Here is a 117,625-nt window from a genome sequence, read left to right as displayed (position 1 = left end):
GGAGGTAAGCCTCAATCTGCGATCCTCGTTCCATAACCTTCGTTTCGGTATATTACTCACAAATTTTGGTTAACGTTTGTGTTAAACTCCCCTGGGTACCAGATATTATTTACCTGAATAAAATATTAATTTATTTGACATTGTGTAATATTGTTGTTTTAGGAGCACATGTGCATTGTGGAATTGATCCCATGGAGGATCTTGGGTTAATTGCGTGCTCGAGGTGAGTGACCCACCTTCAAAATTATTTTGGGATGTTAAAATATATATAATTTGTGTTAATTGGTTATTTGAAAAATATGTTTGATGTGTTGAATATTTAGTAAATTTATATTTGGAATTTTGATGCCAAAATTGAATGGAATTAAATATTTGTACATTATAAAATATTTTGGTTTTATGGAATTTGAGATTTTGGTAATTATTATCAAATTTCATTGTTGGAATATTTCATAATGGAATATTTCAAAAATATGTTTATGTGTTCAATATTATGAGAATTTCTATCTAGAATTGTATTGCCAATTTATAATGTCTTTAATATATGTTTTGGTGCCAAAAGAATATATTTGGGAATTTAAAAAAATTGTGGTTTTGATTTATTTTAATTATTGCTATGATTATTATTCAATTATTGTGCACAATTATATGAATTAATTATATATGGAATTTATATGGTTTTCATATTACTGATTTAAATTGATTTTTGAGAAATTGAGAAAAATATGGATTTAAATTATTATGTTTTCAAAATATTTATGCATTGAAATATTAATGGCTTGATCTTATGCTAATGAAAAATTTGTATATTCAAATTGATGGATTTGAACTTGATGGATTTTAAAGTGATAGATTTATGATGAGGATTAAAGAAAAATGTAGGAATGTGAGTTTGAAAAATGGTATAATTCCCACGGTGAATTTTGGAAAAAATTGCGTATTTTAATAATAAAACTGGTTATTTGTTTTAAACGCACTCATACAGTATTGGTGTTCTGTACTGTACATGTGGATGAGTGCGCAAGTTATAATGTCTCCCGTGAGTTGCTATCAGACCGAGGGTTGTAACACCCCGTCCCGAAGCATGTCGGAATTTTTGCACGTTGACCGAGGTTGACCGTTGACCGAAGGGGTCAAAAGTTGACTTTTTGACCCGTTTGGAAATCTAGGTTGACTGAGGTACCGCTACGAAGTACACGTTGGCACGAGTGCGTAGACTGGTAGCACGTTGAAAACGGAGCTACGGTTTGAAAGTTATGAGCAAAACAAGTTGAGGTCCAATCTGTCCAAGGGGTGCCGGAGTTGACTTTTTATTCATGCAAGGTTGAGCGTTGACTCATGCATGGTTGTGAAGTTCTCGTCGATACGAGTCTGTAGACTAGCGGCACGTCCGATTTGGACATGTGGTTTGAAAGTTATGGACCTGTAGAGTTTTTCAAATACTGTATTATTTTAATATTATTTTGAAACGCTTATCGATGTGCCACGTGTGACTTAATGAAGGTGACCATGTGTCACCATGTTGAGAAGCCACATGTCAACCATGTGTAATATCAAATTATTTTTATTATTATTTTAAATAATAATATTTTTATTTTTTATTTAATTATTTTTATTTTTCCTTTTTCCTTTTTCTTTTTCTTTTCCTTTTTCTTTTCTTTTTCTTTTTCTTTTCTTTTCCCCACGTGGGAAAACACCTTTTCTTTTTCTTTTTTCCTTTTTTTCCTTCTTCTTCCCCGAGCCATCAAAACACACACGCAGAAATTTTTATCTCTCTCTCTCTCCTTTGACTCTCTCCCTCTCTCTGTTTGACCGGCGTTTGGCCGGATTTCAGTCGTTGGAATGCCACACGCACTGGACACCGGGGAATCCCACCTCGCCGCGATCTCAACCCCCAAATTTCCCAGCCTGTCGCCACCGGATGCGCCCAGATCGGGCCGGTGAAGCCGGCAGCGGCCGGTTATGTTTTTCCGGCGATTCTCGCCGATTCCGACCAACCCAGTCCGACCCATACCTCTACTCCACCATTTTCAACCCCTCTGAGTCCAAATATGGCCTCCAATCTCAAAAATGCGAAGCGGTTTGCGAGATACGAGGAATTGAAAACCGGCCGAAGCTTTCCGGCCACCTCCAGCGGAATTGGGGTCGATGGAGACCGGATTTGTAATCCTCGTCGCTCAAGCTTCGATTCGGTATATTATTCGCCTATTTTGGTTAACGTTTGTGTTTGACCCCCCGGGTACCGGGTATTATTTACCCGATTAAATTATTAATTTATTTGACTGTGTGTGAATTTTGTTCTAGGAGCACCGATGAGTCGTGGAATTGATCCCATGGTGGATCTTAGGTTAATTGCGTGCTCCTCGTACTTCGAGAAAATTGTGGTTTATGTGTTATCGATGTTTCGTACCGGTTTGATTAAATAAAAATATGTGGGATGGTAAGTGTGAGAATTTAATGTACTTCCTACGGTAATTTTGAAAAACGGTACGGTTGGTTAATAATGCTTATTTTTAGACGCACTCATACAGTATTGGTGTTCTGGTGTATGGACACGTGGTAGCGCGCAGGTATTATGTGGTTTAGCGCGCGGTTATTACTTCACCCGTGAGTTGCCATTGGACCGTGAGCAGGCAAGTTTGTTATTGTGCACAGCCGCCCCCCTCCTTGGCCGGGAGATGGTTTCAGCAGCGATACTGTCGGGACGCCGAAGTGCTGTTTACAGGTTTCTCTCTTTAACCCCCCCCCCCCCCCCGCCAGTCGGTGCTCGGGACGCTGGGTATCGGAGGGCATCACCGGTATATGGTGTGGTGCGTCAGGTGTAATTTGCAAATAATGTTTTAAACCCCAAAGGTGTTCAAAAATTGTTTACTATAATTTATTACATTTTAATTATATATTGGGGTATGTATTTATTTATTTATTGTTTATCAAATGGTTTAATCTCTTGGTTTTCGGGGAATACGTACATCGGGTTTTGTGAAAATGTTTTAAAAGGGGAACATTTCCAACGGAGTGAATAGTGAGGGTTTTGAGAGAAAGTATTACTTCAATTGTTTATTTATTTATTTAATTAATTGTTCGGTATTGATTTATTAAATCCTTTTATTTGGTATATCATTATATTAAAGGTGTTTAGTAGATAGGGTCACTCACTGAGATGATTAGCATCTCACACTCTTAAATTCCGTTCCCCTAGGTCCAGGTTGGAGACGTTGATTGTTCGGGGCGAGCCCAACGTCTCAGTTCGTTGCTGAAGGTTCAAGAAGTATTTCTTCCCTTTTTCCTCTCTATCCTGTATTACTTCTTATCTGTCATTTTATAAATTTCACATTTATCTGTATAATGCTCTGTATACTGTAATGGACGTGTAGTTGTTCTTTATGCATTGGGTTGCTGCTGTTTTTGTTGAGAAGTGCTGAAATTTGTGGAACAATTTGTAGTTCTATGGGAGGAATAAGGGGATGTTTATAGAAGTGTGTTTTCAGTGCAGGTAATTTGTGGTAAGTCCATCCCTTAGGAGAGGCTCTGCTGGATTTTCCATTGGAGGGTCCGGTAGGGTTTTCCTGGGATCAGGGCTTGTCTAGGGTTCCGGGGAGGAATTCTGGACGGGTCCTGACAGAGGGCAGGAAGTTTTATATAGTGCACATAAGCCGCCCCCCTCCATGGTCGGGTTGACGGTTTAAGCAGCGGCGCTGTCGGGACGCCGAAGCGACCGTATACAAGTTTTTCTCTTTAACCTCCCGCCAGATGGTGCTCGGGACGCTGGGTATCATAGGGCATCACTGGTATATAGTGTGGTGCGTCAAGTATTATTTCACTGGTAAATTTCTAAAATATAATTATTCATATTTTATGTCACTTATTTTAAATCAATGTTTTTAAAATGTATCTTGCCGTATTTTTATTATATAGATTGGTTGAATACTTTAAAATGAATTTTTATAATATTTTTACCACTTATTTTTCAGGACCGTTTGTAATTATTTAAATTATATTTTTGATACTGTTTATTTTAGTTTATTAAATCAAATTTTATGAATTATATATTGAGTTTCACTTTTATGTTATATTTCTTTAATGCAAGTATCCTGAATTTATTTTATTATATTTTATTCGTATTTGGATTATTTAAATTTTATTAAATTAATTATTACTTTATTTTTGGGGCATAAAAGATTGGGTTTTGCGAAAATGTTTTAAAAGGGGAACCTTTCCAAAGGAGTGAATGGTGAGGGTTTTGAGAGAAAATATTATTTTTAATTAATTATTATTTATTTACTTATTTATTCTTAATTAATCAAATGTGCTATAATTATCGTTACTATTATAATTGTACAGTAGATATGGTCACTCACTGAGATGATTAGCATCTTATATTTTTAAATTCCGTTCCCCTAGGTACAAAGATTGGTAGACGTTCGTCCGGAGTGAGCTTAATCTTCGTTGCTGTCGTATTTCGAGGAGTTTTCTTTATTTTCATTTATTTCTATTGTAATATTTCTTTCATCCTTATTGTATAACTTCCATACTTAATTGTACTCTATGAGGCTCTGTATACTGTCTTGGACATTTATTTATTGATTATGCACTGATTTCCTATTGTTCATTTGAAGTGCTGCAAATTTGTGGAATTAAATTGTAGTAATGTGGGAAGAATAAGGTGGTGTTTATAGAAGTGTATTTTCAGTGTAGGAAAATTATGGTAAGTCCAACCCTTAGGGGAGGTTCTGCCGGATTATCCATTGGAAGGTCCGATAGGGTTTCCCTGGGATCAGGGCTTATCTAGGGTTCCGGTGAGGAATTTCAGACGGGTTCTGACACAAAGTCTCCAGCTTTATATGTTTTGAAAAACTCTACGTGCGGAGTAACGTGGTAGGATACTGCAGTATCAACTATCCACTCGACTTCTTGGCTTGAAGTGCGAAGGCATGATTTTTCATGTGTGGAACAATATGCCACTTCTCCTCTGACAGTGACTAAAGTTTCACCATCCTTTTTCGGTTGATTGCTTTTTTGCCCTTGCTCTCGCAACATCTTCCTGCAGTACTTTTTCAAGTGTCCTTCTCGACCACAATAATGACACTTGTATGTTGGCCTCCTTCCATCTGTGGATCTGCCTCTACTTTGACTCCTGCCTTTCCCCCTGTCATGAGTACCTTTTTGCTGTCTCCCACATTTCTCTGTGACAAGGGCATGTGTTTAATCATTGCCAATGTCTTTTCTCTTGGCCTCCTCATTAAATAAGGCATCCGTTACCATAGCTATGGTAAGTTTGTCATTCGGGGCCGAATTGCTAAGAGAGACGAATAGTGTCTCCCAGCTGTCTGGAAGAGAGCTAAGAAGTAAAAGTGCCTGTTCTTTATCCCCTAGTTGTAACTTGACTACAGACAATTAGTTTACCAAGTTCTGAAACATACTGGTGTGCTAGGCTACAGAAGTTTCATTCTTCAACTTCAAATTCACCAAACGTCTCATCAATAAGGCTTTATTCCGAGTAATCTTAGCTTGGTACATGTCCTCCAATTTCTTCTAGAGGGTGTATGCATTCGTCTCCTATGCAACATGATGAAAGACACTATGGTCAATCCATTGTCGGATTTGATCGATCGTTTTCCTGTTCATCTTCTTCCATTCCACTTCTTTGGTGGGATCAGGGTTCTTTCCTTTGGCATCTAAGAACCAAACAAATCCTTGTAATTTAGAAGATCTTCTATCCGAGATCTCCAAACTGCATAGTTAGTTGCAGTAAGCTTGATCATAGCTCCCGAATGTGACTCGTCCATTGACATCTTGTTCTGCGAAAAATTAGAGCTGAATTTGGAAAAATGGAGTCCACCAATGCGTCCGGAACGGTAAAAAACATTAGGTTTGACTCTTCTCAGGCCAAAATCTGAATCTTTAAAATTTTAGGGTCAAAGTGCAATTTCAAAAAATTCTAGGCCAATCTGCAAATATCAAAACTTCTAGGAAAACCTGCAAATATAAAAAATATAAGGGTATTTATGTAATTTTAGAAAAGTCTTGGATATGTACTGATGTGGCTGATGATGTGGTAGACTGGCTGATGACGTGGCAGGGTGATGTGGCACGGCTTGGCTCCGAACTTGGCTTGATGGCTCGTCTCTCGGCTCGGCTTGGTTCGCTTCTCGTAGCTCGGCTCGGCCAGGGCGCGTGGATGGCGCATGTTGGTTGACTGGCGCGTATAAACCTGCACAGAAACTTTAACTGGAGCGTGGAAGTGTGTGCAGCAGTGGATGGAGGTCTAGCTGGGTTCGTTCTCTTCGTCTCAACGAGATCTACCTCCTAGTATGGTCCAATATTTTGTTTGAGTGCTTTGACGGCGAACTCTATATCTGAATCTTGAATCTGATACCATTTGTTGTGATCCTTTTATCACAAAAAATATACAAAACTAATACAGAAAAGTAAAGAGAGACAAAAGCACGAAAATTGAGGAAAAAAAGATGTATTATAACTATAAAATTTATGCACAAAAAAACTTCTCTCAGTCTCTCTCAAAAAATCTGTATTATTTATACTGTGTGTTGTGTGTTATAAGACTGACAATGAGCATCTATTTATAATGCTCTCTCTAGGGTTTCTAGGGTTGAAACCCTAATGGGCTTGGACTTTAGAAGATAAAAGGTTGGACCCCACAGATTTATCTATTTACAAACATGATTAGATTCATGATTTGAAATTAACATAAAAGGTCATTATCTTTTGGATTTTCCAATGAAACTTAATTATGTTTTTGAAGACCCTTTGATTTGTGTACTTAAGTGAACTGCTCATCATGTACTTCCATTTTGCTGTTATCAAAAATTGTTAAATGCCAAGAGAAAATTGTGTGTTTTGTTGCCTTTTTTCTTTCATGGCCTGAGTACTTCCTTTGTGAGGTTTGTGTGAACACTGTGAAGCGACCAGTAGTTCCATTACTGATTCCATTATCTCCATTTTCTCCATAAGCCAGTTAGTTTTGGGATTTCAAAAGTTAAAATACTCTTTTTAAGTTCCTCAGCAAATGTTCTTAATCTCTTAAACAACAAGTCAAAACCTAAATCAAACTCATAATTAGATAGGAATAAATAAATAAATAAATAAAACTAACCATATATGTTACCGTTCCTGGCCCACATACATTTAAAAGTTATAAAACTTCTAGCATGCTCATAAAAATTGAGTGAACACCTCCTCTTACCAACACCAACTGGACTAATCCCTGTAAGACCATAAGATCAATGTAAACAAAGCTGTCCAATAAAGCACATGTCCAACCAAATGATGAAATGAAGTCATAAATCTTCTTCAAATGTAACCCCAAAAAAAAAAAAAAAGAGAGAGAGAAAACAACAATTGTCTAATTTTGTTAGTCTAGTCAACCTATAAAAATGGGAGAATTGATATGGACTTTAAATGCTCTTGAAGTGGGTTGGTGCTCTTTGGAGTGTGCGAATGGTTTTCTAATATAAAATAAAACAACGTGGAAATAATATTGGAACTTGGAATGTGGTTGTTAAATACCTCAGCTGAGATGAAATTAAAATGGTCAAAAACAGAAAAAAAAAAAAAAAGTAATTAAATTTGAATCCTTTAGATTTCCGAAGGCATTGTGAAGTCTCATATCGGTTGGAAAGGGGAACGAAACACTCCATATAAGTGGATGTGGATACCTTTCCCTTGCGAGGCCTTTTAAAACCTTGAAGGCTGAGTTGTAAGAGGATTCCTCAAGTCCAAAGAGGACAATATCGCATGCGGGTGGTCTGGGCTGTTACAGATGGTATCAGAGCCAGTACCCGGATTGGTGTGCCAGCGAGGACGCTCGGCTCCAAGGGGGGAGGATTGTGAAGTCCCACATCAGTTGGAAATGGGAATGAAATACTCCATATAAGTGGGCGTGGATATATTTCCCTTACGAGGCCTTTTAAAACCTTGAGGATTGGGTTGCAAGAGAATTCTCCAAGCCCAAAGAGGACAATATCGCATGCGGGTGGTCTGGGCTGTTACAGCATTGTAAAGAAAGTTCCCCTGTCTGGAGATGGCTGTAGAAGCCCAAGGCATACGTGGTTGAAATTATGAATCAAAGAGGCATAAAACCTAGTGAGTTTACATACAATTCACTCATCTTCGGTTACTGTTTTGCAGAAAGAAGTTGATGAGGCAAGAAAGGTTTTCGATATGATGCTTACCAAGACTTGCGAAACTAATGTTTATGCTTCCAACATTTTGATAAATGGGTATTGTGATAATAAAAAGAAAGATGAAGCAATGAGAACTTTTTGAAGAAACGTCTTCTAAAGGACTAATTCCAAGTGTTGTTACATACGACACTCAAGTAGGTGGCTTCTATGCTGCAAGGAGAATACATGTTGCTTGGGACCTGTTTTATAAAGGTGATGGTCAGCTTCCAAATCTCCAAACTTATGCTGTATTACTGGATGGCCTATGCAAAAACCAACAACTTGATGAGGCAATGGAATTATTTAGTGAAATGGAAGAGAAAAAATTGGATCTTGATATGGTGGTCTACAATATCCTAATTGGGAGTTTGTATAAGGCACACAAAGTTCAAGCTGCAAAGGATCTCTTTTGTAGCTTATCATCAAAAGGATTAATGTGAGGACTTATAATATAATGATCGATGGACTTTTCAGTGGAGGAAGAATAAGTGGAGCTATTGACTGTCGTTTAGAAATGGAAGAGAAAGGTTACTTTCAGATAGTTGCACCTACAATACAATGATTCGCGGGCTTATCACCAATAATCAAATATCAAAGGCATGTTTGTTGATTTGATGTATCAACCGCAGTCATGTTTGTTGATTTGATGTCTAAAGGTGAATTCGATCTTTCATTGGAGCCGTTGACATGATAGCTTTTTAAGGTCTATCTAGTGCTTTGAAAAGTGTGTTTCCACAGTTTCATTGAATTCTATAATTACTTTTCAAGTCACTGGATATCTGACCCAAGTAAAGTTGATAAATGATGTAAAAAAAGAGAAAGAAGAAACAACCACCGTCCGAATTTTGTTGTTGAAGCCAACCTTTGGAAAGAGTTTTAACTGCTATGAACCATGCTTGCTCTTGAAGTGCTTAAGGATATCTATGGTGAAAGTGATAACTTTCTATTATGTCAAGGATGTCTATGGGATTCAAAATCTAGAGTTTTAATTTTGTCACAATTACGGAAATACCTTGTCAACAAATGGTGTTCTTGGAGGAATATTGATGCTAAAGAGTTTTAACTTGCATGTTTTCAACCTTACACTAAATGCCTCTGACCAGCCAATGCGTACAACTAATTAATTTGCTAAATCTTGGCATGCAATTGTTCTATACAAATGCAGCCTATTCGATTAATGAAAAGGTTACATAAATATTCTATACATGGGTACGCTTTTGTGTTAGCGTTTAAATTGAGAGTATTGTGATTGATCTTACTTCTCTCTTCTTTTACTTCCTCGAGAAAATGAACCCTAAATTTGATTTCTTAGAGAGCAGAAAACCCTGACTAGAGATTTTATTCCAGTAGAACATACTTACCATATAAGAAAGCTATATCAAAAGAAAAGTCTATAATGAACAAAAGAAGACAGAAGAAACTGATATCAAACATTAGAAACGTGTTCACCAAACTGGATACAAAGTTAATCACAGTAATAAATTCTTCACTTGTTGCAATAGGAAAAATTATAGGTTAAAAGGTTTCAATTCAGATTAATTTTACTCTGATTGACAAAAATTTATGAGTTTCATATCGTTAGTTATGGTAAGCAGTATTTGAATGATACATTTGGAATAAAACAAAAACAGAGAAAAGGATACATAAAAAGGAAAGAAAAGAAGCCGAGTAAGGTGTTCGTAAAAAGGAAAGAAAAGAAGCTAAGTAAGGTGTTCGAGATCTGGTTGCTTCGAAACCAGAATTTTGTTTGTGTAGCCAAGCTTTGGAAAGAGTGATTGTTGCTGCCAACTTTGAATGCTTTTGAACTGGTTTCTGATGCCTATTATCTACTTGTTTGAAGATCTCATCATGCACTGTCATTTTGCTATAATGAAAAAATGAGAAATGTGAAGGGAAACTTGTGTGTTTTGCCTTTACTTTTCACAACCTGAGCACTTCCTTGTATGAACACTGTGCAACAAAACCTAGTAGTTCCACTACTCATTCCTGGACACTATTTTCTTCAAAAGCCAGTTAGTTCCTTGCATTTTGCTTGAACGGTCTTGAAGTAACATGATTTAGGATTTAAAATGTTAACTACTCTTCAGTTCTCAGCAACGAGTGAAAAGAAATGAAGCTAAATTAAAATCCTTCGAACATATTACCAAGGTGTCATATAGTAGTAATTCCCTTGCATACGCTAAAGGAAAAATTATTTAGTAGGGCCAGACGTATATCCCAAACCGACCTACCATATTATCATTCCTTTAGGCAGTGATAGTCGTAATCGCTAAAACCACAAACCAAAAACCAAAGCCAAATATTGGATTTTGCTTTTCAGTCTTATACAACATGCCTTTCAATTTTTATTTTTTATTTTTTAAAAAAAAAAATCATATAGCATAAACTTGAAAAGATTTCAAAGCAGCATGATTTAGTCGTCGCTTGTTAGCAATGGGAAAAAAAATGCAATTGTGTTATCATGTAATGGGTTCTCAATACTCCCAAAAAATGTTATCATGTTTCAGCTTAACATCTAAAACAAAGACTATCACGTTTCCAAATTTATTGAGCATTAATGTTAAAAGTTTAAGTACAAAGTTCTCAAATACCAATAGATGGGAACAATATGTATAGTTTTACTTTATTTACCAAAAAAAAGAAGAAGATGTATTGCTTTGCTTATTTTATTTATTTATTAATTATTATTATTATTATTATTATTATTTTTTTTTTTTGTGAGTAAATTCCTTACTTTATCTCCCCTAACAAATGGGAAATGGGGATTTCAGCCATGCCGGATAAAACCTGGCTCTAGGGCTTGTGGCCATGTCTATGAATGCTTATTCCTATAATGGTTTTGAGTTTGTATCTCTATCTTTTAATTCGAATTATTTTCAAGAAACAATGTTGGAGGAGATAGCTCAGTTTAGACAATTTTAAAAAAAACTTTAAGCAACTGATTTTAGTTCTCAGCAATATGAAAAAAAATGTTATAGTTTCCAAAGGATATTAATACAAATATAAAATTTGAGAGATGGAGATCAATTTAAATTAAAAATCCTATACACCTTTCAATACTATATAAGACTTCCTCATGAACTAAAAATAAAATTATATATTTTCTTAATACCTGTTATGTTTCAGCCAAAAAAAAATATATATATATTATATATTTTCTTAATATCTGTTCTTGTTATGCGATTTGCTTCCTTATAACACAGAGAGAACAAAGAAAAAGGATTTAGTAATATAATAATAAAAAAAGTAGCACGAAGGCGAGAAATAATACTGCGTCGTTTCTGGGTAGAAGCCAGTGGGGGCAAATTTGCCGCTTTCGTGAGAAAGCGCACAGTTTTCCTTATTTTTTGAAGACCCCATTTGAGCTTTCCTCAATATTCGGCCTGAACGTGCTAAAGATGCTAACGAATGCTTGTAGTTGTAACAGTAGAGGTATGTGTTCTTCTCCTTATTTATTGAAAACTCTGCTTGTTCATATCCATTCTCAATCGTCTCCTGATACCCATAGACAAGTAAATCCCAGTAAATTCATAAAAACACTTAGGAAGTTTGATCATCTGGATAACAATGAGGATAGTATTGAAGAAATCAATGATCTTGATAACGCTGTGAGTTTGTTCAATGGGATGCTCCGGATGCATCCTCTGCCTTCTAGTGTGCGTTTCAATTAATTGTTAGGGAAAATTGCGAAAACCAAACACTATTCCACCGTAATTACTTTGTATAAGCAAATGGTTATGCTGGGAATTGAGCCTGATTTTTTAACCCACAATATTTTGATTAATTGCTTCAGTCATTTGAAGTGTATGGATTCCAGCTTATCTATCTTGGGGAAGTAATTCAAACTTGGTTATGAACCGAATGTTGTGACCCTAACCACCCTAATAAATGGGTTTTGTCTTAATGGTAAATTGGTCGAAGCATCAAAGTGCTTTCTCAAAATGGTTGAGGAAGGTTGTAAGCCCGATTTAGTTAGTTATAACACACTGCTAAATGGGTTGTGTAAAATGGGCAAAACTAATGCAGCTATTGAGTGGTTTAGGAAGATGGAAGAAGAGATTTGCAAGCCTGACACAATTACCTATAGCACCCTGATTGACTGCCTGTGCAAGGATGGGCTGGTTTCAGATGCCATGAATCTTTTTTTGGAAATGACCAGCAAGGGTCTTGTTCCCGACGTTGTTACTTACAACTCCTTGATTCAGGGAGTGTGCCAATCTGGCCAATGGGAAGAGGCTATGAAATTGTTGAATGAAATGTTAAGCAAAAATATTACTCCTGATATACATACTTTCGGTGTCATAGTTGATGCACTATGTAAAAAGGGGATGATTGTAGAAGCACAAGACGTGGTTGAAATTATGAATCAAAAAGGTATCAAACCTAGTAAGTTTATATACAGTTCACTCATTTATGGTTACTGTTTGCGGAAAGAAGTTGATGAGGCAAGAAAGGCTTTTGATATGATGGTTACCAGGGGTTGTGAAACTAATGTTTATGCATACAGCATTTTGATCGATGGGTACTGTAAGACGAAAAAGACAAATGAAGGATTGACACTCTTTCAAGAAATGTCTTCTAAGGGATTGATTCCGGATTCTGTTACATACAACACTCTAGTAGGTGGTTTATGTGCAGTTGGGAGAACGGAAGTTGCTTGGGAGCTATTTTATAAGATGCAAAATGATGGTCACTGCCAAAACTCCAAACTTATGCTGTTTTACTAGATGGTCAATGCAAGAACCAACAACTTGATGAGGCAATGGAATTACTCACCGAAATGGAAAAGAAAAAGTTGGATCCCAGTATTGTGATCTACAGTATCCTGATTGGAGGTTTGTGTGATGCCGGAAAAACTTGAAGTGGCAAAGGATCTCTTCTATAGCTTAACATCCAAAGGATTACAACTTGACGTGAGAAGTTATAATATGATGATCGGTGGACTTTTAAGTGCAGGACAAATAAGTGAAGCTATTAATTGTCGTACAGAAATGGAAGAGAAAGGTTACTTTCCAGATAGTTTCACCTATAATATAATGATTTGTGGGCTTATCATCAATAATCAAACATAAAAGGCGCTGGAGCTTAACAAGGAGATGGTGGAGAGGGATTTCTCTGCAGATGCATCAACTACAGCCTTGTTTATTGACTTGATATTTAAAGGTGAATTAGATCCTTCTTTGAAGCTGTTGACATGATAACGTTCTTATAGTCTATCTAGTTCTTTGAAAGGGTGTGTTTCAGTAGTTACATCAAATTCTATTATTGCTTTAGAAGTCCTAGGATATCTAGCACCTGAGGAAAACAAGAAGAAAGAAGAAACAACCACTGTCTGAATTTTGTGGTTCAAGTCAAACCTTTGGAAAGAGTTTTAATGCTATGAGCTATGCGTGCTCTTGAAGTGGTTATGGATCTATATGGTGAGAGTGAAAGTTTTCTATTATGTGAGGGATCTTTGGATCTTGGAGATTTAAAATCTGGTGTTTTGCTTCTGCAAAATCATTTCATGTACAATTACCCTGTCAACAATGGTATTTCTGGAGGAATATTGATGCTAAAGCAAATCAGATCTCATTGGTTGGCCAAATCACAAATAAATTTCTTTGTTTAACTTGTATTTTTTCAGTCTTGCAGTAAATGGCCAGCCAATGCCTACAACTAAATCTTGACATGCTTTCTACACGAAATGCAACTTTTTCAATTAATGTAAAGGTTGCATAAATATTTTATGCATGCGTTGGCATTTAAAATCAGAGTATTGTGATTTTTCCCCCCCAATTAGAACTTGAATCCTAAATATGATTCCTTGAGAGCAGAAACACCTTTTTACCGGAGATTATATGCCAGTGATACATACCGTATAAGAAAGCTATAACAGAAGAAAAGTCTAGAATGAACAGTAAGAAGACAGAAGAAACTGCTATCCAACTTTAGAAACATTTTCACGAGACTGGCTACAAAGTTAATCACAGTAATAAATACTTGGCTTCTTGCAGTAGGCAAAATTATAGGGGATAAGGTTTCAATTCAGACTAAATCGACTATGATTGACAAAATTTTAGGAGTTTAATATCTTTAGCAATAATAACTAAGCTGTATTTGCATGATACACTGGGAATAAAACAAAAACAGAGACAAAGATGCATAACAAGGAAAGAAAAGAGGCTGGGTAGCGTGTTTGAGAACTGGTTGCTGGGAAACTAGAATTTTTTTTGGTGTAACCAACCTCTGGAAATGTCAACTTTGAGTGCTCTTGAAGTGGTTCTGGTGGAGATTGGAGAGTTCAAGCTTTCTGTTTTGTTGAGGTTTCTGGTTTTCAATCAGGAGTGGTGCTGCCTGACATGATTATAGAGAAACTAAGGCTGTCGTTATGTTTGGCATGGCACTAAATGGTGCATAGGAATGAGCTGTTTTTACTTGCTGAGTTCAAAAATATTTGATGCACAGGGCAATTGATTTGTGAATCCAAATGCAGGAGATAGACCTTTATGCCGTGTAATAATATTTACTCTCCAAGCCTGGATAGCTTAAAGAACTTATTGATTGCTTTATTACATTTTTTTCCCCCGGTTGAATGTTAAATTAGGGCGTGGGGATTTATCTATTTGGAGGCATTGTTAAACTCAAGACCTGAGGTTTAACACCAAAGATCATTGCCTTCTAGTTTGTCCAATGGGGACAATTATTTTATGGCTTTGAAGGCCCTCTAAAATGGTGATTTGTGCCCATTATCTACTTGTTTGAAGAGCTCGTCAGTCAATGTCATTTTGCTATAATGAAAAATTTGTGAAATGCGGAGGGAAACTTGTGTGTTTTGCCTTTTCTTTCATCACCTGAGTACTTGTATGAACACTGTGCAACAAAACCTAGTAGTTCCTACTCCTGATTCTTTGACACTATTTTCTTCATAAGGCAGTTAGTCACTTGCATTTTGCTTGAATGGTGTAGAAGCAACATGATTTAGGATTTAAAAATGTTAAACACTCTTCAGTTAGAGAAAAATTCCCATAGTTTTCCTAGGTTATGAAGAAAGAAATGCGACATGAAAGAACATAAAGAAGTTTAATTTAAAATACTTTTAGACTAGTTACAAAGGTGTCATATAGTAATTTACTTGCACACTACAAAGGAAATTTTTTTAAGTAAGTTGAGATAAATTTGAAAAGGTTTTAAAGTAACATGATTTAGTTATTAGTATTACTTATTAGCATTTAGTTATTAGTATTACTTATTAGCAATCAGAAAAAAAATATGATTGTGTTTCAGCCTACCATCTGTAAAGATTACCATGGTTCTAAGATTAAGAGCATTAATATTATAGTTTATGTACAAATTAGTTGCTAAATACTAAAAATGAGAACACTAGGGATTGCTTTACTTATCTTCCCTTACATATATATATATATGGTCAACAACAATAACAATGTCACTATGTTGTGACCACCAAAGTTGTCCAATTTAGCACATGTTTATGTTCTGTTCAGTATTTTTGGTTCTTGGCCCTGGGTTTAAAATCTAGAATTCTACTTCTTGATAAAATTTATAAATAAACTGACATAATTATATGTATATACATATAAATATATAAATCACACGGTTTTTTTTTTTTTTTTAATAAATATTTTCTAACATAAAATAAAACCACATGGAAATATTGAACTTGGAATGTTGTTAAATACTCCAGTAGTAGATAACACATCCTTTGAGTAACACATAGAAAGCAAAGACGCTTTCATTGCAAGTCCTCATCAATTTCTAAATCAAGCCAAAGCTCAAACTTTCCCCTTTTTCCTTTCTCGGTCAAATTCATTCAATAAAAACCAATTACTTGAATTTAATATATTATTTTTTTTAACAACTAAATAAAAAATGCTGCAGGAGAATGTTGGAGGAGATAGCGTAGTTGAGATAAAGTTGACAAGGTTTAGGAGCAATAAGAATTTTTAGTTAATGAGAAAATGCTATGGTTTTCCGAGATCATCAATGCAATATAAAATTCCAAAAAGTGGAGATAAATTTAGACTTAACATCATATAGACCTCCAAAGATGTCATAAAAGTAATATCCAAACCTATTATAAAATCCATAAACAATCAAAGAAATTTGTAAGTTTCTATACTAAGAGGTGGTTTATGTGCACTTGGGAGAACAGAAGTTGCATGGGAGCTATTTTATAAGATGCAAGATGATGGTCAACTTCCAGATCTCCAAACTTATGCTGTTTTTCTGGATGGTTTATGCAAAAGCAGACAACTTGATGAGGCAATGGAATTTATTCAGTGAAATGGAAAAGGAAAAATTGGACCTTGACATTGTGATCTACAATATCCTGATTGGGGATTTGTGTAAGGCTGGAAAAGTTGAAGCTGCAAAGGATCTCTTTTATAGCTTATCATGCAAAAGATAACTACCTGACGTGTGGACTTATAATATAATGATCAATGGACTTTTTAGTGGAGGAAGAATAAGTGAAGCTATTGATTTTCGTTCAAAAATGGAAGAGTAAGGTTACCTTCCAGATAGTTGCACCTACAGTATAATGATCCGTGGACTTATCACCAACAATCAAACATCAAAGGCCGTGAAAGGATGTTGGAGATGAGTTTCTCTGCCAATGCATCAACTGCAGCCTTGTTTGTTGATTTGATATCTAAAGGTGAATTAGATTCTTCTCTGGAGCCGTTGATATGATATATCTAGCTCAGTGAAAGACGTGTTTCCATAGTTTCATTATATTCTATAATGGCTTTTCAAGCCCTTGATATATCTGACCCGAGAGAAGTTGTTAAATGGAGAAAAAAGAAAAAAGAAGAAAGAAGAAACAACCACTGTCTTAATTTTGTGGTTCAAGCCAACCTTCGGAAAGAGTTTTAACTGCTTTTAACTATGCATGCTCATGAAGTGGTAAGTGGTCATTGCACATTCTGTCCAGATGTGGTGCTTGTAGAAATGCTTGCAAAACATTTTTCTTTTACATTTGCGTGTAGAATAAATGCTTGCAGTAGTTGTATGCTTTTATCTTTTCATTCTCGAGCAGCCTCCTCTTCTAATACTCATAAAGCCCAGAAGTTCCATGCCGGCAATGACTATGATAAGGATGATGGTAATGATCTCAACAATGCTTTGAGTTTGTTCAATTCCATGCTTCTATTGCATCCTCTGCCTTCCGTTGTGCATTTCAACCAACTTCTGGTGAAAATTGCAAGAATGAAAGCATTATTCGGCAGTGATTACTTTGCATAAGCAAATGGGTATGTTTGGAATCCTGCCTAATATGCATACTCTCAATATTTTGATTGATTGCTTTAGTCGTTTGAACCGTATGGACTATCGTTTATTTGTGGATGGTAAGCTATTCAAACTTGGTTATGAATGGGATGTTGTGATGCTAGACACTCTAATAAAGGGATTTTGCCTGAACAGTAAGTTTGTTGAGGCACTAAGATGCTTTTACAGAATGAAAAAGGGAGGTTTTGAGCCTAATATACTTACCTATTGTACAATACTCAATGCATTATGCAAAATGGGAAAAACTAGTGCTGCCATTCAGTGGTTTTGGGAGATCGACATGAGGATTTGCGGGCCTGACATAGTTGCTTATAGCATGGTCATTGACTACTAATGCAAGGATGGGTTGGTTTCAGATGCCATGAATTTCTTTCCGGATATGAATAACAGGGGGTCTTGTTCCCAATGTTGTTACTTACACCTCCTTTATTCGGGGAGCCTGCCAATCAGGCTAATGGAATAAGGCGAACAAATTGCTGAAGGAGATGGTAAGTAGAAAAATATCTTTAAATATACAAACTTTCGATGTCTTGATTGATGCACTATATGAAGAGAGAATGGTTGTACAAGCACAAGACGAGGTTATAATTATGAATCAAAGAGGCATCAAACCTGGTGAGTTTACATACACTCCACTCATCTATGGTTATTGTTTGCTGAAAAAAAAAATTGATGAGGCAAGAAAGGTTTTTGATATGATGGTTACCAAGGGTTGTGAAATTGATGTTTATGTTTAAAATGTTTTGATAAACGGGTATTGTAAGAAGAAAAAGACGGGTGAAGAATTGAAATTCTTTTTAGAAATGTCTTCTAAGGGATTAATTCCAGATATTGTTACGTACACCACTCTAATAGGTGGTTTATGTGCAGCCAGGAGAATACATGTTTTGCTCGGGATCTATTTTATAAGATGCAAGAGGATGGTCAACTTCCAGATCTCCAAACCTATGCTGCTTTACTGGATGGTCTATGCAAAAACCAACAACTCACAGAAGCCATGGAATTATTAAATGAAATGGAAGAGAAAAAATTGGATATTGATATTGTGATCTACAATATCCTCACTGGAGGTTTATACAAGGCTGGAAAACTCGAATCTGCGAAGGATCTGTTTTGTAGCTTATCATCCAAACGCTTACAACCTAAAGTGAGGACTTATAATTTAATGATCGATGGACTTTTCAGTGGAGGAAGAACGACTGAAGCTATTAACTGTTTTATAGAAATGGAAGAGAAAGTTTACCTTCCAAATAGTTTCACCTACAATATAATGATTCGTGGACTCACCACCAATAATCAAGAATAAAAGGTAGTGGAGCTTAATAAGGAGATGGTTGAGAGGGTTTTCTCTGCAGATGCATCAACTGGAGCCTTTTTTATTTATTTGATATCTAAAGGTGATTAGATCCTTCTTTGGAGCCTTTGGTATGATGGCTTTCTTAAAGTCTATCTAGTTCTTTGAAAGGTGTGTGTCCATAGTTACATTGAATTCTATTTATTACTTTTGAAGTCCCTGGATATCTTCCCAGAGTGAAGTTGTTGAATTGAGGAAGAAAGAAGAAACAATCATTGTCTGAGCTTGATCGTTGCAAGGGAAATAATTATAGTTGCTATGAACTATGGGTGGTCTTGGAATGGTTATGGATCACATGGTGAGAGTGGTAAGTTTTCTATTCTGTCAAGGGTCTCGGATCTTGGGGGAACTCAAATCTAAAGTTTTCCATTTGGACATAATTATTAAGAAATTGTTAAAATATGGATGTGAAACAACAGGAATCACATAGACTATTTAGGTCTTTCATAACCAAAAGTGCACAACAAGAAATAGATAACTTTTAACGCTCTTAAATTGTTTCAGCTGCAAAGAGCAAAACCTTTGAGCAACTCATAGCATGCGAAGGGGCTTCCCTTACAACTCCTACCAGTTTCGCAATCAACTCTCGGTACTACATTACTGCTGCACATCATATCTACCCCACTTACCAAAGCTCAAATTGTCCCCTTCCACACTACAATATTTCATTCAACAAAAGCCTATTACTTGCATTGCCTACTTGTTTTCTTTCTATAATTATAAGAATTAAGAGTTCAAATTTCCAACTTCCAAGTTACTATTTTTTAAAAAAGTAAATAAACAAATAAATAAATAAGAGAGAAAAATGTTGGGAAGAAAGCTCAGTTGAGATAAATTTAAAAAGGTTCCAAAGCACATGATTTAGTCTAACTAATCCGAGAGATTTAGTTTTCTGAGTTCCAATATACAGTATAGAATTTCAGAAAAGGAGATAAATCGAATATTAAAATCCATTAGATTTCCAAAGGTGACATTAAGTGATTCCCAAACGAATCATAAAAATAAATAACCAAAGGAAGTTCTAAGTTTCCGTACTATTTGGGATTTCCTCAACTTAAAAAATGATATAAAGAAAGATGAAATTTATAGTGACCAAAGGAAAACGAAAGATAACATTTCTATAAATATATAAAAACTTAATAATATTGCATTAAAATAAAACAAATCAAAAGTGAGTTACTGCCTGAAAACAAAAGAAACAAAAAACCAACAAAAAATAAATAAATAAATAAGGTACATGCTCCTGAAGTTGCATTCTCAAGAGGGCAAGGTACGCAGAGCTAACAGTTATTGCATATAACGAGAAGCAAAATCTAGGTGTGAAGCAGCAGACAAGCACGCAACTACATATAAACAACATGGAAATATTCAACTTGGATAATCAATTGATAATAAACAAAATCTAACCCAAAATTGCTTGGCAAAAGAAATATCTGAAACCACCCAACAAATCTTACAAATGAAAATATCTAGCTTAAAAACAATTTTCCGGGGAAAAAAAATGGATATAATTGATAACTTACAACTACAAGTTAACAAAAGTAGAGAAGGGGTGTGGGGAAGGGTGTTGAATGTTCTTAAATACTTTAAGCTGGTTCTGTTTAATCACTTGCCTGCAGATAGCAAATCCTTGAGCAACTCATAGGATGTAAGGGGTCTTCCATCGTCACTCATCATTTCTCAATTCACGCACACAGCCACCTCAATATTATTACTGCTTGCCACATGATATCTTCCATACTCCAAGCTCAAACATTCCCCCCTTCCACAGGGTTGTAGGTGTCCACACTACAACAGCTCTTCAATATTTGATCCTATGAGTTGACAGTTTTCTGACAGCCAGTTTAAAGAAGAATTTGAAACTTTCTTATCAGCGCCTGCAGCAGGAGACAGCAAGAAAACCAATGTGAAGTTCACCATATGAGATAAGATACAAATACAGAGCAATTAAAACAAATGTCCACACAGTATGACATATTCTGTGACATTTACACCATCCTATTTAGAGAAACACAAGGGATAGTTACTGTTCCTAGGATGCTCCAGTATTCTGGTAAGAGGCCAAACTATATTTGAAAGCTAAGTTGCACAGTTAAAGAAGAAAAATGTTGGCTACTAGAGTAGCTTACTCTGATGGAACCTAGAACGGAGCCTCGAGTGATTCATCCCAAACTTCTGCACTGCCATTGGAGGCATCTTCTACATCTTCTTCCATTGAGAGCCTGATATATTCTCTATGTGCAAAGCGGTCCCACTCAGTCAAGGTTGGATTTTCACGTTCCTGTTCACATCACATCACCCTCAAGGCTGTCACCAACAATGGGAATAGAAAAGTACTCATATGAGGAATTAAATGATGTATTTCACATACCTGACGGATGAGAAATGGATCACGAGTTTCAAAGGCCATAAACTTATTAAGGTTGAAAAGAATATTGAATACACTTCCTGAAAGTTTGCAGCCTTTCAGGTCACGAAGGGTGATATAACTCTCGTTCTGCAAAATAATTTCATGTCAATTACAGTAAAACCCTCTCAACAAATGGTATTCTCAAAGATATTGTAAGATTGAAAACATAGAAGTTGAACAGGCAAATTCTTATAAGTTGGTCAATCAAGGAGATTGGCTAATGATGAATTCAGTTTGTCACTGCTTGGCCAGCCAATGCCAATAACTAATTAATTTGCTAAATTCTGGCATGCATTTTTTATATACAAATGCAACACTTTCAATTAATAAAAACGCTACATAAATATTTTACATGTGTACTTGTATGTCAGCTTAAGTTGCAGATTATTGCAATTGATCTAACTTTTCTCTTTTCCTTCATCGAGAAAATGCACCCTAGATATCATATGATTTCTTCAAAGCAGAATGCCTTCTAGAAAACTTGTTTAACAAAGATTGTATGCCAACTGTACATACTCACCAAACACGAAAGCTATAACAAAAGAAAAGTCTAGAATGAACAAAAGAAGACAATATTGATCAAAAGCAGAGAGCATTTAAACTTAAAAAGAGTTCCAATGTTCCACAGACACCATAGCAAACAAAAGAGAACTAAAAATCAAGAAAACCATAGAAGAAAAGGCAAGACCTCTGGTCCAATCATGTCAATTATCTGGCACAATATATCCTCAAAGAGAACAGGCTCTTGAGCCATGCATTCCATTCGATGCAATTGCTCCTCATAAAAGAATTGAAGTTCATTCCGTGTTAATACTCCATTTCCATCCAAATCTATGCACTTGAACCTAACAAGAAAATTTGAAGTCAGAGTGCTAGTATACCACTGATAACATAATTAATTCGGTATAAGATATAAAGCATTCAAGGTAAACTCACTTACTAGAGAGAATATTCACACAAATGACAACAAGAAGTTTAATTGGCAGCTGCTTATAGAATAAGTTGATCCCCTACCCAACACTCATTTGAAAAACTAAGAGCACACTGATTACATTCCAATTAGGGTTTGCAGATCCATCTCTCTCCCCACCCCCTTTAATTTGGATAAAAATGATGATGATTTATACAAATAAGATCGTAACAAATAAAAACATCATTTACCACTAATAAAATACTGCATAAGAAATGTCTGTCGCTATTTGCTTCCATACAAATCTAAAATATGTATCAGTGTATCCACCCAGTAGAAGCTATCTACTGTCGAAATAAAATTTTCCTCTTTATTTTTTTACCCTCTTAAAGCACACTAGACTAACTTGGTCGAAGCATTGAAGTTACCTAAACATATATAAAGAGATGAAAGAAAAGGAAAAACTAAAATGAATAAGGAATTCAGATCTCCAGCAAATGATTTTTCAATTAGGTGTTAAGTTTTGTAGTTCAATCAGTTACAAATCTTAATTACAAGCCTGACCCTTGTGATGTAGTAATCTAATGAATAAAACAGATAAGAGGAGCAAACTTACCAGTACTCAAGACTAGGCTCCGATGATTTATCCTCCTCTGACAGTATGAAGTACACAAAGTCTTCATATCCCATCTTTCCTTCAACCTTACTAGTAAACTTTCTTGGGACCTGAAAAATGAAATAGAACAAATTTAAACCCAGCTAATACTAAAAATGCAAAGTAGACATTAACGGAGAAACGAAGAACAAGGACCAAGATTAGGAGATTTAAATGAAGCGAACTTGTCTTTTAAACAGCAGGTAATTTGGTCTGGGGAACAAAAGCATCACATGACTGACACGAACCTGAGTAAATATTCTATCGACAATCCGGTAGGTAAGAGCATGGTTACCATATCTGATAAGGTTCTCTTTGTCGATCAAGAAATCGTGATCTGTATCCAGCTCCCAAAACTTGCAGTATATTACATAAAAATGTTCATAAGAGAAGTACCTGTAACATCCAACATAAAAAAGGGGTAACATCAGAAAGATTGATACAAGATATTATGTTAAGAGTGCAGTAGAATGCACACTTGCAAATATGCATCATGATTTCCCTATTTCACATGACCAAAACATTCATCTATTTAAAGCAAACCAAGATAAGTACTCATCCAGAATGTCAACCTCAAAACTTTGTTGATGTCCTCTTCTTCATCTGCATGTTGCATTGCATCAATTAGGTTTCCACGTTTCAACTCCCTGAGAGTAAGATGACCATTCCCAGCTCTATTTACATAGTAAAATATTCGGTATATTACAGTTTCAGCTGGCCAATGATAATATCTCAAGTTAAATTTACATCACAAAAAAGAGAAAACGAAAATAACATAAAAAATAAATTAAATTCCTGGCTTATTATAGGGAAGTTTATAGGGGAAAAGAGCAAATTCTTTGAGATCTGAGCCTTCTTGCATGATTGGGCACAGTTAACCAAACCAAAGCGCAGAAAGTTACTAAAAGTTGCATCAGAAGAAAGATAAATTTGAAAGGTTGATTGATAAAGATAGAACAAACCATATCTGTCCTGAAACTCAGGGGTGCTCTGTAAAAACTCCAACCCAGCATGAGTGGCCAATAGCTCTCGAAGCACAGGTTTAAAGTCATCCTAGTATCAAACCAAGTAAGAGCAAAAGGAATTAAGGTAGAGGTAATTAGAACAGTTCCAAAAAGGGAGGAAAAAATTCAATTCAGACTAATTTGACCCTGATTGACAAAATTTGATGAATTTCATATCTTTTGCAACTGTAAATGGTATTCGCATGATACATTTGGAAAAAAACAAAAACAGAGAAAAAGATACATAAAGGAAAGAAAAGAACCTGAGTAAGGTATTTGAGATCTGGTTGCTTCAAAATAGCATAAATTTGGGTTGCAATATCCATTGTCAACATGTTTCCATTGATCCAATAATCAACAAATGCATCCCTACAAACATAATAGTTAAAAACTTTCAACAAATGCATCCCTACAAACATAATAGTTAAAAACTTTAAACTTAAAACAAAACAAAACCAACAACAGAGTTACAAGAAAAAAGTAATATAGATATGAGAAAATCCTGATTTTGATGGATCTTTGATCTTTGCCCACAAATTGATATAACCCAGCCAAAATTGAGACACAAAAACTAAAAAATAATAGAAAATAACAAACTTCACAGCTAAATTAGTGTGAAAAACACCAGAATGCAGTTCAAAAAAGGATAAGTTATCCTATTAGGATACAGAAAATGTTCAGTACCTCATCATTAAAAACACTACAATGTTAAAAATCAATCTTTCACCAATAATGACAAAAAGTGCATGGTACCTTGACACAAATCCCTTGCCACTAACATCAATCTTTCTGAAAAGAGCTGTAGAGAAGAATGATGGCAGCTTGCAAACTTCCTTAGTTACTGATTTAAAATCTGACATACCAAAGAGAGGAAAAAGAGTTTAGTTAATGGACCATTTACATACACATGTCTCAAGTATTTCTCACCATTTATCTGTAGTCCATTCTCATGGCCATAGAAAAACTGATCGACTCTAAACAGAATCTGTTCCTTAAGCTCCTTTGGAGGAGGACGACCACTTTGGAAATAAAACTGCAAGCGGTACAAGGATTTATGTTAGTAATAATCATCTACATGGTTGTAGAAGAGTCAGGTCAAGCACAGACAAGAGAAACAATATAGGAAAAATAATTAAAAAAACAAAACAAAGGGTAAAAAGAATGAAAAAACAAAAAGAACTGGCAAAATACTGCCAACTAGAAAACTCAAAAGTTATTAGAGTTTTTCACACCTGGGGTATCAATTCTTTAACTGGCTCACTAACTACTTTCAAGGGAGAACCTAAATTAGAAGGTCCTGGCCCCCTCTGTTTCATTACGCGGGGGGAGCCAGATGTACTTCTCGGTGAAAGTGGAGGTGCACTGCCAGCAGGAAACATGGAAGGCAACGAATTGCCTGCATTGGCATGCGGACTAGAAGAGTTTCCAGGGACATTTAAAGGAAGACCTGCCTTTGCTTCATTAAGCAATGATGTTACCTACACCATAACTCATTGAGTTAGAAAACAAACAATATACATATCTATATATGTATAGTACCTTTAGGTAAACTACCAAAACGGTTGGTCTTGCCAACTTAATATAAAAACAATGTATTTTCCTCAAAGCCCTCTTGCTAATTTTATCACCATCACTAATTTTCATTTTGCATATCAAAAAATGTTCTTTATACATATACTATTCCTACAATCGCAATTTTTTTTTTTTTTCATTTTTGTAAACTTTAAATAAGATTTAAAACTGCTTGAAAATCAATTTATATCAGATACCAAACTAAGAACCCCATGCCAAAAAAAAGCACCCAACGCCATTCTTATTAGTGGAAAACTTCCAAACGTATAAATTATATGAATTAGCAATCAAATTCTACCAAATTTATGTGTATATATAAAAACCAAAAAAAAAAAAAGAAAAAAGAAAAAAACACAAACACATACACATAAAAGGACGCACAAAAAGCTCGCAATTGAGAAACCAAATAATGCACTCATAAAATTCACTAAAATTAACGAGATTTATAACCAAAAAAAGAAAAAAAAAGCGACGCAAAATTACGTGAATATTGATTTGCAAGAGCAAGGAAGGAGAGGTGTAACAAGTACCAGACGATTAGTATCAGGAAGAGAAAGCCAGTTGTCAAAGAGGGTCTCCACGAAAATCGGATTCGATTTGAGTGCAAAAGGAGACACCTCGTTAAGTTGCAAGAACTCGGCTTCGAACGACGCTGCATCGCTCACGATTTCCATACTCATCGAAACACATATAACAGATCACCGAACCTAGATTTGAAATCGCAAAGCTCAAAAAGGTTTAATACTCCAAATTCCTTTTTTTTTTTTTTTTCCTCACAATTTCTAATGTGGATTTAAGAAATGTCAGTTTTTTTTTTTTTTTTTTTTTTTTTGAAGCTGTGAGAGTGATAGAAAACCCTAGATTCTTTTTTCTTTTTTTTCTTTTTTTTGACTTAGACGTCCCTTTTCGTTTCGTTCTAAGAGACGGAGAGAGAGAGAGAGAGAGAGAGAGAGAGAGAGGGTTGGATGTGATTGGGCAGAGAGAAAACCAGGGGGAAAGTCAGGGAAAATGATGGAAAATTTTTGGGAGATAGATGGATGCAATTTTCAGATTGCAAAACAAAACGATCTGATAGGAAACTTCAAAATTAAGATGAGAAAATTAGATTTGTAAAATAACACCTGAATTTCTGAAAAAAAAAAAAATTTGGTTTTCAATGAAGTAGTAGTGCACGTGTCCTCCATGTGCTTAGCATAAAAACTAACAAATTACTATTTCCAAACTTCTGTTATATATATTTGCTTGAATAATATTCGTAAAAGTAAAACAAAAACAAATAAACAATGTAAATTTATCTAATAACTGAATAATAAAAAATAATATTCGTAAAAGTAAAACAAAAACAAATAATCAATGTAAATTTATCTAATAACTGAATAATAAAAAAAATATATTTATATATATTACATAGAGAAAAATATTTTTAATCTCATAAATCTTTACAAATTCGAATATTGAATTATACTATTAATTATTTATCACTATTATCATTATTATTTTTGCCTTACACAAAAAAAAAAATTTAAAAAAAAAAATGTTAGCGTGGCAATGGAGAAAAGCGCCGTGGCAAGTACGCTTTTAATGGCGAATACTACCGTCGTTAACATATATATATATATATATATCGATCCTCAGAAATTTTGACTGTTAGGTAAAGCAGACAGGGATACAAAATGATTTTGGCGGTTCAGATCGCGTAAACGATGAACGAGCACGAATCTTACTCTGAAGAAAAAGCTGCCTATTTGTTAAATCATTTGGAACTCATCCTTGAATCCGATCCTCTCATGTAAGAAAATACCTTTTATATATATATATATAGATAGATATATATAAATGTATGTGCTTGGTAGTTTTGTACTTCATTCTATGTGTGTGTTTGTAGTCATGGGGTTTAGCGAATTTTGCTTCTCTGTTCTCAGCCACTGAGCTAAGAGCCTCTTGTCTGATGGCAATTTCAAGTAATGCAGATTTCATGTTCGTTAAAATGCCAAGCATAGATCACGTTGAAATGCCCAACAGTAGTGTTTAGTATTTAGTTTTCACTGGTTCTTTCATTTTGTATAAAGGTTCATTTTTTAAAGGTTTTTCATATATGTCGTGTCATTGACTCATTTCTTTGGCATTTGAATCCAGTGATGAAGTGGGGTTTATTCATCCATCCCAGTTTGTTACTCTGAATGAAGAGATAGGTCAGTCTGTACCATCGGCTGATGATATATCTACAACCCTATGGAGTAAAGATCATAAATTGGGTATTTCAACACACGCTCTTCTTCCGTTATTCAAGGCTGCTAAACGTGAATTTGTGGATGCTGTTACAAGATATAAGGAACTAAGCGACCAGTGTGGTGAAAATGGGGTTGGGAATTCTCCTTGTACCGTTTCATCTTCTCACAGCAGTGTTGAAAGTGAAGTCATGAAGCATAGCAGGGTTCTTTTGTTGCTGAGCTGTGACTTTGGCACTGCATGGCATTCCAGGTTTGTCTCCATTTTCTTCATTCTTGTTCTTGGACTACACATTTTCTCCTTTTCTTTAATTCAATCCACTTCAAATGTCGATAAGAAACAACTGTTCAAATGTTGTTGAAAAACATCTTTGAAATGCTTGTGAAGAAGTATTTTTTAGAAATTTGTGACTAGAAATCTGAACGATCATGCTAGATTTTATGCATCAGTTTAATATGTATAAAACCCTGGACTGAGGCATGGAAGAACTGAACCAAACCCAAGAACTTATATATGTTGTCGTATGGTTTACAATCATAGAAAACTTCTCCAATCATTTATAATGATTCACAACACACTCCTTTTCTAATATGTGCCATGCAGGAAGAAAATTGTGTTGAAGATGCATTCTTTCTCGGTATTTATGGATGAACTTCACTTGTCAGCACTTGTTCTTTCATATTCACCGAAATGTGAACATGCTTGGAGCCATAGGTAACATGTTTGACAATTCTAATTGCTAACCTGGTTTTAGTTTCTAGTTATTTGAGGTCCTTTCTTCCAGTCATTTATTTTCTTCCCCCTGTATGTCTGTAAAAGCAAATCCTATGGATATATCAATAAATTGGCAGGCGATGGGTGATCAAGTCAATTGCTGGAAAATGTTCAACTCTGCAAGAAATTGTGGGCAAAGACTCTGAGCTGGTTGAGAAAATAGCTGAGGTTTAAATTCAGTTCAGGAACTGCATAATTTTAAGTTGCAAAGGTCTACTTGAACTTTTTTAGACGGATATATCGCCTATTTTATGCTGTTACTTTTTTAGTCATATTTTACTGGATTACATAGAGAAAATAATTATAAAAAAATGATACCAATTTCAAGACTTTAAAGTTTTCCTCTATGTACCTTCGCTGCGGCACTGTATATAACAACTTCTGGTAATTCAAGCTACCAGCATCCTTTACACACAATCTGGCATATTGATAATTTGTCCATGTGACTGTCATCTTTTTCTTTTTTGGGTGAATCCATGTGGCTGTCATGTTGGAAGTAAATATAATATTCCAGTTAATTGACAATTTTTATCACCCATGCACACCTTCTTTCCGAGTCCACAAAACCACAGCTTCAATATCAGAGGCTTGAATTCATTATCTTTAAAAAAAAATTAGTTGCAAATGTATAACCTTTGTACATGGTTTGAAACATTTGAAATGTCGTTGTTAAACATTTCATATTGCTGTGGAAGGTGGAATTAATAGGCCGTCAATACCTTCTGTTTCTTCAATAGCCTTTGTTGTAGGTGGTCCTTTTGTTTCCTTACTTCATAACCTTTTTTCCATTGCAGAGATCAAAAATGAATTATCGTGCTTGGAATCATCGTAACTGGTTGGTTTCTCACATGTCAACAGATCAGGTTAGGCCTTTGTTTTTTTTTTTTCATTTTTCTTGCTTCTTCCTAAGCGAAAGGAAGAATATAAGTAAAAGAATTCTAGGAATTTCAAGTTATAAATACGCTTTTAAGAGTGTCAAAGCCCCTAAGAGGATTGTGCACCCTTCATGAAAATGCAGGGCCCACACTTATAATCTAATTTTTTTTATTTAATTCCCAAGCAGTGTCAAGACTATCATTTCAGCTGCTAAAATGGCAAAGGCAAAATAAATTGATATCACTAAGTTTGTATCTCGAGTTGTTTCATGTGTTTTATGATGAATTTATGGATCTAAATGTGTACCTGCAGGTGCTACACGAACTAACCAAATCAAGAAACTGGGCTGGCTTGTACGTGGCCGATAATAGTTGCTTCCACTACCGAAGAGTAAGCCTCCTAAAACAAAGAAATTCAATAGTTTGCCCCTTTTCCTATGTTAAAGATTTTTTTCATAAAAATATTACCCCTATTGTTATAGAAATAGAGGTTTTAATCATGATTATTTGGTTGTGAACTATTGAGTCCTTCAACCATAATCAATTACCAATTCAAATTATGATATTGCATTAAGGTTTATCTGCGAATTACATAGGTTTTGAATGTTATTTATTTAATTCTCGCAGCACTTGGTAAATTTGTGTTCATGAAGTGATCAAATCCCAAGGCCAAATTCGAGTCTAATTCTCATAAAATTTAAAATAGCCTAAAACATAAAGTATGCAAGGATTTTAAAAACTAAGGCGCTAGCAAGTTCAATCCTTTTCACAAATCTGCATGTTTGTTTGCAGCGACTAATGCTTAGGATTTTAGAGGACTCAAGACATAGGCAAGAAAATGGATCTACTGGGCACAATGTTGAAATCCATCAACTGTTGAAGGTACAACTCTCCTACCATATCTACAATATAATTATCTGTAATGTCAGCATGCCAGGTACAATGACATTGATTCTCCTTTATAACTGGAGTCTGGATCTTTTAAATGTAATTAACATCTTCTTAATCTCAACCCTATGTTGGTGTGTGACAGGAGGAGCTTGAATGGAATGAAATGTTGATCAAGCGCTTCATAGGAAGAGAGGTAATATGGCTTATCTGACTTTTCTTTTGTATTTGGATTAGTACATAGAGATAGGTATAGATTTTTGCCGTCATAATTGAACTCAAGATTCTTTGAAGAGCTTAGCCGTAGGAACAGCAGAGTTGTGTCTGGTTTTTGCATCAATTCAGGGATTAAATTTCTACAAGTCCGGTACATATATTTGTATAACTCCAGAATTATAAATTACTGATTGGTAGACTTATTATACAACATAATAAAAGAAAGTGCCTGTTTCCAAAAACAGAGTGGCTATATAGGCTGTAGCTGCTTATTTACCATTTAGCATGCTCATGCTAAATGCAATGTGCATATAATCTTATTGCAGTTCATTGTTGATGCAATTCTCTTCCACAATTTTCCTTTGCGATGATAAGTTGTAGCCTGTTCTAGGAAAAACACTTGTGTATTTCTTGCAAAGACTCATATTTGAAGCCCTAATTTTAATTTTATAATTTTCATTTGGAGCAGGCTCTGTGGCTTCATCGTCGCTTCCTTTCTCTAGTTCTGATAAAGCATTTCTTATCCGATCAAATTGGGACCAGCATGGATAATGACTTTGGTATTTTCTTGGATAATGAGCTCCGACTCCTTAGCTCCTGTTCAACTATTCCAGATAGTGAGTTTGAGGATTACCAAGCACAAGCCTTACACTCTACTACTTATATGTTATGGCTGGTTAAGGTAAAAATATTTCTGTGAATTTTTTCTAGCCCTCGTACAGGTTTAATTTTAGTTGCATTGTTGGTCAAAATGCGTAACCTTCCATTTATGTGCATCAGCAAGTCCCGGAATTTGATGGTATTGGAGTCCAAGAGAAGCTAAGAACAGATAAGATGAAGGTTCTGCTGAATGATGCCTGTCCAGATAGGTCCTTTCTTTGGGATTATTTAATATCTGAGCATTGCCTGAAGGAGAATTAAAACCCTTGGCATTTGAAAATGATATTGCCATGTTACATGTCTAATTTCCTCTTTCTTATCATTTCTTTATTCAACTATAAGTTGTATCATATTTGCAATAATTTATCTGTATTACAAATACTTTAAAATTTGAAATTGTTATATATATAATATTGAAAAGTTTTTTAACTCTTTCAAGTGAGCTTGGATTGATTATCAAAAGCAGTCTGTCTAACAGGAAAAAAGGTGATTGTGTTTCTTGGTGTAAATTAGAGTGCTGACAAACTGCCAGATTGAGAATAGATTATGACTTTTTTTTTCTTTTTTTTTGTGGAAAAATAAATTATGAGTTATGACCAACCATGTCAAGTAAAAAATGTAAATTAGAGAAATTGAAACTCCTTTATTATATGGAACATTTCACTTTAGACTAGACCTATTTTATTTTATTATGTAGGTAATCTATTAATACGCTAAGAATGCTTCTTTCTTTTACATTTCGCGTAAATTAAAAACAAAAAAACATTGGAGCATTAAATGATGTAGTTTACTTGGTCCTTTAGCCAGTGGAGTAATTATAATAATAAATTGAATAACATTTTTCAAAATTTGCTCCAATCCGGTACCTTGGGATCCGACCCAGTATCCAATGTGATGTGATTCCTTATCCAAAACAGATTTCTTGAAATCCAATTGGAATCTGTGTCTGGGATTATGTGGTAAGGACTACACCGAACAACCGCCAACTTCCAATTTGGTCAATTTTTTTCTTCACAACATAGAAATGAAAACTGATGAAAAGCTTCCTTTCCTTCCTGTCGTTTCAGATTTTCAGTAAAATGATAACCCATTTGCATTTGCTATGAACCACCAATAAATGGTAAAAAAACCATTCATCAATGACAATAATTTCCACTGAGTTTCTGCCTCACAGCCTTCCCTTTGCCTCCCATCTAAAACCCATTTCGAACTTGCATCCCAACACTACTGCTGTGAGCTGCAGAATCCATGGCCTCAATGAGACTATCAAGTCCAGGAACCAGCGGAAAGCAAAGGTTTCTGCTGATACAAGATCGACCCAGTTCCAAACTAACGATTTCAAAGAAACCCATTTGATGAAGGTTCTCAACAGATCCTGCAAAGCAGGTAAATACAACGAGGCACTCTACTTTCTTGAGCTTTTGGTGAACAAAGGTTATAAACCTGATGTTATTCTCTGTACAAAGATAATTAGAGGCTTCTTTAGTTCAAGAAACATTGAAAAAGCAATTCGGGTTATGGAAATTTTGGAAAAATATGGTGAGCCTGATTTGTTTGCTTATAATGCATTGATTAGTGGGTTTTCTAAAGCGAATAGGATAGAATTGGCAAACAAAGTGCTTGATAGAATGAGAAGTCAGGGTTTCTCTCCTGATATCATTACCTATAATATAATGATTGGGAGTCTTTGTAGTAGGGGAAAGCTTGAGTCAGCTTTGAAGGTTATGGATAAGTTACTGAAAGATAATTGCAAGCCAACTGTGATTACTTACACAATCTTGATAGAAGCAACTATTAGTGAACGTGGAATTGACGAAGCTATGAAGCTTTTGGAAGAGATGTTATCAAGAGGGCTTTTACCTGACATGTTTACTTACAATGCAATTATGAGGGGAATGTGCAGGGAAGGTATGGTGGATAGAGCTTTTGATTTTGTTAGGAGCTTAGATGCTAAGGGTTGTGGACCTGATGTGATCTCTTACAACATTTTGTTGAGGGCTCTTTTGAACCGCGGGAAATGGGATGAAGGAGAGAAGCTGCTGAGCGATATGGTTTCAAGAGGTTGCGAGCCAAATGTTGTAACTTACAGTATTTTGATTAGTAGCCTCTGTAATGAAGGCAAAGTCGAAGATGCAGTGAATGTGTTGAAGGCTATGAAAGAAAAGGGATTAACCCCAGATGCTTATAGTTATGATCCACTGATTTCTGCATTCTGCAAAGAGGGTAGATTAGATTTGGCAATAGAATTCATGGATTATATGATTTCTGATGGTAGCTTGCCAGATATTGTGAACTACAACACAATCTTGGCAGCTTTGTGTAAGAGAGGAAACGCTGATCGTGCTCTGCAAATCTTTCAGAACCTAGATGTTGTCGGATGTCCTCCAAATGTGAGTTCCTATAATACAATGTTCAGTGCACTATGGGGTTGTGGAGACAGAATTAGAGCTTTGGAGATGATATCAGAAATGGTTAGCAAAGGCATTGACCCAGATGAGATTACTTATAATTCTCTTATATCATGTTTGTGCAGAGATGGAATGGTAAATGAGGCTATTGGGTTGTTGGTGGATATGGAAAGCGGTGGATTCCCACCTTCGGTTATCAGCTATAATATTCTTCTTCTTGGATTGTGTAAAGCACGAAGGATTGATGATGCCATTGAAGTGCTAGCAGCAATGGTTGAAAAGGGATGCCTACCAAATGAAACTACTTTCATCTTATTGATTGAAGGAATTGGCTTTGCAGGGTGGCGAGCTGAAGCTATGGAGCTCGCTAGCTCCCTTTTTGGTTTAAAAGCAATTTCTGAAGATTCATTCAAACGTTTGAACAAGACCTTTCCTATGCTTGATGTGTACAAAGAGCTTACTTTATCCGAAATCAAAAACTAAATCATAATGGTATACCTTTTTATGACCGTTTTGATTTAGTTTTTGTTTCATTTTGTGGGATGATCTTTCTTGGGTTATTATTTCTCTGTTTCAACTTTCAACATTCCAAGACAGACAATTTTTATCGTTAAACAGCTACCGTGAAGAGTGCTGATATCTGGTCCAGGCTAATTTGTAGTCTCAGAATGTTCTAGCAGGTCAAATGGAAAGTTGCACATTGTGAAGCTTATGAACAATGAAATTCAGAGGCTTGCAGGTGGGACAATAAGGAGGTTGGAGAAGAGTGTTATGCCATGTGGTACAGCAGAAAATTGTACAAAATTTACAATTATAAAATTTGTTTCCCATTTGCGGTGAGAATATTTTTTACTCTTTTAATACTTTCGGGGATATTGAATGGGAACAAAATCATACGTTACAGTTTTCTTTTGCGTCCCAGTTTTTTGCTGCTTTTGTTTCACCACGTGTATGCTTTTTTACTAAACATGAACTTACGAATGAATATAATTTTCTTTTCCTTCCTTTTGGTGCATCTTGCTTGTGTAATCAAAATCATAAAGAAAAACCCTTTTTTTTTTTTTTTTTTGGGGTTCCTTTTTAAATCAAGACAATTAACCGCAGACAAATACAAACAAAAGAGTTAATCCAATGAATTTGTATACGGTATAGGAACCCAAACTGATTGGATATCCAAAAAAGCAATAACAAATTTAAAAGCTAAAAACAGCAAAGGTTCAAATGGAAAATAAATAAAACAATATCTACACAGGAGGATGAAGTGCTCTGTATGATTTGTGTCGGAAATCCTAAACTCTGCAAAAAGGACGGCCCCAAGTTGCCATTAAAATAGGACCAAAAAAGGGAATTACAAGATACCACTCAACATTTACTTGAGAAACTGGAAAAAATTCCTAAAAATTTTGCTTTCACGATCAAGATTTCATATATTCCAGGGTGATTAAGTGTCCATGGGTTCCAAAACCACCTCCCTGTCAGAAAGATTTTCATAAGATACATTAACGCGAAAGTGAAACCACCAGTTTTTTTTAGCCATGCATAACATGTTTACCAGTTACCACCGCGTTTTCAGCAAGAAAAATAGAAATGAGTATAAAAAGGAAATTTATTAGATGAAGATAAATGAGTCTAGAAGGGAAATTTATTAGATGGCAAAAACTGTAAAGATAAACGGATGGGCAGGAAACTCGAAGAAAGAAAAAAATGTGCAATATGAAATCAACTAGCAGCTACTATGAAGATAATAGAGAATTGAAAATGCCCAAAAAGTTACCAAGAAGATAACAGAAATTTTTTTCTTCATGCACAAGATAGACATTAAAACAAGGCAAGACATATCACCTTACAAAAATGTACTCTCCATACAACTTCAAGCAAGAAACTGTTGCACACCAAGCCCAGAAGAAGTGTTCAACCAAGTTAGCTTTTCCATAAATTTATTTAGTCCAACACGATCTCCTCTTTCAAAATCTTCCATGCTATCAACTTTTCACGCAGCTCATTAGCTTCTTTTGTCATACCAGCAGCAGCTATACCTTTAATGATAGTTAAATAGATTGTTGCATCTGGCAGACGTCGACTTGATATCATCATCTCTAAAACTTGAATGGCAATATCCAGCTTCTCATTTTTACATAACTCATGGATCACAAGTCTGTAAGAACCATTTCTGATCCTATGATCTCTAGTATGTATCTCCTTCAATATCTCTACAGCTTCCTCAACTTGATTTGCCCTGAAAAATCCACATATTAGGGAATGATGTGTAATATCATCAGGAATTATCCCAATTTCTATCATTTGACGATACAATCCCATTGCTTTCTCCATATATCCCTTTTTAGCTAATCCATCAATCACAGTATTATACGTAATTAAACCAGGAGAACAGCTGGTACCACTTAAAAGGTGAAGTAACTGTAAGGCTTCATCTACCATTCCCTCTTTACAAAGAGGGCCTAGGATTGTATTATAAGTTACGATGTCTGGCAAACAATTTTGGGAAACCATTTGGGCAAAGATGTTAATGGCACGATCCAGAAGCCCAAATTTACACAAACCGTTGATCAATATATTGTACGTAACAACTGTAGGAGGTTGGGAAATTCCGTTCATGATGGTGAGGATCTCATCTACTTCATCCCAGCACCCATGGCTACAAAGAGCATGGAGAAGAGTGTTGTAAGTTACAGCATTTGGCTCCATTCCATGGCATAATAGATTTTGTATAACCAAAGCCGTATCCTCATATTTTCCCTGTTTGCAAGTATAATTAACGAGAGAGTTGTAGGTAATTATATCAGGATAACATCCCTCAATTGCCATATCTTCTAAAACTTCAATAGCTTGCATCGTTCCACAGTGCTTGCAGACTAGCTCAATGAGAACTGTGTAGGTAACTAGATAAGGAGGGCACCCCTTCCTCAGTTGGTCCTTCCAAAATCTAATAGCCTGATCAAAATCCCCATTATCAAACATGCACCGGACTATCGTATTATAAGTAATCACGTCTGGCGGGCAACCACTCAAGCTCATATCCTCCAAGAGATCAATGGCAGATCTTAATCGTCTTCTCTTACAGAGACTACCAACCATCATATTGTATGTGATGATATCTGGAACCCCCCCAGACATGACCATGACTTTCAGGACCGTAGTAGCCTTTTCTATCCTATCAATTCTGAGAAGGCCCCGGATTAAGTTTTTACAGGAAGGGAAGTGTGGAATCTGGTTTCGACGGGCCATAACATCAATTAATCTCGATGCATCCATTAACTTGCCATTGGTGCAGAAATGCTGAAGAATTTCATTATTGGTTTCCTCATCGTTTCCAACAAAGGGTCCATCTAAATGCAGTGATGAAGAATCGCGAGGCTTCCTTCCACTTATTTTCTCTCCAAGATTTCTCTCTATATCCATCTTAACAATATCAGAGCTCCATTCATCTTGATCGTCTTCATGATCTACCGTATTAATAAAAACACTCCTCTGCAAGCTTGTATATCCTAAGAACTTCACATTTCTTTTTGAACCAAAATTTCCTCTCCATTGTAAACCAGTTTGAGATTTACGGTTGTACTCGACCAGGCAGTTTATGCGAAAAGTAGACGCTTTGATAAATGAGCAACTGCCAATGCCACAACAGGGACTGTCTTGTTTGGAAAAACCATGCAAACCACGAGCATCAACCATATAAGTCTGTTGGGTAATTGTATACCCCATTTTGCTCCTCCCAGTAAGCAAATGAACACCAACGAGATTTAAGGCATATATCAATTATCAGGAAATTACAGTAAATATCACATTCTCACAGAACATTCCTTCTGCTTTTCTCCACTCTTTTGCTTGGGAGCAGGAACCAAAAACTGTGTAAAAGTTCAAATAATTAATATAAATACCAGGAAAATTCAATCAAAAGAAAACAAGGGGAGGGAGTGTAGAAGAAGAAAATTAACAATGTGACCCAGAAATACAATCTTTCAGCGCCTAAAACTCCAAAAACAAAAAAAAGGAATATATATATATATATATAAGAGGAGAAGAAGAAGAAGAAGAAAACATAAACCTCTTTTGCAAAATCTAAAATCAATGACATATTAACATAAAAATTGAATTATTAGACTGCAAATATGAATTAATTAATTATACCAATAAAACACCTGGAACCTAGCTCTTTAATATGCAAATCAGAAGCACAAACACTTTACACAAAAATTGAGAGAGAAAGACCTCAAAGCAGCTTCACAGAATCCTTGTCACACATTCCCATAACCAATTCACAACACCAAGTATCTACTTAGCTAGCTACTTTAAAAATGGTTTTTTTTTTTTTTTTTTTGGTTCTTTTACTTAGAATTTCGAAAGCTCAAATCTTTTTTTGTGAAATTTCAAATACCAAATTCACAAAGCTCGAAACTCATCACCTTGAACCACCTAATATACGAAATTAATGTTCATATGGAACACGTTTAGAGAGAGAGAGAGAGAGGGACAGACAGACAGACAGACAGAGCAAGAAAAAACCCTAATAGCGTAGCATTGTAATAGCCGGAAGAAAAACTTACAGAGTTTGGCTTTTAGGCTTGGAATTTGCAGCTCTCTGGAGCAGTGAGCGTGCAAGTGCTGTTCGGTTGCTGATAAAGTTGACAAATAACGTTAATAACTAGGTTAACCATCCACGCCTATATATGTATATTGCATAACTTTTGCTGATATATAACTTTTACCCACGTTAAAAAAATAAAATACCTATATTGCTTTTTTTTAAAAAAAAAAAACTATATAACTATATTTATATATTTTAAATAATATTATTTTCAAATTAAAAATATTTTTTAAAGTAGAAAAATGGTTTTTTTTAAAAAAGCGTATAAAAATGAATTTTCATAAAATATTTCAAAAAAGAGAAATAAATCCATAATCCAATTTTTTTTTTCTCCTCCTTAAATTTAATATTTTTCGAATAATTTTTCTTCATGATTAGAATTTAGAGCTACAATTTCATATGCATTAAAAAAAGATAGAGGCTTGCATTTTCTTTATGGGAATTTATAAATGTAATTTATTTTCATTATATAACATACATGCAAAAATTGTTTTTCTAATCTAAATTTTTTTATGAGAATTTTGTAATTTACATTATTGATGGTCATAAAATGCACGCCCTTTCCTTGGTGGGTTTTCTCGGTAGAGGACTGGTTATCAATCAAAGGAACTCTCTCTCTCTCTCTCTCTCTCTCACTCACTCTCTCTCTCCTACTCTGCATCGTGAAAGTCCAGCCTTTTAATTTGCTCTGAAGGTCGGTTTTCTGATCCAAAGACCCCTTGTTTTAGTTCCAGTTCAGGTAAATATATTCAAAGTTTCATCTTTGAGGAAGAGGCACACACAAACAAAATGCACCAACTCTATCTCTCTCTCTCTCTCTCTCTCTCTCTCTCTCACTATCTTCTCACATTACTTTGAGACTTTGTTTTTGAGTTTGTAAATAAATCCCTTACAAAAATTAACCTCTGGGTATAGAATCTTAGTTTATAGGTTACACTAAAGTTTCATTGTTTGTTCAAATCCATATCTCTGTTTTTGTTTTTTTTTTTTTTTTAATAGTTATATGACTCCAAAAAAAATTATAACATTTGAATTTTTTTTTTTTTTTAATTGATGTACAGGTGGGCAAAGATGCAGGGTTTTCCAGATAGAGGTGGAACTCCGGATTTGGCCCAGCTTCAATCCACCATGCACGCAATCGAGCTCGCGTGTACTTCCATTCAGGTTTGAGGCTGTGTTTGGTTTCTTAGAAATTGAAAGAAAGTTATTGTTGATCGGAAATACGCAATCCCAGTTGTTCAGAGTAGCCAAAAAGTTTATAGATAAGAAAAAAGGATATAGTTTTTCTTTTTTGGGCTCGTAAAAATTAGCATGTTTTTCAAAACAACTGTATGTTTTGATGATTAAAAACGCATATTTTTTTAAAGCTATGAACTTGCCAATCCGAGCACAGACCGGACTGATATGTGTTCGTTGCACTTTACCAGATGCACATGAACCCAGCTGCAGCTGAAGCAACTATATTGTCACTGTCCCAGTCTCGCCAGCCTTATCAAGCTTGTAAATTCATCCTAGGCAAGTTGTGTGACTGTAAAAATGGTTATGTCATGCTTTGGTGATATGGAGTCTTCTAGTCATCAGACATGGTATTTGGAGTCAACTAGCTAATTCTGCATCTACTGTAGTTCACTTCTGTGCTCTGAATTTTGTTTGTAAAGAACACTATTGATAAAATAAATTGGAATTTTGTAAGATGTTTCATCTGGTCTTTGTGCTGACAGTGAGTTCCTTTTCCAGAAAATTCTCAGGTGGCAAATGCCAGGTTCCAGGCTGCATCAGCAATTCGAGATGCAGCTATTAGAGAATGGGGTTATCTTACTTCTGACGACAAGATAAACTTGATTAGGTTCTGTCACCCTTGAAATTTTTTTTTCTTGTTTTCACCATGGTAACAATAATAATTTTCAACTCCATTTTTCATTCTTACAAAATTTGGTTGTTTGTAACGTCATATGGGGATCAAAATTTGGTTGTTTGTAACGTCGTATGGGGATCAAAAGGTTTATCAATATGATTGTTCATCATTTTTATAATACATGCTTTTTTTCTTGCAGTTTTTGTCTTGGTTTTGTTATGCAACATGCTAATTCTCCTGAGGGCTATGTCCAAGCGAAGGTCTCATCTGTGGCTGCTCAATTGTTGAAAAGGGGCTGGTATGTGGTACATTTAATTCTTTTAGAATCTTTAAGAAAATTAAATTTTCCTTCTAATTATTTGGACCAATTATTTCATGTGTAGGCTTGATTTTACTACTGCTGAGAAGGAGGCATTTTTTAATCAGGTATTGACATCCATCTCAATTTTGTTTGTATATCTATCCATATATGTGTATAATATATGTGTATTTAAGTTAAGGTATCTTTCGCTTCTTTTGACTTTTTGGCTTATTCGAAAATTTTGATATGTCAATAATATGGACATGCATGTCTATGAAGGATTTGCTCCTTCCTTCACTTTATATGCCAAAGAATGAACTTTTCAATTTCTTCATTATAAAATATTGATATGTAATGTTGCCCACATCAGCTGAAACTGAAACCAACATACTTTAAGATTTTCTTTTAGCTCTCATCCGATTAAAAGCTTACACAATCAGACTGCTGTACCTTCTCAAATGCTTTACTAACTGTTAAGTGTGTTTTTCTATTAGCTTGATATATATGTAGTTTAGACCCATTTCTTAACAGCTTAAAATCTTAGGATTGATGTGTAAATTTTCATAGTATTGGATATATGGTTGTCTTGTTCTACATGTGTAAGGACCATTTTCTTTTCTGTTATTGGATGCACTTATGTTGGAGGGGGAGTATCATGGTTTGTGTTAGTCTCAAGTTGGTATACATAGTTGGGCTCACTTCCTATGTAAGATTGTAGGATGGTTTGTAACATTTTGGCTCACCATAGTATTAAATGTTTAAGATCTTAAATTTTGTTGCTTTTACATAATGTTGCTTGCATTGTTTTTCCGTGGAATGTCTAACTGTTCCATGACTACAGGTAAACCAAGCTGTTTCTGGCATCCATGGTGTAGATGTGCAATACACTGGAATCAATTTCCTGGAATCTTTGGTATGTCTTCTTATAGAATACTGAATTTTTAATCAATGCTAGTTACTGAATGTCTTTTAATAGAAAACTGCATTATTAGTTAATGTCAATTTGCAATTGCTTTATAGTTTAGCATGAGTTTGTTTTAAGAAATTTCTTTTCGTTTAGGTATCTGAATTTTCTCTGTCTACATCAAGTGCCATGGGGCTTCCTAGAGAGTTTCATGAGGAATGCCGGAAATCATTAGAGATGAACTATCTGAAGGTTTTGTCTACTGTTGTTTGCATCATGTTCTATAACAAAGCTGGTTTTTTATTGGTTTCTACTCATATAACTGCAGTTTTTTCTTTAAGACTATCAATATACTTGCGTTATGATTTTCTCAAATTATTTTATTTTTACGAACTTGTCCATTGGTGTTCTTTTTGTTTGAATAATAGACATTCTACTGTTGGGCACGGGATGCTGCTCTAAGCGTCACAAATAGAATCACCGAGTCTGACTCCGCAATACCCGAGGTTAAAGCTTGTACTGCTGCACTCCGTCTCATGGTTCAAATATTAAACTGGGATTTTGTGTGCAATAGCAGTGGCGGGGCAACTAGCACAAGCATATTCCAAGTTGGAGGTAGACAAGCTAGTGATTCACCTAAGAGGTCAGAGTGCAACTTAGTGCAGGTAAGAAATTTGTCCTCTGAATTTTTCCAGTTTGCAGCATGATTATAAATAGTAATGGTGCAACATGCTGAAGAAAAGTACTTGTGGCTGAGTCATCTTAATAGATGATAATGATCAAATCCTGTTTATTGCTTTTTTCACATGCCTTTAGTGCCCTTGGAAGGTGAAATACCAAACATTACCGGTGACAAAATAAGCTTGTGCACACTGCTCTTTGTCATCAACATTTATTGCTTCCAAAATCTTTTCTGCTTGTACTAACCTGCAAGATTGGTTTTTTTAGATTCTTTAGTCACGTAAGTGATTGATATTCTTTTTTTCTCTTACCATGTTGCTTGTAGCCTGGTCCTGCTTGGCGTGATATTTTGGTTACTAGTGGTCATATTGGATGGCTCTTGAACTTGTATTCAGCACTTAGACAGAAGTTTTCATGTGAAGGTTACTGGTTGGACTGCCCTATTGCCGTCTCTGCTCGGAAGTTAATTGTACAGTTCTGTTCCTTGACAGGAACAATATTTCCTTCTGGTAAAAGTGTTTTGTTGTCTACTTGTACCATAATTAGCACATGTTTTGTTTTCTTAGGGCTGAGATATGTACTCACTTTCTGTGTATTAGAAGAAGTATCAATTTATAATGGAATAATCTTGAAGAATCTTCCAAATATGTGTAATGGGTTTTAGTTTAGTAATTACTTTCAACTTTTGATCTGTCCGGGGAATAAATATTGTTGAGAACTTGTCGTCCTAAAAGTCAACATATGCGAAGAAGCCAACATGGTTCAACCTCTAGTAATTGATGCCAAATCTGAAGGACTGTTAGACGTTTTATAATTTTTTCTCTAACCATCAAATTCAAATCCTGAAATTAAATAGAGAAATAGAGTAAGGATAAGACATAAAATTAATGAATGCATGTGAGTGGCAGATGTACAAGTGGGGAAAGTTGGGATAGAACGCAAAAGTTGATTTCTGAGAAACAAGGTTAACTTTAATTATGAAAGGAAGTGTGACCCTTTTATGTTTAATTTATGACAAAGAATTCTTATGTTAAGGATTTTGGAACTTTTCTCATTTCAATGTGTTTGTAACCTCTAAATTGGTTGCTTATGCAATCTAAGTTATCAAGTTTCTATATCTATCATAGATAGGTTGGCATCCTTGCATAGAGGAAAGGAATTTAGATTAGTCAGCTAACTTTTTCAATGATCTAGATAATGCCCAAATGCATGAGCACCATCTGCTTCAACTGCTTTCTGGGATAATACAGTGGATTGATCCTCCTGATGCTGTTTCAAAAGCTATAGAATCCGGAAAAAGTGAAAGGTCATATACCTATCTATCAACATATTACTGTCATATATGTTTTTCTTGAAAAATTATGTTTCCGATTCTCTAACATTTGTTTTGATCTTCAGTGAGATGCTTGATGGTTGTCGTACACTGTTGTCTATTGCAACTGTTGCAACTCCCTCCATATTTGACCAGCTACTAAAATCAATAAGGTTAATGGGAAGATTATCCTATTTTTACTCTGCATGCTTTTCATTAAGGATATTTTTCTCTTAAATACTGTCTTTTGATGTTTTTTGAATGGGCTCAACTTTATGCTTTGTTATTCAGGCCCTTTGGTACTCTTACGCTCTTATCCACTTTAATGGGTGAAGTTGTTAAGATCCTTATGACTAATAACTCTGAAGAGGAGGCATGGAGCTGGGAGGCACGTGATATTTTACTAGATGCCTGGACTGCCCTTCTTGTGGTATATGTTTTTTTTAGCTCTAAATATGCATTTAATTACCTTTTTGAGATGTATAAATTTTATTTTATTTTTCCTTGTTTTATAGTTTTTTTTATTAGATGTTGTATAAAGTATGAAACTGAGAAATTATTTCTTCATTTTGTGCTTTATTGATCTTCAGTGTTAATATTCATGCTAGAATTGATTCCCCATTCTTGCTCTGTAGCAGTCTTGTTGTAAATAGAAGCATTATTTTGCAGTTAGTTTACTAGAGTTGAATCAATTTAGTATCACTACTTTCCCAAGTATGCATCTTTTCCTAAACATGTTTAATACTGGCCACGAAGTTAAAAATTGTCCAATTCTCTTCAGCCTTTGGATAGGAATGGTGGGAATGAATTGCTTCTACCGGAAGGAAAAAATGCTGCAGCCAATCTCTTTGCTTTAATTGTAGAGGCTGAACTAAAAGGTAACTCTGATTTCTCACCTTCTGGTTGGTCTTTTCAGTTGCTTTTTCTTCTTCTTATAATTTTTCAGGTTTCATTCTCTCGTATCACCAATACATAACAGTTATTGCTTTGTGATATAGCTGCTGCTGCATCAGCATTCAAAGACGATGCTGATTCCGACTACCTTCAAGCTTCCATTTCTGGTACAGATGAGCTCTAGAACTCACATATAAAATGTTTTGCTTATTGGTATTTGCTTAATTTGTTTATAACAGCATCTATGATGTCTCTTAAAAGATCTTATTGAATAGGATGGTAATTAAATATTGTTAATAACAGCAATTATCATGTTAACATAAGCTATCTTTTTTGGTGGGTTTATTGCAGCCATGGATGAAAGGTTAAGCTCCTATGCTCTTATTGGAAGAGCAGCCATTGATGCCACAATTCCTTTGCTGAGTAGACTATTTTCTGAGCGCTTCACACGGCTTAATCAGGTGCTATATACTTGTTGATTTCTGGAAAAAACTTCTCTGTTTTTGGTGCTTGAGTTTTGAATTTGTATGAAGTTACACTTTCTTTTGTAATATATAAGGTGAAATGACAGATAGTGATTTCGGACTAATTATCATGCATTAGGCTTGTTTTTTTGCGTGATCCCTGAAAAGATGATAAAAGCAGAACTGCGGGTAGATCTTTTCAGCTTTTGGAAAATCATTCCAGTATCTCATCTTTATCATTTTCAACATCTTATGTAGTTAATATAATTATTTTAGATAACAATGTTTTTTTGAAGAATTTAGATCTTAGAAATTTTTTTATTTTTTTTAATTTATTTATTTATTTATTTTGTAAGATGTGTGTTTAAGGAAAAATGATATAGATGATTGATTAGAACTGGTATGAAATTTCTAAAAGATCTAAATTATGATTCATTTCATATATGAGATGGGAAAATTTATTGAGATAATATAGTTCTGTGATTAAAGACACATCATGGTTAACATACCGAGATATTTTTGCTTTCTGTTTATTAACATAAATGTCAAACGATAATGTAGCTTTCACATAAATGTGATCTAGGTGTAATGATTTTTATGTCACAAGTTTCATGCTTTCGGATTCCCTCTTGACTTTTGTTTTGACATATGCTATAGATTTTGATCAACTCCTTTCTGGATAATTATATGATAAGTCGAATGGATTTACACTATAATTGCGTTGCTCATTCCTCAAGTTATTCACTTATTGTGTAGGGCAGGGGCATTGTTGATCTGACTGAAACTCTGGAAGAACTTTACTCATTGTTATTAATTACCGGACATGTAATTGCTGATGAAGGGGAAGGAGAAACACCCTTGGTAATTTGTTAACTATTTTTTATATCTATAAACGTTAGCTTAATTTGTTTTCCATATTTGGAGTCATACTGCTGATTTTCATATAATGTATGTATAAAGATATTGTTTGAACAAAGAAATGGTATATTTTAGTATCTCATTCTTGTCAATGTCTAGACATTTAATGTTTACACATGAAAGAAATTAATATGTATATATTTTTTGTTATATTTTTAATATGTAAGTTAATCTGCTTGGTTTTGGGTTACACACTGTGCTGTAGCAGACCAAATTTGTATTGGCTGGCTCTGCTGAGAACCGCCGAACTATATTACACATTGTCATTGTTATTCTTTTGAAGAATAATCTTTTCCAAGTTCTAATGTTTAACTTTGAACTGTTTTTTTGCCATTTTTATTTAACATGCCAATAAGCTCTTTTTGTTCACGTCTGATATTATCAAACTGAACTGATTTAGTTACTTTTTGTTGTTCAGGTTCCAAATGCTGTACAAACTCATTTTTCTTATGTTGTGGAGGCAGACAAGCATCCTGTTATTATTCTTTTTAGGTCTGTTTCTCACAACTGCCAAAGTAGTATATATGCTCACTGTGAGTATAATAAAAACTTCTTAAATTTAGCCTTGCAAGCATTGGTCAAGGGCTGAAAAACAATTATTTTGTTTTTGAATCTCTTATAATCACATTTTGGAGGGGGTTTCTGGATGCTTCAAGTCATGTCATTGTATATTAGAATTATTATAGTTCGTTCATCACTCGGTTAATATGTATTTCTATGAAATCTCCACATATGAGTGGATGTATTGCCCTTTCTGAAGTATTATTGATGTCTCAAAAAACTGGTGCTGTAGCTTCAAGACTGGTTACACAAAAATGATTAACTACGGTGGAAAAGGTCTGAAATAAAAGATTGCTTAATAATGTCATTGGTCAAGTACAAAGATTGCTAAGTTCTACTTTGTCTTCAAAATCCAAGCATGGGGCATCGGTTTTAGTTCTGTATTTGGAAACTCTTATCTTTAAATCGCGCATATGGTCTCTAACCATGTGGATTGAAATTCTTATTTGTTCAAGGTAACAATTATTTCAATAATGAGGTATTGGTGACCATGTGAACATACACACACACACATATGTATATGCATTTACCAAAGGAGGCTTTGCTTGTAAAACTAGTGCTGTAGCTTCAAGACTTGTTACACAAAAATGATTAACTATTATGTAAAAGGTCTGAAATAAAAGATTGCTTGATGATGTCAAGTACAAAGATTGCTATGTTCTACTTGGTCTTCAAAATCCAACCATGTGGATTGAAATTCTTATTTGTTCAAGGTAACAATTATTTCAAAATGAGGTATTGGTGACCATGTGAACACACACACACACACACATATGTATATGCATTTACCAAAGGAGGCTTTGGTTGTAAAATTTATTGCATGAATTGGCATATGTTTGCCCATGTTGGTTCAGTGTTCCCATGAAATTCTGGTGCACCGTTAATCTATCAATTACAGTGCTAAACTTTTTGTTTAATTCTCTTTTTCTTTAATTCTCTTTTAAGTAACGTTGATGCCATCATTGAATAATTTGTCTAGTAAACTTATGAATTAATGTTATTTAAATTTCTTGATGCAGCTCAATCATAAGGTTTTCTGAGCAGAGTTTAGATCCAGAAATGAGGCAATCAGTTTTCAGCCCTCGACTCATGGAGGTAATGTATGGAATTTAGACCATTCTCTTTCAGCATTACCAACTTACAAATTATTAAGTGTGTTAAATTTATACATGGTAATTATTGCTGAAATTTTCCTCACAAAAAGCATATTTATAAAATTATGTGACTTTGGCACTGATAAATTAGAAAAATTATGTGTTCAAGGAACTTCAAGCAAATACTATTCACTTTCTTGACCTTCTGTTTTAGATTAATCATCTTTTAGTTTCATGCTTGTCTGTGGCACTAAGAGTTTAGAGAGAGTTCTCCCATTCTATGTCTGTGGCACTAAGAGTTTAGAGAGAGTTTTCCTATTCTATGTGATCTTCTAGTTGTTTATGAGCCATGGAACCCACTTAGTTACCTGAATCTATGCTTTCTGCAGTCTATTATATGGTTCCTTGCAAGATGGTCTTGTACATATCTTATGCCTCCTGAAGAAAATAGAGATATGAATTCCAGAAAAGTGTTACTAGGCTTTTTTGGACAACATAATCAGGGAAAACCTGTGCTTGACATTATTGTACGCATATCCTTGACAGCATTGGTTTCGTATCCTGGAGAAAAGGATCTGCAGGTGTGTTAAAAAATCTTTTTCATTATATGTAACTTTGATAACATATTCCCTGCAAACCAATTTTAAAAAGTTGACTGCAAATTTCCAATGTATATTTCTTGTTGATTATATCGTTTTACATATACACTTGTCCTGTACCAGTTTTCTGTGGTTATCTTGCATAAATCTTTTTCCTTGACTTCCTTTTTCAAGCAAAGAGGAATTTATAAGATCTGTTGAAACCTAATTTTTACATGATTATGATGCTCATAGTTCATGCAACCTTTCTTCCAACTGATACATTTCACATGTTGGAGCAAAGAATATTGCAACAACCTCCTTATAGCCTTGGTTGTTAAGTTGTTATTTTGACCACCCAAGACTTGAATGTTCGAGGTGATTTATGGTTATGCTTAAGAACATGATGTTGAAACTTTTTTGCACAAGCAATGATGGTACTGAATTCATTGGTAAATTTATCTTCACTAGTCAAGTGGGACTAAAGAAATGCTTTGTGATTTTGTTGTTGTCTGTTACACCAGAGGTCATTGAGGCATTTCTTGGATGGAAAGGGTTACCTCTCTATTTTTATGCCTTTTTATAATCTATGATTTGTGAAAGGTGCTTATATCATGCATATGGCAAAAATTTCTTGACTTATGATATGATTTTAAATTGTTGGTGCAGTTTTTAACTTAACATGTTAATTTCAGTTTTTCATATCTTATCTAGATTAAAATATTTTGGTTATCATTCTTTTGTATTTATTACAGGCACTCACTTGTTTCCAGCTACTTCATACGCTTGTTCGGCAAAAACATATATGTCTTCACATTGTTGCACTAGTAAGTGACTTAGGTGCCAATTGTTTTAAATGTACATAACATATTACAGATTTTTAAAATGCATTTACCCTGTAACAGTGATTACTTGGTTCTTTATCGGAAGGAAACAAAAATAAAGCTTTCGATTCATTGTTAAACTTAAAAAGTCAATATGTCAAAATTCCAAGATAAAAGGTTTCAATGGATTCTCTTCATAACTTAGCTGGGACAAGGATCTTTTCTTTGGGAGGATCTTTACACCAATGTAAAGTGAAAAATGGATTCTCATAATTTGGCTTAGGATCTGATTTTCGTCATATTCATTTGATCTTTGGATCTGATTCTAAGCTGTAACATGAGTTTTAGGATTAGGCATGCATTTGACATACATCTTGAAGTTTCAAATGCTTGATCTTTGGTAACTTTCATGCACTAGGGCTCTCTGTAGTTCAACAAACTTTTAGTTCAACATCTTGTTGCAAATGTTAAAGGAAAATCTATACCATTGTTTACAACATTGAAAATTATATGAAAGTGATGGGTTTTTAATATTTCACAGGATTCATGGCATGACCTGGCAAATGCTTTTGCTAATGAAAAATCTCTGTTGCTGTTAAATACAGCTCACCAGGTATAACTTGGATATGCTTTGACTTGAAGCTCCTGGTTCTTTTCATTTGTTTATGCCCAGTTGTCTTCTTCTCTGTCAGCGCTCACTTGCACAAACACTTGTTCGTTCAGCTTCCGGCATCAGAAATTCAGAATCAGCTAACCAGTGAGTATTCTATTTTCGAGTTATTTTGCTGCTTGTCTTTTATGTTGTAGATTTATTATAATATATTCATGATGATGTAGGTATGTAAGGGATCTCATGGGTCATATGGCACGATATCTTGTGGAATTGTCAAGCAAGAGTGACTTCAAAGTTGTTGCTCAACGACCAGATATTATCCTATCGGTAAGGACAGTTTCTATAAGCTCATATGTTTATTTATTTTGCCAGAATAACTTGAGGTAATGCATCCTTTAGGTCAGCTGTCTGTTGGAGCGGCTTCGTGGAGCTTCTAGTGCCTCAGAACCTCGAACACAAAAGGCAATTTATGAGTTGGGCTTCTCTGTAATGAACCCTGTTCTGGTTCTTCTGGAGGTTTATAAACATGAGGTATTATGTATACCCTCACAAAAATGTTCTCTTTTCTTAAATGTCTTTGTCCTTGGAGTCTACAACTTAATAAATTAGTCTTCTGTTGCACATTATACAAACTTCACAACAATTGAACATGTGTTTTGTGTTTTTCCACCCAAAGCTACTGTGTTATACATTCTTCTGCATTGTCATTTGTTTCTAAAGGTTTTCTGTTTTTTATTTTTATTTTTTTATATGCTTTTTCACATGCGTGCATACATTCTACCACTTTTTGTAGTAGGTTTCCATAGTCAGTTGTATTAATACGCTTACTTTGGAGGGTCCACTCATTTATATTGATCTTTTAACTCAGTCTGCAGTTATTTATCTTCTACTCAAGTTTGTTGTTGCTTGGGTGGATGGACAAATAAGCTACCTGGAGGCTCAAGAGACTGCTGTAGTTGTTAATTTCTGCATGAGTTTGCTTCAACTTTACTCATCACACAATATTGGCAAGGTATTTTTCTTGGTTGGAACATGTTACTATCTATATTGATGTAATTTACAGTTTAGTTTACGCTTGTATTAAGTAAATTCCATCATGGTGGTGTGGATGCATCTAATATGTTAAGCAGTAACTATAATTAGTTCCCTTATTAATAAGTTTATTTATTTATTTTTTTCATTTGCAGATATCATTAAGTCTATCAAGCAGCTTACTTAGCGAAGCTAAGACTGAGAAGTATAAGGATTTACGTGCTCTTCTCCAACTCCTTTCTAATCTTTGTTCAAAAGATCTGGTATGTTTTTTTCAGTTCTTTGCATAGCTAATTTGTCTGTTCATTAAGCTTTTGCATGAATATTGAACCATCTAGGACTACTGCATTGCAGGTTGATTTTTCATCAGAATCTATTGATACACAGGGCACAAATATATCTCAGGTTAGTTTTATATTTCATTCGTGTAACCAAATTACAAATCATTGAGATTGTTCTGATGATTTGTTCTTGCAGGTTGTCTACTTTGGTCTCCATATAGTTACACCTTTGATATCTCTGGACCTGTTGAAATACCCCAAGCTTTGTTATGATGTAAGAGCTCGTAATTTTTGTTATAAATATAATTATTTAAGATCCATAGGTTAGGAGAAAAATAAATAAAAATAAAAAGGACCCTTGCTTTTAATGTTTTGATGCTAAAGTTTGGTAAATACTTGTGCAGTACTTCTCACTGCTATCACATATGTTGGAGGTTTATCCAGAAACAGTTGCACAACTAGACAGTGAATCCTTCTGTCGTGTAGTTGCTTCTCTTGATTTTGGTCTTCATCATCAGGTAGATCAAAGCTCAATTGTCAGCTGTAACATTACTTTAGGCAAGTAAAATATTACAAATATGCTTTTACATTCGTCTTGTGTTCTTGATATTTGCTAGGACACAGAAATAATTGATATGTGCTTGAGATCTTTGAGAGCTCTTGCTTCTTACCACTATGGGGAAACACGGGCTGGTAAAGCAGGGTTGGGTTCACATGCTACAGGTGTTACAGATCCAAGTGGAAATTTACAGGAAGGCATTTTTAGCCGCTTCCTTCATTCATTATTGCAGTTACTTCTTTTTGAGGATTATAGGTAAATGGTCTATGCCTATATTTACTGATGATCGAAGGTTGTTGGTGTATTTAAAATAAGCATTGATATGATAACACACACACACACACACACACACAGACCCCTAGATGAATATATGTACATGCATGAATTTTCCTCGAAGGCACAAACAATGTCTTTTAGGTGCATATTTTGATCCACCAACCTTGATTAAAAAAAAATATATATATATATATATACACAAATGAAATGAAAATAATATGAATAAAAAGGGTTGCATATATGTGCCTAATGATTAAGATCTCTTGTTGGTGATTTCAGTCCTGACCTTGTCAGCAGTGCAGCAGATGCACTGCTTCCATTGATGCTTTGTGAACAAGGTGTCTACCAGGTATTTGTGACCAACCACTCTACATATTCATTTCCTTGTTTCTTTGTTTTTTCTGAATTCCTCCTCTATATATGTTCTTGGTGTTGTGTAATTTACAGAGATTGGCCAACGAGTTGATAGAAAGGCAGTCAATTCCAGCACTTAAATCGAGATTGGTAAATGCATTGCAATCTCTAACAGGCACGAATCAGCTCTCAACCACACTCGATCGTAAGAATTATCAAATTTTTCGGAAAAATCTGAACAAATTCCTGATCGACGTTCGAGGGTTTCTGCGGACAATGTGATGTTCCATGCTCAACAATCCATGATGGGAAAATAGGAAGAAAAAAGGATATATATATATTTTTTTTGGTTCATTTTTTATCTGCTTGTACAAAAAAATTTTTGCCACCATTGGTTATCTGTCCCTTCCGAGTCCTTGATTGTGAATATTCCAAGCCAGTGCATTCATTGGCCAAAAGAAGAAGTCTTCTCGTAAATTTTACCCTCTTCTGGCAATTTGTATAATTTCTCGTTTGTGAATTTCATCTGGAAATGCCATATGAGGACCCTGTTCTTTAGCTGTTTCCCCTGCTTTTCAGAGGATTTGATATCAGTTAGTTCAGTCACCTTATTTTCAGTTCTCGGCATGACCCAAGAGATTGACAATAAATATACATGGACTTGGTCCATAAATAAATCAATAAAAATACACGTGCAGAAGATACATGGACTACACATCAGCATTTGGTGGTTGCATATTTTGATATTAAATATAGAAAAATTAAAAAAAAAAAATCATTTCTAAATAAACCATCGTAAATTAGTTTCACATTATATTTAAGACAACATAAAAATTAAGCAATCTGAAAAAAATAATAATACTGTTGAAATTTTTAAAAATAAAAAATCCGCTGCATGAAAAGGTGCATAAATTTACATAAGTTGCATGCAAATTGCTCAAACTTCTAAGCAACCATCTGTTAACCTATGCGAGTAGCTTTGAAGCTTCTTAAGAGTAGACAGATTTGAGAAATTAGATCAAGTCCCTTACTTGCTAATAGTGGTGATCGATAATCCAAATTGTTAAAAAATGACTGATTCGTAATGCTTTGCCAAGTTAAAATCAAAATGCCACTGACTAGAATCCATGCAAGACAATGAGAGAGGAAAAACAAAAAAAAAAAAAAAAAAAAAGGCTCCAGAAGACAGATTTGCTTGTGTGGAAACTCTGATTGCAGAGGCTACAATGTAATTTGACAGCATGATAAAATAAAAATTGACCATAAAAGACAAATCACTGAACCTTTTAAGCTGCTTATCATCCATTGACATTTTTAACATTGTTTCGCACTACTACAACTGCTTGAACAACATAACAAGAGAAATTGAAAGCAAAAGATACAAAGGAAAAACAATTTGCTTTTGCCTTCCACCATCATCACTTGTGAAATATGCTCTTCTTGGATAGCTTCGGTTTCTTATGTGTGTTGTTCTGCCAGAAGTAAAATGAAATGAAATGAAATGAATACATATGCAGGCCAAAATCCAAATTTACAGTAATGTTATCCAAAAAAAATAATAAAAAATGAGACCTTTCAAACCATGCAACAGAAAGGTGAAAACCTTACCTTTTGTCTTTCTACGGCTTCAAAATCAGTTCTCTCCCTCCAATTGCTCTTGCGTAGTTTGATAGGCCGATTTCCTACATACTTACCTGAAATCAATGTATATATTAATATCATGTACTGCAATTATTAAGGGTATTATAATTATAACCTACTTCTACATATTAAAAGTAATATATTCATACTAAATCCATAGTTATGTAAATAAGTAAGTTTGGGCGAGTCAACCATGCATACTCCTGATGAAACCAATGGAAGAATAAAAACATAAGAAAAAACACCAAGATGCAGACATTAAAAGACCATCAGAAGATCAATTCTTGACACCAGATCTTCCAGTCCACCAGAAATCATATTTCACGTTTGTTTTCTTTAAATGTAGGCTATACATAGAGCAGTAAATGCATACTTTCAACAAAGATAACAAAAAAGGCCATGGCTAGGTTAGACGTTTTCTCACCATTCATTTCTTTAAGTGCTGCAGCAAGGTCAGAAGGGTTGGCAAAGCTAACAAATCCATAGCCCTTGGTTTTGCCAGTCCTCTTATCTCTGACAACCTAGGAATGTCATAAAACAACTTCTCATTTCCAATACCACAATAAAAAAATCACAAAATAGTTACAAACAACAATACCAGGAAACATAATAAGAAATCCAAGCCAAGTGCACACAAACAAATAAAAAACTAAACCATGCAACATCGACAAAATTTATGGTTTAAATCCACTGATAACATGAAAGGAAGAAAAGGGGGAAGGGGGAGAGTGAAACAAGATAAATACAACTAAAAAAGCAAAATTGGACCATAAAATAATTGCCATGTTAAACTTCAAATAGGCTTCAATTACATAGTGCACAATAAGAGCCCTTCATTATTTTATGTTATGATTTATGACAATTATTGTACAAAATAGTCCACATTTTCATGGAGATATATATGCATATACCCTGCACATTCTAGTCTGTTAAAATAGCTGATTGGGTTTCGGCTTGAAGAATTTAGAGACAGAATAAAACCATTTTATTCTTCCTAAATAATAATTCCCAATTAAATCCACTTTCTCAACCGAGGGGGTTCCTGTCAAAGGAAACATCAGAACCTTGTAAGTGGAACCTATTCACCAACTAATACTCAGGTCAATTAAACCCAATGGTTTTACGGTTCCATTTCTCCCATCCTAAGAACGTAGCAGCTGCCTTTGGCGAGTCACTGATTCTTGATGCATATTCACCTTAGAGTGAACAGCATTGAGTGATGGTGATAGACTGAAAAGGTCCAACCCAGTTCTGTGTACTTTAGAAGCATATCCCTTAATTTGTATAATAGTATTTAATCTCAACCATCCACTCAATACTTTGCTTTATATGCAAATTGACATGAAGTTAGTGATCCCAAAAGTCATAGGAGCATCATCTCCAATGGTAACAGAACACATAAAGAATCCCATGCCTAGGGATCGTAAAATGCCCATAGAATAAAACCCACTTGAAGGCTCAATGGTTTACTATCCAGACTCCAACTCGTTCAAATTGACCCAACCAAGCAATAAGTCAAGCTATTAACCAACCCAAGCTCCATATGTTGATTCCAGCTGTCCGTCCAACTAACAGTCAAACCAAATTTTGACCTTTTCTGAGATCTCACATTCACCAAAAAGATGTTCTTGAAAAATCACATAATTTAAAACCTAGGACTCCACAAGCCATATGTCCTAAAGTGTGCCACTTATTCATAAATATTACAAGTACACCAATCTTAAAAATCTTAGTAACTTTTTCGTTTATCATTAAGATGACACATGCATACCAGATAACATAAAAATTTCTACTAACTTGTATTTAAAGATATTCATATTGCCAAGAAATGTATGGAGTATGTAAACCGTAGACAGCACCTACCTTAAAAACACAAAACATTAACTGCTCTGTGCACTTCAAATAACAATCTGAAGAGGAAATGCAAAACGTTCACTCTAAGCAAGAAATTACAAAATAAAAGTAGTAAACAAAAATAAACAAGACAAATACTTACTCTAGCCATGTTAAAGGAAGGAAATCGAGAAAAAGCTTTTGAAAGAACATCATCATTCACCTCATTACCGAGATCACCACAGAATAAGCGATAGTCATCTGCCAAAAACCCATCACAAACAAAAAAATAAAAAAAATCAGAAATGCATCTCCAAAGAAGAAAAGTAAGGTAAATCCAAAAGAAAAATATCCCTAATAGCAGACCAAATAGGACTGAAATTTTAAATTATTTGTAATGCCCTTGAACTTTTCTCACATATTGCACTACAAGAACTAAGCAGGCTATTCCATTTTGCTAATAGATTATCTTCCACTCGTTTCATCCCAACCTCATCTTTTAGAACTGATTATGTAACACCATATCTCCAAACTTCTAAGGATCCTAAGCAGCCAACATCCTTACAATTTAAAAGCCACCATTTTTTTTTTTTTTTTTTTGAAGCAACAATTTAGTAGTCACTTAACGATGCCAAATTGAACCAAAAGCAAATGCTAATTCACAAGGATAATAAAAAAAAGCAAACACTTTCACAGGAAAAAGGTACATACTTTCTGGCCATTCAGCAAGAGTGGGATCTTCCCAAGATTGCCCAGCAGCTTTACGAGGGACTGCTTTTTTCTTGGCTTCTGCTTTGTGTTCAATTTCACTGTTTGCAAGTGCTGCTTTGACACTCTCTAGAGCTTCTGGTGTAATAGTCTGTGCATCCCTTTGAAACAATTGCTGGGCCTATTTTCATTCATTCCCACCAAAGCAAAGTTACACAAAATATAAATAAATAAATACAATTTACCCCCAGTTTATCAAACCGGCAACAAGCATTAACATCTAAGAAAATCAAAAAAGCAATTTTTTATTTTTTTTTTTATTTTTTTTTATTTTTACATATCATAAATTAACATCAAGGAGCTATGAGTTTTGACGATGACCTGCTGGTACTGAGGGAGAGTGTAGACGCCGGCAACAGGAGCCGAAGCTGGATATACGACGGGCGGTGCCGGAATCGGGACCGGCTGCACAGAGGGCGGAGCGGCGGCGTAAGGGGCCGGATATTGGGAGACGGCAGGAGATTGCTGTAGGTGAAAAGGGAGGGGAAAGTACGAGGAGCCATTGGAATATGTGAATTGGGAAGACGATGCGGAAGATGAGGGAGGCCCAGAAGAAGGCGGGGTCGCCATCGACGACGATGAGGGGAAGATTCGTGGAATCACAGAGAGATTACACGGCGTCGTATTGAGGGTCCCTATAATTCCGAGCTTTCTGTCAACAGAAAAGGAAAGGAGAAAGAGCAAAATAGCCACTCAGCAAACTAATACGTGAAACCGTGAAAGGTGGAGGCTTTAGGACGAGAGACTTCTAGAATTTTATTTTATTTTGTTTTTTTTATTCCCCCTCTCTCTCTCTCTCTCTCTCTCTCTCTCTCTCTCTCTCTCTCTCTCTCTCTCTCTCTCCTCTTTCTTTTTTTTCTCGAAAACAAAATAAAAAAATAAAAAATAAAAACCTCTAAAAGAATTATGGGCTCAAATTTTAGAAAATTATAAATTATTAACTGTTTATGTTTTTATAAATTGATAGGAGTTCATAAATTATCGATAAGAGTTTACAAACTATCGGATCTACTAATTTTATTATTTTTTGCATCTCTCAATTTCCTTCCAACTAATCCACCCTTGGGTGCTCTCTCTCTCTCTCTCTTTTTCAAAATTAGTTATTTGCTGTTTTAATACTTATATGAAAAAGAACTATAAATTTGAAGAAATTAAATTTGATTTTTCTAAATTATAAGGTTCCTTAGAAATGATAGTTTAGAATATATCCTATTGTTATTTGGCTTTCCAAAGTGGAGAGCATTATATACCTTTTCAAAAAAAAGCATTATGTTTATTTGTATTAATTTATAATTGGTTACATTTAAATTAATTTTAATTTTTAAACAATTACATTTCTATTTTAAAAAAATAAATATATAACATAAATTAATTAACAATTGGGATATAAATATAAGTTTTATTTATAATATTTATCAATTGTAACAAATATTTTTTTCTTTTAAAAAAATGCTATTGTTTGTTTTCTATTTATTGTTAAATTATTATTTAAATATTATATGAGATATTAAAAAAAATAAAAACTATAACTCAGCTAACTAATTTTTGAAAAAATCAAAAGAATAAAAGACTTTTTTACTTTACAAATAATGTTAAAGGTAACAATGTAATTTATCAAGAGGTTTTGTCAACTAATAAATGTTATTTTGGTTGTTGATTTATATTTAATTATGCTTATATTCTCAAAGTTTTAATATATATTAATACTTAAGATATAATAAAACTTTAACAGATAAAGTAAATAGATATAACCGTGCCATTTCTTATTGGTAGATTTTTTGTAGACTAATTAAAACTTTCAATATTACTATTTTAATATGAATATTGTTATTTAAGGGCCTAGGCATTTTAGGTTGGTTTTTTCATACAAATTGATTGGACTGGATTTGGTTATAATTAATAAGTCGTCGAATTAGGTTGGGATGTAAAAATCAACTCAACTCAATCCAAACAAAATATAATATAATTTAAATAATTTTATATGTTTTTTTTATATTATATAAGCTTTTTTGTTATTATTATTAGTTTGTATTATTTACTTGGATAATTATAAATGTTGATAATATTATTTTATTTTTTTAATATATATTTGTCTTTATATGTTCCTTTTCCTTCTAATAAAGTTTTTTTTTTTTTGGTTGAATGAATAAATAAGTGTTTTGTTATTATTGTTAAATATAATTGGTCTTAATGCAGTTTCGTTTATTAAAAAAAAAAAAAAGATTTCACCCATATTTTTTATATTAAAAATTATTATAATAATAAAATATATTGTTATTGTTATTATTATTATAATGAAACAAATTGACGTTTGGTGGCCCGTTCATTCCCCAATGCATTGGGTATAGGAATATGATTAAAAAAATAAAAAGGAAAAGGGGTTAAAAATTAGAAAATAAAATAAGGGAGAGATTGGAACAAGTGACAGCGTTTTGGCACTTTCTCATTTTCCACACGGAATTCCGAAGCGACCAAACCCAAACACCTTCAATCTCAGGTAAAAAGTCCTCAATGACCTTGTCAATTTCTCTTTCTCCGTTTAAATTATTAAAAAAATAATTTATACACTTTTGATCGTATATCGTATACAAAGTTGCCCAATACCATGCATACAAAAAGTTATGTATTTTCCAAAGCACAAATATTTATTAGTATTATTACCCATACTAACTTGTTTTTATAAAACAGATATTTTGTTGTTAGGAAGCAAAAAATAAAAATAAAAAAAGTGAAAATAAAAAACATTATTATTAATGTTATTTTTTAGGCCAGCTTTGATAAAAGGTATTTTCATCTTGCACCTTAAGAAAAAAAAAACCAAAACACAATGACTGAGGCACTGAAATCTGTTACAAAAATTAATTTGTTGACATACATATTTTGTTCTTAGGGTTAGGGTTTCTAGAACTTTTGGGATTTGTATGCCCAAATTTTTATTCTTTTATAATTTGATTTCTTCCAGATTTACCCTTTATCCATCTGTGAATTTCTGCCAATAACAACTGTATTCTTGCGCAGATCAAAAAAAAAAAAAAAAAAAAAAACTGTATTACTGCAATCTGTTAATTTTTTTTTTTGAAAATTTTATTTTTATTTTTTTGGAGAAATTTTCTGGGTCTTCTTGATGATTTTGTTGATTGTCTGAAAGAAGGTCTTGTTTGTCATATTTGGATTTGTGTGGGTACCCATCAGACCCAACTTTGCTGTAGCGAAAGGCTTTTTCGTTCCTGTGCTTACTGTTCTGGCGGTCTTTTTAGGTTTAAGGTTGGATCTGATTCGGCTTTTTTTCTATTTTTAATCAATCAATTTGAAAAGATTTTAGGTTTTTTTTTTTTTTTAAAAGGATCTGAAGGTTGAGTTAAAATAAATTTTTTTTTGGGATTCAACTTTATTTGATTGATGTTCTTAAAGAATCTGGGTATTTTCAACGGAGTTTTGAGCTGGGTTTAGTTTCCGTGGAAGTTTCAGACACTTGGATCAAAATCATGTAAGCTCTAATTTATATAAAAATAAATTTAATTTTTAATGTTTAATAATTCTTAGTCCTTTTCTGTAATTTCGTTTATTTGCTTTTAAAATTAGCTCAAATTTTGGGGATTCTTTGATCATTGTGAAAAAGATTATGGGTAGACCTAGATTTTCAATCAGTTCTTTGCACGATATGGAATTTATGATGATTTTGATGATCAAACATGTTTATGTATGTTTTTTGCGGTTGATACTTATGGTGTAGGTTCTGTAGAGATATATTGTGGATTTTGGATAAAATATATCGATTATGCTGTAGTGTAATAACTGAATGACGAAAAAAGGTGTAATGTGGCTGATAAATTTGGATTCGGCTGCATGTTCGTTAGACTGGTAATTTTGATTTATGCTTTTGATTTATTTATTTATTTATTTGTTGCAGATGAGAACTTTTTCTTTTATAATTACTGGGGAAATTGGAAGAGTTTCTCAGAGTTGGGCTCCATGATCCAATACTTGCAACGTCATAATTAAGCTCCATGAGAAGTTGTTGTCCTACTTGCATTTATGCTGTAAATTGATTCTTTTACATATAGAAACGATTTGGAGTCAGTCATCTACTGTCCTCGTTTCACATTACAATGGGGACAGAACTCATGAGAGTTTGCATCAAAGAAGATAATGATGAATTTCCACCGGTTCCACCGGGTTTCGAGTCATTCACATCTTTTACCTTAAAGAGGGTGGAGGATGAGAATCAAGCTAGTCAAAACATGGTTGGTTGTTCGGCATCTCCTAGTGCTACCGAATTAGAGTCACTTCAGATGGAAACCAGCATTGATGTTAACAATGTTGCTAAGATTACAAGGTCCCTCAGGCGTAAGCCCGGGATAAACTACGGGAAATATGATTGTAGTTCTGAGGATGAGTTGGATGAAAGGATTAATCATGTGAGTGTTGTGTTTCACTGTTGATATTCTTCTTACTTTTATGCATTTTGATTAGGTGGTTTTGCATTTTTCTACATTAGAGTGCTATAATTCTATATACTGACTCTTGAACCATTTTGTTATTCCAGAGTTTTGCAAGGCCTCGTTTGCCAAAGGGGGTAGTACGTGGTTGTTCAGAGTGTCACAATTGTCAAAAGGTTAATGTTAAAAATTCACTTGCTTCACTACTTTTGGTTGTTAACATAATCTGATCCTGTTATAGCTCTTTTTGGAGCCTTATAATTTCTTTCACAGCATACCCTTGTTACAATTCACTACAGTTGGAGCACAGCTCCATTACCAAGTATAGTGACTTCTAGAATCATCTAAGTTTACACCATTATGGTTGAAGGCTGGTTACCATGATGAATCCTTGCTGCAATTGCTAGGCTGGGATTGCAGCAATTAGAGAAGCTGAACCTGATGTAATCATTTAATAGTAGTTTAATCTGTAGAGCCTTAAATATAATGACTGATGATTAAAGTTTTGGAACAGGTTGCTGCAAAATGGCGTCCTGAGGATGATCGAAGGCCTGACCTTCAGGATGCTCCTGTCTTCTACCCAACTGAAGAGGTCTTTATTTCTACTTCTGGACTTAGAATTTCTTATATCCTGTTTATATTACATGTAAGCTGTAAAGTTCTTTCATATAGCGAATTTAGATCATGAACCAGTTTGTGACCTTTCTCAGGAGTTTGAAGATACGTTGAAATATATAGCAAGCATACGCCTGAAAGCTGAATCATATGGAATTTGTCGCATTGTTCCCCCTTCTTCATGGAAACCTCCTTGTGCTCTCAAGGAGAAAAAGATTTGGGAGAATTCTAAATTTGCTACTCGTGTCCAGAGAGTTGACAAGCTTCAAAATCGACATTCAGTTAAAAAAACATCAGTAATTCACAATCAAATGAGAAGGAAAAGGAGGAGAAGCATGCGGATGGGCTCTGATTGTGTGACTGGTGGCAAAGGACCTGGTGGTGTTGGACATCAGGAGGCAGAAACTTTTGGATTTGAACCTGGCCCAGAGTTTAGTTTGGAAACATTTCAAATATATGCTGATGACTTCAAAACCCAGTACTTCAGAAAGAATGAGAATGTTGCTGGTGGTAACTTTACAGTGCTCAATGAGGATTGGGAACCATCTGTTGAGGATATTGAAGGTGAATATTGGCGGATGGTAGAAAAACCTACTGAAGAAATTGAGGTATTACTTGAGTGGTTTTTGATATTGATGTAGTATTTTCTTCTTCAATAAATTTATTCATATATCATGTTTCTCATATCCTTTTATCTTTCTCATTTTGCCTCTCTTGCTTTTGTTCGTGCTGTCTGTATATGTTCATATTAAAACATTAACCGAAGATGGTGACCATGGTTCTTTTCATATGGTGTAGGTGCTCTATGGAGCAGATCTGGAAACTGGTGTTTTTGGCAGTGGTTTTCCCAAAAGCTCAAGTCAAGATGGTTCAGCTGCCATAGAACAATATATAAAATCTGGTTGGAATTTGAACAACTTTCCTAGGCTTTCTGGATCTGTTCTATCTTATGAAAGCAGTGATATTTCTGGAGTTCTGGTGCCTTGGTTGTACGTAGGCATGTGCTTTTCTTCATTTTGTTGGGTAAGAGTCATAGAATCTGGATGCTTCTTTATAGCTCAATCTTTCCTTGCGATGTGGGACTACATTATGATGACAGTGATACATTCCTTTTTCTTATTTTTATTAATATAATTTACATTTCGGGAAATTGAAATCTGATTAGATGCTATTCTGGATAGTTGCATGTCATTATTGTCACTATATTCACGGTTTTCCTCTGCATACTGCACAGATTCCATGGTTTGAAGATCTTGAGCGTCGTAGTTTCATAATGAATGATTGCATGAAGTGATTTTAAACACGAAACTATTTAAAAGTTTTACCCTGTTCCCATTATAGAAGGAAACCAACTCCAAGAAACTGCAACTTTTGTACCATTTCTTTATTTTCATTCTCCATGTCAGAAAGTGATTCTTTTTAGAGACATGTATATGGCTAGTGAAAAGTGGAATAGTTTTGTAAGCATTTGTCCCATTTTCAAAATTAAGGTTTTTCAATTTATCTAAAAAGATTTAAATGCATATTTAAGATAAGGATTCTATCTATTTCAGTTGAGATTTTCTGGTATAATTTTTTTTTTTGGGGGGGTACAAGATAATAATCGCTCATGCATATTTATTACATATTGAGAGTGCTAACTCATCCGTCTTCATTTTGTTTATAACAGCATGTTGAAGACCATCACTTGTACTCATTGAATTACATGCACTGGGGTGCACCAAAGCTGTGGTATGGTGTCCCAGGGGGGGATGCCTGCAAATTGGAAAAAGCTATGAGAAAACATTTGCCTGACCTTTTTGAAGAACAGCCTGACTTGCTTCATAAGCTAGTAAGTAAAAGATCCTTTCCTCTGGTACTTTAATGTTTGGAAAATATCGGTATTAGATGAAGTTACTTACGTGGACTGGAAGTGTAAGATGTGGAACCAGTCATAAGAATAAGCTAAGTATGCCCTTGATACTTGGTTGGTATCATCCTGCCCTATTAATGATTTTCATAATTTTGAGCCCAGTTGCAATCAGTTTTCTTTACATGCAGTCTTAGTAAGAGGCAAATTGACTCATTCATCATGTTGAGCCTTGTTTTGTTTGGCTTGGTGTTCTTTCTATTCCTTGGAATGAAATTACTATGTTCTTTTAGGTTTTTTGCTACTTCTAATCTTAATTATTGCTTCCGTTGGCATATATGAGGTGTAGTTACATATGAAGATTTCCCAGCCCTTGTTCTGAATGGTGCAGTAATTTTACAGTTTGTTTATCAAAGGCACCTAAAATTCATTATTCTCCTTTCACTAGTGTAGGAGTTTTCCATCAGTATTTTACTGTCACAAGGTGCTCTCTGCTCTCAGCATGCTTTTTGTTTTTGCACAGGCATTTAATGTTTTAGGTATCCTAAAATTCTTTCCTTTTGTGTATACCCTTTATCCTAGTTGATGCCATCATCATTTTTGTGAGAAAATAGACAGACCGTGTTTATTAAGTTGCAATGTTTCATGCTGCCTTCTGTGCCTCAGACATGGATTTTCTTTTTGGTGTAGGTAACACAGCTTTCCCCCTCCATTCTGAAATCTGATGGTGTACCTGTCTTCAGATGTGTTCAGAATCCTGGAGAGTTTGTTCTGACCTTCCCACGAGCATATCATGCAGGGTTCAACTGTGGCTTCAACTGTGCAGAGGCAGTTAACGTGGCTCCTGTTGACTGGTTGCCCCATGGGCAGATTGCAATAGAGTTGTACTGTGAGCAGGGACGAAAGACTTCCATTTCACATGACAAACTCTTGCTTGGGGCAGCAAGAGAAGCAGTAAGAGCGCACTGGGAACTAAATTTATTGAAGAACAATACTTCAAATAACTTAAGATGGAAAGATGTTTGTGGGAAGGAAGGCGTCTTAGTGAAAGCACTTAAGGTAAATGATACTTATGTAACAAAGTTAATATTTTGAAAATTAATTCAAGTGCCTGAATTTCGTGGCACACTGAGCTTGTTTACTCTGGATGTTCAATACATGGATAGAATATAGAACCTGATTGCTGAAGTATAATCGCTAGTATAGAGCAGTTCATGTATATTTCAAAATTTATAAAATTGAATTAACTGGTGGTGATGCCCGTTAGAAATCCCCATCAGCATGGATTTTTTTGAAAATCTCAGCCTGGATCCAAATCCACCTGTCTGAAGACAAAGAAAGATCAACGGCAGGAATGAGAGTTGTACATGTTCTATTTTTCAAATTGTATCCGATATTTGCTTTGTTTTTTGCTGTCAACTGCACTGTCATTTTCATACTTAAATTGCCTCCCAATAGTTTCTCATTTGATATTTTATCTTTTCCAGACACGGGTGGAGATGGAGCGTGTAAGGAGAGAATTTCTTTGCCCTTCTCAGGCACTGAAGATGGAGAGCAATTTTGATGCCACCAGTGAAAGGGAATGCAGCATATGTTTTTTCGATTTGCATCTGTCTGCAGCAGGTTGCCATTGTTCACCAGATAAATTTGCATGCTTGAATCATGCAAAACAATTATGTCCATGTGCTTGGGGTGATAAATTTTTCCTTTTTCGCTATGACATCACTGAATTAAACATCCTGATTGAGGCACTGGAGGGAAAATTAAGTGCTATATACAGATGGGCTAGACTAGATCTTGGATTAGCCCTGAGTTCCTATGTCAAAGATAATATGCAGGTGGTTAGACATCTTCATTCCTCCAGCGAATCTATACCTGGAGAGATGAGTTCACACACTTCTGCCAATTCCGTTAAAGGTCCTTCAGTTATAGAAATCACAAAAGAGAGCTGTATAAACTCAACTGGAATTATTGACCAGACTTCTTCAGAGCAAAAGAAGACATCACCGGAAGCTGCATTACCTTTAAGAAATACAAGGACATCATCTATATCTCGCAGTTCATGTGAAACTGAGATGTTGAATAATACTTCTGAGGTAAAGGGAGGAGAATCCATTATTTTGACTTCCAATACAAGAACCCCAGTTTGCCAGTTGTCTGAAGAAGACACAACATACATGGTAGAGCCAGTTAAAGGAGCATCTGTGGTGAAGAAAACTTCAGTCTTAAAGCATGATAATATTATACTTCTTAGTGATGATGAAGGTGATGAGCCAAAGGTATTAGTTTCAGATAGAATAGAAGATACTTCTGCTGCTAAGTGGTCAGAGCATTCTGAGAGGCTGGAAGCTCCTGTTGATAAAGTGAGCCCTTGTAATTACAATAAAGATACAAACTTGACTACCCCAGTGACTGATGCAGCGGTGATGGGTGAAAAGGGCAGCAGTCAAGTACCTGACGGAGAAAGGAAGAGTTTGTCTCGTTCTGTTCATGTTAAAGATGAACAATGCGAAAATGGTGGACATGTAGGATGTAATCTACGAAGCCATTCTTTACGTTCAGGTTCCATGGGTCCAGAATCTGGTAGAAATATACAGGATTCCTCAACCACTAGCAACACCAGTGATCTCAATAATGCAACTTTGAGGAACGAACCTAAGCATCCACATCCTTGTGCCAGTGGAATATTTGATGGCATGATCCCAAATTTATCTGAAAATGCAAGAACTTTTACTGGAAGCCCATCATCCAGCTCAAATAATTTGGATAGATATTATCGCCAGAAGGGTCCCCGTATAGCAAAATTGGTAAGGAGGATCAATTGCATGGTTGAGCCTCTGGAATTTGGGGTCGTGCTTTCTGGAAAGTCATGGTGCAATAGCCAGGCCATTTTTCCAAAAGGTAAACTGCATACCAAATGTACTGAGATAATTAATTCCTAGGCACATGTTCTCAAAAGGAAATAGGAACTCACATCCATGTGATTCATATTTTATTCTTCTTGGTGCACAGGGTTTAGGAGCCGGGTGAGGTACATGAGTGTCTTAGATCCCACAATTATGTGTTACTATGTATCGGAAGTACTGGACATTGGACGGACTGGACCTCTGTTTATGGTATTGGAAATGTACTTTTAGTGTATGCTATTCATATAGTGTCATGTTTTAAATGCATTTATTCTGTTTGTACCCAATCTTCTATTATTTTCATGAAAAAGGGTTGTGCATAAGTTATAGTATATTTCTCAATGTGTTAATTTTTCCTCGATTTTGTCTTTAGGTTTCCTTGGAGCAGTTCCCAAGTGAAATATTTGTCCATGGTTCAGCTACCAAGTGCTGGGAAATGGTGAGAGAGAGAGTCAATCAAGAGATTTCAAGACAGCATAAACTAGGAAGAATAAACCTTCCTCCTTTACAGCCTCCTGGAAGTCTTGATGGCTTTGAAATGTTTGGGTTTACTTCACCAGCTATAGTACAGGTAAATAATAAAGGAAGTAATTACTTTACATTTTTAAGTAAATACTAGAGGTGGATTCTTGATGTTAGGCCTTGGTATATTTTTACTTCTAAGTCAGTTGGCAATGTTGCAAACTTTTTTATGCTCTTTATATCATTGCTCAATAGTTCTCAGTCCTTTTGCTGATATATTCTTTAAATAATAATAATAATAAAATCAACAGGCCATAGAGGCAATGGATCGAAACCGAGTCTGTTCTGAGTATTGGGACTCCCGGCCGTACTCCCGGCCTCAAGTTCAGATTCCACAAACTTGTCGATCAAAAGACAGCAGCGGAAATTCTCAGGCCAAGTCAGAGCAAAAAGATGATATAGGAGGTGCCTTTCAGAATCATCATCCATTGCCCGTTGGAACTGATACGGTACTGAGGGGCCTATTCAAGAAGGCTAACCTAGAAGAACTACACACACTGTATAGCATTTTACATGGCAATTCCTCTGCAGCCGGTCAGCGCTCTGTGACTCAACTTCTTAATGAAGAGATTCACACTCGGCAGAGATGATTCACTAATTAATTGGTCCTCATACTCGCAAGTCTTTTGTGTTTTTCTTCAGAGACTACACGCTGCTATGATGGCAGTTTTTGACTCTTTTGTATTACTTACCTGATTTTTCAGGTTGCACATACATCACTCTCAAACAGGTCATTCTTTTAACCTACAGTAACAGAAGAGGACCGTCTAGTAGAGGACAAGTACGCCCCTCCCCAACAAAAGAAAAACCTAAAAGAAGGGAATCAAAAAAACAATGTCACAGTAAATATGTTTGCACTTTTATTTTTCTTTTCCAACAACTCCAATTTACGAATACAAAACAGGTTGAATTCTTTGTTGAAAACGTCAGAAACTTAAGGTGATTGTTAAACTGTATGGTTATTCAAATTATTTTCTGAAGGTACATATGAAGTATTTAAAATATTAATAAGAATATTAATGGATTGTAAAATTATAATTGGGCAGGCTGGGTGGGCTCAAACTGTATCTCCTTGATTTGAAGATTGGGTTCGCCCACTTTCATGCCCTTTTTTTAATTGAACATGAATTTTATCTACTTTTGTTTTAAGAAATTATATATCTAATGACCCTTTAAAATTTGCACTAAGTAAATAATTTAATATTATAAATTTTTATAAAATATAACTAGTACTTTAATAAGTATTTATAATATTAATATGAGACTTGTGAATGAAACAATGAAGAAAAACTACGTTTATTTGAAATATGGAAAAGGTTGATATTTCGGAAACCAAAATAATATAAGAGAAGTACTAGTTGTACTCACCAACGAGTTCTATACAAATTTTATTACAAATTTATATTTTTATTTTCATTTAAAATTATTATTAATGATATTTATTAATTAAATATATTTGTATTCACAAATATAAAATTGAATATTTTAAATATATTTAGAAATATATGATTGAATGTTTTTAGATATAAATATCTTAAATATATTTAGACGGAGACGATTGAACATCTTAAATACATTAAAAAATATACGATAGAATGTTTTCATATCCTAACATTTCAAATTTATTTAAAAGTATTTGACTGCGCATTTTAAATGTGTTCAGAAGATCTTGAAATCGAATACTCCAATTAATATAGTTTTTTATTACCCAAAAATGTTCTAACCGAAAATAAAATTTTATGAAATTTTAATAATTATCAATTTCATTCAAAACCATTATAAAGAATTTTCGTAAAGTTGTATTGATTTGTAAGCGATTTGTGAAAGAAATTTATTTGACTTAGTTAAGACTACGAACTGTAAATATTTTAGGTACTAAAAATATTATATAAAATTATTTTTTATATATATTTAAATTATAGTATATAAAAAATGATATTATATAGAACTTGTTTAAAATTGTGAAAAAAAATTTCATAATAAAATTATATTTAAGTCAAATAAAAAAATTGATAAAAATCAATTATAATCTAATTGGATGCTAGTAGAATTCCCCTAAAATGACAGTTTTAAGTTGAGTTATATTGTTATTATTTTTCAAAACTAAAATTTTTTATTAGAAAAATATTATCATATCATTATTATTATTATTATTTTAATTAAAATTTTAAAACTAAACATCTTTATTATTATTTTTTAATATTAACCAATTAAATTTTCATATTATCACATATGACTCATTATAACGTGGTGGATCACATAAACGATACTTTTCAAATGAAAATGGTTTTAGTAACCATTTATGGTAATTTTGCTTTTTTCTTGTATAGTGATTTAGATTAGAATTGTCTCCATGATGGGTAAAGATTTTGTCCAATGCATACATACGTATATATATATATATATATTTAAGGATATATGTGCTAAAATGGTACTTAAAATAATACCAAAAATTGCATAGTAATTGGTCAAGATTGAGACACGCAGCCACCGAGAGGACTGTGACAAGAATTTTCAAGTGGCGATTGCCCATATCAAAGACACCAATTCCTCTATATCACATAATATTATTTTACTAATTACCAAAAAAAAAAAATCATAATATTATTTTACTAAATTAGATAAAAATGATATAAGCCGCAAATCTTTTTGTGTTTATTTATTTATTTTGGATAAATTAGCAGCAAATTCGAAACTATTAAAAATGATTTCCCAAAGGATTAAATTGAATTTAAATATATATATATATATATATATTGAATAAAAAAAGAAAGGAAGAAATGACAAAAGAGAGTGATCCCCCACTAATTTTTCCATGGAAATCTGGTCCGTCCGTCTGTCCGTCCCGCCATAAATAGCAAAAGAGGTAACGGCCAAAGATGGAAAACGCACAACCCCAACACAGCGCCTAAATTCGTACGGACGAAACCTCCCGAGACAACGAATCCAACGGATTATGAATAGTCCACGTGGTGGTAATACAATCCAACGGTGATTAACATGACGAGTGTCATTGATACGTAAAACGAAAGAAGGGGCTCGCGTAACGAGGATATAGGATGCGCTGTTGCCGACATATAGTACAGCCTCCACGTGGGAGCACGCGGTGGGTGGGGACCAGAATGAGGCGCACGTGGCAACCACCTGGGGGTCCCACCAAGCTGACCGTAGATTGCGGGATCTTTGTACGGGGCGCCTCGCCCTTTGAACCAAAGGTGGTTGCTTTTTTTTTTCTCTTTTTTTTTTTCTTATTATTATTATTATTTTTTTTTAATTGCGTTTTGAGAAAAGACAAAAACATTTAGGTGGGTGAGTTTTTAAAATCATTTTATTTTTAATTTTCATAAATATAAATATTATTTATCTTTATTTTAATTTTTTTTTAGGAGATTGATGGTGATTGGGTGGTTCGGTTGGATCTCCACTTTTCATTGGGTGCACAAACATCCAATCATTGAACAGAGATAAGCATTTTACTTCTTTTTGAAGCATTAAATTTTGATGGTGATGGCCACACCTTTGTCTTAATAATTTTAGGGAAGCAATAAGGTTATGTTTGGCTTGGGAGAAAACAGGCTAGAGGAAATCCCAAAAATGAAAATGCGGTGGATATGGGTGGTTCTAATTTGACCCAAAAAATATATATATAATATATGTTCTTAAATAAAACTATATTTGTGGGCGATTTATGATGCAGGTTTAAAAGTTGGTCAATTATTTGCTTTCTTTTTTTCAAAATGTAAAAAGGTTACACACTTTTGTTTTTTGTTTTTGTTTTTGTGAGTGGATTGAAAATTAATAAACTTCTTTTTTTCTTTGTTTTTTGAAAACAAACACGTTTGATAAACTTACCCATATATTATTTTCCCATTTATAATATAGAGGGTCAGGGATAAGTTAGTCCTGAGGTGTGTTTGAACATCAATTGAAATTTTCAAAAATAAGTCAACCGAGTAACGTATTTATTAACTCTACCGAACAATAATATTCATTTTCAAACTTCAAAAGTAGTAAGATTTTGTCATTTGTTTTCCTTCACATTTTGATCTTGACAACCCTTCCCAATCTTTATGTAAAATTCCTTCAACTCTCTCTCTCTCTTTCTCTCTCTCTCTCTAACATACAATATTATAGTATATTATTAACTAGTTAATAAGCCAGATCACCATTCTATTTATATATATTATATATACATATATATTAAGAATGATTGTTTTCATTAAATAATAAAGATTAGTATATAGCATGTCTATCACTTGTATTATGGTACAGGAAGCAAAGAAACTTATACATTGATAAAATATATGCTGGACCTTTTATCTTTGCCTTACTAATTTCATAATTCTAATCTAATATAATTAGCGACATGGTAATGGTTTGTTTAATCAATTATTGTTGGCTAGGAAAATGCTAAATACGAATTTTATATCGTTTTGTATATACATAGAAAAAAAAATAATAATAATAAACAATAAACACAGCCTTAACTAAAGGATTTTATACATCGATCACGAGTGTATTAGGATTTCTTTCAAAGGGATTCGTCTCTTTTTTCTTAATCATGTGCGAAAGGCTATAACATATATTTCCATTAGAAATTCAAAGGAAAATCTCTTCAAAAAATGACGTCACAAACACGATTATGAGTGATGGGGTTAGCCAAAATATTATGCATCTTTTTTCTCTTTTCATTTGTATTTTTAACGTAACACATTATAATTAAGTATTAATTCTCACAAGAAGACAACATATTTAGCTAATTTTCTTTTGCACATACAGATTTTAATTTCTAAGTCTATGATACCAGTATATTTAATCGCAACTAGGATTCTTATAATCTTTATTAAACATACTTATAATTACATATTGTTTAATTTCCTAACTTATTCCTCCATATTAATTATAACACCAAATTCTAGTTAAATCAAGAATTTTTATCTTTTGGAGAATATACAGCTTCCATTTTACATTAAAAGTCTATTAAGTTGGCAAAAACAGGTTTGTCACTTTTTCACTTACATTTAGAGTTTTAAATTATTAATTAAAATGACAATTTTAATACTTTATAAGTTAATGAATTTCTATTTTGTATTGAGAATTTGCCATCCATCTATATAGCACTACTATGTTTATATATTTGATAGTCAACTTTACTGTACTGATAATTAATATAAATCAATATATATATAATTAAATTTATATCAGATTGATTTAATGATTTTAGTATCAAATATTTCATTTACGAGCCATTAAATCCTCTTGAGAATTAAAATTTAAAATTTAATTATTAGCAATGTGTATTCAACGATACATTAAAATATCTACTTAGACAAAATAAATCTTATAGGAACCAAATAATCATGAATGATCTCTTAGGAACTTAATTGTGTTTATATATATATATATATATATAACACAATTTTGATCTACGAAAGAAGTTCATCCTCATTGTGTAAAAGAGATAAGCCGTGCATGCATAAGAAATCATACATAAAGTTCATTTGCTCTACAAACTAATTATGACTTTATATATATATATATATATATAAAATAATGATTTATTGGACTATCTAACTTACTTTTATTAAAGAATACTTAAAAGTAGGATTGATAATTCATATATAGCAACACTAATTTAAAATATATTTTTAATTTTTAATTTTTAATACTAAAAATTTAGTAAGAGAAAATAAACCATTTAGTAGAAATCAATTAAATTTTCATATTATATTTAAATAGCATTGAATTTTTTGTTAAAAAAAAATTGAAAATTTTAGACATTTCTTTATTTACCACCATTTAATTTTATATCACATCTATATCTAACATCATAAAATAAGTTAAATAGATCAAAACTCTATTTATTTATATACATACATAAAACATGTGTAAAATAAAAAATATATATTCATCAAAAATTGAGTTGCTTATGCTTTGATATTTTTACTTTTCAAATTAAAAATTGTTTCAAATTAATCTAATTTTTTATTTTGCTTAAACAAATTGGAGGCAATTTTGTCTAGAAATTTAAAATACAATTTATGAAAAAAATAAAATATTAATCAATGAAAAGAAAGTATAACCATTGTTAATTTGTTTCATCAAACTGAAATTGAACCAAACTATAATAAATTTAAAATTTAAAATTATTATATTTGAAAATTAAAATTTTAAATCATAAAATCAATTCTAAATTACAATTCATCTAAATTGATTTTAAATTACAATTCATCTAAATATATATATATATATATAATTCCTTAATGATAGGAACGTCTACATATTTTTTTATATTTTTTATGGGAATTTCAATACTAACAGTAAATATAATTTTTTTTAAAATTATCATAAATAGTATCCCGATACGATAATTTTTTAAAAAATTATTGTATTTAAAGCTGCATCCATATCAATACAACCAAAATAAATATTGATAATTTTTTAAAAAATCATCGTTTTTAAAGCTGTCCGGTAACATCTGAGTACAGTAAAATCTCACTCTCTGTGTATATATATATACACACACATAAAAGAAAAGGTATAGAGCTAGAAATTGGAAAATAATTGATGAAGATGCTTTCAATTCCAATCACCTCGATCTACAGTTTTCCATGTAAACATAAAGCTTGATGGGTAATTCCCATCAAACTCAAGTCTAATCAATAAAACCTTGAAAGAAAATAATGGGTTTGTGAGACAGATGCCGCTTATATAATAATAATGATTATAATAATAATATTTTATAGGACATTTTGCATTGGTTGATGGACATTTATTCAATTCAATTATAAGTAATCAGGCAATAATTAACATATGCAAACACAACATGGTCTAGTCAAATAATAATTTACATATAAATATATACATATTTATATATGATACAAAACCTATTTTTTTCTGGTAAATGAAATTGCATTGATGCACCAAAGAAAAAAAAAAAAACAAAAAATACAAAAACTATTTGCAGGCTATACAAATATGTGATCACACATAGATCGACTGATCAACTACTTAGAAAAGGATTATCTTTCGTCACATTGCCATAGCGCATATGATAAAACTTGGGGGGAATAAATAATAAATTCAAATTTTGATTTGAATATAAAGGATTAAAAATAGACCCGTGATCTCTCTCTCTCTCTCTCATTTCTTGTATTCCTGTAGATACACATGTTACATGTAAAAAGTAACAAGCACGCATCCAATAATGTCACCTTTGAAACTGCCACCAACATCACCGGAGTGATTGCAGAGACTAGCTGGAAAAGAAGTACTTGTTGGAAAAACTATAATATAATATATATATATATATATAGTCTTCTCGTCTCTATTTCCTTTAAAATAATTATAATGAAAGAAAACTATACCACCTATACTAGCTAATAGCTAGCTCTAATATATGCATGTATGCATGAAGAACCAAACTGATCATCACCAGGAAGGTACACGGACCAGTACTACATTTCAAATCATCTTTTTTTTTTTTTTTTAAGGAAACGCTGAATATATGCATGCATAATTTGTTGAACAAGGCACAATCGATATAATATATATATATATATACAAACACACATTATAAAATGGTATATTACCAATGCATCTTCAATGTCTACGTTCAAAATAAGCTATATATGTTTAAAAAACACACGTTATAATTATTAATCAATTCATTTTAATTATTATCAATGGATCTGCCCCATAAACATGGATACAAAATTCAATATAATATGAGGCGAATCCTGTGTAATTGAAATTAACACCATGCAAAATCGATTCTTAAAACCTTATCCTACATTATCAGAAAACACACACACACACACACACAAAAAAAGGGACCAAAAATAAATTCTATAGTAAAAGTGTATAAATATATAAAACTCATACTATATAGTTAAATATGAGCACGAAATATGCATGAGTGGATAGTTTTTCTATCCACATATGCGATGGAAATTCTTTGAATGCACAATTCACAGAGAAAGAGAATGCAAATATTGCTTTAATTAATTATTTCAGTCATGGATGCAGAAATTTAAGTCCCCCGAGCATACTGCGTTCCCTGATGTAACTTATCGAGTATATATGCCTTTTAAAATTTCATGAAACAGAGAGACTAAATTTATTGATTCAACAATTTTTTCCGTCGCCTGCTCTATATGCATTTGAACTTTCAAGTCTTAACTAACCGATCTTCCCAAATGATTCTCATACATGTATATATATATATATATATATGATGATTAAGAACTTCCATTCCCAAGAATAAAAGACGACTTCTATAGAATTCTAGCCAATATATATCACTAGTACTTTCTAGCTACACTCACCTATACAAATAAGACAAAACCAATCAACTTATTCAATTAATTAATCAACTATAAGAATTATTTTAGGAATGGTCCATCAATAAAGAGTATTAAATATACTTTAATAACAATTGAAGACAGATCCTCGCTCAAGGACAACCTAACAGCAGCCTAAGATATAGAAAAATCTCTTTTAAATTAATCAATATTATTTAATTAAATTAAGGGGCGGGTGGATTTTGTCCAGGTGGGAATAGGGAGGGGATTTAATAGTCTCAAAATCTAAATATTCCATTCTTTCGTATGGACTTAAGTTTGTATATGTGTCTATTAAATTAATAATACTATTCAAACATGTGTGTATTTACTTAGCTGTCTTCTATAGCAGAAAAAGATAATCTAGGCTTCGTCCTTGTTTTTTTTTTTTTGCCTAATTATAGATCTACTAAGATAATTAATGTCTTGAAACTAATACCTAACCCTACCAGCAGCTTTGAATATTATTTATGCATAGTCTCGTGAGCTTTCCACTGATCCAATCAGATATAAGTTGAGATCAAACAGGAATTTCTCTCCTCCTAATCCTCTTTCTCTTTGATTCTCTTTGCATGAGCACCAGAGAATGAGAGAAAAAGAGAGATAGAATAACATTCTAACAAAGTCTTAATGTTTTAGAATTATCTCATTCATGTCTACGACGTATGGGTACCAATGTTATATAAGATATATATATATATATATCCAAACAATACATATGTAATGCAAATGCCTAAATTTTTATTGACCCATTAGATGTGCTTAATGGGTTTAATTCCCACATATAATCATACAAATAATTATAATATGTAAATATGTATTAATCCCAGAGGCAATTTCTTACAAAAAATAAATAAATAAAATAAGGGAAAATGAGGAAATATTATACAAAAATCTACTGTTTATAATGCTGTTTTCAAGTACAATCATGATCATATCTGCTAACGAGTCTACCCACCTGCTGTAGTTACACACTTACACTTCCACTGCCATAAATTGCCATCCCGTTTTTTTCCTCTAAAAACACCATTTTCAAAATCTAATGCTTTAAAAGTATTCATATATATTATATTATACCATATCATATGTCTTATGAAGACATCCACAAAATATTAAAAAACAAATTCCAAAAAAAAAAAAAAAAAGAAAAAAGAAAAAAAGCACTTTCCAAATAGTAGTCCACCGAATTATATAAACCATATCGGTTGGGTTCTTAATTAACAAGGTGACTAATTAGAGAGGGGAAATTAGAGAGAAAGAAAGAAAGAAAAATATACCCCAGATGAGCGAGTGATGGATCGATCGGTGGAGTCGACAAATGCAGATAATGGATAATACTGATAATCATATTGATGATGATGATGATGTTTCACTTGATATCTTTCTTTCTTTTCTCACACCCAAACTAAGTAGCTGCAGTGGGAGGATGTTGTTGATGCTGGTGCTGCTGCTGTGGTGGTGGTGGCATGACCTTTGGCTTGGGCCTCTTCCTCTTCTTCTCATAGCTAACTCCCCTGGCTTTAGCCTGAAAATCGCGAACCTCGCGGAGATAAAGCCTCACAGCTCTGGCTCCGAACGGATTCGCTTCCGGTCTGCCGCCGTGCTCTTCGTAAGCAGCCCTCAGGCGTCCGATGAGCGCGTCGAGGCTGCCCCAAGCTTGTCGCAACGGGCAAGGACAGGGTGCGGGCGGGTTGGGTAGACCGAAGAAAGGACAGGTCTGGTTATGGACTTTGGTCTTGCCGAATTGATCGAGGTAGCGGAGGAATTCGAGGACGTGAGCACCGCTGCACATCGGGAGGGAGAGTGGAGGCCTGTGGTTGCGTAGGTACTGGCAGAAAGTGTTCCAGTCTCGCCGCTTCTGGTTCTCATAGCGGCTCGGTGTTGTTGGAGTTGATGACGATGATGTTGTTGTCGTTGTTGATGATGGTGGTGAGGATATTGTAGTGGATGTGGAGGAAGCAGTGATATTGGGACTGCTACTATTACTATTGTTGGTTATGGTTGACGGGTCGTAGATGATGGGTTTGCTTGGCTCTGAAACTAAATCCATGGAAGGGCAAAATAAAAATGAAGATCTTGATTGACTGGATCTTGGAGGGTCTTTATTAAAACAAAAAAAAAAAAAAAAAACTGATGGGTTTGTGTTCTGATCTTCTTCTGTTTCTTTTTAGGTTTTTTTTTTTTCTTTTTTTTTTTTTTTAAATTACTCTCTGAGTGAGTGAGCGAGTAAGAGAAAAGAAAGAAAAAAAAAGATGTAAAACTTGATAATGAACGAGGGAGATGGGGAAAACTAGAAGAATACCCAAAAGTAGAAGATTGCTAGATTTTGAAGTTGCATGGCTTCCATAAATAGCTAGCTGTGTCAGAGAACCCTCAGAAAGAAAAGACTAATAAGGAAGAGAGTAGAAAAACAAAAAAACAAAAAAAAAAAATTTAAAAAAAATTGAAAAACAAAAGAAGCAAAGGTTGGGGGTTTTTATGGATTTGAAGAAGGAAAAAGAGGCATAAAGAAGAAAGGGGATGAAGAATATTATTGAAATTGAAAAGAGCAAGAGAATAAAAAGAATCTAGCTAGCTAGCTACTTTCAAACACACACACACACACACAAAAAAAAAAAATTCTAGTATTTCTTTGTTTTTGGGCATCACTTCTGTTTTGAGCATGAAAAAACAGTCTGCAAAGAAATCTTTCAAAGACTGCAGTTGGGATAGAGGATGATCTCTGAGTTAAAAAATTAACAAAAAATAAAAACAAAAACCTTCAGAGAGAGAGAGAGAGAAAGAGAGTGCAAAATAGTTTTTCAGATCATTATGTTTTCTTTTCAGGAAAAGGGCAAAGCAACTGAGAGTTAAAGGGAAGAGAGAGAGAGAAAGAGAGAGGTGGGTCAAGAAGAGGAGGGAGGGTTCAGTGTAAGCAGGGAAAGGACTAGTTAGGGGGGGGTTGAAATAAGGTGTAAAGATGACAAGTGAGTGTTTTGCCATAATAGGACAAGTTTGGCAGTGCAACAGAGATGATGGTGACCATAAGTTTTTTATTTTTTAATTTTTTTTGATATTTTTCATTTCTATTTCTACTTTCACTCTTTAAGCGCGTGCTTACCCCACTCCCCAGCCAAAACTTAACATTTTTGTTCCTTGTTTCATTTTTCATTTTATGGAAACAATTTCATTCATTTTCATACCTGTATCTAAAATATACTTTTGATGGTAACGTGTGTATATATATAGAGGGAACCTTCAAAGCAATTGCCTATCTATGTACCACCATCTCATCCATAAATTTCTTATGTTTAGCCTCTGTGTCCCAACTCCCAACTCCATATCTTTTTTCATATTCACACAAAAAAAAAAAAAAAAAAACTCCATATCTTTTTTCATGATATCTAAAATATATAAATATGCCCCACTTTGTTTACCAAAATAACAATTATAATTTTTATTCTTCGTGGATAATTCCATTTTTTTTTTTTGTCCATCAAATTTATATATATACATATATATATATATATATGATTTTCTTGTAGTTTTTAGAGTTTGGTAGAATTCAATTATTTAAGCGATATAATAATTAACCTATCGGTCGTTACCACCCAAAAAAAAAAAAAGAAATCATTGCGAGTAAAGCACTTTAAACTGTACTTTGAAACCTTAAGACTACAGAAAAAATATATCATATTTAATTTGTAGCTTTTCTTCTCTATTATTGCTTTCAAATTTTTTGCAGTGGAACATTTGATATATGTTGAGATTGAATACAGAAGGCTATGGTTTGGAGTGTGAAATTATGAAGGAAAATTGGGAAAAAAAAGAAGAAGTTATACATATATTTTTTTTCATCAAATTATAAAAATATTAAAGAAATATAATGTTTTCGAATATGTATTTATAAGGACACTATTTCCATGGAAGGTATTTTTACATAGACATAGCAATTCAAGTCAACCTAATAATTATATTATTAGATATTTTATTACTAGATTTTGGTCAAGTAATTTTAGCTTAGTGGATAAAATCTTTACATCTACAATTAAAAAAAAAATAGTTTCGATACATCAAGTAAGAAGGAAAAATATATTATAATGATAAAAAATAAATTATATTAAAAATTAAAAATTAAAATTCAATTTCTATCCAAATATATATTTAGTAATATAACAATTTAAATCCTATTTGGACAAAGTAAAAAAAAAAAAAAAACAAATTCTTCATATTAACCTAATGTAACTTATTATAAATACCTATATATATAATCGGAATCTTAGGGTATCTTCAATGGGTATGTATATTAATTCTGTCTATTTAAAAATCATTTACTATATCAGATAAATAGATAAGATTTTTAAAAAAATCATTTCCAATGGCTGTGCATTAATTCTGTTAAGCTGATATGTAAACAAAAAAAATAAAAACTATGAAATATACTATCTACTTCTGAAAGTTTTGTTAGACAGGATGAGTTATTATTTTATTTATTTTTATTACTTTTGTTAAAGAAAAACAATTCCTGCGTGGGTTTTGATTTTTTTAATTAGATATAATTTTAAAATAACAAATTAGGTATTAGCATTTCAGAACATTTTAAACAGAACCCATTAGAGAAAAATTTTTTAAAATATTATCTACTAAATGAAGATAATATCATATAAACATGAATACTTTTCAAAATTAATGCCACATAAACTCCAATAGAAAGAATTATTGGAAATGCTCTTATCATGACATCCTAATAAATTTTTATCTGAATCTCATTTATCAACTATTAAATTTTTTTAAGAGTTCAAAATGCATTTAAAATTTATATGAGTTTGGCATATTTCATTTTATCTTATTAGAATTTTAATATTTTATTACTTAATATACAATACAGATACATTTTTAAATTGAGATCTAAAGACTAATAAATAAAATTGTAATTCTATCTTTTATAAAAAATATATATATAATTTTATCATATCATTTTAACAATAAATTAACTACACACACGTAAATATATGAAATTTATAAATGATGTCACGTAAAATTGCATTGAATGAAATTGCTAGTTATTGTAATTTATAAATGATGTAATATAATAATTTAGCAAAAAAGAAAATGATGTAATATAAATTGCATTGAATGAAATTGCAAGTTATTCATTTTACATATTGATTTTGCCTATTTTATTGATGGGTCATGTCCATCACTTTTTTTTCTTTTTTCTAAAAGGGCCATGTCCATCGCTTTTTTTGTTTTGTTTTTTTTTTGGTTGAAATGTCCATCACTTAAATGTCCGAAAGTGTTGCTTAATAAATGTATCATATATATATATATTATGAATTAAAACGTATCGAATTGAAAAAGATAAATTGGTAGTACATTAATAAATATAAAGAGTATATATAGATATATGTGTGTGTGTATGATTGAGGCACAATCCCCATAAAAAAAACTTTATATATATGCCAAATTAACACTGCAGTAAGGTCCAAAAAAAGAAAATAAAACTGCATTTTTTGACAAGGTGATTGTAAATATGACTTTTGGTAAAGAGGCTTTATTTTGGGACAACTTGTATGTGTGTCCGTTATCTTTGATGGAGAAAAAATAAAATAAAATAAAATAAAATAAAAAGTATCTATGTCGTAAGACATATTAATACAACAAAGAATACCAGTAGTAGCTTTAATTAAAAAATGGAATACTAGTAATAATATCTGACAACTTTTTTTTTTTAATTTAATATCTATATTATCTAACAGCTGGAATATTTTAACAAAATATAAGTGATCAAAATATAATATTTATTTTTGTAATCAACCCAACTTCCCCAAAGAAAAATGTGTACAATTAATCCATCAAAGTTCAAAACGATCCAAAATATTTCTGACTCTCAAAAAATCTAAATTAGTCTGAAAATTTCGTATTATCCATTCACAAAAACATATAGATGCCACATGCTTTTTAATAAACATATATATATATATATATAATATACACCAAAACTAGTGCATTAACACTGGAATAACATATATATTTTTTTTGGGAGTATTGAATGGGATCAGAAAATCGATGATTAGAGAGAAAGCAGTAACTTTATATGCCTGATATTTCCAAAAGGATATTAACATAAACAAAATACATGTTGTATATGTAAATGTATAGCTAGCCAACTTTGCCAAGATAACCCGAGAGAAAAATATAAAAAAAAGTAGACTTTATATCCTTCCACTTCGAGTAACAAACAAAGTTCCAGCATTTGGAATCTAAATTAACAAATAAGGTTGCATAAGTGGTATTGGGATGCCCAATAAACTCCTAAGGTTCCTAGCTGTTACAACCAATGGGATTTTCTGGGAGTATGTTTCTTCCCAATCAGGAGTAAAATCACAGTGCCTCCCTATATTTAATTCTTTCTTTATTTTCTTTGGTTTCACTTCCTGTTACATTTTCAGGGAACACAACGATTCTTCTTCTTTAAACAATCATTTCATTTAATACTTTCTTTATTTCTTAATCATACTTTTCAACTTTCAAGCCTAACTTAAAAACTATACACTATTTTACTTAATTGTTCCAAATATTGTTCTTGGGCATGATTTTATTTATTAAGGGGTCGTTTTGTAATATTGATAATGTTTTTTTTTTCTTGTTTTAAATGTTTATTAGTATTGACTAATAATAATTTAAATTCGTTAAGCATTACAATTAATTACAAAGTTAAGAGAGAAAAAAAAGAAAAAAAAATCATGAACATCGAATTAAACATACTTTTAAATTGTATTAGTTTTTTGTTTCTGAATATTTTTTTCTTTCTTTCTTTGAAGTTTGTAATTATTCAAAATCTCTAATAAATTCTAACTAATAGTGATTAACATTAACAAATATTTGAACGAACAAATTAAGACATTTATATAACAAAAAAAAAAAAATTAAATCCCAATCATATTATTAAAGGCTACCTTTTTTTTTTCCCACCTTATTTATTTTGTTATCTTACTTATTATTTTTTTACCCCCCTCTTTTTGAAGCTTTCGTTGCCCAAGTTTTGAGGGTTGGCAGATATACGGATGGGCTGGACATGCAAAATTTAAGCCATGTCAAATCCATTGCTTTTTGCCACTTTCTTTTGATAGGACTTCATATAGAATAAATGATGATTTTGCAAATCTTATGCTGATTAGGGGCAATTGTGGTTAATTATTCTCATTACCTTAAGAATAGGATTCACTTCCCTATTATATAAACTAAAAATTTTCTACAGAGTTTTGTGTTCTAAAAACGAGAAAAACCAAAATGTGATTAAAAGTGGGGTCATCAAGTTAAAAAAGTGTTTAAAAAATCTCAAGAATAAATTAGGGAACTAGGCATAAAAACTGATTATGTAAGATATGGTAAATGAGATTCTACTTAGTGGTAGATATTCCTTGTTGGGTGAATGGATTTGATAATCAACAGTTTTAGCATTACCCAACTAAAAATAAAAATGTCAATAAAGTATAGCAAAAGATATTAAGGAATCTAAAAAGTGGGAAATTCTTAAAGGAGAAAATCCAAAGGAAAGTTTGGGCAGGAAAGTGAGTATAATTAATATGCTCATGCATTGCTTGTAAGTGCTTACAAGCTCTTAAATTGTAATCTAACAAAAAACAACAAATCTGGGAACCTTCAAGGCAATTCCCTCTACACTTTGGTCCAAAATCTTTGTATCATATTTTTTCGGCCCCATCTCATTTAACAAGTCCAACAGAAAATTGTGACTTTGAGTACTAGAAAGAAAATATATATAAATAGGAAAGCAACCAATATATTCTTCCTTACTTTTTTAGAGAACAACCAAAAAAATTAGTATATCCATCATTCTTTTAGCCGGAAAATGCCATATTTGAGTACTTTGCTTTTGTATTTGCGAACACAATAAGGTAACAATAGGAAAGGAAAGGAAAAAAATAAAAATAAAATCTAAGTCCAATTTAGAATGATCAAATTAAGAGTGCAAATTATGATACACATTTTTCTCACTCACTTCTAACATGTTGTCCATCTTAAAGTCATTCGTATTTTTTTGACCTTAGCATATTGGATTGAGGGACAAACCAAGCAAATTATGGAGAAAATGTTGCAAGCTGCCCACTTGAAGGAAGTGCACGTATTTACCAAAACAAAAACAAAAAAAAAGTGCATGTACCAAACTACACTACATGAAAACATTGAGGTCCATATTCTCTCTCTCTCTCTCTCTGTCTCTCTCCACCCCCTATACTTTCACATAATTTTATCGGATACGGAACAATTTCATTGAAATCCATATTCTTACGGGTAATATTACTATAATAATCCCATTTCTTAATTAGAGATGAAAAATGTATGGAAAAATTAAAAATGCTCTTTCTTAAGTTTTCTCTGAAATTAATTTTGAAAATTCTAGCTTAGGAAAAGAATGTTTTTCTTCTTTATAATTATTTATTTTTATTATTCTCTGTTACATTTTGTTTGATTTTGGTTTCTAGAACCCGAAATTCCAAATAGCATAATAGGCTAGGGATAAATAAAGATTGTAAATGGCACACCATACCCATAAAAAATGAAGCCCACTGCAAAGCTCAAGCTGAGCTGCTAACCTAAATGTCAAACCCAACCAGTTTTGGACCCACAAAACCAATCAACATTACGGACACTATTGCAAAAACCCAGAACAGTCAGCAACATATTTTAACTTAGCAACTAGTGAAAAATTGTTTAATGAATAAAATTTTCAAATTACATACGTAGCATTTTCCAATGTTTTTCGGGAAGATGATCCAGAACAATATCCGAATGAACCATCCAACTAAATATTATCTTTTATTACTAAAATTGTGAAGTTATATGCAAGAATTAAATCCCAACCACACCCTTTTGTAACACCAGCCAAAATATTATTGATGTTATTTTGACAATTTCCAAATAGGTTGGGAAACAGAAAGTTTTTAAATGCTTTTTGATAGAAAACCCAACTGGGATCCTATTGTCAAGCTTTGAGATATAGATTCTGCTGTCACATTGGGTTTGACAAAAATGCAGAGTTAATAGCAACAGGACAACATTGACAATCTCCAACAAGTCTACAGAAATGTTTCTTAATCATACAAATTAAATTTTAACTACCAACTAGATTGACAGGGTTGCTTTATTGCCATGTCCCATAGAGTTAAAGAAACAGATAGAAGTACTCTTTGATACAGAGGATTATAGCAATTTTCTGCTACTAGTTGCCATTTTCATCATGTACTCCAGGCAGAGCTTGCTGCAAAATTGATGAATAAAAAAGGATAAGTTTTTTTTTTTTTGAAACAAAGATTCTGTTAGTTGAGAGGAAGATGAACAAGGAATTTTGATATCGGTGTGATATTAAGTCACCTGAAAGCATGACAAGGTGTATTGAACATCGTTCCATGAAATTTGGTAGTGGAGAACAACTCTGAATCTGAAAGATTATACGAGAAAAAGAGTGTCAGCTTTCGTTCTACAAGAACTAAGGCATTAAAATGTTGAAATTATCCAATGTGGATAGGATTTTCTTAATGAAATATTAATAGCTGACACACAGATTATAAATCAGGAAGTATATCCTATTTATACAACACCTCTCATGCAGTGTTAATGCTAATATTTAATACCAAGTCTCCACTGTATTCAAATTAGTAGTCTATTGTTCAAGAACTATCTACCAAAGAAGCAAATTTCTAGACTAATTAGAAGAGATAGCTGGAAAAGCTTTAAAAGGAAACTGATTCCTCGGTCATCATTTTGTCAATTTAAAATTCATTGATTAGAAGTTGATAAGAAAGCCACAACTGTATTATAGATTTGTCAGAAGTATTTCAATTCGTGGACACAAATCATTATGTGTATATTCGAATGGCAACATGTTTACAAAAACTATGAACAAAAAATGTGTTGAGTTAGGACTAAAAGCAAAACGAGCACAAGAAAGACATTATGTAATAGACTGAGTGGATCCTAATGATGTTTAATGGATGAAACGGACCTTGATGAGCCCTCCTGCATCAAAAGTACACCATGTTCTGCCAGTTTCTTGCACAGTTTTTCTGCAGTCAGTTTCGAGCCTTCTACTACATCAACATATATCTGGTCATATATAAACGAGGCACTATAAGCATTTTCTTAAGAGTTAATGGATGCTAGATTATGAAATGTGTAGCGCACGATATAAGGCTTGGGGCATCAATATGAGCAAGTAGTTTTAATCTGTTTGAACTTCATGAAACCTTCTCTCAAATTTTTTGCACAAAATTGTGTTTGTGCCTTAGTTTAAATGCAAAATTGTGTTCAGGGCTTGGTTTAAAGTGCAAGTCGAGTGTGAAATCTAAGCAATATAGAGACAAAGAAACGTATTGTGATGAAAAGGTAAACTTGGCCAGCATACAGATCAAATATTGCAATCTGTACTCTGTACGAGATTGCTACTTGTCAATACAATATTGTTATATAACTAAAATACTCACAATGTTGGTCTCCACCGATTTGATATCCACACTTAGTCCTTTGAGTTTATTCAATCCTTCTGAATTTATGCAAGGGAATGAAAAATTGGTAAAGTTAGAAAACACAAAATCAAAATTAGCTTGAGGAAGAACCTAATGACTAATGACTGTTACTAAAAAACAAGAGATACCTGCCAAAACCTTAGCTTTCTTGTGGTCGTCCTCAAGCTTTTGAACATTCTCTTTTATGGCAATCAAAGCAGCAGCACAAAGGATACCAATCTGTCTCATCCCCCCACCTAGAGTTTTCCTGAGCTTTCTGGCCTAAGAAACCATTGGCATCCTCTTAACATACTAAGTTTTTGCAGTAACAGAAAGAAAAGGCTGTTGTTCATCCTATATGAAATTTTACTGCATATTACCTTATTAATAAAGCTTTGTGAACCAACAATGATAGATCCAACCGGAGCACCAAGACCTTTGGATAGACATACCTGGTTCACATATTAAGAAGGAGATGAGTGAAGGAACTTGAGGTCATTATACAAGGAAACAGATATAACTCATTATAATATAGGAGTTTGAAGATGATATTATAATGAACATGGAAAATTTGAATGAATATGGATAACAAAGAAGGAAACATTTTTGCAATATCATATACCGATACTGAGTCAGCAGCTTGTACAAGCCTATCAACCGGAACGCCAAGTGCCTGCAAAATGATAATTTTCTATTAGATAATGAAAATGTGCTTAAGAAAATATGCAAAATAGATTGATCTGGTATGCATGCTTAAATATATGATTTCATATTAAAATGAAAATAAAATGGATGAAGAAAGTGAAACCAGTATATTTACTTCGAAATACTGATGTAAAGGAGTGTGAATTAAACATATGTATGAACTTTTACTTCTTATTCTCCTTCTATATCCCAGAACTTTTACTTCTTATTCTCCTTCTACATCCCAGAACAGGGGAAAATAGTCACAAAAAGATTTTAAGATAAATATTCTTAGCCAATGAGTATGACTGTCTGTCGACTGTACGAGGATGATATGGTATCTTGGATAATGCTTTGTTCATTCTTCATTGTCAAACAGATTAGCTGCAACCCCATAGTTAAACATACTCAATAAATGATGAAACCAGCCATATGCAAGATAGTGCTGACTAATTTTGTTTATGCAGAATGCTAAGCATGACAATTAAAGTGATTTCCCAGCTCAATTCATCTGGAGATGATATGTTTCCTAAATTTACAAAGACTAAGGCAGTAGGTCCAGGATTATCATGCAACATTATTCAATGGCTATAACTAAATGTATTGATGACTCACGACTGATGCATTGAAAATGCGGGCACCATCAATGTGAAGCTTCAGACCATGCTTCTTGGCTACCTCTCCCACTTTGTCTATGTATTCTGCAGATAGGCATCTACCACCACAGCTGCATATAAAAACAACAACATTACCAATAATGAATTACAACTAACAAATAGCGCAGCAGCTCCATTAGAAAAGAATCATAACCGTTGTATAAATATATGTTATTTTCATGATACAGGTCTGGTAGTGACAGATAGGCAAAATGCTCATCCCTTACATAATTGAAGATGAAATTTTTTTTGCTGTACATAAATTCAGGTTACGAGAGAAGCCAATTTGAGTGAAATTGATTATAATGGAATTTTCTAAGATAACTTCCCCCTTTGCAGAGGATGGTAATTTACATTTTTGTTTCTCTGTGCAGTTAATTTTACATATAAAGATTTTAAATCCAACAGAATATAAAAGCAAACATAAACTTTCTACAAAAGTGGTCAACGGGGTCAACCTTTCCTAGCAATTTAGTCTAACAAAGAATAATAAAACCAGCAGCCACCAGGGACAGAGAAAGTGGGAATCTAACAAATGACATATAGAATACTAATAAATAGAAGAATAAAAGTTATGATAACGTATAGTATTCAAAAGAAAGGTCTTTTTAAATTTAACAATGCTTACTTTGCATGTGTATTTTCCAAGCAGATTAGTCTAGTGGTGGGGTACACAAGCTCTCCTTTAGGATCTCTAATGGCAGCTTCAATCAAATCAATATCCATAGTTCCATCTTCATTGTTTTTCACTGTTCTGGGATGTACACCACCAATTGTGGAAATGCCTCCATTCTCATAGATATGGATATGGGAATTGTGCCCAAGAATTACTTCACTTCCCCTAATATCACAATGGACAAGCACACTAATTAGGTTGCCCATGGTGCCTGATGGGACATAAAGTGCTGCTTCCTTGCCCATCATCTTCGCCAACTCTGTTTGTAAGATCAATGCAGTTGGGTCATTTCCCAACACATCATCATCAACTTCAGCAGCTGCCATAGCCGCCCTCATTGCTTCACACGGTTTGGTTACCGTGTCAGACCGGAGATCCACAGTTCTGGTTACCATTTTCACTGGAGATAATCACCCCAATAGAAGAAAATTTTAAAAGATCAATTTATACTCCAATTTCAAGAGGAAGCATATTAAGCACACAGATAATCAATTGATGATTACACAAGCATGTACCAATCAGGATTCAAAACAAAAAGGGAAGGAAAATTAGAGTTTTTTGGTGTATTAGTGGAAAAAAGAAGCTGGAAATTCAATTAAATTAGCAGTAGTCTTAATATCAACTTTGAAGCTATAAAACCAAGAAACCAAATAATTTTCTCAGAACTAATCAGGAAAATAATTTATTTCCTTAACCTTGAATCAAGTATTTTCCTTAACCTTGAATCAAGTATTACTCATCCTTGTCAGTTTTTTTATGGAAGTTTTACATATTAGAGAGGGAGATGATCATACCAGTATAAGCTTGCTTCTCTACTTCGCAAGCAGTCTCTTGAAAATTGCTTTCCACAGAATCAGTGTCAACTCGATTTTAGGAAAACCACTAAATCGAAGAGACAGCAAGCTCCTTATTCACTGCCAAAAATGTAAAAGAATTGTCAAGAAAACATCAAAAGAGGCGTGCAAAATATACTTATGTAAAAAGAAAAAAATGTGCAGATAAAAGCGGATTACGAAAGCAAAAACAGAATCGATGTTAAAAATGGACAGAGGAAAAACAGATTATGCCCAGTATATCCCAAAAGAAGATCCAAGAATAGGATTGCATGCAGAGGCAAAACTTTAACTGATCGATTAATTACAACTAAAAAAGCGAACTCATTAAAGTTGTTGGGTTTTACAAAAACCTCATACAAATCGAAATTACGAAAATCACGCACAAACAGAAACCACTGATAAAAGTACAATCAATGACGAATTCTGGTTACATTCGAAACAAAAACCCACTACTTCACTCTGTTCAATGATTCAGAGAAACAGCCTTTTAGGCCATAATAAAGAGCTTGAGAGAGAAACTTACAAATTCACACTGGAAGAAAATTCCAAAAACACCCAAGCATATCAAATACAACAAAAATTCCTATATATATATATATATATATATATATTTTTTTTTTTTTAAAAAAAATTTTTAGAACTACACACAAATTTTGCCACTTGGTGTTTGTCATCCAGTGGACCAAAACAAAGAAAAGGATAAAGAAAACAAAGTCAGGTGGTACAGAAGGAATCACAAGGAAAAGCTGAACCCAGCTGTAGTGCTGTAGAAAAAATGACAAAAACGTATGTATATTTCATGCAAACTGTGTCCCATCAATCTTCTTCTTCTTCTTTTATTTTTCTTGCTTTATATATCGGGTGGGTGGGGGGCAAGAAAAAAAGAAACTATAACTCTTTATCTCTCCACCTCATGTTGATGGATGTGCATCGATTATTTTTACAGACATTAACAAGGCACAAAAAAGATACCAGTTTTATAACTTCTATTGAATTCTATGAGACAGAGTGACAGGCCAAACTCTTAAACAAATTTGCCCTGTATTTTCCCATTTCCTCCCTTTCTCTACAAAAGTTTGATTTGAAATTTGAAGGAATCCAAAGTGGGTCAATTTGGTATTTGCTTTTTCTTCGTTAAAAGGAGACTCATTTTTCCCAGAAAGTCATTGCTGTTGGTGTTTGTTTGGTTATTTTTAACACTTTTTCTTAATTATTATTTTGGTTTTGTTTTTATTTCCAAATGTTTTGGACGACATTAAGATGACGTATCATCTGTTGGGAAGCGCCTAGGCCAAAGGAATCTCCATTACGCTAGCAGCCACCAGGGGGACCTTTCCATGTAGTGACCTAACATATTTTGATAATAACACCCAAATTATTGGCTGCCACTTTTCCATGTAGTGGAGTTGAGAATTTGAAGGAAACTTTTTCCCTCATGAGAAAGTAAAGGCTTTTTAATACTTGACTCCCTCAAAGAATGGGCTTTCTATCCATCCAAAAAAAAAAAAAAAAAAAAAAAAAATTACATAGACTTTTAAAACCAATTTGAGTCCTCCTTTGATAATTTTATGCTTTGTCTACGAGTCTTTATTTAATACATAATTGGAAAAAAAAAAAAAGAAAGTCTTTTTTTATTAAATTGCTTTCGAAATTACTTGAGGAAATATAAAAAATATTATATTTGTGACTAATGTGATATGATATTTTAATAAAATGATTGTTTATATAAATAGTGATGGGTTTCCTATAAAAAGTTAAAAACTAAATTTTCCCACATACTGATGCTAGTCAATATTATAGCAGCGCATATATACATATATTAATAATTAATGAACGGTTGATTTCTTCTAATATATATTTTTTTGGATGAAAATTTCTTCACTTCTTAAGATTGGCATACAATTTTTCTTTTCTTAGAACATCACAAATATGTATGTGGATCCCATTTATATGGTATCTGTGAAACCTATAAATATATCAGAGAAGAGAGTATATATTCTGATTGTATTGTAAATTTTCCCTACTATGTGATGGTTAATAATAATATTGATAAAAACAACTTACCTTATATGTCTATGGATTCGAGAGTCAAAAATGGGGTCTGAAACACATGTAACATCACTCAAATGAAAACCATACCTCTTACATGGAAGCAGTTGCTTAATGAGATACAAAAGTCCCCCACACAGGAGCGAGACAGAGAGAGAGAGAGAGAGAGAGAAAGAGAGGGGAATGAATGACAAGTGAGGAGGTGAGGTAGGTGGAGAAGCCTTGTTCATGAGGGATATAAAGGTCGAATGAGCTTATCCAGTAAGAGGAGGAGAAATTCATATTTAATTTGTCATCCTGCTTGGTGCTTAGTTGGAATTGCAATCTACTCTCTTTTTTTTTTTTTTTGGTGGTAATTATTGCTATCTACTATCTATCTGGTTTAGGAATTGGAATATCTATTTAATATCCGACAAAGGCCAAGAGCCATTGGCCTTTTTCACATACAAGGCATACAACTACTATAGTAGTTGTTCTTTTTGTTCCACTACTAGTTTATTTCTATAATGTCCACCACCCACAGATCTACTATTAAATTCGGTGAGATATGACCCAATTTTTGCATTTCTACTTTATTTACATGATATTACTCCGTGTCAGGGTTTTGATATTCATCATAATGGAGAAACCAGAATATTGACCAGGCAGTTCAGTTAAAACAAGGAAATAAACAGAATCATAATATAATATCCTCGGGAAAAGAGATGCAAATAAAAGTTTCTCAGTAGATACACATGTGAAATTTCATCCATATCTAACAGACATTGCGGACAAAAAGAGATCATCGGGGTTTAGTTTTAACATAAAGTCACATTGCATCAAAAAATAGTACACGTTTTTTTTTTTTTTTTTTTTTTTTTTGGTTGGCTGAGAAAAATATTAGACGTACTAATTGAGACACAGGGTGAAAGTACATGGATCACGGCTGATTGTTGGAATTTACCCAAAGTACAATATTTAAGACCAAACTATTTTCAGCGCTCCTTTTGGTGGGATCCTAGGCAGAGGCCACTGTGGTCTCTACCCTTCCACCGATTCTGTCTCAGCTTCAACACCAGAATTCTCCCTAGCATGCCCATCATCATCATCACTTGCTGCTTCTTGGCTGCCATGTATGGTTTGGTAAAGTTCTGTCTTAAGCAACATCATTCTCATTGGTCAACTCAGCGGTGGTTGTCTTATCGTCGTCCACAGCATCAACCGAGTCATTAGCCATCTTCTTGTCCTTTGCGATCACCTTGTCCGAAACGACATCCTCCACACGAATAGAATCCTGAACTGCAACCGTCTCAGGAATAATTCCGTCTGACCCAGAGACTTGACTATCAGAACCTTGGAAACTATTGCCTCGGACTAATTTTGTGTGCTCTCCTTCCATAGCAGAAGACATATTATCAGGTAGATTCACATCTACGCCCAGTTTCACATTCTCTTTCTCAACTGTAGCATCCGTAGAGGTTGCAGTGCCCGAATAAGCATCTTCTTGCATAGCATCCTTTTGCTCACCAACAATTACATCATGAGATGGGCTGACGGGGGGTGTAGATCTACCAAGCTCATTTGCAGTGTCTAGCTGCTCAGGATTTTCCATGCTCTGTGCAACTGTTTTATTTTTTGCAGCTTCAGCCAACTCCAGATCTCGTTTCTCAGCTGCCATTTCTTCTTGTCTTTGTGCTTGCACTCTGTATTGGTCCATTAGATGTTGCATCCTTTCTAGCTCCACTAAGAGATCTCCATACCGACTTTGTAAAGTTTTCTCAAGATCCTTTTGCTTCTGAACTTCTTCCCAAAGATTATTTATACGATATGAAGCTGCTAATTGCTCTTGCTTTTGTAAAACTTGGAAGCACTCAAGTTCTTTTGCAGCAGTATCCATCTGCTTAAAAGTATCCTCAATTTGTGGCCAAAGACTCTTTTTAGCCCGCAACTGAAATGTAAAAAACTAATATTTTAGTAATCTAACCACACGTTTTGAGAACTTTAATTACACATATTTCCTATCACAGAATTCAGAATTGTAATAGGATATGCTTTAGTCATATTTTTAACATGAACTGGAGGATAATAATGCTCGAACACGTTAAGAATCCAAGGTAGAGAAGACAAAGTGACACAGGTAAGATGAGTCATTTTCTGACATTCAATTTTGGCATTGCAGTTTTATTTATGGACTTCACAGGGAATTCAAATATGACTATCATCTTGTTTTAGTTTATAAATCAGTTCTTAATTCAAGTTCTTAAACTTCGAAGCGAGTCTTTCTTAAGAGTGGCGACATTATTTGGAAATGGTGTAAAGAACATTATTTAAAATACATAAATTATTAACTCCACTTTCTTTTACACTCTCCAAAAGCATTTAGTCAATAGAAGTCCTGTTAAAAAATTGCTCAAGCATAGGATGAAACTGCAGCCAGAAAAAGGTAATCCACATATTAATAACATACCTCATAACCATCTGTGAGAATTCTAGCCTTCTTCTCAAGGCTTGCAGCCTTCTTAATATCATCATCAACCCTCTTTTTCACATTCTCAAATTCATTCTGCAATGCTGCTAGTTTCTCCATGTTTCCAGCAACACTTGAGAGACCATAAGCATTGCGGGTAGGGAAGTACATGAGGTCATTTAGGCAAGTTTTGTGTGCTTCAACAAATTCATCGAGTGACTCATTCTCATGACCCATTGCTACACGGAGATACAGAGCCTCTTCCTTAACTAAACTGTCAGCCTGGTAACAAAAGTGATCATTAAGATTTAAGAGTTTGCATATGGTTTTCAACTATATTTCAGGGGCACATAAAAACAATAGTCCAGATAAATAACCAAAAATAAAAAAAATAAAATAAAAAGGAACAGCATCAGATAACTTCAGAAACTGGCATCATCATCAATTAAAATCCTACATGCGCTTAATTACAATATGGTCCAACAAAAATACTGAGCACACAAATAAATTTATCTAGCGAGCTAGCATCTAACATAAACAAAGAAAATATAATAAATGTAGTAGGGGCTAAATCCCTTTAAAAATGGTCATTCAAATATGCTTAAATTTTATAAACTGATGCATTTGAATCTCCTCAAATTCCTTTCTCGAGGCCACTAATTCATATGCTATTTTGAAACAATAAATATGTCAAATAGATGAAACTCACCTATCCAAATAGATCAAACATGCTCAATGGAAGAAGCACCATTAAACAAACTGAGATACATATTATATAAAAGAAATAAATAATTACACAAAAAAATAAAACTTGAGACTAATGTGACATGTATAAGTCTAAAGAGGCAACAACAGAACACAAATGAAAACAGAGAACTAACAAAGACAAACCTCTTTCAGCTCATCTTCTTCAAAATCTTCTATCTCGGGGACAGAAGCGGTAGAACCATTTGCAGAGCGCTTAAGAGCTTTCTTTTTCTCTTTATTCACTTTATCATTAAGTGGATACTTTGCATTATCATGCTCTAATAAGTTAAGAAGCTCTTTTCTAACCATTTCATCAGCCTGTTCAATCAAAGTAGGAGGCACAAAAGAACTTTCATCTGCTCTCATCAAGGAATTGCGAATTAGTTCCAAGGAAGCAACGGGAGGTCTAGGAAGCTCCCTCTGAAGTACTTTTGATCTCTTTCTAAGCAATGCCTGCTGTCGTGCTTCTTCCTCTGCTTTCTCTCTTGCTAACCTATCTGACATATCTTCTTCAATTTTTTCTTCTGGTTCCTCATAATCTTCTAGAATAGGCTGCATGACTATCTGGTACTCATTTTTCGGCTGTGGAAGATTACCTAATCCTGAACGCACATTCCTTCTCAAATCAGCTTGTCTTCGTAGCTCAAGTTTTGCACTATCATGTAAATCCATATCTTCATTGATATGGAGCTCATCTCTGATGGGAGTACCTTTTGGTGTCATGCCAAAAGCATAGCCATCCCTTGATGGTGTCATGCCAATTCTAGGAGTAAGACCTGCAGCTCCAGGTGTTGCAGATGGAGTCAACATAGGATTTGGTGTTTGTATCTCCCTTTTCTTGGGAGTAACCCCAGAAAAGTCAGAAGGATGCAAGTCTGGATTCTCTCCTCCTAATAATGGCGTCTGAGACTCTCTCAACCTGGCAAGATTTTCTGCTTCCATCATGATAGCATCACCCTTACTGACAGGTGTCCTTTGTGGAGTTCGCAAAGGTGTAATCCCCTGCCGTGGTGTCTGAGCATAATTAGCAAGAAGAGCACGTGTTGCACCACTCCCTTCAGTGACTTCCTCACTCCCTGCAAGAAGATCACTAGCATAACCCATCTTTGCAATTTCTTCCAATTCATGATCTGAAATCTGGGGTGCAGGGAGCATCAATTTGGACCTCTTCCTGACTGTTTCAGGATCATTTAATTTGTTGGCTTGCAGTATGGCTGATGGAGCATCCTGCCTTTGTGCAATTTTATTCTTAGCAATATCCTGCTTTCTTAGTTGTGCTTCCATATCAACCCTTCTTTTCCCTTCAAGTTCTTCAATGGTGGTTGGGAACTTCGGCTGTTCCACAACTCTATCTTCATCAGTAACATCAAAAAAGCCTGGAGGTGGCTTCTTTTCAAACGGAATTTCTGCATTGTAGTCTATTCCCTTTCTTTTCCTCTTTCGCTGCCTCGTATCAATGCCGGCAGCCTTTAGTTCTCTCCTCTTCTGTAAAGAAGCAAGCCTCCTTGCCTCTTCAAGCTGTTTCTCCCTAGCTTTCCTTTTTGCCTTCTTTCCTCTTGTGTTGGCTAACCGAGCTCGTGCCTCTGAAAGCATTTCCTTCTCATCCTCATCCATATCAACAGGATCTGGCCGTGCGGGTTTTGATTCAGGATTTGGATCAATCTCACCAGGCCGTAATTTCCGCGGGTCATCACCTGGTTCATAGTTGTCATCCTTAACACAGGCTGCATCAAGAAGCTTCTCATACCGCTCAAGACACTGCGATGGAGTGCGGCCGACGATTGGGGCAATAGTTCTCCACTGTGTGGGCATGAGTTTTGCAAGATGAAGCAGCTTTTCATCCTCTTCTCTAGTCCACTCAGTCTGCAAAAATCCATTGAAATCTAATTATCAGTCTCCACATGTATGAAAAAAGAAAATGCGAAGTAATGTAATCTAATTATCATAAGCTTAAACACACTATCTTTGTATACTAATTCCCCACGCTGGTGCAATAGGAATGAGAAAAATAAACGGTTTTCAGCAGATACAGAGAACAATGAAGAAGTTTCAATCACCAAGACTTTGTTACAGCACCTAATATATATTAGTCATTATATAATTGGGATTGTAATTTATGGTTTTGGTTTTAGGATTTCTTGTTTATGGGATTGGTCCTTTGCATTTAGGTTTAATTTTTTTTTTTTTTTTTTTGGGTATTAGTCAATGCTCTAATTTTCTGATGTTAATTATGATAGATTGTTTCCAATATAGTTGTTTAATGGTTAGTCTATTAAGTTCTGTGGATTGTATATGGTGGGCATTCAGAAAGTATAATTTTTTCAAATTAGCAATCTTTCTCCTAGGTCATTATAGAATTACTAGAAACCAACAGGAACAAAATGAGCTTCCTAAGAAAGTAAAAGCATATGCAAGCAATCATCTAGAAGATCTGAACAAATTATTTCAAAGAGAGAGGGAGAGAGAGTACCTTCTTGATGGAAGGGTCGAGCCACTCGTACCAGCGAGCTTTGCACTGCTTAGCAGATTTGCGAACCAAAAGGGAAGAGATTCGAGCCCACTGGTTTTTACCATACTTCATAACCGCCGCCTTAAGGATCTCATCCTCGGTGTTCTTCCAAACACCGCCCTTGATCATAATCCTCATCTTGACCCCTTTTTTTTCGACGACGCTCTCTCTGGTTTTATTCTAAAAGGGTTTCCAACAACCCCAGAAAGAAGAAGAAGATAATGACGAAGACGAAGGGAAAGTCAAGTAGACATGCAGACACAAAAACCCTATCTAGCGCTTAGGACTTGGAAATTTGAGAGTGATGACCGCCAATTAAACCCTACCTTCCTCACTGGTCTCTCTCCATCTTCTCTGTCTGTCTTCGATTTGGCACTACTTCATTTTATTCCTCTATTTTTTTTTTTTTTTTTTCCCCCACATAAATATATATATATATATATTTTGAAGAACAAATATATATTGTCATCAATTTTTAATTTTTATCAAACAAAAATAATAATATATATTTTAATAATAAAAATTATATTTGTGCCAATGAATGATAATGACGATAGTAATACTTATCTATTAGGAAAATGGCAGATGCTTTTCTGTATATGATAACAAACGGGAATTGAAAGCGGCAAGTAATCTTTTCAAAAAGCCAGGTTTTATTTTTGGGATAAATATAATACGATAATATGACTTAGTAAGTTTATAAAATTATATAATTTGTTAAATGTTTTAAAGCATTTTAAAAAAAAAAACTCTTTTCTCTGTTTGTAATTCATTGTTAAAAAATAATCAACCGGATGTTTAGAATATATATATATATATATATATATATAAAAGATTTTTACAGTAGAGATTGTATCCAAAATCAATATCGATTTTATTGTATATATATATATATATATATATATGCAATAAAATGGATATTTTCTTCCAAAAAGCATTGATGTTGAATGCAATCTTTCTCTCTCTATATATATATATATATATATATATATATATTTTATTTTATTTAAAAGGTAAAGGCAATAGGATTGATTAATATATATAGACATAATTTTGCTAAAAACATGCTAGACCCAACCATAATGTAAGCGTTTCACATCAAACAACAATTGCAAATATGTGAATTAATGTTTACATATAAAAAAAATTCTTACATCCCGTCTCCAGTCTCATAATAGACACCCGATTATCTGGTTTTTTTAGTGAATTAAATCAACTTCTAATTTATATTATTACTAGTAAACATGTAAAAATCTAGAGCCTGATATAAAATAACAGTGAAACAAGAAAACCCAGACTGTAAGTTAAAACCAAAAAAAAAATTAACAGCCAAAGAAGCATATTTTAGCAAATAATACAAAATGGAGACACGGCATGGAATGTTATGGCATTGAAATAACATAGAGAAATAAATGAGGAGTTTTAAGTAAAGTTCTTTTTATATAGTTTTCTTTCTACATCAGCCCCAAAGCAACTCCAAAACTAAACATATCATCCAGTATTGATGAATCAGTATTTACAAACAAATTTATAGCTCCGAAGAACACCATCTCATTTGACAAAACTTTGACAGCTAAAGAGATTCACAGAGATTAAAATCAGTACATCCCATCATGATAACTTGGCTTGTTTCTCTCTAGATTTGTTGAGCAGATTCATCACCGATAGAAGGATGCCATAATGTATAGCATGATGGCGCTTGATGTGGTAACTAACAGTTCCTGCAGTCATACCAAATTGTCACAAGGGAAAACACCATATAATTTCTACCACAAAGAATGTAGGAACCTGGAATTCCTTAATGCATACTATTCGTGTGATCATGTCTTGTCACTATTTTTGCAGCTTTGGCAGCCATTTTTATTCACCAAAATACTTCAACATGGAGCTAGTTTAGGAGATATGCAAAGAACATATAGAAAACCTAATGTGTGGTTGTACTTTTAAGAATGCTTGGAACAGGAACACACAGAAAACCTAATGTGTGGTTGTATTTTAACAATGCTTGGAATAGCTTAGGTTATGCATTTGGTAATAGGATAATGCCATATCAAAACTCGATGCTTTTCTTCAAATAAAATAAGTAAACCAAATAAAAGCTTCTGTCATATGTACCAAAAATTTGAAAAACCATTATGATAAGGAACATCATTATGAATGCTTTAGAGATTAGAAAATATGTAAGCCACCATCTGATTTACTGAATTTCTGTTAATTTTACCTCTTCATACAGAATTCCATAAATCATGCCAAAAGCAATGTTAGTACCTGGTTATTGTAAAGGGAAGCAGGAATGAAACTACCCATAAACTCGATCAAATTTAACACACCAGTGTATGCCTGCAAAAGCAACCAAAATAAGATACAATCAGAAATATAAACGAGAACAATAAACTATATAAAATATTAAATGAAACATGGATGTCTTTTTATTGACTAAATTGTGCAGTAGCTTTCCATGTGGGATATTTTTGGCGTCATTCTTAAAAAGAGAATACCTTACTGTTTTACTAGATAAGGGAAGAGAGAAAGAATTTCAGGAAATTTTTTTTAACACAGAAATAAGTTTAGAACCTTAATGTGACAAAAATCATAATTTTGAGGGTCTTCTCAACAAAGACATTATAGCTGTCATAAGAGCTTTGATGCAAACAAAGTAACAAACTACACCCCTGTGAAATTTATTAATGGACAGTGAGGCGCAATGTTTGGAAACACATTGCATCTGACTACCTCTGAACAACAAGGTATCAAGAAGGCAAACAAGATATCATACCAGAGAAGCAACAGCAATGCATCCAAAAACTAGTGCAAGAGAACGAAGTAGCCTTTTCCCCATACGCAGCCCCCTCCCTGGATCTTCACCATCTTCCTGCAGCCATGTCAGTTTGAATATTAACGATCTAAACACTTCAAATGGTTTTAACATAAAAGTCGATATATGTTCTTGCATGTGATGCCACAGAAAATGGGAAAGACAGTCGTAGTTTTTACAATGTGACTCACTGTATATGTTGGTGTTACAGGAGGTTCAAACGATTTCAACTTCTCAAAGATTCGATATACAAATGCAAAAGTAAGAAATTGCAAAGGTTTATATTCAGCATTGCGCTTGATAAGAACCCAAGCTGTCTGCACAAACAAGTGTGTTAAATAAGAATGCAAAAATGGAAGCAGAAGAAAGCAAAAGAGCCATAGGTTATTAAGAAACATGAAGTACCAATTTACTGCAAGATGTAAGGCTGCTAAAACAAGGCAATTTGCCATGCCAAATGATTGCAAAAATAAAATTGTAGAATCACACCATATGCACAAGGTGAAAAGCTCAACCTCTAGGTTTTCAGTTAACTGATAATTTCTCATGGTATTATAACAAGAGTCTCTGTGTCAAACCCTAAGATTTCTCATTTCCTTCTAAAGTCAGCAAGGGCCTACATATCTGGGCATAAACCTCATTGCTTTCCAAGTCCTTAGTTTTACTTACAAAAACAGCAGATATTGCCAGGTTGATACGCATATCTTGTACAGAGGACTTTGTGAATCTGGAAAGAAATGATAATTCAGTAAAAACAACATATAACAGCACCAAAAGCCTAAAAAATAAACTGTTAAAAATAGTTTCTACATCAGATATATCGTGGTCTCATGTTTTAGTAGAAATCCATAAATGGAATGCATCGAATCAAGACAGCTTGTTCACAAAATATATCAATAAAAGTACCTTGGGCCCCATGGTACAATCGGCTGCTTATCAGCATATTTAATGTCCTTGGAGACCTGCACTTTATAAGTATCCAGTAATGATAAGAAATACCAGGTAGAAAGAAAGATAATTAATCACCTTGAAATTGTGAAAACCAGCAAAGAGAAAATTTGTAGAAAGCATGAAAGAAGTACAAACAATTTGCCAAATTTGGACAACTCCAAAAAGATTTCAAATGTGAAAACCATGAATAAATTTTTGCATAATTATTTTCATACTGAAATAAGCAGCATGTAGTTCTCACACAAGTTTTGAAACAAATTTGACATTTCCACCACAATTTTGAAAATGTTTTGTGTCAAATGCAAATGGAACCAACAGAAAATAAGTAACAGCAAATTAAGAAACCATTAATCTTCATTACATTGAAAATATAAATCAACTGATATAAACTCCCACACCAAAAAAAAAGTAATATTATTTAAAAGGATGGTTGAATATATAATAGATGTATGAACTAGTGTAGCATAGTTCAACCAAAAGAATAGTCATATGTTAATAGCAATTATTCAAATCTTTTTTATCATAACAGTTATTCTTTTCTCTTCTTCTTCCCCAAAACCCCCCACCCCTTTTTTTTTGGGCATAACTATAATACTATGGTTAAAAGAAGTCCAAACATCACAAAATCATAGATAACTCCATCCTTGAATTCCAGAAACTTATGGTGAAAGCATAAGTATCATAAACTGTACCTTCATTTCACCAAATGTGACACCCTTTTTCCGATTGTGTAATTGTGCCATCATTAGTTTGTCATATGCCTTCTCCAACTGCAGAATTCAACATATAAATTATTAAGATATCATTACTTTGAGCAGCACATCCTCTGTAAGTGGTAAGCCAAGACTTTATTCATATGGTGGGGAGAGAGAGAGAGAGATTGAGTTGTAACCTACTCTGGCAGCAGTTACTTCATCACCTCTCCTCTCAGCGTCCTTGAGTTTTCTTGTATAGACTAACTTGATTTTGTCAAAACTCTCAATTGGGTTGACACCAAGAACCTGAAAAATATGAATATTAAAAGTAAAATAAATGTGAATCAATAACAAACAAATACCAATTATTTAGTCACTTACAGCAACAATATGAAGGTTGCATAGTGGATGCAAGATATGTGCCAAATTACCTCATATGGATTGAAGTTACTATCTGGGTTAGAACTTCCTGCTGCAGATGCGGCAGCACTAACTACCCTTTGATTCCGTGGTAATGTTCTAGCAAATCTGATAAATTTAACACCCTGCTGCTGAAGTTATACGTTGAAAAGCACGGATAAACCAATAAGCGAGAATAAAGTTCCTTCATGAACAAAATGATCATGACCGTGTATACCCAGCAATAAGAATTATGTCATGAAAGCTTTCATAGAGTTAGCTTTTATATCAAAATTTTAAATTATATAATAAACATTATAAATATGAAAGCAACACCAGGATATATCCTTCATCGGATTTTTTTTTTTTTTTTCCTTCTTTTCCAATATAATCACTATGTAACTGGTTTGAGGTACGAAAATAAGTTGAATAAAATTCTTAATCACGGAATTCAATTGCTGAAGATGCAATATTAAAAAAACTAAGAAAAAAAGGCTTCAAGCAATTAAGCATTACAAAGCTCCAAAAACCTTAAAAAAAGAAATAAAAAATTGAAATAATGTTGTTAATTGACTTCCCACTGCTCCATAGCGACTAAACAAGTAATTGGGTTCCGAAAGATTGCAATTATCAACAACTTTTTTACCCACACAAACTTACACTTAGAGAAAAGTTTAAATCTTTTCATTTTATTTGATACAGATATACAATTCGTTTCACAAAGGATAAGGGAAAAAACAGTTAAACCGTGAAGATAAGCGGCATTGTATTAAGCAAGAAAGAAAGTGGGTTTGAGAGAGCAATGTTACCTGAGGAACGGTGATGGGAAACTCGCAAGTGGACGCTGGGAATTGTAATTGAAATGGTGAAGATGAAGTTTAGGGTGGTGAAAGGCATTTGAGATTGCAAAAGCCATTTTCTCTCAAAAGTCTTAAAAACTCCGTAGAAAGATGGAACTTTGAATCCCTGTGACTTATAATTTGGGAGGGGGGGGGTTTAATAGGGTTTTGGGAGGCTCAAAGAGATAGGTTTGGCGAATTGGGGGAATTGGAAAATTGGGGATTGAATTTCCAACTTCTCACGTGTGAGATAATGGAATTAAGACATTGAAATTTTCACCTTGAAAAACAAATCCTCGGTACAAATATAACAACAGAATCCAAATTTGTGATTAATTTAAATTTGGTAAATTTTCAAACAAGAAAAAAAAAAATTGTATATGGAGTAATTATTAAATAATTTCCGGTTTAATATAAATCATTTATTTAAAAATATATGTGATGAGCATTAATTTGAGAAAATTTCATACAGAGACAATTTAGACGATTTTTATTTTACTTTTTTTATTTTTGGCTAAATTTGAGACAATTTGGTTTGGGGATGATTTTGTATTTTTTTTTTTTTTTTTGGGAGAGTGGGGGGATAATCATATTTTTAGTATTTTGTTTTTATGTTACTTTTCTGTCTCTTTGTTAACAACTATTTTTATTTTTATTTTTTGGTTTTAAGTTCCTCAATTCATTTCCCCCCCCCCCCAAAAAAAAAAAAAAAAAAAAAAGATAGAAAAAAGCTCCTCTATGATATATACTGCTTTTTCTTGTTCCCAAACAAAACATTATGTTGTTCGCGTGGCCTAATGGATAAGGCGCTCGCCTCCGGAGCGGGAGATTGTGGGTTCGAGTCCCATCGTGAACGATTTCTTTATTTTTCCAAATTAATTAAATTAAATGATTCCGACGGCTTTAATAATTAAAAGTAAATAGCTTTTTGATGCCTAAGTAAGCTCTTGGTTCCCAATTCCACGGCTATACATAATATATAATGAAAACCCTTTCTCTTGCTTTTGGCCAAATCTTCATCTCCCTCTGTATTTAATCTGCAAAATTGCAAAAGAATTATAAAGAATTTGATATATATATATATATATTGCTAAAAATTAAAAAAAAAATTATGATTTAATTATTGGATTGTCTCCTAATGTTTAGAATCTACACATGCATATTTATAATAATAATTAAAAAAAAAAAGAAAAGAAGAAGAAGATCTAGACACGTATATCTCTAAGCGTGCCTATAAAAACAAAATGCTCTTCAGCAATAGAAGTCTTTTTCTATAGAGTTCAGCTCTCATTCTATGAATTTCTTACTCCTTTTTCTTTTGTTCCTTATGGGTTCGAGCTAGAAAGTAAATTGGAAAGAACTTTCTTTGGTAATAGGACTGGGAAGAACTTTTAGTTATATGCAAAGGTTAACTTCAAATATTTATTTGTGCACTACTAGAATCGAGCTGATACACGATGCAAGTAATGCGTTACACTAAATAAACAGTGACGCATTTGACGGAGTCACCAAATATTCTATCGCGAAATATGTAAGACAACGGACGACGTATCATAACAGTCGCCTATTAACACTTTTTAACGACGCACATTTAATTTTTAGCGACGCATACAATAATGTACTTATAGCGACGCATAAAATAGCGATGCTTTAGAATATTGGCGCTAAAACTTTTTAGCGACATTCTCATAAACCATCGCGAAATATTTGTGTCGCTAAAAATTCATTTGAATAGCAACTCATGCATTTTTAGCGATTCATTTTTTTGTCGCCTATTTAGCGACGCATTATGTTTTAGCGACGAATTATGTGAGTCTCTTTTTTAGCGACCCATATTTTTTTAGCAACTATTTTTTAGTGTCTCCAAATTAGTGACTATCCGTGTTTTAGCGACAAATTATAAGAGTCACATATTTATGAATTTTTAACGACGCATTTTCTCATTTAGCGACATATGCAGCAATTAACTTAAAGGGACTCATTGATTTAGCGACGCTTTATGAAAAAGTCGTTAAAAATTTATTAGCGACGTTTTCGTTTAAGGTTGCTATTTATTTATGTCGCTAAAATTGGAAAAATACTTTTAGCGACATTTTGTTTAGAGTCGCTAAATTGATTTTATTATATGTCGTTATATATTTTAGGCGACTTTTTAGTATCTTAATGAGTCGCCATTTCTTTCATATTTTTTTAGATTTATAATTTTTAATTTTTAAAAATTATTAAAATATAAAAGTAATTATAATACCAAAAAACCCAAACTAGCTTCGTCCAAAATAATTAGAATATAAAAATTTAAAATAAATACTTGTTCATAACAAAACAATTATCAATATAATTAAATATCATCTCATTGACATATTTTTACATATGCATACTCATTGAGATGGAAGTTGATGTCCTCGTGTTGATGATATTACACCCTCATACTGCATATGGAAAAATAAAAAAATTTATTAACACTTACGCAAAATAAATTAATAAAAACTTAATCATTAATAAATTAATTTGTAATTTGGTAAATAAAAATTTAATGAATATTTACCTTCTTAAGATTTGGCGTGGTACATTTCTCCTAATTAAAGTGGAAAACACATAAGAAAAAAACACATAATGGATAAATAAATATTACTTAAAACATAAGTTAATAAATATACGTATCAATTTATTTAGAAGATATTGTTTATCCATATCCCCTCACAGTCATTACGAACATAGCCACTATCACATTTATCCTCATGATCATTTTCATTAACACTTGGCAATTGTATGGCAAATGGATTGTGAGCCATTGTAGTATCGCCAAGAACATCTTCTTCAACCAATTCTTTTTCAACAAAAGTACAATGTCGTGGTGGAGTTAAAACAACAGACCATCTCGAATCAAATTGATCTTCAACATAAAATATTTGTTGAACTTGTGAAGCCATGATGAATGGGTCAGATTTATATCCAATTTTACTAAAGTTAACACATGTAAACCCCTTCTCATCAACTTTCACACCACTGCTTCAACCCAATCACACTTGAATACTGGAATTCGAAACATAGTGTAATCGACGTCCCAAATCTCTCTTATGATCCCATAGTATGCCATCTCAGCTAAAATTGGGTTATTATCCTTAGCACTAGCAAAATGCTCACTTTTGGCAATAACTTTGACACCACTATTCTGGGTGACCCTCTTATTATCCATATTTATAGTGTTGAATTTAACCCTTCTAATGACATATCCTTCATGTTTTGTTACCACCCATTGCGGACCATGGGCTAACCATCTTAATGTTTCAGAAACTGTGTGATTAGGTTGACTTCGCTCTTGTGCAATCTAGTCAATTGAAAAAAAATATGAAAAATTAAAGCTAAAATAATGATATTATATATTGAATATTTAACTTTCCCATATCTTATCCCGTAACCAGTACATAAATGTACGTTTGTGTTCGTCTTGAAACCATTTTGCTTTTTTTCCTCGATTTTTTTTTGCTTGACTTCAAGACTTCAAAATGAATACTAAAACAAATAAAAGTTGTTGTAATTAATAAAAATATCCAACATATCAACTTATTGATGCATATTAATATATTCAAAATATCAACTAAATTATACATGTTGATATATATATATATATATATATTAAAAATATCAACTAATTTATACATTAACATGTATATATGCACTTGACATACGGTTCCACTTCTGGTGTATTCGAAAGTACACATCTATGGACTTGCTCCCAAAGTTGTTGATCAATTGATTGATTTTTTCCACCTTTAATGGGGGCACCAACATCATCCTTATCATTTAACTTTTGATATCTACCAATTGGGTTTCCAACTGCATCTAATCCTCTCTGAAATTCACTACAAAATTCAATCACTTCTTCACATATGTAACCCTCGGCAATACAACCTTCTGGCTGATTTTTGTTTCGAACATAACTTTTCAATACTTTCATGTACCTCTCAAACGGGTACATCCACCTGAAATGTGTTGGTCCACATAATCTTACCTTTCGAACCAAATGTACAGTTAGATGAACCATTACATCAAAAAATGATGGTGGAAAGAATTTCTCTAAAAGGCACAAAGTTGTAACAACATCATTTTGAATATTTTCCAATTCAGCAACAATGATAGACTTCTTGCAAATTGCATTGAAGAAAAAACAAAGTCTTGCAATTGCACGTCTCACATGTTTAGGAAGGATTGCACAAATTGCAAGAGACAAGAGTTGTTGTATTAATGTATGACAATCATGAGATTTCAATCCTACCATCTTTAAGTCCTCCATTGAAACAAGATTCCTAAAGTTTGAAGAATAACCATCTGGAACCTTTAAGTGCGCTAAACACTTACAAAACAATCTCTTCTCATGCTTTGATAATGTATAGCAGGCCGGTGGTAGGAAAGTTCGATTTCCTTGAGGCTTAGGGGCCAAGTCTTTCCGCAAACCCATTTCTTGTAAATCTAAGCGAGCATTAACTCCGTCCTTCGTCTTACCAGGAATATTGAGCAATGTACCATATATGCTCTCACAAACATTTTTCTCAGTATGCATGACATCTAAATTATGTCGCACATGGAGAAATTTCCAATATTCCAATTCAAAAAAAATGGACTTCCTCTTCCAACATTCTTCAGAATCAACAGTCCTTTTCCTCTTGTTTGAGTTATCAAATCTCATTGCATTAAGCTTATCTAAGATTTCTTCTCCAGTCAACGGTTTTGGAGGCACTCCAAATTCTTGAAATCCATTGAAAGCCTTCTTTTGCCTTCTATAGTGATGATTTGGAGGAAGAAATCTTCTATGCCCGGTAAAACTCATTTTTTTTCCATGCTTTAGCCTTGTAGCAAAAGTATTTTCACTGCAAATTGGACAAGCATAATATCCCTTCACCGCATGACCGGACAAGTTACCATAAGCTGGGAAATCATTTATTGTCCATAGCAACACTGCCTTCAAAGTGAATTTCTCTTGACGGTAAGCATTGAAGACCGTAACACCCTCATTCCACAACCGCTGCAGGTCTTCAATTAACGGCTCTTGTATACATCAATTTGATTTCTGGGTTGCTTCGGTCCAGAAATTAGAAGACTTAACATCATAAATTTCCGCTTCATACACAACCAAGGAGGAAGATTATACACAACCATCATCACAGGCCAACAACTATACCTACTACTCAACATATTATGTGGATTAACTCCATTGGTCGCGGTCCCAAGTCTCAAATTCCTATCTTCGGATGCAAAGTTTGGCCATAAACGATCAACCAACTTCCAAGATGGAGAATCCGCAGGGTGTTGCATTTCCCCTGTCTTAACCTTTCTCCCATTGGCATACCATGTCAAATTCTTAACCATTTCAACACTACGAAACATTCATTTAAAACGCGGAATAATAGGAAAGTACCATAAAACTTTATTTGGAATATTGCTAGCAACTCCATTCTTATCAGTTTTCCATCTAGCAGATCCACATTTAGGACATTCATTAAGGTCCACATATTCCTTCCTAAACAGAATACAACTTTTATGACATGCATGAATCTTGATGTACTCCATTCCCAAAGCACTCAAAGTCTTCTTAACATTGTACATGGAGGTTGGCAACACATTGTCATTTGGCAACATCTCGGATAACAATTGCAACAGTACATCAAAGCTCTTATCAGAATATCCATATCTTACCTTTAAGTTGTACAATTTAACCAAGGTCGACAACTTGGTAAATTTGGTACAACCTAGGTACAAAGGTTTCTCCGCATCCTCCAATAAGGTAGCAAATTCATTAGGATCATTATCAAAAGTTTCTAATGCAGCACGGGTCATGTCTAAGCTATTGAAAGCCACGTCTTCCTTACTACTAATATCATTTTCATTATATTCTACATTAATATTCCCAAAATGAGAAGATGGTCCAATACCATCAGCACATGACTCACCATGCCAAATCCATTGCCGATAGTTGACATCAAACCCATTCCAATATATATGGCCTTTAATATCCCTAATAGTATGGATTTTCATATTCCCACATTGCATGCAAGGACACCGTATGGCATTACAATCATTGGCATTCTCCATGCTAAATTTCAAAAATTCACTCACCCCCTTAGCAAAATCGCTTGAGGTTCTATCCTTTGTTATCCACGATTTACCATTTCAAACAATATCAAACAATATCACAAAAAAAATTATCGACAAAAGCAAGATTAGAAAACCCATTGCAAACAAATTATCGACAAAAGCACGATTAAGAAAACCCATAGCAAACAAATTATCGACAAAAGCAAGATTAAGAAAACCTATCGCAATCAAATCATCGACAAAAGCAAGATTAAGAAAACCCATCGCAAACAAATTATCGACAAAAGCAAGATTAAGAAAACCCATTGCAAACAAATGATAGACAAAAGCAAGATTAAGAAAACCCATCGCAAACAAATTATCCACGAAAACAAGATTAAGAAAACCCAGCGAACCTAACCTTCGATTATAATAAATAAATAAATAAAAAATAACCCAATCCACCACATGTCACCGCCAATCATAAAGCGAAAAGAAACTCACCGAAACCATGGAGACGAAGAAAGAAGAAGCTAAGCTAACCACGAGGGTGACACAGAGAAATCCAACTTCCAGATAGCAACGAAAGCAAATGGAAAATTAAACACGAAATATCTCACTCTTCAAGTCTCTTTTAGATTGCTTCCAATTCTAACACCCATTATGAAGTGTACTAACACATATTTTGTGAAAAAAAATTGTATTCAAAATCCCGCGTAAAATTTGAAAACGCGCCAAAAATTTTAAGAAAATGGATAAACAGGCAACGTATTGAGATACACTGTGTCGCTAAAGGATAAACAGTTTCATAGATGCCCTTGTAATTCTTTTAAAACAAAAAAGTTTCTCCAAGTACTGTTTATTTCCTTCTTAAACTTTTGGTAATAACTTTAAAATTGTAATTTTTCGTTTAAAAAACTAGATGATCTAGCGACTCATTGAGATAATTTACATATAAAATGGTCGCCTTATCCAATACTAATTAAAATTTATTTTTTAATTTTAGTTATTTTTTTTTAAATTACATCTAAAAATATTTCCACATAGCAACACCAAGTCAACTAATCTAAAAATAGAAAACAGTTCTATCAATGCTCTTTTCAATTATTCACATATATGAGTATACACAAACACAAAAACACATCTCATGACATAATTTGAGATAGGATATAACAATTGTAAATTGATCTAAAGCAAGGACCCATAGTCCAATTGCTTGAAGTAAGTATGTTCAACGAGTTGCACTTTCATGTTTTTGGCTATCAGTGATAGTTTATTTGAACTCAAATAAAATAATAGATTACATTTGCTTCTTCATTTCAAATAACAAGCGACGCATTAAAATATTTATGCGTCGCTTATGAGCAAATAATTTGTTTTTTTGGGTTTGTGACCTTTCTGTTTAATCAATATGATATTCTTTCAGCATCAAATCACCAGTGAATATATTTAAACAACATAAACTAGGGTTTTTTTTTTTAATTATAAGTAATAGGCGACGCATAAAAATGATTCTGCGTCGCCTATAAGCAAATATAATTTTTTTTTTGTTTTTTTTTTTTTAACTCAATCTGATTTTCTTTACAACATCAAATATCCTGTGGAAATATTTAAGCAACTTATTAAATGAACATTTTTTTTTTGTTTAAATCATGGTAACAGGCGATGCATAAAAGAATTTATGCGTCGCTTGTTAGCAAAAATTATGATTTTTTTTTTTGTATGTGTGATCTTTCTGTTTAATCAATCTAATTTTCGTTCAGCATCAAATCACCAGTGAAAATATTTAATCAATTTGATTTTCTTTACAACATCAAATAACCTATGAAAATATTGAAGCAAATTATTAAATTCACATTTTTTTTTAAATTCATGGTAACAGGCGACGCATAAATACTTTTATGCGTATTTATGCGTCGCTTGTTAGCAAAAAATATATATATATATTTTTTGTGTGATCTTTCTATTTAATCACTTTGATATTCTTTCAGCATCAAATCACCAGTGAAAATATTTAAACAATATAAATTAGGGTTTTTTTTTTTAATTATAAGTAATAGGTGATGCTGAATCACTCTTATGCGTCGTCTATAATCAAATATAATTTTTTTTCTCTTTTTTTTTTTAACTCAATTTGATTTTCTTTACAACATCAAATATTCTGTGAAAATATTGAAGCAAATTATTAAATTAACAATTTTTTTTTTAAATTCATGGTAACAGGTGACGCACTTGTTGGCAAATAATATATTTTTTTTGTGTGTGATCTTTCCGTTTAATAAATTTAATTTTCTTTCAGCATCAAATAACCAGTGAAAATATTTAAACAAGATAAACTAGGGTTTTTTTTTTTTTTAAATTATAAGTAATAGGCGACGCGGAATCACTCTTATGCGTCACCTATAATCAAATATAATTTTTTTTTTGTCCCTTTTTTTTTTAACCCAATTTGATTTTCTTTACAACATCAAATATCCTGTGAAAATATTGAAGCAAATTATTAAATTCACATTTTTTTTTTATATTCATGGTAACAGGCGACGCATAAATACTTTTATGCGTCGCTTGTTGGCTAATAATATATATATATATATATTTTTTATGTGATCTTTCTGTTTAATCAATTTGATTTTCTTTCAGCATCAAATCACCAGTGAAAATATTTAAACAAGATAAACTAGGGTTTTTTTTCTTCTTTAATTATAAGTAATAGGCGACGCGGAATCACTCTTATGCATCGCCTATAATCAAATATAATTTTTTTTTTGTCTTTTTTTTTAACTCAATTTAATTTTCTTTACAACATCAAATATCCTATGAAAATATTGAAGCAAATTATTAAATTCATATATATATTTTTTATATTCATGGTAACAGGTGACGCATAAAGGTATTTTATGCGTTGCTTGTTGGCAAATAATATATATATATATATATATATATATATATTTTTTTTTTGTGATTTTTCTGTTTAATCATTTTGATTTTCTTACAGCATCAAATAACCAGTGAAAATATTTAAATAAGATAAACTATGGTTTTTTGTCAGGACCCGTCCAAAATTTCTCATCGGAACCCTAGACAAGCCCTGATCCCAGGGAAACCCTACCGGACCCTCCAATGAAAAATCCGGCAGAACCTCTCCTAAGGGATGGACTTACCACAAATTCCTGCACTGAAAACACACTTCTATAAATATCCCTTTATTCCTCCCACAATACTACAAATTGATTCCGCAAATTTCAGCACTCCAAAATAAATAACAGTAATCCAGTGCATAATAAATACATAAGTGTCCCATACAGTATACCGAGCTTCATGAAGTACTACTAAGTATAGAATACAACAAGAGTGAAAGAAGTATTACAACTGCAATAAAAGAAGAACAGGGTACTTCACGAACTAAGACAGCGATGAAGATCAAGTCTGCTCCGGATGAACTTCGACAACCTGGTACCTAGAGGAACGGAATTTAAAAACATGAGATGCTAATCATCTTAGTGAGTGACCCTATCTACTATACAATTATAATACCACGGTAGTAAAGTAGATAATAATAATTAATTGGAAATAATAATTTCCCTCAAAACCCTTACAATTCTCTCGGTTGGAAAAGTTCCCATTTTTAAACCTTTTCACAAAATCCTTTGTTCGTATTCCCCGAAAACCAAGACATCAATTAATTCACTAAATATCAAATAAAATATAATAAGTCAAGCATCCAACATTTATAATTAAAAGAAATTAATTTATTGGATAAGTAAGTAAAGGGAAAAATTAAACCGATTTAAAATCCCCAATCAAATAAATACCAGAAACAGTAATAATTATATTTTTAATTCCAATACAATTTCAAAATATTTATTTTAAAATCCAAGTTCTGAAAATCACTTGATGCACCCACTATATACCAGTGGCGCCAACAGTACCCAGCGTCCTAAGGTACGGCCAGACAGGAGGTTATAGAGAGAAACCAGCATACAGTCGCGTGGCGTCCCATCGCGCCGCTGCTAACTGATGTCCCGGCCATGGAGGGGCGGCCTACCCTCATCCGATGGCAACCACAGGACAACCTCATAAAATCACCTGCGTGCTACTCACACCCACCTGCGCTCTAATCACATCCGTGTGCACACTAACCATATCACATATAAATAGAACACTAGTACGTGCACGGTGCATCTAATTACGTGCACCAGGTGAGTGACCCAGCTTCAAATTAATTTCGGGAATTTATTTGACTGTGTGTGAATTGTGTTCTTGGATGGTGGCTGGCGCGTGTGGGCAATGGGTGGCCGGAAAAGATAAACATGGGAGAGAGAGAGAGAGACGGCTGGTGGGAGAAAATGAAGGAGAAGGAAGGAGGAAGAAGAAGAAGAAGGAGAAGGGCCCGTGCCCTTTTTTCCCACGTGGGGAAAAGAAAAAAAAGAAAAAAAGAAAAAGGAAAAGGAAAAGGAAAATAAAAAGAAATAAATTAAAATTAATTAAATAATATTAATAATAATATTATTATTTAAAATAATAATAAAATACTATGATATTACACATGGTTGACATGTGGCTTCTCAACATGGTGACACATGGTCACCTTCATTAAGTCACACGTGGCACATCGTTACACGTTCAAAAATAATATTAAAATAATACAGTATTTGAAAAACTCTACAGGTCCATAACTTTCAAACCACATGTCCAAATCGGACGTGCCGCTAGTCTACGGACTCGTATCGACGAGCACTTCACAACCATGCATGAGTCAAAGCTCAACCTTGCATGAATAAAAAGTCAACTCCGGCACCCCTTGGATAGTTTGGACCTCAACTTGTTTTGCTCATAACTTTCAAACCGTAGCTCCGTTTTCAACGTACTACTAGTCTACGAACTCGTGCCAACGTGTACTTCTTAACGGTGCCTCAGTCAACCAAGAATTCCAACCGGGTCAAAAAGTAAACTTTTGATCCCTTGGTCAACGGTTAACCTCGATCAATGTGCAAAAATTCCGACATGGTTCAGGACGGGGTGTTACATTTGTTTTTTTAATTATAAGTAATAGGCGATGGGGAGTCACTCTTATGCGTCGCCTATAATCAAATATAATTTTTTTTCTTTTTTTTTTTTAACTCAATTTGATTTTCTTTACAATATCAAATATCTTCTGAAAATATTGAAGCAAATTATTAAATTAACAAATTTTTTTTTTTATATTCATGGTAACAGGCAATGCATAAAAGTATTTATACGTCGCTTGTTGAAAAATAATAATTTTTTTTTGTGTGTGATCTTTCTGTTTAATCAATTTGATTTTCTTTCAGCATCAAATAACCAGTGAAAATATTTAAACAATATAAACTAGGGTTTTTTTTTTTTTTAATTATAAGTAATAGGCGACGCGGAATCACTCTTATGCGTCGCCTATAATCAAATATAATTTTTTTTTGTCCTTTTTTTTTAACTCAATTCGATTTTCTTTACAACATCAAATATCCTGTGAAAATATTGAAGCAAATTATTAAATTCACATCTTTTTTTTATATTCATGGTAATAGGCGACGCATAAAAGTATTTATGCGTCGCTTGTTGGCAAATAATATATATTTTTTCTGTGTGATTTTTCTGTTTAATCAATTTGATTTTCTTTGAGCATCAAATCACCAGTGAAAATATTTAAATAAGATAAAGTAGGATTCTTTTTTTTTTTTATTATAAGTAATAGGTGACGCGGAATCACTCTTATGCGTCGCCTATAATCAAATATAATTTTTTTTCTTTTCTTTTTTTAACTCAATTTGATTTTCTTTACAACATCAAATATCCTGTGAAAATATTGAAGCAAATTATTAAATTCACATTTTTTTTTTAAATTCATGGTAACAGGCGACGCATAAAAGTATTTATGAGTCGCTTTTTGGCAAATAATATATATATATTTTTTGTGATCTTTCTGTTTAATCAATTTGATTTTCTTTCAGCATCAAATAACCAGTGAAAATATTTAAACAAGATAAACTAGGACGTTTGTTAGCAAATAATTTTTTTTTGGGTATGTTATCTTTCTATTTAATCAATCTGATTTTCTTTCAGCATCAAATCATCAGTGAAAATATTTAAACAACATGAATGAGTTTTTTTTAAAAAAAATTTTTTTAATCAATCTGATTTTCTTTCAAGTATATTTATTTTTTATTTAACATTTCAAAACACTTAAAATTTATATGCTTTTTAATTTTTATAGGCGATGTAGTTTCTTCTTTATACGTCGGGCGTTCTAATTTCATTTTTTTTTTCTTTTGTATTTCCATTTTTTCTTTTGTTTGTGTCTTTAAATATTTTTATTTGCCCCTAAAATGTTTTTAATAACTATTTTTGATTCCCCAATATTCAGGAAATATTACAAATAAAATGGCATGTTATTCGATGGGCTTTCTTTTCAACAATTAACCCCAAGTACAGATACTTGAGAGTTGGAAGCAATCTAGGAAGTATGAGAAGATTTTGAAGGATCACGCTCTCATTAGGCATTCGTGTTTCTTTCAAGGGTTTGAAGGATTTTGTGGGTTTCTTTCCTAAATTTCAAAGTTCCTTCTTCCTCTGCTTCTTCTTCTTACCGGTGGTTGGGTTGGAAGCACTTCACCCTTTGGCCTTCGCCGTCGCCGTCGCCATGTTCGGTGGGTCGTGTACTTCGCCGTTGCGGTGGGTGGCTAGGATTTTTGCCGTCTCGTCGCCGGGATTGGGTTGCTGGGTTTCTACCGTGCCGTCGCCGTCGCCTGCTGTGGTGGCTTGAAGTTCCTCTTGATTGCTGGATTTGTAAAGTTGTGCTGTTTTTCATCCGTTTTAGGGTTCGGTGGTGTATGTGTTTGCTGAAAAAAATATTCTGTTTGCTGGTTTTTTTTGTTTTTTTAAATATTTGTTCATTACTGTAATTTTGGTGGGTTTTATGTTGTCAAAATCATGTCTTGTCATCGACAATGGGTTAGCTAAATTTTGTTTGGAAACATAGCTATATTTATTGAGTGGGGTTCAATTGTATGTAAAGCAAAATGATATGCTAATATTTGTATTATGTGTTTATATGGTTAAATTCAAGATATAGCCTTTATAAATTGCATGGGAAATATCAACGATATCACAGATGGTGCTTTGTTGTGGGTCTTAAAATGACGTCGTTTGTACGGCTCAAAATCTATTAGTGATTTAGTCGCCGGATGCAAAGTTTGAAAATGTTAATGACTGTTAAAGAGGATAGATGTTAAGAGAAGATACTATTACTGCATCACTTGGTAAATAAATTACATGAATTTATCGTTTATTATTGTTATTAATGGTTTATTCATTATACTACACCCTATGTTCATATTGTTAGTAATATTAATTTGTGTTTATGTTTTTTGTATGTAGAATTATGGATCCTTTTAATGAACATGTCCTCTCGGATGGGGATGGAGCTGGATCACCATCCAGTGATATGGAAAGACCGAATACGTCATCCCCAAGGCGTAGAAAACGAGAGGCTACAACAATGAAAGGCCTTAGGAAGTATTTGGCGGGAAACAAAAGCTTGGAACCTCAATATAATGAGGTTGGAGTTGCTATTAACTCTGAGGCCGTTCGACTAAACAATTTGGAGGGCTCGTTGGCTAGGAGCACAATACCAATTAATATACCTAATTGGAAAGATGTGTTAGATAGGTTAAAAGATAACCTATGGGCATCAATAAAGGTACGGAGTGCATTATTGTTGAATATTGTTTATTATGAATCATATTTAATTGATGAAGATTTTATAATTCCTTTTTTGCATTTGTATGTCAGGACCCGTTCAGAATTCCTTCCTCGGAACCCTAAACAAGCCCTGATCCCAGGGAAATACCACCGAACCTTCCAACGGAAAATCCGGCAGCACCTCCCCTAAGGGTAGGACTAACCAAAAATTACCTGCACTGAAAACACACTTCAAAAATTCATCCCCTTATTCCTCCCACATTACTACAATTTGTTTCCACAAATTTACAGCACTTCAAATAGTAACAACAGTCAAATACAGTATACAGAGCATTATACAGATACAGTGGAATTTATAAAATGACAGATAAAGAAGCAATACAAGGTCGAGAGGAAAAAGGGAAGAAAAACTTTCTGAACTTCGGCAACGAACTGAGACGTTGGGCTCGCCTCGGACAATCAACGTCTCCAACCTGGACCTAGGGGAACGGAATTTAAGAGTGTGAGATGCTAATCATCTCAGTGAGTGACCCTATCTACTGTACACCTTTAATATTAATAATATACCAAATAAAAGGATTTAATTAATCAATACCGAACAATTAAATAAATAAATAAATAAACATTTGAAGGTAATACTTTCTCTCAAAACCCTCACTATTCGCTCCGTTGGAAATGTTCTCCTTTTAAAACATTTTCACAAAACCCGATGTACGTACTCCCCGAAAACCAAGGGACCAAATAATTTAATAAACAACAAATAAATAAATAAATAAATAAATACCCCAAATATAAATAACTGCAATAAATTATAATAAATAATTTTGTACTCTTTGGGGTTTGAAATTTTATCTGAAAATTTCACTTGACAATTACACCTGACGCACCACACCATATACCGGTGATGCCCTTCGATACCCAGCGTCCCGAGCACCGACTGGCGGGCGGGTTAAAGAGAGAAACCTGCAAACGGCACTTCGGCGTCCCGACAGTACCGTTGCTGAAACCATCTCCCGGCCAAGGAGAGGGGCGGCTGTGCGCAATAACAAACTTGCCTGCCCACGGTCCAATGGCAACTCACGGGTGAAGTAATAACCGCACGCTAAACCACATAATACCTGCGCGCTACCACGTGTCCATACACCAGAACACCAATACTGTATGAGTGCGTCTAAAAATAAACATTATTAACCAACCGTACCGTTTTCCCAAAATTACCGTGGGAAATACATTAAATGCACACACTTACCATCCCACATATTTTTATTTAATCAAACCGGTACGAAACATTGATAACCAACAAACCACAATTTTCTCGAAGTACGAGATGCAACCATAAAAATACCGCGGGCATAATTTATAAAATTTAAACAATATTTTCGTAAAATATTTAACCCAATTATGCTCGGAAAATCAAATTTAAAACCACGTACAAATACTACCAAAATACACTTTGCTCATGCATAATAAATTAAACCACAATAAAACCATAATTAAATCACACCACATGAGCATAATTTAAATACCAATTTAAATACCAATTAAACATAATTTATTGCCCAAAATAATTTTTGAAGGCGGGTCACTCACCTTGAGCGCGTAAATCAACTAAGATCCACCATGGGATCAATTCCATGACTCACCCGTGCTCCTAGAACAAAATTCACACACAGTCAAATAAATTAATATTTTAATCGGTAAATAATACCCGGTACCCGGGGGGTCAAACACAAACTTTAACCAAAATGGTCGAATAATATACCGAATCGAAGCTCGTGGAACGAGGAGCGCATTACCGGTCTCCATCGACCCCAATTCCGCCGGAGGTGGCGGGAATTTGGCTGGAAAGCTTCGGCCGGTTTTCAATTCCTCGTATCTCACAAACCGCTTCGAATTTTTGAGATTGGAGGTCATTTTTGAACTCAGAGGACCCAAAATAGGGGGAGAGGAGGTTTAATTTGGACTGGACCGGCCGGAATATGGCGAAATTGCCGGAAAAATTTAAACCGCCGCCACGACTTCGCCGGCCCGATCTGGGCGCGTCGCCGGCCGGCCGGCAGCCAAATTTGGCTGGTGAGCTTGCCGGTGTGTGGGCTTGGACGGTGGCCGGCGCGTGTAGCGTATGGGTGGCCGAAATTTGAAAAATACAGTGAGAGAGAGGGACGGCCGGAGGGAGAGAAAAATTTCGTGCTGGGTTTTTGATGGCTCGGGGGAAGAAGAAGGGAAGGAAAGGGAAAGGAAAGGAAAAAAAAAAGAAAAAGAAAAAAAAAAGGTGTTTTCCCACGTGGGGAAAAGAAAAGAAAAAGAAAAAAGAAAAGAAAAAGAAAAAGGAAAATAAAAAGAAATGACTTAAAATTAATTAAATAATATTATTATTTAAAATAATAATAAAATAATTTGATTTTTACACATGGTTGACATGTGGCTTCTCAACATGGTGACACATGGTCACCTTCATTAAGTCACACATGGCACATCATTACGCGTTTAAAAATAATATTAAAATAATATGGTGTTTGAAAAACTCTACAGGTCCATAACTTTCAAACCACATGTCCAAATCGGACGTGCCGCTAGTC

The 117,625-nt window shown here is 33.7% G+C and overlaps 11 protein-coding genes, 1 non-coding gene and 2 pseudogenes across 35 annotated transcripts; 7 read left to right on the top strand and 7 right to left on the bottom strand.

Moving 5' to 3' along the window:
- Nucleotides 1–7,394: 7,394 nt before the first annotated feature.
- Nucleotides 7,395–8,745, top strand: LOC132799705 (pentatricopeptide repeat-containing protein At3g22470, mitochondrial-like; annotated as a pseudogene).
- Nucleotides 8,746–11,380: 2,635 nt separating this feature from the next.
- Nucleotides 11,381–15,012, top strand: LOC107412316 (pentatricopeptide repeat-containing protein At3g22470, mitochondrial-like; annotated as a pseudogene).
- A 5,163-nt stretch (nt 15,013–20,175) lies between these two features.
- On the bottom strand, nt 20,176–26,513 carry LOC107412331 (serine/threonine protein phosphatase 2A regulatory subunit B''beta). 2 transcript variants are annotated; one of them, XM_016020093.4, is made up of 13 exons: nt 25,907–26,513; nt 25,037–25,282; nt 24,732–24,837; nt 24,558–24,657; nt 24,068–24,173; nt 23,763–23,853; nt 23,373–23,514; nt 23,049–23,196; nt 22,762–22,871; nt 21,924–22,080; nt 21,197–21,322; nt 20,955–21,106; nt 20,176–20,702 (listed from the first exon to the last, which is right to left on the bottom strand). In XM_016020093.4, the coding sequence occupies exons 1-12, from the start codon at nt 26,054–26,056 to the stop codon at nt 20,966–20,968; spliced, it is 1,623 nt and encodes a 540-aa protein (XP_015875579.2). In that variant the 5' UTR covers nt 26,057–26,513; the 3' UTR covers nt 20,176–20,702; nt 20,955–20,965. The 2 variants fall into 2 exon arrangements, with proteins under 2 accessions (XP_015875579.2, XP_048324458.1); XM_048468501.2 differs by having other exon boundaries at nt 25,073–25,282; nt 25,907–26,510.
- A 467-nt stretch (nt 26,514–26,980) lies between these two features.
- Nucleotides 26,981–31,447, top strand: LOC107412293 (uncharacterized). 2 transcript variants are annotated; one of them, XM_048468505.2, is made up of 10 exons: nt 26,981–27,165; nt 27,513–27,857; nt 28,209–28,319; nt 28,457–28,547; nt 29,174–29,242; nt 29,568–29,645; nt 30,047–30,136; nt 30,288–30,338; nt 30,828–31,040; nt 31,143–31,447. In XM_048468505.2, the coding sequence occupies exons 1-10, from the start codon at nt 27,080–27,082 to the stop codon at nt 31,179–31,181; spliced, it is 1,173 nt and encodes a 390-aa protein (XP_048324462.2). In that variant the 5' UTR covers nt 26,981–27,079; the 3' UTR covers nt 31,182–31,447. The 2 variants fall into 2 exon arrangements, with proteins under 2 accessions (XP_048324462.2, XP_048324460.2); XM_048468503.2 differs by having other exon boundaries at nt 26,983–27,165; nt 31,139–31,447.
- A 521-nt stretch (nt 31,448–31,968) lies between these two features.
- Nucleotides 31,969–34,430, top strand: LOC107412303 (pentatricopeptide repeat-containing protein At3g04760, chloroplastic). Its single transcript, XM_016020050.4, has one exon. The coding sequence runs from the start codon at nt 32,158–32,160 to the stop codon at nt 33,907–33,909; it is 1,752 nt and encodes a 583-aa protein (XP_015875536.2). The 5' UTR covers nt 31,969–32,157; the 3' UTR covers nt 33,910–34,430.
- A 105-nt stretch (nt 34,431–34,535) lies between these two features.
- LOC107412310 (pentatricopeptide repeat-containing protein At1g08610) lies at nt 34,536–38,145 on the bottom strand. Of its 3 annotated transcripts, none has more exons than XR_001580934.4 (3): nt 37,992–38,145; nt 35,269–37,292; nt 34,536–34,898 (listed from the first exon to the last, which is right to left on the bottom strand). XR_001580934.4 is itself a non-coding variant. In XM_016020060.4 (2 exons), exon 2 carries the CDS (start codon nt 37,147–37,149, stop codon nt 35,368–35,370), a length of 1,782 nt encoding a protein of 593 aa, XP_015875546.2. In that variant the 5' UTR covers nt 37,150–37,292; nt 37,992–38,145; the 3' UTR covers nt 35,053–35,367. The 3 variants fall into 3 exon arrangements, 1 of the variants encoding a protein (XP_015875546.2); XR_007239217.2 differs by having other exon boundaries at nt 34,536–34,722; XM_016020060.4 differs by lacking the exon at nt 34,536–34,898 and having other exon boundaries at nt 35,053–37,292.
- A 449-nt stretch (nt 38,146–38,594) lies between these two features.
- LOC107412327 (uncharacterized) lies at nt 38,595–52,097 on the top strand. Of its 11 annotated transcripts, none has more exons than XM_016020085.4 (33): nt 38,597–38,771; nt 39,094–39,196; nt 39,460–39,547; nt 39,770–39,878; nt 40,087–40,185; nt 40,271–40,313; nt 41,030–41,101; nt 41,249–41,344; nt 41,521–41,757; nt 42,099–42,282; nt 42,968–43,079; nt 43,172–43,258; nt 43,377–43,515; nt 43,867–43,963; nt 44,084–44,146; nt 44,331–44,440; nt 45,200–45,304; nt 45,780–45,853; nt 46,942–47,017; nt 47,406–47,597; nt 48,350–48,421; nt 48,960–49,031; nt 49,111–49,175; nt 49,256–49,358; nt 49,431–49,562; nt 49,900–50,043; nt 50,219–50,326; nt 50,418–50,468; nt 50,541–50,618; nt 50,749–50,862; nt 50,962–51,158; nt 51,459–51,528; nt 51,627–52,097. In XM_016020085.4, exons 2-33 carry the CDS (start codon nt 39,104–39,106, stop codon nt 51,813–51,815), a joined length of 3,471 nt encoding a protein of 1,156 aa, XP_015875571.2. In that variant the 5' UTR covers nt 38,597–38,771; nt 39,094–39,103; the 3' UTR covers nt 51,816–52,097. The 11 variants fall into 11 exon arrangements, 4 of the variants coding, with proteins under 4 accessions (XP_015875571.2, XP_048323988.1, XP_048323987.1 ...); XM_048468030.2 differs by having other exon boundaries at nt 38,600–38,726; XR_003054778.3 differs by lacking the exon at nt 50,962–51,158 and having other exon boundaries at nt 38,596–38,771; nt 51,627–51,706.
- A 716-nt stretch (nt 52,098–52,813) lies between these two features.
- LOC107412328 (uncharacterized) lies at nt 52,814–56,520 on the bottom strand. Of its 3 annotated transcripts, none has more exons than XM_016020089.4 (6): nt 56,097–56,520; nt 55,719–55,896; nt 55,231–55,268; nt 53,599–53,695; nt 53,142–53,227; nt 52,814–53,005 (listed from the first exon to the last, which is right to left on the bottom strand). In XM_016020089.4, the coding sequence occupies exons 1-6, from the start codon at nt 56,343–56,345 to the stop codon at nt 52,952–52,954; spliced, it is 702 nt and encodes a 233-aa protein (XP_015875575.2). In that variant the 5' UTR covers nt 56,346–56,520; the 3' UTR covers nt 52,814–52,951. The 3 variants fall into 3 exon arrangements, 2 of the variants coding, with proteins under 2 accessions (XP_015875575.2, XP_015875574.2); XM_016020088.4 differs by having other exon boundaries at nt 55,171–55,268; nt 56,097–56,517; XR_007239138.2 differs by lacking the exon at nt 52,814–53,005 and adding an exon at nt 55,038–55,084 and having other exon boundaries at nt 55,171–55,268.
- A 1,904-nt stretch (nt 56,521–58,424) lies between these two features.
- Nucleotides 58,425–67,019, top strand: LOC107412326 (putative lysine-specific demethylase JMJ16). 3 transcript variants are annotated; one of them, XM_025070524.3, is made up of 13 exons: nt 58,441–59,262; nt 59,686–60,193; nt 60,322–60,390; nt 60,729–60,806; nt 60,925–61,437; nt 61,628–61,852; nt 62,499–62,660; nt 63,369–63,737; nt 64,166–65,579; nt 65,691–65,794; nt 65,958–66,155; nt 66,358–66,711; nt 66,811–67,019. In XM_025070524.3, the coding sequence occupies exons 2-12, from the start codon at nt 59,885–59,887 to the stop codon at nt 66,694–66,696; spliced, it is 3,780 nt and encodes a 1,259-aa protein (XP_024926292.3). In that variant the 5' UTR covers nt 58,441–59,262; nt 59,686–59,884; the 3' UTR covers nt 66,697–66,711; nt 66,811–67,019. The 3 variants fall into 3 exon arrangements, with proteins under 3 accessions (XP_048324031.2, XP_024926292.3, XP_015875570.3); XM_016020084.4 differs by having other exon boundaries at nt 58,443–59,262; nt 66,358–67,019; XM_048468074.2 differs by lacking the exons at nt 65,691–65,794; nt 66,358–66,711; nt 66,811–67,019 and having other exon boundaries at nt 58,425–59,262.
- An 8,292-nt stretch (nt 67,020–75,311) lies between these two features.
- Nucleotides 75,312–77,374, bottom strand: LOC107412311 (protein LIGHT-DEPENDENT SHORT HYPOCOTYLS 1). Its single transcript, XM_016020061.4, has one exon. The coding sequence runs from the start codon at nt 76,496–76,498 to the stop codon at nt 75,854–75,856; it is 645 nt and encodes a 214-aa protein (XP_015875547.1). The 5' UTR covers nt 76,499–77,374; the 3' UTR covers nt 75,312–75,853.
- Nucleotides 77,375–83,489: 6,115 nt separating this feature from the next.
- Nucleotides 83,490–90,093, bottom strand: LOC107412325 (low-specificity L-threonine aldolase 1). Of its 6 annotated transcripts, none has more exons than XM_016020083.4 (11): nt 89,945–90,093; nt 87,764–87,883; nt 86,922–87,369; nt 86,253–86,364; nt 85,576–85,626; nt 85,334–85,405; nt 85,103–85,235; nt 84,933–84,991; nt 84,455–84,555; nt 83,824–83,890; nt 83,490–83,710 (listed from the first exon to the last, which is right to left on the bottom strand). In XM_016020083.4, exons 3-11 carry the CDS (start codon nt 87,362–87,364, stop codon nt 83,672–83,674), a joined length of 1,077 nt encoding a protein of 358 aa, XP_015875569.3. In that variant the 5' UTR covers nt 87,365–87,369; nt 87,764–87,883; nt 89,945–90,093; the 3' UTR covers nt 83,490–83,671. The 6 variants fall into 6 exon arrangements, with proteins under 6 accessions (XP_015875569.3, XP_060668234.1, XP_015875568.3 ...); XM_060812251.1 differs by having other exon boundaries at nt 89,870–90,007; XM_016020082.4 differs by lacking the exon at nt 89,945–90,093 and adding an exon at nt 88,778–88,995.
- A 428-nt stretch (nt 90,094–90,521) lies between these two features.
- Nucleotides 90,522–95,970, bottom strand: LOC107412324 (cell division cycle 5-like protein). Its single transcript, XM_048469009.2, has 4 exons — nt 95,518–95,970; nt 93,192–94,910; nt 92,301–92,582; nt 90,522–91,781 (listed from the first exon to the last, which is right to left on the bottom strand). Exons 1-4 carry the CDS (start codon nt 95,692–95,694, stop codon nt 90,990–90,992), a joined length of 2,970 nt encoding a protein of 989 aa, XP_048324966.2. The 5' UTR covers nt 95,695–95,970; the 3' UTR covers nt 90,522–90,989.
- A 999-nt stretch (nt 95,971–96,969) lies between these two features.
- Nucleotides 96,970–101,506, bottom strand: LOC107412312 (protein CHLOROPLAST J-LIKE DOMAIN 1, chloroplastic). Its single transcript, XM_016020062.4, has 10 exons — nt 101,226–101,506; nt 100,449–100,545; nt 100,219–100,323; nt 100,015–100,092; nt 99,278–99,333; nt 99,041–99,098; nt 98,563–98,688; nt 98,333–98,428; nt 97,825–97,896; nt 96,970–97,277 (listed from the first exon to the last, which is right to left on the bottom strand). The coding sequence occupies exons 1-10, from the start codon at nt 101,330–101,332 to the stop codon at nt 97,215–97,217; spliced, it is 858 nt and encodes a 285-aa protein (XP_015875548.3). The 5' UTR covers nt 101,333–101,506; the 3' UTR covers nt 96,970–97,214.
- Nucleotides 101,507–102,038: 532 nt separating this feature from the next.
- TRNAR-CCG (transfer RNA arginine (anticodon CCG)) lies at nt 102,039–102,111 on the top strand. Its single transcript has one exon. It is a non-coding gene; the product is annotated as a tRNA-Arg (tRNA).
- The last annotated feature ends 15,514 nt before the right edge of the window (nt 102,112–117,625 follow it).

Source organism: Ziziphus jujuba, chromosome 10 (assembly GCF_031755915.1).
Source record: "Ziziphus jujuba cultivar Dongzao chromosome 10, ASM3175591v1".
In the NCBI taxonomy this organism is placed as follows: Eukaryota; Viridiplantae; Streptophyta; class Magnoliopsida; order Rosales; family Rhamnaceae; genus Ziziphus; species Ziziphus jujuba.
This window is presented reverse-complemented; position numbering and strand designations above follow the sequence as displayed.

Coding starts and splice junctions, on each gene's coding strand:
- LOC107412331 (XM_016020093.4), bottom strand. CDS start 26,056: ATGAGTATGGAAATCGTGAGCGATGCAGCGTCGTTCGAAGCCGAGTTC. Junction 23,197..23,372: donor GACATCAACAAAGTTTTGAG/GTTGACATTCTG, acceptor TGGATGTTACAG/GTACTTCTCTTATGAACATT. Junction 22,081..22,761: donor GAGCCTAGTCTTGAGTACTG/GTAAGTTTGCTC, acceptor TTTTCTTGTTAG/GTTCAAGTGCATAGATTTGG.
- LOC107412293 (XM_048468503.2), top strand. CDS start 27,080: ATGAACGAGCACGAATCTTACTCTGAAGAAAAAGCTGCCTATTTGTTA. Junction 29,646..30,046: donor GTTGCTTCCACTACCGAAGA/GTAAGCCTCCTA, acceptor GTTTGTTTGCAG/CGACTAATGCTTAGGATTTT. Junction 31,041..31,138: donor ATATGTTATGGCTGGTTAAG/GTAAAAATATTT, acceptor TATGTGCATCAG/CAAGTCCCGGAATTTGATGG.
- LOC107412303 (XM_016020050.4), top strand. CDS start 32,158: ATGACAATAATTTCCACTGAGTTTCTGCCTCACAGCCTTCCCTTTGCC.
- LOC107412310 (XM_016020060.4), bottom strand. CDS start 37,149: ATGGGGTATACAATTACCCAACAGACTTATATGGTTGATGCTCGTGGT.
- LOC107412327 (XM_016020085.4), top strand. CDS start 39,104: ATGCAGGGTTTTCCAGATAGAGGTGGAACTCCGGATTTGGCCCAGCTT. Junction 49,176..49,255: donor AATTCAGAATCAGCTAACCA/GTGAGTATTCTA, acceptor ATGATGATGTAG/GTATGTAAGGGATCTCATGG. Junction 49,563..49,899: donor TGGAGGTTTATAAACATGAG/GTATTATGTATA, acceptor CTTTTAACTCAG/TCTGCAGTTATTTATCTTCT.
- LOC107412328 (XM_016020088.4), bottom strand. CDS start 56,345: ATGGCGACCCCGCCTTCTTCTGGGCCTCCCTCATCTTCCGCATCGTCT. Junction 53,696..55,170: donor CTTCCTTTAACATGGCTAGA/GTAAGTATTTGT, acceptor TGACATTCCTAG/GTTGTCAGAGATAAGAGGAC. Junction 53,006..53,141: donor AAGCCGTAGAAAGACAAAAG/GTAAGGTTTTCA, acceptor TACTTCTGGCAG/AACAACACACATAAGAAACC.
- LOC107412326 (XM_025070524.3), top strand. CDS start 59,885: ATGGGGACAGAACTCATGAGAGTTTGCATCAAAGAAGATAATGATGAA. Junction 61,853..62,498: donor GCTTTTCTTCATTTTGTTGG/GTAAGAGTCATA, acceptor TGTTTATAACAG/CATGTTGAAGACCATCACTT. Junction 63,738..64,165: donor TCTTAGTGAAAGCACTTAAG/GTAAATGATACT, acceptor TATCTTTTCCAG/ACACGGGTGGAGATGGAGCG.
- LOC107412311 (XM_016020061.4), bottom strand. CDS start 76,498: ATGGATTTAGTTTCAGAGCCAAGCAAACCCATCATCTACGACCCGTCA.
- LOC107412325 (XM_016020083.4), bottom strand. CDS start 87,364: ATGGTAACCAGAACTGTGGATCTCCGGTCTGACACGGTAACCAAACCG. Junction 86,365..86,921: donor TTGGAAAATACACATGCAAA/GTAAGCATTGTT, acceptor TTTTATATGCAG/CTGTGGTGGTAGATGCCTAT. Junction 85,627..86,252: donor GCATTTTCAATGCATCAGTC/GTGAGTCATCAA, acceptor ATCATTTTGCAG/GCACTTGGCGTTCCGGTTGA.
- LOC107412324 (XM_048469009.2), bottom strand. CDS start 95,694: ATGAGGATTATGATCAAGGGCGGTGTTTGGAAGAACACCGAGGATGAG. Junction 94,911..95,517: donor TCGACCCTTCCATCAAGAAG/GTACTCTCTCTC, acceptor GGATTTTTGCAG/ACTGAGTGGACTAGAGAAGA. Junction 91,782..92,300: donor TTCTCACAGATGGTTATGAG/GTATGTTATTAA, acceptor TTTACATTTCAG/TTGCGGGCTAAAAAGAGTCT.
- LOC107412312 (XM_016020062.4), bottom strand. CDS start 101,332: ATGGCTTTTGCAATCTCAAATGCCTTTCACCACCCTAAACTTCATCTT. Junction 100,546..101,225: donor TTCCCATCACCGTTCCTCAG/GTAACATTGCTC, acceptor TAAATTTATCAG/ATTTGCTAGAACATTACCAC. Junction 99,099..99,277: donor ATTGTACCATGGGGCCCAAG/GTACTTTTATTG, acceptor ATTTCTTTCCAG/ATTCACAAAGTCCTCTGTAC.